This window comes from Muntiacus reevesi, chromosome 11, assembly GCF_963930625.1.
Source record: "Muntiacus reevesi chromosome 11, mMunRee1.1, whole genome shotgun sequence".
Classification (NCBI taxonomy): Eukaryota; Metazoa; Chordata; class Mammalia; order Artiodactyla; family Cervidae; genus Muntiacus; species Muntiacus reevesi.
This window is the reverse complement of record NC_089259.1, coordinates 34,023,322-34,166,922: the sequence shown is the minus strand read 5'-3', so window position 1 is coordinate 34,166,922 and position 143,601 is coordinate 34,023,322. Positions and strand designations below refer to the sequence as shown.

Here is a 143,601-nt window from a genome sequence, read left to right as displayed (position 1 = left end):
TTTTCTAGTGATTTCTTAATTCATTCTGTGAAACTACCACAATCTGATATCAAAGCAAGACAAAGACACACAAGAAAACTAAAGACTAATATCTTGTGTTGTTGTTGTTCACTTGTTAGCTTGTGTCTGACTCTTTGCAACCACGTGAACTGCAGCACACCAGCCTTCCCTGTTCTTCACTATCTCACAGGGTTTTCCCAAACTCATGCCCACTGAGTTGGTGATGCTACCTAACCATCTTAGATGTTATCTAACCATCTGTAGCACTGCCTTTCCTCCTGCCTTCAGTCTTTCCCAGCAACAGGGTCTTTTCCAATAAGTTGGCCCTTGTCATCAGGTGGCCAAATTATTGGAGCTTCAGCTTCAGCATCAGTCCTCCCAGTGAATATTCAGGACTGATTTTCTTTAGGATTGACTTATTTGATTTCCTCCCAAGTCCAAAGGACTCGAGAGAGTCTTCTCCAACACCATATTTTGAAAGCATCAATTCTTCCACATTCAGCAGTCTTTATGGTTTAACTCTCACATTCCTACATGACTAGTGGAAAAACCACAGCCTTGACTTTATGGGCCTCTGTCGGCAAAGTGATATCTTTGCTTTTTAATAGGCTGTCTAGGTGTGTCATGGTTTTCCTTTCAGGGAGCAAGTGTCTTTTAATTTCATGGCTGCAGTCACCGTTTGCAGTGTTTTTGAAGCCCAAGAAAATAAAATCTGTCTCTGCTTCCACTTCTTCCCCCTCTGTTTTGCCATGAAGTGTCAGGACCATTTGCCAAGATCTTAGATTTTTTAATGTTGTGTTTTAAGCCATCTTTTTCACTCTCCTCTTTTACCCTCAGTAAGAGGCTCTTTAGTTCCTTTACACTTTATGCCATATGGGTGGTATCATCTGGATGTCTGAGGTTGTTGATATTTCTCCTGCCAGTCTTAGGTTTATCCTGTTTGGGACTCTCTGTGTTTCTTGGACCCGTGTGACTATTTCCTTCCCCATTTTAGTGAAGTTTTCAGCTATTATCTCCTCGAGTATTTTCTCATGGCCTTTGTTTTTGTCTTCTTCTTCTGGGACTCCTATGATTCAAATGTTGGGGCGTTTCACATTGTCCCAGAGGTCCCTGAGGCTGTCCTCATTTCTTTTGATCCTTTTTTCTTTTTTCCTCTCTGCTTCATTTATTTCCACCATTTTATCTTCTACTTCACTTATCTGATCTTCTGCCTCCGTTATTCTACTGTTGGTTCCCTCCAGAGTGTTTTTGATCTCATTTATTGCATTATTCATTTTTAATTGACTCTTTTTCATTTCTTCTAGGTCCTTTTTAAACATTTCTTGCATCTTCTCAATCCTTGTCTCCAGGCTATTTATCCGTAACTCCATTTTGTTTTCAAGATTTTGGATCATTTTTATTATCATTATTCTAAATTCTTTTTCAGGTAGATTCCCTATCTCCTCCTCTTTTGTTTTGCTTTTTGGGCATTTTTCATGTTCCTTTACCTGCTGGGTATTTCTCTGCTTTTTCATCTTGTTTAGATTGCTGTGTTTGGAGTGGCCTTTCTGTATTCTGGTGGTCTGTGGTTCCTTTTTATTGTGGAGGTTTCACCCAGTGGGTGGGGTTGGACAATTGGCTTGTCGAGGTTTCCTGGTTAGGGAAGCTTGTGTCAGTGTTCTGGTGCGTGGAACTGGATTTCTTCTCTCTGGAGTGCAATGGAGTGTCCAGTAGTGAGTTTTGAGATGGGTCTATGTGTTAGGTGTGACTTTGGGCAGCCTGCATGTTGATGCTTAGGGCTATGTTCCTGCATTGCTGGAGAGTTTGTGTGGTATGTCTTGCTCTGGAACTTATTGGGTCTTGGGTGGTGGTTGGTTTCAGTGTAGGTATGGAGGCTTTTGGATGGTCTCTTATTACTTAATGTTCCCTGTAGTCAGGAGTTCTCTGGTGTTCTCAGGTTTTGGGCTTAAGTCTCCTGCCTCTGGATTTCAGTCTTATTCTTCCAGTAGCTTTAAAACTTCTCCAACTATACAGCACTGATAATAAAACTTCTAGGTTAACGGTGAAAAGATTCTCCACAATGAGGGACACCAAGAGAAGTTCACAGAGTTACATGAATAAGAGGAGAGGGAGGAAGAAGATAGAGATGAGCAGGAGGAGAAAAAAGGGGGACTCAGGAGGAGAGAGACAGATCTAAGCAGTACTCTGTTCCCTAAGTGTTCTCCATAGCCCAGAACACCCACAGAGATTCACAGAATTGGATTGAGAAGAGAAGGGGGAGGGAGGAAATAGAGGTGATCTGGGGGAGAAAAAGGAGAGTCAAAAGGGGGAGACAGTAATCATCACACTCCTGAGTAAAAATGGGAACTGAATATTGGATTCTTAAATGTCCAAAATTGATATCAAATACTGAAAAACAGAGATAAAAAATCTAGAGTAGAGGTTGAAGTGAAGTGAAGTCGCTCAGTCGTGTCCAACTCTTTGTGACCCCATGGACGCATGGATCCTACCAGGATCCTCAGTCCATGGGATTTTCCAGGCAAGAATATTGGAGTGGGTTGCCATTTAGAATAGAGGTTAGACTCTTAAAAATACAGAATTACAAACAAAAACACAGAAAATTTAAGAAATATATATGAAGTTTGCTTTAAAAATAGGGTCTTGTTTTTTTTGCAAAGTTATAGTGAAATGAAAATGAAAATTAAGGTGTAATAGAGGAGTAATAGAGGAGTTTAAAAGAAAATAAAAGAAAAAAATTTTTAATTAAAAAAATAGTAAAAGTATATGAAAATGAAAATTAAGGAGTAATTGAGGGGTAATAGAGGACTTTAAAAGAAAATTTTAAAAAAAAATTTTAATTAAAAAAAGTAAAAATATGTGAAAATGAAAATGAAAATTAAGGAGTAATAGAGGAGTAACAGAGGACTTTAAAAGAAAATAAAAGAAAATGAAAATTAAGGGGTAATAGAGGAGTAATAGCGGATTTTAAAAGAAAATAAAAGAAAATAAATAAAAAAGAAAGAGAAAAAAGAAAGAAAAAAATTTTTTTTAATTAAAAAAAATAAGTAAAAATATATCTAGGAATTTCTGTGGAGCTGTTGCGGGCAGTGTGGGTTCCGTTCAGTTTGGGATAGCTCCTTGTTCCAGCTTACACTTCTCGATATCTATAGTTCCCTTCCAGTGTAGTCAGTGTTAACTACAGGTATTTTAATGTTGCCTCTGTCACTTCTGAAGCGGTTCCCTTTGTTTATTTGGCTTCTGTTTGCTGGTCTCTTTATTATCTACTTTCTGCCCTGACACAAGCAGGCAGAGGTGGTCTCTTGTTTAGTTAGGTTCGCTTGTTCAGTCGTGCTGTGGGGAGGGAGGGGCACTGCAGACAAATATCACTGGCGTGTGTGGGGAGCACTCGCAGTGTTCCGGCCACGCTGGGTTTGCCCCCTAGCGGCGTGTGTGCTTCCCCCGTCTACACTGCTCAGGCTCCAGGCTGCTCTATAGGGAACGGGCCCTGAGTTGCGTGCGGTTCCAGTTTTCAGGTACTCCACAAAAGCGCAGACTCGGTTGGGCCTGCGTTTTGTGCCTTCCCTGGCCCAAGGAGTTCAGGTAGCCATCTCCTGGCAGTCTTAATTCCAGCTTGTGATTCATCCAGCCTGGCATTTCTCATGATGTATTCTGTGTATAAGTTAAATAAGCAGGGTTACAATATACAGCTTTGACATATTCCTTTCCCAATTTTGAACCAGTCCATTATCCCATGTCTGGTTCTAACAGTTGCTTCTTGACCTGCACACAGGTTTCTCAGGAGACAGGTAAGGTGGTCTGGTATTCCCACGTCTTTAAGAATTTTGCACAGTTTTCTTGTGATCCATAGTTTTGTTGTGATCCACACAGTCAAAGGCTTTGTCAGAGTCAGGGAAGCAGAAGCAGGTTTTATTCTGGAACTCCTTTGCTTTCTCCATGAGAATGTTGTAAATTTGATCTCTGTTTCCTATGCCTCTTCAAAACCCAGAATTTTGGGTGAAGAAGAAAAGGATAGCTTTATTGCTTTGCCAGGTGAAGGGAGATGAAGGGAGACACTCTTGGCTTCTGCCTGGAAAAATATGTGTCTCCACCCCAGAGAAACTCATGAGGGTTTTTATAACAGTGGATCAAAGATGGAGTCTCTGACAAGACTAGGGTGTGACAAGACTATGTATGTGTATGCTCAGTCATGTCCAACTCTTTGCAATCCCGTGGACTGTAGCCATACAGCCTCCTCTTGTCCATGGAATTTTCCAGGCAAGAATGCTGGAGTGGGTTGTCATTTCCAGGGGATCGTCCCAGCCCAGAGATTGAACCTGAGTTTGTTGCATCTCCTGCATCGGCAGCAGATTCTTTACCACTAGCACCACCTGGGGGTCTCATCTCAGGTGATCAGTTTCCTAACGAGGAACTTCTCTGACTCCTTTTGTCTTGTCTCAGGTGGTTTTTTGGCTGCTCCTCCCTTGGTTAGCAACTGTTCAAATCCACCCTTTGGAACTCAAGGGAGGTCATGGAGGCTGGAGTCTTGCCTATAAGAAATGGGGGACTGAAAGGCCTCCATGCCTGAGAGCCTCATAAAGCCCTGTTGGGTTTTGTACTCGCATAAAAATAGACCTATAAACGAGTGGAAGAAATAAAGAGCCCAGTATAAACCCTCACCAATGCTGTCAAGTGACTTGCAAGGGGGCCAAGACCACCTCAGTAATATTGTAACAGCCATTTTATAGACGAAATTCTCCCAAAATTGACTTCAGTAGTGAGGGAAGCCAGCCTCCTGAGCTAGGCCCCATCTTAACAGAAATGTAATCCATCATCTTTTTCTAACTCCTTTTCAAGAAAACTGCAAGTTCAACTGCCAGCAATTCCTGATCCCCTAAATGCTGATGTTGCAACACAAATTATTGTCCATTTGACGACACTGCTGCTTGGTAGACACTGGCTTATCGCACTGCGTCTGGCATTGCAGCACCTCCATAGTGCTCAGAGAGGCAGGGATGACAGCCCAGCTGTCCACTGAAAACCCTTCTACAGCAAATCTCTCACCCCCTAGCTGCACATCACATTGCGTCCAGCCCAACTGTAAAGGATGGCTGCTATACTGATATTTTCCTCACCAATTCTCTGGGCCAGAGTCGCGGCTGAGTAAATTTCCTACTGTGGGATATGGAGGAATGTCCTAGGAAAGACTATCAGATAATGTCCGAGTCTAGACATCTGTTCTAGAGCTACTTTTCAGTGAAGTAAAAAATGACTATTAGCAAACACTCATTAGCTATGTGAATGGCAAGGGTGTTCACCTCACTGTAACCCTTTTTTCAGCTTTTATGTCAGGAGTCAAAAAACACGAGGAGGGTTTCAAGAGAGTCTTTTTAAAATTCTAAGCATGATTTGTGTTTGTTAACTGGAATGAGGGCCTCTCCAGTGAGCAACAATAAGGTATTTGAAAATCCTAGTCTCTTCTACATTTTTAATTAATTCTCAAAGTCCAACATGTACAAGTATAACATGGAAGAATGTCTTTTTAATATTATTTTCCAAATACTTTTCCAAAAGCTTTATCATGAAGACGGTTTGCTTCAGGCTTTTCCAGAATTAAAGGTTTGTGCCATATGCAATTTTTCCCATAAAATAACCTCGTCACATGGATCTCAGAAAGAACATTTAGTGGTTTTGGTACATATAATATTTTATTCTTGTCTGTTCATTTAATTATGGATTGTACTATTACAAAGCTTATTTTTGCAGATGAGGGATTTTCTAAGTCAGGAGAAGTCATATGATTTTTTTCAAAAGAAGAGAAAGACCTTGAAAAGCATTGATGAGTAGTCTGCCAAGTAAAAATGGTTCTTAGTTTCTTTCCTAGTATCTAGTAATTGCTATAATTCAACTATTTACTAGATCTTTTTTTTGGCCGCACCACAAGCGGGATCTTAGTTTCCTGACCAGTGATGGAATCTGTGTCCCCTATGCTCTGAGTCCTGACCACTGGACAGCCAGGGAATTCCCTGAAATCATTATTTTGATATGTACCTTATAGAGGGCCACTATCCTGTTTTCTCCATCCTGAATCCCAAAAAAGATCTTCATGACCCAGATAACCACGATGGTATGATCACTCAGCTAGAGCCAGACATCCTGGAATGTGAAGTCAAGTGGGTCTTAGAAAGCATCACTACGAACAAAGCTAGTGAGGTGATGAAATTCCAGTTGAGCTATTTCAAATCCTGAAAGATGATGCTGTGAAAGTGCTGCACTCAATATGCCAGCAAATTTGGAAAACTCAGCAGTGCCCACAGGACTGGAAAAGGTCAGCTTTCACTCTAATCCCAAAGAATGCTCAAACTACCGCACAATTGCACTCATCTCACATGCTAGTAAAGTAATGCTCAAAATTCTCCAAGCCAGGCTTCAGCAATATGTGAACCGTGAACTTCCAGATGTTCAAGATGGCTTTAGAAAAGGCAGAGGAACCTGAGATCAAATTGCCAATGTCCTCTGGATCAATCGAAAAAGCAAGAGAGTTCCAGAAAAACATCTATTACTGCTTTATTGACTATGCTAAAGCCTATGACTATGTGGATCACAATAAACTGTGGAAAATTCTAAAAGAGATGGGGATACCAGAGCACCTGACCTGCCTCTTGAGAAACCTATATGCAGGTGAGGAAGCAACAGTTAGAACTGGACATGGAACAACGGACTGGTTTCAAGTCAGGAAAAGGAGTATGTCAAGGCTGTATATTGTCACCCTGCTTATTTAACTTCTATGCAGAGTACATCATGAGAAAGGCTGGGCTGGAAGAAGCACAAGCTGGAATCAAGATTGCCGGGAGAAATATAAATAACCTCAGATATGCAGATGACACCACCCTTATGGCAGAAAGTGAAGAGCAACTAAAAAGTCTCTTGATGAAAGTCAAAGAGGAGAGTGAAAAAGTTGCCTTAAAACTCAACATTCAGAAAACTAAGATCATGGCATCTGGTCCCATCACTTCATGGGAAATAGATGGGGAAACAGTGTAAACAGTGTCAGACTTTATTTTTTTGGGGCTCCAAAATCACTGCAGATGGTGATTGCAGTCATGAAATTAAAAGACGCTTACTCCTTGGAAGGAAAGCTATGACCAACCTAGATAGCATATTAAAAAGCAGAGACATTACTTTGCCAAAAAAGGTCTGTCTAGTCAAGGCCATGGTTTTTCCAGTGGTCATGTATGGATGTGAGAGTTGGACTGTGAAGAAATTTGAGCGCCGAAGAATTGATGCTTTTGAACTGTAGTGTTGGAGAAGACTCTTGAGAGTCCCTTGGACTGCAAGGAGATCCAATCAGTCCAACCTAAAGGAGATCAGTCCTGGGTGTTGATTGGAAGGACTGATGCTGAAGCTGAAATTCCAATACTTTGGCCACCTCATGTGAAGAGTTGACTCATTGGAAAAGACCCTGATGCTGGGAGGGATTGGGGGCAGGAGAAGGGGATGACAGAGGATGATATGGTTGGATGATGGTATCACCAACTGGATGGACATGGGTTTGATTAAACTCCGGGATTTGGTGATGGACAGGGAGGCCTGGGGTGCTGCGATTCATGGGGTCGCAAAGAGTCGGACACGACTGAGCGACTGAACTAACTGAATCCCTCAGGACTCGGGAGACTTTAGGGGAGGGGTGGGGCTGCAGCCCCTGAGGACATTATCACTACATCCTTTGTTTACTGATATCACATTTTTTTGTCCACATGACCCAAGTTAACCTTCCACTTTGACAAAAGAAAGAATATATCTGGATTAGCTTTAAAACATTTTCTTATAAGCATTTAATTTAGTAGATAAAGTGAAGTAACTCAGTGGTGTAAAACATTTTGTGATCCCACTGACTGTAACCTGCCGGGCTACTCTGTCCATGGAATTCTCCAGGCAAGAATACTGGAGTGGGTTGCCATTTGTTTCTCCAGGGGATCTCCCCAACCCGGGGATCAAACCCAGCTCTCCCACATTACAGGGAGACACTTTACCCTCTGAGCCACCAGGGAAGCCCTAAGCAGAAATACAAACTGGTAGATGAATGCAAGTAAAATTTACATATACTATGATCTCATTCTTTTCTTTTAATTTTTTTCAAATTAATTTCAAAAAATTTAAATTAATTCAAAATTTTCAATTAATTTCAAAAAAATTAAAAGGATGAGATCACAGTATCTGTAAATTTTACTTGCATTCATCTACCAGATTGTATGCCAACTATTCATATATGAGAGTAACTAACATTTCTCATATTTCATCAGCACTGGTTGTTAACAGTTTTTGCTGAAGCAAAAAGTTAAGAAGAACTAAAGAGCCTCTTGATGAAAGTGAAAGAGGAGAGTGAAAAAGTTGGCTTAAGACTCAACATTCAGAAAACTAAGATCATGGCATCTGGTCCCATCACTTCATGGCAAATAGATGGGGAAATAATGGAAACAGTGACAGAGTTTATTTTTTTGGGCTCCTAAATCACTGCAGATGGTGACTGCAGCTATGAAATTAAAAGACGCTTACTCCTTGGAAGAAAAGCTATGACCAACTTAGACAGCATATTAAAAAGCAGAGACATTACTTTGCCAGCAAAAGTCTGTCTAGTCAAAGCTATGGTTTTTCCAGTAGTCATGTATGGATGTGAGAGTTGGACTGTAAAGAAAGCTGAGCGCTGAAGAATTGATGCTTTTGAACTGTGGTGTTGGAGAAGACTCTTGAGAGTCCCTTGGACTGCAAGGAGATCCAACCAGTCCATCCTAAAGGAGATCAGTCCTGGGTGTTGATTGGAAGGAGTGATGCTGAAGCTGAAACTCCAATACTTTGTCCACATGATGCAAAGAACTCACTCATCTGAAAAGACCCTGATGCTGGGGAAGATTGAAGGCGGGAGCAGAAGTGGATGACAGGGGATGGGATTGTTGGATGGCATCACCGACTCGATGGACGTGAGTTTGAGTAAGCTCCAGGAGTTGGTGACGGATAATGAAGCCTGGCGTGCTGCAGTCCATGGGGTCGCAAACATGACTGAGTGACTGAACTGAACTGAAGAAGCAAAAAATTGTTAAGAAGATAAAAATTGTGCAATTTTTGTTCTAGGATGCTTATTGAAGCTAAATTTGTGACAGTAAAAAATTGAAAATACCCTAAACGGTAATCACTATATGAGTAATTGCAAACTAGGGAATATACTTACTATGAAGGTGAAAGTGTTAGTCACTCATTTGTGTCCAACTCTGTGTGTGACCCCACGGACTGTAGCCCGCCAGGCTCCTCTGTCCAAGGGATTCTCTAAGCAATAATACTAGAGTAGGTAGCTATTCCCTTCTCCAGGAGATTGTCCCAACCCAGGGATGGAACCTGGGTCTCCTGCATTGCAGGCAGATGCTTTACCATCTGAACCACCATGGAAGCCCATTTATTGTGGAATACCTACTACTAGCAACGAAAAAGAAAGAGGTGGATCTACAGGTTTTTTCCCCAACTTCTGGTAGTGCATAGGCTCTTGTACCAGGACAGTATTATAATAGTACATCAAGGCTTTCAAATCTGATTACAATCCCATGTGATAAAAATGGACTATCATCATACCTAACTTGTGTTAAGAACAAAATTTAGCTGTGTAAATTTGGAGAGCTAATTGGTTTTTTCAGTGACTCATGAACTGGGTAGCATCCATCTTAGTAGACAGCAGGTCCCTCCGAGGGAGCTGTGCAGAATGAAGCTTTTTATAAGCTGTAGGGCGGGGCAAGGAAGTCATAGCAAAAGGAAACAAAGGGTTGTTTGGGGCCAGGACATTGTTTTTTGGGCAAAAGGACTGGTGTCTATCCTGCAGATTGCCTCTCCTTCCTCTGGGTGGGGCTGGGGAGAGTGTGAGGATTAGAGAGAACACACATGAAAGTTATTTCATTGGTGCCAACCAGAAAACTTCAAACTGATTGGTTAAGATTACATTTCTGGGGAAGGTTGAAACTGAAATTAGATTAGATATTTAATCTAGGTTGTACCATTGGCTTTAGCACAAGTGATGCCATTTTGGGCCTGTAATTTTTCCCTTTGACAACTACAAATGAGGGAAGCAAGGCAATATAGCATAGCAACGGTGTGGACTACAAAGCAGCAATTAAAAAGGATTAGGTGGACCTATTAATATTTGTTTTGATCTGGAACACGTCTGTACTATATGGCTAGCTGAAAAAGCCAATGTGAGAGTGAGAAAAGATAGGATTCCATCTGATATTTTAAGAATATGAAAAAAAAAAAGAATATGAATGCTTATGTAAACATACCTGTGTTAACACAGAATCAAATACAGAATATTATTTAATTAATAATATGGACTTGAAAGATTTGTGAAGCAGTTTCCAACTGATGTCTTAGTATCTAATTTGTGTGTGTGTGTGTGTTAGTCTCTCAGTTGTGTCCGACTCTGTGCAACCCCATGGACTGTAGCCCATCAAGCACCTCCTCCCTGGGATTTTCCAGGCAAGAATACTGGAGTGGGCTATTGTTTCCCTCTTCAAGTATCTAATTTACCTAATTTTAAAGGAAATAAAGGGAAAAAAAAGATGAGGAAGGAAAAGAAGTAAAATAAATATATGAAATAGAGTTCACCCTTGGGACTTCCCTGGTGGCGCAGTGGTTAAGACTCCGCGCTTCCAATGCATGGGGCATGAACTGGATCCCTGGTTGGAGAACTAAGATCCCACAGGCTACAAGGCCAAAAAATAAAGTTCATCCTTAATGGTAAGCCAAAACTGGGGGTTAGGCCATGTATTAAGCAGTTCTTTTCTTCCATAGAGTGATACAGAGAAGAAAATTTTTAATCTACTCAGATTTTGGAAGCAATTCAAAGCCAACACTTTCCCTTACTTTATATAAATAAAGTCATTAATTTTTCTCCAGTCATGCTACATTACACACTGGTCACTATGACACCAGTTTCCTGTCCATCCTTTACTTGCTATGCTAACTGGTCTCCAGATTTTTTTCTGAAAACAAATGATTTTGTTTCTTAAGCCCATTAGTTTCTCTATAATATCTTCATTTAGCTTCCCCGATGTTTCTATAAGAGAAGCCCACTAGACTATACTGCAAATGGCTTGGGGTCATTTACTCAGTTCCAATTAAATTTTTCCAGGTAGAAACAGACATTTTTTTCAGGCATTTGGGGATTAAAATGCATATTTTCCCAGAGGGATGCTATAACCTGCTACCACGGTAAACTGTAGGACATGCTCTGTGTTAGGAAAAAATTTATGAACTATATGATAGAAATAAATTAGGAAGTCCCTGGTGGCTCAGTGGTAAAGAATCTACCTGACAATGCAGGAGACGCAGGTTTGATCCTGGAATCAGAAGATTCCTTGGAGAAGGAAATAGCAACCCACTTCAGTATTCTGGCCTGGGAAATCTCATGGACAGAGAAGCCTGGTGAGCAACAGTCCATGGGGTCGCAAGGAGTCAGAAGCAACTCAGCAACCAAGCAGCAGCAGCAGCAGTGTATGTGTGTCAGTACTACTCTCTGAATACATATACCCTCCTTCCTCCACTGTGTCCATAAGTCTGTTCTCTAAGTCTGCACCTCTATTCCTGCCCTGCAAATAGGTTCATCAGTGCCATTTTTCTAGATGCCACATATATGCATTAATATATGATATTTGTTTTTCTCTTTCTGACTTACTCCACTCTGTATGACAGGCTCTAAGTTCATCCACATCATTTCAGCTGAGTCGATTTCATTCTTATTTATGACTGAGTAATATTCCACAGATGGGAATACCAGACCACCTTACCTGCCTCCTGAGAAACCTGTATGTAGGTCAAGAAGCAACAGTTAGAACTGAACATGGAACAACAGAGTGGTTCCAAATTGGGAAGTGAGTACGTCAAGGTTGTATGTTGTCATTCTTCTATTGTCACAAAGAAGATTTAACTTCTATGCAGAGTACATCATGCAAAATGTCGGGATGGATGAAGCGCAAGCTGGAATCAAGATCGCTGGGAGAAATATCAATAACCTCAGATATGAAGATGACACCACCCTTATAGCAGAAAGTGAAGAGGAACTAAAGAGCTTCTTGATGAAGGTGAAAGAAGAGAGTGAAAAAACTGGCTTAAAACTCAGCATTCAAAAAACAATGATCATGGCATCTGGTCCCATCACTTCATGGCATAGATGGGGAATCAATGTAAACAGAGACAGACTTTATTTTCCTGGGCTCCAAAATCACTGAAGATGGTAACTGCAGCCATGAAATTAAAAGACCCTTGCTCCTTGGAAGAAAAACTATGACCAACCTAGACAGCATATTAAAAAGCAGAGACATTATTTTACCAACAGAGGTCTGACTAGTCTAAGCTATGGTTTTTCCAATAGTCATGTAAGATATGAGAGTTGGACATAAAGAAAACTGAGCACCAAAGAATTGATGCTTTTGAGCTGTGGTGTTGGGGAAGACTCTTGAGAGTCCCTTGGACTGCAAGGAGATCAAACCAGTCAATACTAAAGGAAATCAGTTCAGTTCAGTTCAGTCGTTCAGTAGTGTCCAACTCTTTGTGATCCCATGGACCGCAGCATACCAGGCCTCCCTGTCCATCACCAACTCCCAGAGCTTGCTCAAATTCACATCCATTGAGTCGGTGATGAAGTTGGTGATGCCATCCAACCATCTCATCCTCTGTCGTCCCCATCTCCTCCTGCCTTCAGTCTTTTCTTTCCTAGCATAAGTGTCTTTTCTAATGAGTCATCTCTTCACATCAGGTGGCCAAAGTATTGGAGTTTCAGTTTCAGCATCAGTCCTTCCAATGAATAATCAGGCCTGATTTTCTTTAGGATAGACTGGTTGGATCTCCTTGCAGTCTAAGGGACTCTCAAGAGTCTTCTCCAACAACACAGTTCAAAAGCATTAATTCTTCAGTGCACAGCTTTCTTTATAGTCCAACTCTCACATCCATACATGACCACTCATAAAACCATAACCTTGACTAGATGGACATTTATTGGTAAAGTAATGTCTCTGCTTTTTAATATGCTGTCTAGGTTGGTCATAGCTTTTCTACCAAGGAGCAAGCGTCTTTTAATTTCATGGCTGCAATCACCATCTGCAGTGATTTTGGAGCCCAAAAAAATAAAGTCTGACACTGTTTCCATTGTTTACCCATCAATCTGCCATGAAGTGATGGGACCAGATGCCATGATCTTAGTTTTCTGAATGTCGAGCTTTAAGCCAACTTTTTCACTCTCCTCTTTGACTTTCATCAAGAGACTTTTTAGTTCCTCTTCACTTTCTGCCATAAGGGTGGTGTCATCTGCATATCTGAAGTTATTAATATTTCTCCCGGCAATCTTGATTCTAGCTTGTGCTTCATCCAGCTCAGCATTTCTCATGATGTACTCTGCACATAAGTTAAATAAGTAGGGTGACAATATACAGCCTTGATGTACTTCTTTCCCTATTTGAAACCAGTCTGTTGTTCCATGTCCAGTTCTAGCTGTTGCTTCCTGACCTGCAAATAGGTTTCTCAAGACGCAGATCAGGTGGTCTGGTATTCCCATCTTTTTCAGAATTTTCCACAGTTTATTGTGATCTGCACAGTCAAAGGCTTTGGCATAGTCAATAAAGCAGAAATAGATGTTTTTCTGGAACTCTCTTGCTTTTCTGATAAACCAACGGATGTTGGCAATTTGATCTCTGGTTCCTCTGCCTTTTCTAAAGCCAGCTTGAACATCTGGAAGTTCACGGTTCACATACTGCTGAAGCTTGGCTTGGAGAATTTTGAGCATTACTTTACTAACGTGTTAGATGAGTGCAATTGTACGGTACTTTGAACATTCTTTGGCATTGTATTTCTTTGGGATTGGAGTGAAAACTGACCTTTTCCAGTCCTGAGGCCACTGCTGAGTTTTCCAAATTTGCTGGCATATTGAGTGCAGCACTTTCACAGCATCATCTTTTAGGATTTGAAATAGCTCACCTGGAATTCCATCACCTTCACTAACTTTGTTCGTAGTGATGCTTCCTAAGGCCCACTTGACTTCGCATTCCAGGATGTCTGACTCTAGGTTGGTGATCACACCATCGTGATTAACTGGGTCATGAAGATCTTTTTTGTATAGTTCTTCTGTGTATTCTTGCCATCTCTTCTTATTATCTTCGGCTTCTGGTAGGTCCATACCATTTCTGTCTTTTATTGTGCCCATATTTGCATGAAATGTTCACTTGGTATCTCTCATTTTCTTGAAGAGATCTCTAGTCTTTCCCATTCTATTGTTTTCCTCTATTTGTTTGCACTGATTGCTGAGGAAGGCTTGCTTCTTCCTTGCAATCCTTGCGATCTCTCCTTGCTATTGTTTGGGACTCTGCATTCAAATGAGTATATCTTTCCTTTTCTCCTTTGCTTTTCACTTTTCTTTTCACAGCTATTTGTAAGGCCTCCTCAGACAGCCATTTTGCCTTTTTGCATTTCTTTTTCTTGGGGATGATCTTTATCCCTGTCTCCTGTACAATGTCATGAATCTCAGCCTATGGTTCATCAGGCACTCTGTCAGAGTTAATCCCTTGAATCTATTTCTCACTTCCATTGTATAGTCACAAGGGATTTGATTTAGGTCATACCTGAATGGTCTAGTGGTTTTCCCTACTTTCTTCAATTTAAGTCTGAATTTAGCAATAAGGAGTTCATGATCTGAGCCACAGTCAGCTCTGGTCTTGTTTTTGCTGACTGTATAGGGTTTCTCCATCTTTGACTGCAAAGAATATAATCAATCTGATTTCAGTATTGACCATCTAGTGATGTCCATGTGTAGAGTCTTCTCTTGTGCTGTTGGAAGAGGGTGTTTGCTATGACCAGTGTGTTCCCTTGGCAAAACTCTTATTAGTCTTAGCCCTGCTTCATTCTGTCCTCCAAGGCCAAATTTGCCTGTTATTCCAGGTGTTTCTTGACTTCCTACTTTTGCATTCCAGTCCCCTATAATGAAAAGGACATCTTTTTGGGGTGTTAGTTCTAGAAGGTCTTGTAAGTCTTCATAGAATCATTCAACTTCAGCTTCTTCAGCATTACTGGTCGGGGCATAGACTTGGATTACCGTGATATTGAATGCTTTGCCTTGGAAACAAACAGAGATCATTCTGTCATTTTTGAGACTGTATCTAATCAGTCCTGAATAGTCATTGGAAGGACTGATGCTGAAGCTGAAGCGCCAATGCTTTGGCTACCTGATGCGAAGAACTGATTCATTGTAAAAGACCCTGATGCTAGGAAAGGTTGAAGGTAGGAAGAGAAGGGGACAACAGAGGATGAGATGGTTGGATGGCATCACTGACTCAATGGACATGAGTTTGAGCAAGCTCCAGGAGATGGTGAAGAACAGGGAAGACTGTCATGCTTCAGTCCATGGGATCGTAAAAGAGTCAGACACATCTGACCAATGAAAAACAACAAATACATGTACCACATCTTCTGGCATATTTATTCTTAAAAGTTTTATTCTGACAATCATGCTAGGATATTGCTCTGCAACAGAAATATGTAAATAAGTTTCAGCTGAAAAATTTCTAGGCCCATAAAACTAAGTGTTAAACATTTTTTAATGAATGAAATATGGATTAAATTCTTAACTCTTTTGATTAAACCAACACAATGTATTACACACTTCAATTAATATTTTATAAAAAGTAGGACTTCCTTGGTGGCTAAGTGGTAAAGAATCTGCCTGCCAATGTAGGAGACACCAGTCTGCTCCCTAAAATGCCTCGCAGCAACGAAGCCCATGTGCCACAATTGTTGAGAGCCTGTGCTCTAGAGCTTGGGAGCCACAGCCTCTGAGCCCAGGAGTCATAGAACCTGTGCTCTGCAACAAGAAAAACCACAGCCATGAGAACCCCCTGAACTACAACCAGAGAAAAAGCCCACACAGCCAGCAAGACCCAGCACAACCAATAAATAAGTGATTTTAAAAATTTATAAAAAGTAGAATTTTATATTTACACTTACTTAAGTTTATTTTTTAAATTCCTGTTTTGATTTCTTCCTTGACCCATTGTGTTTTTTTTTTTAGCAGCAAGTTGTTTAATTTCAGTGTAAATGTTTTTTCTCGATTTTTTTTTCTGTGGTTGATTTCTGGTAATAGCTTCATGCTGTTATGGTGAGAGAAGATGCTTGTCTTCAGGGAAGATGACTCCGAGCACCATGCAGGGCAGGACTCCGCAGTCAGCGGGTGAGGGCCGCGGCTCTCACAGGAGGGATGCTTTTCTGGCCCCTAAGACCAGGGTGATGCAGAGGAAGAAAGCTGACCCAGGAGCCTGCGTCTGCTGCTCACGTCCACTCATCCCAGGCAGCATTCAACTCACAGCACCCTGAGCAGAGCACAGGGCAGAGGGGAGCCAGTGTGGCCACCTGAGCAAGCGGGGGAGAAGGGTCAGCCGCTCAGGAGAGGACAGAGGGCCCTTTGATCCACGATGGATGGTTGGGGAGGTCTGCGAAGAACCAGGAGTGCCCAGTCCTCGCAGGATCCCGGTGAAAATGGTGGTGATAGATGGTTCGGTCCACCATTTGGTACCTTCCCATCCTGGAGCTGCTTTCCAACAGACGCTCCCACACCCACACCCGCCCCGAGAAGGGCCGAGCCCCTTCTCTACTACCAGGAAGGACCGTAGTGGAGGGAGCAGAAAGGCCCTCTGCTGTCCACCCTCCCGCTGGGGAGGGCGGACCCGGAGGAAGCCGTCTAGGGGGTGTAGCTCGGGGGCAGGACTGGGGGTCCGTGACCTAGCCCCGGGGAGACGGCGTGCGGGACAGATCCAGGGGGCAACCTGAAGCCGGAGGTTTGGAAGCGGAACCGCCAGCCCTCACCTGGGATCCAGCCGCTCGCCACACGTCCAGACGCGGTTCAACCCCCGAGGCCGCGAGGTCACCCCCGCCCGGGACCCACAAGGCTCCGCCGCCACCGCCCCATGTCTGACCTCCCGAGGTGTCCCCTCCTCGGCCCCCCAGTTGTAACACCCCGGCTCTCACCCCGCCCGGCTGTCCCCTTCCCTCCCGCTCGTCCCCCCGCCCCCCGCTGTCCCTCCCTCGTCCCCCCAGCTGTGACCCTCCCCCTCCCGCTCCCCTCCAGGGCGGCCCCCCCGTTAACCCCCCGGCTGTCCCACCCCGCTCGCCCCCCAGGCTGTCTCTCCCAGCTTTTCCCCCTCTCGGCCCCACAGCTGTCCTCCCCATCCGCTCCCCCCCAGCTGTACCTCGCCTCGCTCCCCACACCCCCCCCTCCCCCCGGCCGCCGCTAGCTCACCGCCCGACTGTTTCCCCCTCTGCTCGGCCCCCCAGCTGTCCCCCACTCCGCTCGCCCTCAGCTGTCCCCCGCCCCGAACCCCACCCCCCCACCTTCCACCCCAAGCGCTGCCTCGGCCTCCGCGGGGACGTCCAGGAGACACCGGGAAACCACGCTCCCCCTGCACTCCGCTGCCTTGTCGGGGCTTCCAGCTTGGCCTGGGCGCTTCCCTCCCTCTTCCAGCGTCCGGTCTCCCTCCACCCGCCTGTAATGGGGGCTGCGCCTTGTCCTGGGAGGCTACCCGGAGCCCTGCCCTGTTGTCCACGTGGCCAGGTACCTTCCCCCAGGTCTTATTTCTGGGACACCTGGGCAACTGGATGGTTATCGATAGACACCTGGGCAGCCTGTGCTGTGCTCTGTCGCTCTGTCGTTTCCAATTCTTGGAGACCCCACGGACTGTACCCTCCAGGCTCCTCTGTACACGGGATTCTCCAGGCAAGAACGCTGCAGTGGGTGGCCACGTCCTTCTCCAGGGGATCTTCCCAACCCTGGGCAGCTGGACGATTATCTATAAGACACCTGGGCAACTGGGTGATACTGTCTATGCTCCTGGGCAGCTGGGCGGTTACATATAGACCCTGGGGCAGCTTGGTTAACTGGAAAACAGGGGAAACAAGAACAGAAGCAAAGAAAATCCGCTTCACTTTTTTTTCATACTGGCTTATTTCTAATATGAAAAAGAACTATTGTGGTGTTATACGAAAATTATTAAATTAGAGAAATAGAATTTGGATAGTTTTGAAATTAGTTATAAATAACAGTCATTTATTTGTATTCAGGAGCATTTATGTATTCCTAACTGCTGTTTTTCCACCTAACTGCTGTTTTCCCAAGTTTGTGAAAAAAGAAAGTAAAAAGCATTCATAAGTAAAATGCTCAATAACATTTTACTTACAAATTTTGGACTCTCTCAAAAATCCAATCAATTCAAATTAGGATTAATTTCTTGTTCTCTTTAGGATATCTCCAATCAGCTGTCCTTGTTGATAGCTTCTATTTTTTTAAAAAAATGTACTTTTTTGCCTTTACCAGGTCTTAGTTGCAACATGCAGGATCTTCAGTTGTGGCGTGTGGAATTTAGTTCCCTGACCAGGGATTGATCCCGGGTCCCCTGCACTGGAAGCAAGAAGTCTTAGCCACAGGACCTCTAGGGAAGTCCCTAGCTTCTATTTTTTTGTGAATCTTCTCATCTGTTCTTGAACAAAATTGATCAGATTTGCTAACACTTTGAGATCAGAAAGTCTTTGCATATAAATTTCAAACTAGCTTCTTAGTCAAAGATTTTTGCCTCCCCTGCCCCCTGAAATTAGGGATCTTACATCCCCCACCAGGGATCGAACCCTGTTGTCCTAACCACTAGATCACAGGGCAGTCCCTTCGAAGTCTTGGCACCTCACACTGTCAGTCCCCTTTATTGACCTCACAGCGGAGGCTGGTCTGGCCCAGACCACCCTGGCCACCCTCGAGCTAGCCTCCCAAAGTGCTCAGGGTTATCTGCTTAACATGTCAGTTTCTCATCACCTTTTCACTTAAAAACCCTCTTTGTGACTTCTCCATGACTTCCCTGGTGGCTCAAATGGTAAAGAGTCTGCCTACAATGCAGGAGACCTGGGTTCGATCCCTGGGTCAGGAAGATCCTCTGGAGAAGGCAATGGCAACCCACTCCAGTACTCTTGCCAGGAAAATCCCATGGATGGAGGAGCCTAGTAGGTTATAGTCCATGGGGTGGCAAAGAGTCAGAGACGACTGAGTGACTTCACTTTCACTTTCATGCACTAAAATAAAATTCAGACTCCTTATCAGGCCTACTAAACCCTCCTTGAACTATACTCTTGCCGGCTCTCCTGGCACCTGTGGTGTCACCCCTTCACTTGATCCTCTACTGTCTACCCTAGTCATCTCCAAATTTTAGGAGGATGGGTTTAATTCTTATTTTTCCTGCTGTCTAGAATAATATTCCCCTTGTTATTCTTTTTTTTTTCCACCTTGCAAGCTTTAAACTTTTTATTTTGTATTGGAGTAAGCTGATTAACTGTGGTAGTTTCAGGTGGACAGCAAGGGGACTCAGCCACACATATCCATATATCCATTCTCTCCCAAACTCCCTTTCATTCAGGCTGCCACCTAACATTGAGTAGAGTTCCATGTGCTGTACAGTAGGTCCTTGTTGGTTATCCATTTTAAATATAGCAGTGTGTATGTGTCCATCCATCTCTTCCCCCCATCCCCCTGCCCCTGTTCCACAACCATAAGTTCATCCCCTAAGTCTGTGAGTCTCTTTCTGTTTTGTAAGTAAGTTCATTTGTATACTTTCTTTTTAGAGTTCACATATAATTGTGATGCTGGAGAAGATTCTCGAGAGTCCCTTGGACAGCAAGGAGATTAAACCAGTCAATCCTGAGGGAAATCAACCCTGAATACTCATTGGAAGGACTGAAGTTGAAGCTCAAATACTTTGGCCACTTAACTCGAAGAGCTGACTCATTGGAAAAGACTCTGATGCTGGGAAAACTTTAAGGCAAAAGGAGAAGAGAGTGGTAGAGGATGAGATGCTTGGATAGCATCACTGATTCAATGGACATGACTTGGGCAAATTCCAGGAGGTAGTGAGGGACAGGGGGGCCTGTTGTGCTGCAGCCCATGGGGTTGCAAAGAGTTGGTTACGACTCAGTGACTGAACAACAACATAAGAAAAAAATGTCCTATGATATTTCTCCTCTGACTCCCTCTTGTTATTATAATGGCTGCTCCCAGGGCAAATCTCTTTGGGCTTCCCTGGTGGGTCAGCTGGTAAAGAATCCGCCTGCAAAAAAAAAAAAAAAAAAGAATCCGCCTGCAATGTGGGTGACCTGGGTTTGATCCCTGGGTTGGGAAGATCCCCTAGAGAAGGGAAAGGCTACCCACTCCAGTATTCTGGCCTGGAGAATTCCATGGACTGTATGGTCCATGGGGTTGCAAAGAGTAGGACACAACTGAGTGACTTTCACTTCACTTTCAGGGTAGATCTCAATGAAAAGATCACTTGCTCAGAAAGGTGTACCATGGTCATTAGTACAGGTCCTATACTAATGGAGGTCATTAGTACAGACCTCAACAGGTCTCCAATGGTACTATTAACCAGCTTTGTTCCCTTCCTAGCTCTCCACAGTAATTACTTTATTCATTTTGTAGATTCTTTGTTTGTTGTGTCTATCTAATCTAGGGTAGACTATACGCTCCATGAGGCCAAGGATTGTATCTGTCTTATTCTGTGTTCTAGCCCTCACACTTATCATAGTATCTGGCATTAACTTAGACGCTCAGCTAATATCTGTGGAATGAATGAATATACAGGTCTTAAAAATTCCACACTATGCTAATAATGACTAATTTTTGTTACTACCACTAAGCATTTTAGGTTTTTCTTTTTCAATTTTATTGAAGTAGAATTGACTTACAATTTTGGGTTCATTTCTGCTGTACAGCAAAGTAACTCAGTGATATATATACATATTCTTTTTCCTCTTCTTTTCCATTATGTTTTCTCACAGGATATTGAATACAGCTCCTGTGCTCTATAGTATCACTAAGCATTAGTTGATAAAACTTTTCTGTCTTATCAAGCTTGATGACTCTAACACTAGTTACATTTCTTATTTCTTTATTACATTTAAAAAATGATGATTGAGTTCAAAATTAGTTTCTTATCAGTACAGCTATGGTGTCTCAAATGCATTTCCCACTAACTGTTTTATGTCACATCACATAAAAAATAAGCTCTTTTTTTTTAGTCTCCCTACCTGTCATGAGTATGCAGCCATTCTGGGTCCTGCTTTTCCGTAGGTGGGTTCTTGGACTTGATTTCTGTCTTAAAGGCAGAGGGAAGTCAAAGTGCAAGTCTTCCGTAGCTACATATTTGTCTCCACTGTATGCATCTCATCTTAAAATCTTTTTACTTATCTGACAACAGTAAAGATGATGACTATTCTCAAGGACAATTTTATTCTTCTAGGTATCACCAGATTTTTTTTTTTTTACTGAATCTCTTTTTCACTTCTATATCACATAATAAAAAATTAGCAAGATATACTTCTGAAGGATGATATAAATTTTTGAAAACATTCTGTGGAAAAATACTGATACATCAAAATGTTAACAGCAGGTAGAAACCACCTTGCTGTTACATACCTATTGAGTGGTGAGAAACCAGAACACTGAAGGCACTAAATGCCGATGAAGACGTGGACATCAGGAACTCTCCTCTTTACCAGAGGAGATGCAGAAGTTCACTGTGAAGACAGTTTCTTACCAAACTACACATACTCTTAACATAAGATACAACAGTCGTGCTCTGTGGTATTTATCCAAATGAGTTGCAAACCTATTTATAAAAGAGCCTGAGCATGAATATTTATAGGAGTTTTACTCATAATTGCCAAAAATTTGGAAACAACCAAGGCTTCTTTCTGTGGGTGAAAGAATAAATAAATGTGGTATGTCCAGACAATGGAATAATACTCAGCACTGAGAAGAAATGAGCTATGAATCCACAAAAAGACATGGAGGACTGTTAAATGCTTACTGCTTAATGGAGGAAGTCAATCTAAAAAGGCTGTTTACTATATAATTCCAACTATATGACATCCTGGGAAATATAAGACTAGGGACAGTGTAAAGGTCAGTGATTGGCACAAGTTATAGAGATGGAGAGCTAAATAGGTGGAACACAGAGGATTTTTAGGGGAGTGAAACTATGCCAACATGCATTTGTTAAAACCCATGGAATGTATATACTAGTGTAACCTGTGTAACAGAAGTGAACCCTAGTGTAACCTGTGGATTTGAGGTGAGAGTGTTGTGTCAATGCAGGTTCATTCCCTGTAGCAAATGCACCACTTTATAGAGGTTGTTGATAGTGGAGTGGGCTGTGCATGTGTAGGGTAGTGGGTCCATGGCAACTGTGTATTTATTGCTCAGTTTTGCTGTGAACCTAAAACTGCTGGGGAAAAGAATGTGACCTGTTACCAAGAGCCAAACTTGGGTGAAGAATTACAGGTAATTTTTTTCTTTTGCTCTTTTTGCACTGGTTTTCCAATTTTTGTTGTTGTTATTGTTTGCTTTTTGTTTTAGTCACTATGTGTTTGTTACCTTTGGAAGTACAAAAAATATTTTTTTAAAAAGTATGCTAAATTCAAAGTTGTTGGATTTGCTTAATTTTAGGTCTCAGTCTCTCAGAGAACTGTAACCTAGTACAGAAACTCAAAACACAATAGTTGATAATATAAGGAATTCTTTTTTTTTTTAATAAGGAACTCTTAAATGGGCAAAAATTAAACTTTAAATCATTGTTTTCAGCTAATGATTTTATGAAAATCATAGAATTCGATTACTGGAAAGGACCTCCATAATCAGAATACAATTTTCTTTTTTAAAATTTGCTTCTATTTTGTAGTCAGGATCTCTAAAGTTTAGAAGGCAGGTGGGTGGGCAATGCTGCCTGGGAAATAAAATGAGAAACATGGTGGGTCCTTGCATTCTAGCATAGGGGAAATTATATATATATATATATATATATAGTAAATATATTGGGTTATTTAATAATTTTTTAATAGCCACAGGAACTGAGAGGAAAGCAACGTTCATAATAAGTTGGGAAAGTGAGAAGAGATGGAGGAGACATTGGGATCCTGAGGGATGAAAAGACTGAAGAGACAAGTGGACTTTTATTCAAGGGCACATTATGTACAATTCCTTCATTTTATTGACGGAGAAACTGAGACTCTGGAAGGTCTAGGGTCACAGAGCTGAGGAACGGTGGAGTCACATCCATGTCAGTTCTGCATTCTCGTCCAAATCAGAAGAGAAGGAAACTTGCTCAAGGGTTTGAGTGGCCAAACAAGTATTTAAAATACAAGTCCTCTGCTCAAATCTTCATGTTGCTTTCTTGCAAAGCTTAGTCTGCTTTTGTGATTAGTGCAGAATAACTCCACACACACACATTTTTGTTACAGCCTTCTCAAGTTATAATTTCATGCGTGCGTGTGTGCTAAGTTACTTTAGTCATGTCCAACTCTTTGCGACCCCATGGACTGTAGAATTCCATACCATATAATTTATCCACTTTTTTCAATTCATCCATTTAAAATGAACAATTCAATTTTTTTTTGCATATTCAGAGCTGTTGTCCAATTATCAATGCAATCAGTTTGCTCCAAAAAGAAGCTCCCTACACTTTAGCTATCACTCCTTACCTCCCCAGGCCTAGGGAACTAACCTACTTTCTATCTCTATAGATTGCCTCACCTGGACAAGTCACATAAATAGAATCATACAATGCACAGACTGCTGCTGCTGCTGCTATGTCACTTCAGTCGTGTCCGACTCTGTGTGACCCCATAGACGGCAGCCCACTAGGCTCTGCCATCCCTGGGATTCTCCAGGCAAGAACACTGGAGTGGGTTGCCATTTCCTTCTCCAGTAATGTACAGACTAGCTTATTTTTATTAGCATAGTGTCTTCAAAGTTCATCCATATCGTAGCCAGTGTCATAGCTACATTCCTTGTTATTGCTGAATAATATTCCATTGTATGGATCTACCACATTTTTTTATGCATTCATTAGTTAATGGACATTTCAGTTGTTTCTACCTTTTGGAAATTACAAATAATTCTGTTGTGAACATTCAAATATTTGTTTTTATAAGTGCTTTTCTATAAAATTAAATGTAGCTTTTATTTAAATTAGAACAGAAAACTTTTTTCCCCCTAGTTTTCAAGTCTCAACTAAAATTCTCCCTGATATCATGTAGGTAATCCAGTGAACATTTTCACGGACAAATGGATTTGAATGAATACCAAATATGACTAATACATACTAATAAGTAATTATTACTCTTATTAATTATAAAACAGCAATACAGTTAGATAGTGTCAATATAGAGCTTCCTTAAATTGAACAGCATGCAGCAATCCAATCTGTCACTAAAGTCTCTATCTGGGAGTATCTCTACTTAAGAATCCCGGGGACGGGGGAGTCTGGTGGGCTGCAGTCTATGGGGTCGCACAGAGTCGGACATGACTGAAGCGACTTAGCAGCAGCAGCAGCTACTTAAGCCATCTAATTATAAACTAAATGAAGAGAAGTTATTGCAATGGTATGTGGTAACAGAAAGGGGATGATGTAAGTTTTCATGGACTGACTACAATGTTATCCCGCATTTTGAAATAGCGGACTTTTCTGTCGTGAAGATGGTGACGTTGAGAATGTCAATGTAAAACGGTAGTGTGTAATACACATAGTCTTACAAGGGTATTTTGTTTTTACTGAAAACTGAAAAGCTTTATAATTAAGAAATAAAATGCAGAAAAATAAATGATACCATTTTGAGAAAGCGGGTTGAAATGCATGTTGTATATCTTTCAATTTAAATAAAGAGCAGTACATTTATTACTAGATTTATACACTGAGACTTTCTACTAGACTGTGCTCTGTAAGTAGCGTCTCTTAAAGGTCAGTCTTTTCTGAGACCTTCATGGATGATTATAATTTCATTAGAAAGCTCATGTTGTCCCCATCGTGTTGAACTTTAAAGTTGAACATCACGCGTCTGTTTACACTAGCAGGCGGTGTGTGAAATTAGGTCCACTGTAGCCATCCATCTACGCCCCAACGGCGCCGGTTGCAGTCCCACCGACCGCCGCCAGGGCGGCCTCCCCGCCCGCCTCCTACGTGGAACCTCCGGACCCGCACAGCCTGTGACGCGCGCCCGGGACGTAGGTGTAGACGGCGAACAAAAGCCGAGCCCCGCGGCCCAGGTGGCTCCTTGGTAGGAGCTTGCCCGGCCCCGCCCGGCTGGCCTCGCACCTGCGCACCCTCCTGCCCCGCGGCCTTCTTCGCCGCGAGGCCGACGAGCGAGGAGGCCGGGGCCCGGCGGGCCCGGCCCAGCCCTTCCGACAGGCGGGCGCCGGGATCGGGGACCCGCAGTCGCCTCCATCTTGACCGGCGGAGGCGGGAGGGGCGTCCGGGCCGGACCCCGTCGTGTCGGCCGGGCCCAGGTTCGCAGCCGGTAGCGGGCGCCGTCCCCGCCGTGGGGCCCAGCCCCGGCTTCCTGGGAACAGCCGGAGTTGCCCCCAGTTCCCCCCGCGGCCCCTACAAGATGGAGGACGTCGTCTCCTCCCTCAGCCATGACGGGAGCGGGGGACGCCTCCCCACGGGGCTGAGGAGAGGGGAAGCGCCTCCAGCCCTAGGAGCGCGCAGGGCCCCGCCGCCCGCTTTCCAGACCCCGGCTCCCGCCCCCTTCGCCGAAGCCCCTGCTCGCCCAGCCCTCACAGGGCTCCCAGATACTGGACAGGGAGGGCTTGGGGGACATCGAGACCGCGGCGTTCCTGAGGCGGCGGCGCTCGCAGCCGTTGCGAGGGCAGGTGGCCCAGCTGTGGTCTTCGGGCCGCCGGAGCCCGACAGCGCCCAGCCCCAGGGGCCGAGCAGCGGCCAGTGCTGCGGGAACTGGAGTCGGCGGCCCGACCCTGACGGGCCGGGCCACGGTGGGGGCGGGGAAGGGAGGGGGGTGGAATGGGGGCGCGGGGGTGTGGCCTGCGGCTGACGGACAGGGCATCGGACCACCCCCTCAAGGGGGGGTCCTGAAGGAAGGTGGTCGCAGCCAATGGGCGTGCCCGAGGCGCCCAGCCCGCCCTCCCCGGCCGCCAGTGAGGGCGCAGGGGGCGGGGCCTGCCAGGTCAGGCCGCGCCGCCGCGGCCGCCGCCTCCGCCTCCTCACCAGCGCTAAAGCCGGGACTGGACCGAGCGGAGTTGCGCGTGTTGCCGAAGGGGGGTGGGCCGGGGGCGGGGAGGTTCGTTCCGCGGAGCCGCAGCCAGAACCGGGTGAGGCTTGTCCCCGCCGTGTCTCCAGCCCAGGGCCGCCGACAGTGGGGGTGGCCGGGAGCGGCGCAGCCTCCGGAGGCGGAGGCGGAGGCGCCGGGAGGCGGAGATGGGTGAGGGCGGCCTCCGAAGCCTCCCACCGACCCGGGACGAGCGCCCCGCGGCGCGGCCGCCGTCGCCGCTGCCGCTTCGGGGCCTCCGGCTGCCGGCGGCTCCGCTGATGTCCCAGGCGCGTTGGCGGGCGGCCCGCGGGCTGCGGGAGTGCGGGCGCGGCCGCGAGGGCGGAGTGAGGCGGCCGCCGGCGGCGGGGGTCGCCCGGGGCCGCCCGGGGCGGGGGCCGGCTGTGGGGGTCGCGCGGTGTGGGGGTGGGGTGGGTGGGGGAGGGGCACCTCCGTGGGGGCTCGGGGTCGCGTTAGCGCCCTGCCGGCGACGGCGCGAGGTCCCCGAGTTTGGGGGCGAGGGCTCGGGCCCCCCGCGCCGGTCCCCTCCTCGGCCGCCCCGGCCCCGGCGCGCGCGCGGCTCGGCTCCGCACGTATTGTTTGGCTGGGTCTCTAATGGCGGACGGGGAGGCAGCGCTGCCGGTCGCCGACTGCGGGGGGGCAAGTCTCGGGCCTCGGGCAAGAGCCGGGGGCACACGCGGGGGGTTTCCGCCCCGCGGCGACGCGGGCCTCCCCCCAGCCCGGCGTGGGTGCGGGCGCGGCGGAGACGGCGCTGGGCGGGCCGATCCGGGGGATCGGAGTCTCCGCTGGCGTCGAGGCTGCGCTCGCCCTTCCCTTCCCCCTCCCCCTCCCCGAGCAGGCCTGCTGCCCTCCGCCTCCTCCCTCCAGGGTTTGCCTTTCACGTGGGTTTTGGTCCCAAATAAAAATCTTATGCCGTTTTGGTCTACTTTACGTTGGAGGGGATTGTTGGCGCCGGGCTGGGGAGCAATAATCGAAAGTCCGAACCTCCTTGACCTCTTATTCCGTTCTCTGCCTCCTCCTGGTGGAAAAGGTTCTCCCACCTGATAAGATGTTGTTGATCCATTTTTCATTTTTTGTTTTATCCTAGGACCAGGAGTCGAATTCATCCCTACCTGGTGCATCTTTGGCTGAGCGTGAGGAAGACAACATCCCGATTGTGAGTCTTTTGACCCTAATTTGATGCTCCTAGAGGACGTTGGCAGGTTAATGTAGGGCCTCGGCCTGGGGACCGGTGCGTCCCCGTTGTTTTGAGGGGGTGGAGCTTACCCCTGGGTGGCACTGCCCCCGGGGCGCAGCCTGGATAATGGCTGGTGAGGCAGCTGGGAGTGGGCGCTGCTGTTTGCACCGCTGCAGACAGCGCTCCTGCTGCAATACCAACCTCAGCTACCAGACGACGGGCTCCTGCAGCTGCTCACGTTACCCGGGAGGAGGGGTGGAGGAAGGAGGGCATATTGCTGGCGCCCTCTAGAGTTCCAGAGTGGGAATTGAAGTCGTTTCGTTTGACGCCTGGTCTGCAGCCATCTTTTAACACTTTCTCTTCCTTTTCAATGGAGAATTGATTGAAGGAGTTGGAGAAGCAGAAAGACGGATTTAGGTCTGAGTGTGTGATGTAAAACACAAACCTTGACTCTTAGGGTGCATGAGTTGGTGGATGTCTTTGACGTGTTTGCTTAGGAAAGGCGTGAGGCTTCCTCCTCCTGTTGTCTTAGTTTATCACCTAGTTCCCTGCTCTGGCTACTCTTAGCCCCAAATCTTTTGTGATGCTTAGTGTTCACTTGAGTTGTTCCTGACGTGTTCCTAACCTGAGAGTTATCGTTTAATGCTTGCAATTTGTCGGTTTTAAAGTAGCCTTGTAATATGCTAGACAGTAAGATAAACATAATGGGTCATTTTCCGTCAGTTGAAATGAGTTACAAAAAATCAGTGAAGTCACTGTTCTGGACCCATTGTATCTCTGGAGCCCACCGATGGTTAACTTGCAGATATCTGTCAAAGGTGAGTCATGAGTATGGTTGCTTATGCTTAAATATTAAGTCTCAAATGGGTCAAAAAATAAATAGATGATAAACACAAACTGAGTACTGATTATGAAGGATGATGTGAGGATGGCAACTTGTATTAAGCAAATACCACTTTAGGCAGGTCCCCGGTGCTTTCATGTATTATTTCCTTTAAGGAAATCTTGGCAAATGACCTGCAGGGTCATAAAAATAGCATGTATTGAGCCTGTATTGTATGCCAGCAAAAGTTTTTTTAAAAAAGTTACTATGGCAACTATCAACTTGATGAGGGAGAATAATATATTGAACCTCTGTATACCTATCATTTACATTCTATAGTTATCAACACATGTCCAGACTAATTTTTAACATATTAAATAGTTAATCTTTTTAAAAGCTTAGTGTTTTTATTCCTAATTGGTAGAGGAGGAAACAGGCATAAGCAGATAACCCAGGTAGTAGTATTCATTTAAACAAGGATTTGAAATTAACTAGTTTTGGTTACAGGTCTAAAGTTCAGCAGCTGTGGTGTCCTATTTTATTTGTAAATTTTCATTTATTTTATTTATTTATTTTTTAATCTTTGGGCCACACTGAGGCCTATAGGATCTTAGTTCCCTGATCAGGGATCAAACCTGTGCCCCCTGCATTGACAGTGTGGAGTTCTAGCCACCTAATTTCTAGGGAAGTCCTTTGTGTTGTCCTGTTTCAAAATATATAATAAGCTTGTTTCACAAATTTAGAAATTGAAAATGAAAAAAAACTGAAAGTTACAGTCTTTTCAGCCTGTATTCTTTTCCTGGAGACCAGTGGTAAACAAATATGGAATATTAAATCTTATCGAGTATCTTTAAATAAAAAAAAGTAGTACCACAGTTATCAATTAGATAATTATTATATAATTATTTGACTGCTTTTAAACTAATAGGGTCTATATGAATCAGAAATAATATATTCTTTTTTCAGTGTGTATGTGTGCAATTTAGTATCTCTTTTTTTTTTTTTTTTTTTTTTAAGTTCTACCACTTTATTGCTACCAACCCGTCTCCCTGCACCCTCGTGCACACATGCTCAGTCATGTAATCCCATGGACTTCAGCCCGCCAGGCTCCTCTCTGTCCATGGACTTTTCCAGGCAAGAATACTGGAGTGGGTTGCCATTTCCTTCTCCTAGTATCTATTTCTTAAATATTGTAACTTAAAATGAATGTGACTTCTGTAATGAGTTTAAAGGTCTTTTCAGGCATTAAATCATTGAGATATAGTGGATCAGGGATTAGATCTTTCAACTATCAATAGATGGGTAAAGCTTATATTATCACCACATACTTTGCCAAAAGATTTACCATTCTAAAATTTTGTACTTATTTGTGATGTCAGTGGAGGAAGATTAATTGGTTATATTAAGTACACATTTGGAGATGAGGACACAAAATGTATAATCAGAACTTTCCTGTAATGTCAACATATGTATACTAATGAAAGCAGTGATTCTTTCAAATATAGTTGACCCTGGAACTACATGGATTTGAATTGTGGGTCCACTTATGCCTGACTTTTTTTTAATAGTGCTGCAGGCAGTTGGATCTGCTGATATGAAGGAACTCAGTAAAAGGGAGGCCCAACTATGATTTATTCACGGATATACTTTTTTCTGTCTGCGCTGTGCAGCATGTGCGATCTTCTTTCCCAAACCAGGTGTTGACCTTGTGACCCTTGTGGTGGAAGCTCGGAGTCTTAACCACTCACATCAGGGAAGTCTCAGTTTTTGAAGGGATGTGGTTCTTGTTTTCGTTAACGATTTAGCTCAGAATTAAAAATTATTTTACTTAAAAGCATCAACTAATGGTGCTTTAATGCACCAGGCAAAAAGATAACCTGACAATTTTAAATTCACTTAGATTAAATCAAATTCTTTATTATACTTAAATTTATCGTGCACTTATTGTGAGTTAGGTACGTTTAGTTGTACTTACGAAGTATTTTGATATTTAAAAATACTTCACATGTTTATGGTACCTTCTTTAGTGTATCCTTAATAGTATGTGTTCCTCCTCCTGTGCTTTGTCAAATCGTTGAGGGAAAGGGAGAGTGGCCCTGCTTTTCCGAGTTCCCTAGGTTCTCTTGTGCTAGACTCTTGTACCCCATGTGGTGGGACAACTCTGAATACTTAGATGTCACACCGATGCTGACAGTGAACATTTCAGACCTTTGTGTAGGTATGGAGCTTGACATACCGTCTTTGTACAACAGTGTTCCTATTTTAGAAGTTTTCTTATATGTTGCCCTTGTTTGAGGTACAGAGTGCCTTACAGAGTGGGTCGCCAGTGCCTTCTCCGCACTCCAGTACCCTTGTCTGGAAAATCCCATGAACAGAGAAGCTGGTAGGCTACAGTCCATGGGGTCACAAAGAGTCGGACACGACCGAGCGACTTACACTTTCTTTCTTTATTGAAGTCTAGAGTTGTAATGTGTAGCAGTTGTTGTCCAGTCTCTTAAGCCATGTCTGACTCTGCATCCCCATGGATGGCGGCACGCTAGGCTCCTCTGTGTTCCACCATCACCCAGATTTTGCTTAAATTCATATGCATTGAATGGGTAACGCTATCTAACCATCTCATCCTCTGCCACCCCCTTCTCCTTTTGGCTTTAGTCTTTCACAGCATCAGTGTCTTTTCCAGTAAGTCAGCTCTTCACATCAGGTATCCAAAGTATTGGAGGTTCAGCATCAGTCCTTCCAATGAATACTCAGGGTTGATTTCCTTTAGGGTTGACTGGTTTGACTCTGAGGAGTCTTCTCCAGCACCATAGTTCAAAAGCATTAGTTCTTTGGCATTCAGCCTTCTTTGTGGTTCAGCTCTCACATCCATCCATGACTATTGGAAAAACCGTAGTTTTGACTATATGGACCTTTGTTGGCAAAGCGATGCCTTTCCTTTTAAATATAATGTCTAGGTTTGTCATAGCTTTTCTTCCAAGGAGCAAGCATCTTAATTGCATGGCTGCAGTCACTGTCCACAGTGATTTGGGAGCCCAAGATAGTAAAATTTGTCTCTGCTTCCACTTTTTCCCCTTCTATTTTACTATGAAGTGATGGGACCAGATGCCATGACCTTAGTTTTTTTGAATGTTGAATTTTTAGGGAGCTTTTTCACTCTCCTCTTTCATTTTCATCAAGAGGCTCTCTAGTTCCTCTTCACTTTCTGCTATTAGAATGGTATCATCTGAATATCTGAGGTTGTTGATATTTCTCCCAGCAGTCTTGATTCCAGCATGTGATTCATCCAGCCTAGCATTTCACATGATGTACTCTGCATGTAAGTTAAATAAACAAGGTGACAGAATACAGCCTTGTCCTACTTCTTTCCCAATTTGGAACCAGTTGTTTCACATCTGGTTCTAATTGTTGCTTCTTGACCTGCATACAGGTTTTCATAGGAGACAGGTAGGGTGGTCTGGTATTCCCATCTCTTTAAGAACTTTTTCACACTTGTGATTCACACAGTCAAAACTTTGGCATAGTCAATGAAGCAGATGTTGAGGTTTTTAAGTATTTGAAGTAAGATTGTGATGTAAGCTAGAGGTTTCAGACAGAAAAAAGTTTATAAAGTCCCTCAAAGTTTGTATTTTTAAAATAACATTATGATTTTTTTCATTCTCAGCATACTAGTCATTTTGCATATATACTATTATCAACAATTGACATTTTGGGAACTTCTTTTGTGGTCCAGTGGCTAACTCCAAGCTCCCAGTGCAGGGGCTCAGTTTGATTCCAAGTCGGGGAACTAGATCCCACATTCTGCAACTAAGACCCAATGCAGCCAAATAAATACATAAATAAGCAGTTGACAGTTTTGATAATCCCTTTCCTTATGTTGCCAAGGTCTTCAGCAGATTAATGTTTGCATTGTACTGACCAGTATGTTAGGCTAGTCCACAAGTCTCAGTTCTGTGTGGTGGTAGTAGCGCTAGTTCAGTAGAAGCATGAGGAGCCTGATGTCAGCAGGGTGAGGTCAGGAGGAGCCTTATAGTGTCAGGTCCAGGGCAAGTACACAGCCAACCGTGTGTGCTCCATCCTCAGTCCTGTCTGACTCTCTGCCACCCGCATAGACTGTACCCGCCAGGTTCTTCTGTCCATGGATAGGGATTCCCCAGGCAAGATACTAGAGTGGGTTGCCATGCCCTTATCCAGGAGATCTTTCCAGCCTAGGGACTGAACCCAAGTCTCCTGCTTGACAGGCGGGTTCTTTTCCACTGAGCCACCTGGGAAGCTAGATATATTAACTCCTGAAAGGGAGTTCAGGATGACTTGGATGTAAGAGTAGGCGGTTTGGGGCTTCGAGACACCTCAGCTGAGATGAGTTAATCAGTCTGGGCATTGAGGTTTTATTTAAAATCAGGGGAGTGGATGAGATCCCCAGAGAAAGTTAAAATTATTTGAAATTATCTAGCAGTTAAAGTTTGACCCTATGGAAAAGAAGAGATTATTCCTTAACTTGGAAATTCTACACTCTAGATGTAACTTGAATCAATTAATTGATTTATTCATTTATTTACAAGATCAAGAGGGATTATTTTTTAGATGCTGGCATAGCCCTTGAATGGGTTTTTAGTATGTTAATAAAATGATTCCTATCAGCTTCTAAAACCAGAGTAGCATTGTCCCGTATCTGATAAAGATATTAAAAGAGATTTTCTTAAAAGAGATTTTGTGGCTAGATGGTATGCAACATGAAGTCATAATCTGTGTTCATCTATCATTGATCTCCTGACTCCTTTCCTCACTTGCCCAGAGATTAGTAGTATTACCAGTTTAGTGTGTATTACTCTAAATCCTTCCTGGGCGTATATTAACATGTACCTGTAATAATAAATTAAACTTATATGTGCATGTTGAAAACATGTATGCTGTATACCATACTTTGGCCACCTGATGCATAGAGCCGACTCATGGGGAAAGACTGGATGCTGGGAAAGATTGAGGGCAAGAGGAGGGAGCAGCAGAGGATGAGGTGGTTAGATAGCATCACCAACTCAATGGACATGAATCGGAGCAAAGTTTGGAGATAATGGAGGACAGAGGAGCCCAGTGTGCCGCAGGTACTGTCCATGGTGCCTCAAAGAGTCAGACACAGACATGACTTAGTGAGTGAACAACAATAAACAACTATGTACATCTTCCTACATCTTGGTTTTTTCACTTAGTAATATGTCTTAGACATTTTTCTGAGTTAGTATGTAAGGATTTCTTTTTAAAATGCTGTGTGGCACTTCATGACATGCACTTAGCAGTTCAGATATTCTGTTGGTGGACTTTTCGTCTATTTGGGTTTCTTTGTTATTTACAATGCTGCATGAAATATATATGAAGTAGTTTCTTTGGGTTCATGTGTATTTTCTCTGGGAGAGATTCTGGAGAACCAGTCAGCATGTGACTCAGTGGTAAAGAACCCACCTGCTAATGCAGGAGACAGAGTAGACAGGGGTTCTATCCCTGGGTTGGCAAGATCTCCCGGAGGAGGAAATAGCAACCCACTCCAGTATTCTTGCCTGGAAAATCCCAGGACAGTTGAGCCTGATTGGCAATAGTCCATGTGGTCCCAAAGAGTTGGACATAACCTAGCAACTGAGCACGCACATGTGCATATTACATGTTTTTATAGACACTGCCAGTTTGCTTTCTACCGGACCACAAAACTCACTGCTCTTTCTACTAGTTTTTACATGTTCTTGCCAACACTGAATGTTATCAGATAAATAGTTAAAGTTTTATCAGTTTAATTTGTCTTCTTTCTAGAGTATGGATGTCAGTTCTTGTTATTTCGATTACAAGTATATACACATTATATAGCATGTATCTTTTTCATATTTTTGCACCTTATTTATAGTTTTTCTTTGTTATGTAAACATTTTATGATGTAATGGGAAAAATCCATTTCACTATTGCAAGTAATGGGAACAACTATAACATATGCAATAATTTTATGAAGGAAATTGTAGAATAATACAGTAAAACATGCAAGAAAACCAGAATGGACAGATTTACATATTTCTGAATGGGAACACTTGAATAATGTAAAAGAATTTTTTTTTCTTCAAATAAGTTTAAAGTCAATGAAAAGCTGACTAAATCCCTTAATATTAATAGATACATATGGTACCATACAGCAGTGATTAACTATAGAGAAAATATTTGAATATAGTATACCCAGTGTGGGACTGCTGAATTTTATGGTAATTCCATTTTTCAATTTTTTTGAATAACCTCCATTCTGTTGTCTGGAGTGGTGACACCTTTTTACATTCCCAATAGCAGTGCACAAGCAATCACCCTTTCTTCAATCAGCTAACCAATTTCCCTTCACTAATAATGTTACTTTTTCTTTATTTTGATAGTAGCCATCCCAGTGGATGTGATGTCTTTCCTGGTTTGATTGGCATATCCCTAATGACTGATTATGTTGAACATCATTGGGAAGAATTTGAGAAGGAGCAGTGTTAATTCTTCTTTAAATGTCTGGTAGACTTCACCTGTGAACCTGATTAGTCCTGATTTCTTTTTTGGGAGATTTTTGATTACTTAATCAGTCTTTCTTGCATGTTATAATTCAGATTTTGTGTTTCTTCTTGAGTCAGTTTTTGTAGTTTGTGTTAAAAATTTACCCTTTTAAAAAAATTTTTTATTTTGGGTTGTCCAGTTTTTTGGCATATAATTGTGAAATTATATTCATTCATTTCTATAAAGTCAGTAGTGATACCTTATTATCATTTCTGATTTAAAAAAATTTTTTTATATTAGTTCTGCTAGTCACATATCAATTTCTTTCTCTTTAAGTTGCACTGCTTGGTTTGTGCAATCTTAGTTCTTGGACCAGGGATCGTAGGCCCTGGCAGTGAAAGTGCCAAGTCCTAACCACCAGACCACCAGAGAATTCCCTTTGTTTCTGATTTTAATAACTTTAGAGAGTTCTTCCCTTGTCATTCTAGCTAAAGGTTTGTTAATTTTTTCAAGGAGCCACATATTTGTTATTTTTTGTTTCCTCTATTTTTTCTTTTATTAAAAATTTTTTTTTTCATTCTTTTCCCCCCCCTTTTTATTTTGTACTGGATTGTGTGTGTGTGTGAAGTTGCCTCAGTCATGTCCAACTCTTTGTGACTGTATGGACTGTACAGGCTCTGTCCATGGGATTCTCTAGGCAAGAATATTGGTATTGGTTGCCATGCCCTCCTTCAGGGCATCTATCGGACCCAGCTGTCGAACCCATGTCTCTTATGTTTCCTGCATTGGCAGGCAGATTCTTTACCACTAGCGCCACCTGGGAAGACCTTCCTTTATTTTTCTGTTCTTTGTTTTGTGTATCTGTGCACTGATCTTTATTACTGCATTCTTTCTGCTAGTTTTAGTTTATTTAGCTCTTTGTGTTTTTTTTTTTATTATTTAGCTCTTTTTCTGATTTCTTAAGGTGTAAAGTTTATTGGTTGGAGATTTTTAATGTAGGTGTTAATAGCAGTAAGTTTTCTGCTGAGTAAAACTTTTCACTGCATCCCTTAAGTTTCAATATATTGTGTTTTTGTTTTCTTTTGTTTCATGAGTATTTTCTCATTTCCCATGTTTTTCTTTTTAATTAGGGCTTTAAAAATTATTTATTTATTTTTGGCTGTGCTGGCTCTTTGTTGCTGCGTGGGTTACTCTCTAGATGTAGTGCTTGGGCCTTCTCTTGTTATGAAGCACAGGCTTTAGGTGTGCGGGCCTCAGTAGTTGCAGTTTCCAGGCTCTAGGGCTAGGCTCAGTAGTTGTAGCTCAAGTTCTTAGTTGCTTTGTGTCATGTAGGATCTTCTTGGGTCAGGAATTGAACCTGTGTCCCCTGTATTTACAGATGAATTTTTTACCATTGGGCCACTGGGGGAGCCCTCTTGTAAACTTTTTTGACTTAAAGTTTATTTTGTCCAATATCCACACATCCACTGCATTTCTGTTTTGGGTATTATATGCATGGGGTATCTTGTCTATCCTACTTTCAACCTCCTTGTATTCTTTTTATCTAAGATGAGTCTCTTCTAGATAGAATATAGATGGATCCTGTGTGTCTTTTTATCCAGCCTGCTAAGCTCTTTCAGTAATTTAGTCTATTTACATTTAAAGTAATTGTTAGTAAGGAGTAGGGAGAAGTTTACCTCCACTATTTTGTGATTTGTTTTCTCTCTTAAATCCACACCCCACCCCACCCCCCTGGCCCCCCGTTTCTTTTATTATCACCTTCTCTTGTGTTTAATTTTTTCTAGTGTACCATTTTGATTCCTTTCTTCCTTGTATAGTTTATAATTGTTTTTATAATGGTTACTTTGAGGATTAAAATAAGAGTCTTAGTATTACAACAACTTAACTAGGAATGATACTCTTCATTGTTCACTGAACAATCTGTGATTGCTCTGCCTGTTACACATCTCTTTCCTTCCCTTTACATTAGGTTTGTTGCCAATAACATCTTTATATGTGTGTGTTCATTAACATATTGATAATTATTGTCTTATGCTTTTGCCTTTTAAATCATAGGGGAAAAAGTAGTTGTAAACCAAAGGTACATTAATACTGGCTTCCTGTTGCTTTTTTGTTTTTATATATATGTATTCATTTGTGTTCTGTATTTCTTACAGCTTCAACTTACTCTGTGGTTTGTTTTTATTTTTGCTTGAAGGATCCCCTTTAGCATTTCATATTGGGTAGGTCTGCAGGTAATAAATTTGCCTTCGTTTTTCTGGGGAATGTCTTAACTTCTCATGTTTGTTGGAGGAATGTTTGGTTGGATATAGAATTTTTGGTTGACAGATTTTTTTTCCCACCATTTTAAATGTCATGCCATAGCTTTTCATATCCATAATTTTGGATGAGAAATCTGGTAATGAGGACCCATTGCATATGATGAGTTAGTTCTCTCTCACTTTCAAAATTCTCTTTTACTATTGGGTCCACAATTTGATTATTACTGTCTTGGTATGGCCATCTTGGAATTGAGCTTCTTGGGTGTATGTGTTTATCCTCATTATATTCATCATATTTGGGTAGTTTATAGCCATTATTTCTTCAAATATGTTTTTTGTTCTTTTCTGTCTCTTTTTGTTACATATATTGGTGCACATAGTGGTGTTTCACAGATTTTTAGGCTCTATTCATTTTTCTTCATTCTTGTTTTCTTGCTCTTCAGACTGGATAATTTTAATATTCTGCCTTTCATTTTTACTGATTCTTTTTCGGCTTGCTTAGATCTGCTATTAATCCCCTATAGTGACTACTTCTAGTAAATTTTTCATCTCCAGGACTTTTGTTTGGTTAATTTTTTTTAATTGAAGTATAATTGATTTACAATGTTGTGTTAGTTTCAGGTATATAGGGAAGTGATTTTAGTTTTATATATATATATATCTTATTTGTATTCTTTTCTAAGTTATTTTAAGATATTGACTGTAGTTCCTTGTGCCTTACAGGGGGTCCTTGTTTATTTTGTATATAGCAGTGTGTATCTATGTGGTTTTTTTTTTTAATGACTTTTTTTCCCCCCCTGTGGACCATTTTTAAAGTCTTTACTAGATTTGTTACAGTATTGTTTCTGTTTTAATATTTTGGTTTTTTGGCCAAGAGACAATGTGGGATCTTAGCTTCTTAGATTCCTAACCAGGGATTGAACCTACTGCATTGGAAGGTGAAGTCTTAAACCACTGGACTGCCAGAGAAATCACAATACTGTGTATTTGTTAATCCCAAACTCCTAACTTATCCACCCCCACCCCCCTTTCCCTTTTGGTAATCATAAGTTTATCTTGTGTCTATGAGTCTAAATTTGTATCATTTTTTAGATTCTACAAGTGATGTCATATGACATTTGTCTTTATCTGACTTCCCTCATTTAGTGTGATAATCTCTAGGTCCGTCTATGTTGCTGTGAATTCTTTCTTTTGACCATGTAATATTTTACTAGTATATATCCACCACATCTGTATCCATTTCCCTGTCAGTGGACACTTAGATTGCTTCCTAGTCTTGGCTCTTGTGAATAGTGCAACTATGAGCATTGAGGTGCATATATATCTTTCCTAGTTTGAGTTTTCATCTTTTCCAGATATGTGCTCAGAAGTAGTATTGCTGGATCATATGATAGCTCTATTTTTAGTTTTTTTTTTTTTTTAAGGAACCTCTATACTGATCTCTCTAGCGGCATCACCAATCTATATTCCCACCAAGAGTGTAGGAGGGTTCCCTTTTGTCCACACCCTCTCCAGTTGTTTGTTTACTTTTTTGGGGGGTTGCACCCCTGCAGGGCCTGCAGGATCTCAGTTCCCTAACCAGAGATTAAACTCATGCCCCCTGCATTGGAAGCATAGGGTTAGATAGTGGCAGTGGTTAGGTGTAAAGTCCTAACCACCGGACCACCAGGGAATTCCCAGGGATTTTTATTTTAAAAAACATTTAATTTGTCATACTGCCTCAGAACTATTATAGGTGCCATAAACACATATTGAATAATAGCCTTTACTGTAGAGAAGAATTTGCCTTAGCTTTCTTTGTACCTCCTTTGGTACCTAGAAAGCTCGGGCTCATCAGTGAGAAAATGATGAATGAATATTTTTCTTGAATCATTTTGAAATGCTTTCTTTGTGATTTTCATTGAAAGTTCACCAGCTTTTCTTAGCGACTGCTAATCCTTTATTGTTATGAATGTCAACATTTTATTTATTTATTGGCTATGCCACATGGCATGTGGGATCTTAGTTCCCTGACCAGGGATAGAACTGATGCCCCCTGAATTGGAAGCACAGAGTCTTAACCAACTGGACCATCAGGGAAGTCCCAAACATTTTATTTTTTAACTACCTTTTCATTTTTTCATGAGAACATCAAGTATTGGGGTTAATTGATTCTCATGGAATCAAAGAACAGGTAAAGCTGTGAAAGTATTTATAGTTTATGATGATTGTCTCAGTCCACTTGGGCTGGTATAACAGAAGTACCAGAGACAATAGACCTTCATGTCTCAGAGTTCTGGAGGCCGGAAAGTCCATGGTTGGGGCTTCTGCAGACCACGTGCTGGTGAGGGCTTGCTTCCTGTTCACACAGGCTTCCCTCTTCCTGCTGTGTCCTCATGTGGTGGGAGAGGGAGCTTTCTGGTGTCTTTTATAAAACAGTCACTCATCTCACTCATGAGGGCCCCACCTTCCTGATTTAATCGCCTCAAAGAGGCTTCGCCTCCTTATACCATCTCATGAATTTAAAGGAGGACACAAGCGTGTGGTCCATTACAGTGAAGCAGTATCACAAGGAAGCCTAAAAATGAACTAGAAACTTACCGAAATCTTGATGTACCGACAAAACTGCCTGGTAATTGTTAGGAGTTAACAATGTGTTAATTGATTTTCACATTCAGTTATCTTTTTAAATTCTAAGAAAAACCATAAAATAAATGCTATTTATTTTAGGGAAAATTGAAGTCCAGAAAGGTGACGTTATTTACTTGGTGTTAAATAGCTAATTAGAATTGATTTAGTATAGAAAAGTGACTGAAGGGAATAGATTTTATTTGGATAAGATAGAAGTGACCAACTTGACTCAAATTGTCTTTTCTTTATAGGACTCAGTGAGTGGTAGTTGAAGCATATTCTCTGTGGCATATAGAAGTGACCACATTTATAGTCTAGGGTTTGGAAAGAACTGTTATGGCTGAGTAATTACTCTGTTTTGAAGTGTGGATTACTGCAGAGAATTGTGCAGTTAGAGAAGTCTTCTGTCTCCACAGTACACTGTGAGGAGAAATGAGAAGACGAGAACTGTGCATTAAGAGAAGTCTCTCTCTCTCCATAGTTACACTGTCAGGAGAAATGAGAAGATGAGAACTGTGTGTTAAGAGAAGTCTCTCTCCACAGTTACACTGTCAGGAGAAATGAGGAGATGAGAACTGTGCAGTAAGAGAAGTCTTCTCCTCTCCCCACAGTTACACTGGGAGGAGACATGAGGGGATACCTCACGGCCACCAGAGGGCACTGGGGATTCAGTTCTGTCTTAAGCCCCAGAAATTGTCATCTTGTTTTAGGTATGCTGAAATATAGAAAAGATCCAAAAAACTCATGCTTTAAAAGCTTTTGCATTCCCTAAGCTCAGTGGATTTACACCACATTCTTCTGAAAATTGTTATGTTGATGAAGATCCTTCCTTCCTTCTGACAGATGGATGTTAACTACAAGTCAGTTCCATTTATGTTACATCTCATCTTACCCTGGTACTTTGGGCTTGATATTTCTTCCTTTTGATACTTGTATATTTCACATACTGATTTGGTTACTTTTTTATTGAATGGTGTGGGTTTTTTTCTTTTTTTAATTAATAAGAGTTGTGCTCTATTATTTTTTGTTTAATACTTAATAACATTATTTAGTAGTTATGAATGTTCAGATCCCCTCATTTTCTTACCATGGTCTTGGCAGCTTACTTTTAGTTTTTTTTTTTTTGTCTGTGGTATGTGGGATCTTAGTTCCCTGACCAGGGGTCAAACCCATGCCTCCTTCAGTGGTATCTCTTAACCACTTGACCACCAGGGAAGTCCTGGGCAGTTTACTTTAGAGGATTGCATTTTTGAAAACATCTATATAAGTGAGATAATGATTTTACTTTTCATTCATTGCTTAAGTGTTTAATTGTCATGAATATTTGGCTCATAATAAGTATTAAGTAGATGTTAACTATTACTGGATGAATGTACTTGTATTTTAAGGAACCTAATTGAATCAGTTATTAAAATTTTGAATCAAATGTTATTCAACTTATTTCAGCATTTAAAACTTTCTGTAGTGAGGTTAAAAATTTTTTGTTTACTTAAAGTTAAGTGAAGGCCTTGTATGAAGCTTTTTCCCAGCACATGCTGTTGTTTTACTATAAACAATTCTTCCTTATTAGGTTAATATAGTATATGTTTTAATATTTGAAAGTATATTTAAAGTGTCTTCGGGAAATTCCCTGGTGGTCCAGTGGTTAGGATTCTGCACTCTCACTGCCAAGGGCCTGGGTTCAATCACTGGTTGGGGAACTAAGATCCTGAATGCTGCATGGTACAGCTAAAAATAATAATAATAATAACAATTAAAGTGTCTTAGAGCATAGAATGATAATTTTTAGGTCATTGAGTAAGGCAAAATAGTCACCCCTTAAATTTTGATTTGAAATGAAATCATCCATTTTCCTTAAAGCAGATATAAATGTGTCGTTTCTCGTTTTCCAATATTAGCATGTCTTCCATCCTAAAACAAACAGCTTAAACAAGAAGAATGAAGAGAGTTGTAGAATCAAACTTTTTTTAAAAAATAAAAGATTTATTTATTTTTGGCTGTGCTGGATCTTCATGCTATGTGGGCTTTCTCTGTGGTGTGTGGGCTTTAGTCGTTGTGGCTCATGGGCTCTCTGGTGCTGGCTCAGTAGTTGTGGAGCATGGGCTCATAATCTCCACCGAACGTGGGATCTTCCCGGACCAGGGACCGAACCTGTGTCCCCTGCATTAACCGGTGGATCCTAGCCACTAGAGCACCAGGGAAGCCTTGGAGCCAAACTTTGTGCAGAGTGTGTGGAGTCCTGACTTTGTCTTGGAACCTTGGGCACTTTTGATTTATATATCTGAGCTACTGCTTTTTCTTAATTGAATTATTGATTTGTGATATTCTAAAAGTTTCAAGTGTACAACATAGTGATTCCCAGGTTTTTTTTTTTTTTTCCTGGCTTGTGGAATTTTAGAATAGTTCCTGGTGGTTGCTTGAATCCGGGCCTCGGCAGTGAAAGCCTGGGGTCCTAACCACTAGACCATCAGGTGACTCCCAGGTTCATGATTTGTGATGGCAGGGGTGTTGACCTGTTTGGTTTATTGATTTTTCTCAACACCTCAGACCGTGTCTTGCGGATACTGGGTGCTCCACAAATCTTTGTTGAATGCAACTATTAACCTGACTTGCTGACTTTGGTGAGTTCTTTGCTTGTTTTTCTATCTCCTCTCATCCTGTTCCCTTCCATGAACCTTGTTCAAGCCATGTTTGGCCTTCACCCTGGTGCTGGAAGTGTCGGCCTTGTTCCTGTTGGGCTTCTGTGGGAGCTGCCCTCACTCCAGTTTCCCAGTTAGCTCTTGCTCGTCATTCCAGGTGTCAGTGAAGTGTCACCTGGTCACAGAAGTCTTTTTTCTTTATCCTGTTACCCATTGTTTTTTCTAAAATTTAAATTTTAACTTAAGTGAGAAATCATGCTCACAAATTCAGAAAATGCACCAACACACACAGTGAATAGTTTCTCCATACTTGTCAGCCATCTGTCAGCGTGATAATTATTTATATTAGGGTGGTCGTCTTCCGTCCAGAGGCTTTTGTCGCAGTGTAAGCAAATGGCCATATAGATGAAGCAGTGTTTGTAAGCTTCTGTGTTTTCAGGCTGGGCTCAGTGGCCTTATGAGAGAAGAAGGGTTACCAGGCAGTTCAGAGTTGGCACTGGGCCCTTAGACCAGGTTTCCACACCTGCGCAGCTGCAGTCCTGTCTCCTCTGAGGGTGTAGGGTACAAACAAACCACTTCACGGTCCTGTCTGTCTTTCTGCAAATTGACCTGCAGTCTGTACTCACCCTGCATTTTCCCTCCTTGTTTTTTCCAGTTTAGCCTCTAAGATGAAGGTGATCCATGTTCAGGACTGGGTCTGCTACCATCTGTGCCCATCACCTCATCGTCTATCTGCTCAGTAACTTATTTTTTTTCCTTTCTGACTGTTTTATTGTTAACTTTCTGCTATCTCTTTGGCTTCGGCACAGCTCTGCCTGTGTAGTAGGTGCTCAGAAATATGAGTCGACTGTGGCAGAGTCATGAGGAGTTCGGACTGTTGCGGTGAAGACCTGGGGATGCATTCTAGCTGTGTGACTTGGTTAGTTAGCGTCTCTAAGCCACAATTTCTAAGTCATGAACATGGGGCAGATATTACAGCTATATCAGGGTTATTTTGAAGATGTAACCAAGGGGTGGATAATATTTTCCTAGGACTATTGTAACAAATTACCACAAACTTGGCAGTTTAAAGCTGAAAGTCATAAGTCAGAAATTGGTGGCCTGGGGCTCAAGCCAAGGTGTCACCAGAGCTGAGCTTGCCGGGGAGGCTCTGGGGAGGGTTCGCTCCTCACCTCCTGTAGGTTTTGGTGCTGCGACATGCTGGGCTGTGTCGTTCCCTCTCTGCAGCCGCCTCTGGTCTCAGTGCCTGTCGTCTCCTCCACCTCTTGATGGGGTACAAGAGGTGTGTGCAGGACCCACCCAGCCAAGCTCATTTTGAAGTCCTTTCTCGTCATCATCTCTGCACAGACCCCCTTTCCATGTGAAGTAACAGTTATAGGTTCCAGGGCTTAGTATCTGATGTCGTCAGGACTGTTATGCAGCCCGATAGATGGACACGAAGGGCAGGGCAGTGGGCATTTACGCTTTGTGGATGCGATTGACAAAGATTTCAGATTCTCAGAAGGATTTAATCACGCAGCTACATGGGAGCCAGGGAATGTGAGAACAGTGGATTTAAAAAAAATAAAAGATAAGATAAGGAAAGTTGGAGATTAAATCATGTCATTTTAGTTCAGTACAGTGAATAAGTGGAATAAATATCAAGAGGAGATTGTCATGATCAGATTTTAGTTATTTTTTTGTTCACATGTGTGTGGAGTGATTTATCTATGTTTTCAGTGTTAAAATTTATAGGGTGGGCAGTGGTAGAGAGGAGGAGGTTGCAAATATACTGAATATTCTTATTGAAAATTGTATAATTACCTGTATTTTTATATTGCAACAAGTTCACATGTTAAACTATATGAAATGATTAGTGAATGAGGGAACATCACAGAGTGGATATCAAATTTTTCCTGGATCATCGATAAGAATCGTTGTCACTTAGAGTAAGAAAGAAAGTAAAAGTACCTTCAAAAAATTCTTTGAATTTGAGTCACATCAAAAGCCATATACTGACGTTTGTAATGTGTGTCTTCTTTCCATCTCCTTAACAGGTTCTTTGGCATGGACACAGGTTCAGCAGGAGGATTAGAAGTGACTGATCAGACTCCTGTTCTATTGGGGAGGACGGCCATGGCAGCTAGTCTCACGGATGTAGGAAATTCGTTTAGTGGACCACCTAATCCTTTAGTGAATAGATCTAATAAATTTCAGAGTGCATCAGTGGAAGACGATGATGATGTTGTGTTTATTGAACCAGTACAACCACCTCCTCCTTGTGCACCAGTGGTGGCTGATCAAAGAACCATAACATTTACATCATCGAAAAATGAAGATCTGCCAGGAAATGATTCCAAAATTCTTCCTTCCTCAAAAGAATTGGCTTCTCAGAAGGGGAGTGTAAGTGAGACGATCGTCATTGATGATGAGGAGGATATGGAAACAAATCAAGAGCAAGAGAAAAATTCCTCCAATTTTATTGAACGGAGACCATCCGAGTCTAAAAACAGAACCAATGATGTGGATTTCTCCCCTTCCAGTTTTTCAAGAAGTAAGGTAAATGCAGGAATGGGTAATAGTGGTATCACCACAGAACCAGACTCTGAGATTCAGATCGCTAACGTTACGACCTTAGAAACAGGCGTCGGCTCTGTGAGTGATGGCCAGTTAGAACACACTGACGGGAGAGACATGAACCTGATGATCACACACGTAACATCCCTGCAGAATGCCAGCTTGGGAGATGTCTCTAATGGACTGCAGTCAAGTAATTTTGGTGTTAATATGCAAACATACACCCCGTCTTTAACTTCACAGACCAAGACTGCAGTAGGACCTTTCAATCCTGGTAGAATGAATGTGGCAGGAGACGCGTTTCAGAATGGAGAGTCTGCAGCTCATCACAACCCTGGTAAGCAGTAAGGGTCCTCTCCCGCTCCCCCTCTAGGGGTTGTTTACAGGCAGATTCTTCTTTCATTGTCCTAATTGGTGCTACTTTGGTTAGTTTACTTATGTAAGGTGTGTTAATTCTATTGACTTTCAAATTTTAAGTAATAAGAGATGTAAAACTATGTATGTAATATTTCTCTGTAGAGTATTAGAAAATTAATCAGAACAAAATAGTCTTTATATTCACCATACTCAAGTCTAATGATTTGGCATCCTATTTGTCATGTACTCGTTTTATGCTCGTGTGTTTTTAATGGTATGGTTTTAATGTGCAAATTGAGAACGAAAAGATACTTAGTACATGTGAGGAGCAAAATCCTGTTGTGTAATTGCATTTAGATTTGTGTTTAATTTTGACTGCCTGATTTTAATTTTTACTTATTAGCACTAATTTTTTTTAATATGTAAAGATTGGTAAATTTCTTGACTCTTTGAAAATACTTTTCTGCAGGCAGCTTTACTCTGTGGAAGCTGTGAGAAGAGTTCTGTGCCTTTTCCCGACCATATCAGGCCTGCCTGTCTCTGTACCTTCTCTTCTTAGGCTTCATCATTTGAAGCTTGTTAGCAACTTTATCAGCCTCGGATTGTGGGGAATAATAAGAAATGACTGAAGCCGAGGCTGTGTAAAATGTTTTATGAAATGCTGGTTGTTTTTCTTACTTATTCTTTTTGGTTATGAGAGTAATATCTAATTACTGAAGGATATTTGGAAAATCCATAATTAAAAAACGGGGTTGGGGGAACCCTTATAGGTGATTAAGGTTACCTACCACTGTTGATAATGGTTTGAGTGGCTAGTTGTCATTCTTTCTCCCTTCTATTTCTTAACTTGATTGAGTGCAGTTCTTCATAATGTTCCATCTTGTTTTCCCTCCGCTTAATGTGGCTCTGTATTTTTTCATACCACTAAAATTGTTTATACATGAAAGTTGTAGTGACTGCACAGTGGGTTTCGTTATACCAGTCGCCATATTTGGCTTTTACACTATTTTCCTTTTTTGCTGTTGTTGGTATATGATGAACTTTTTCCCCCTCAAATTTCTGATGATTTCTTAGCATTTACTCCTAGAAGTAAAGTTAATGGGTCAGATAAAAAGGTGTTCTAGTTTATAGTGATTTTGAAAAAAGTATGTTTCTTAATACTCAGTTTTGAAAAATTCTAATGTCTCCCAAGACCATTTCCCCTTGTATGTATTTACATATATTTGTTGGTAGGTCATTGATGTGTATATGTGTATGTGAATTTGTGAGAGCATTTTTAAGTTGTGGAAATAGTTTGTCATGCTGCCTTCTGGAAAGGTTTTACCAATTTAAACTGCTATCAGCTGTATATTAGAATGTCTTTCCTTCTGGCTCACATAAAAGTTTAAGACTTATTAATAGTCAAATTAGTTTCAAAACAGCTATTTTGTCTCTTATAATTTTAAATATATTAAAAACATATGAAAAAGAACATAGTGTGTAGTCTTCACTGTTGAGGATGGTACATTTAATTGTAATCTGAGATTGCAGGTTAGGACTAGCTTTGCATACTTTCCCTTCCTCCCGCCCCTTTAAATACCTAACAGTAGATCTTTAACTTTTGACCATATCAAGAGTATATGTTTGATTTTGTTAATTCTCCATTTAGTTCAATTTCAGTTTTTCGTATTTAACTCTTAAGAATATTCTTATCCATGTGTCTTGGGACCCCTAGTACTTGAGGACTGTTGCTGAGTCAGGGAATGTCCAGTGTGTGCATCAGAAAGCCAGACAGATACACCTCTTGCCCCTGAGTTTACAGATTAGTTCTTGTGTGTATCGGTGGTCTGTCTTTGTAATGGAGAATTACAACATCCTGGCTGTTTATGGTGGCTCTTAGACTAATGATGACTTTGGCAAATTAACCTCTATTCCGTGATGTCCCTTGTATAAAGCAGAGGCTTCAGACAGAATGCTTAGGTCCCTTCCATTCCTAAAAATGTGTTGATGTTGGAGGAGGTGAAAATTTGAAAGTAGGGGAAATGTAAGAGCTAAAGGAGCTACTGTGTTTAGTTTACAGGGCCTAAAACTAAATTGAAAAAAATGTGCCATTTTTCAAAATCAAGTTAATAGATGATTTTAGATTTAAATAGGTTCCTTTAAGTATATATTCAATGAGAACCCTACAGAGTTGAAAATTATAAGGAGCCACTATTTTTGTTGTAAAAGCTATTCTTTCTAACATATATTTAAATGAAATTTTTGTTTGACGGCCCTTCATGAGATGAAACTGCCATTTCAGTGATTTGCATTCTTTGTGTTCATTAGTATTTTTACCTCTTTAAAACCGGCCCTCATGGTAGCAGGGTGACAGGATTCTGGAATCTCTGTTTACTGTCTGTATAAAGTATGGATTTATTTGGAGGGGTTTGTGGATTCAGGTAAAATTTGAATAGCAGTGTATGTAGCTCCTGGAAACCATTTGGTCAGTGGACTGGTCAGAACCAGGAACTTACCCTCTTTAAGGTTTTGATAGTAAAGAAATGTCTTCATACTATATAAATATATTTGTACTTTGTTTTTCACATGAAAAGACATCTTTTTTGTATGGAAGTTCAAATTTCACAAGGAGCTCGAAAGGAAAAATATTACAAGAGAACAAAGTAGTAGAAGTTAGAAGCACTAGCTTGAAAAGTTTCAAAATGCAAAATGTTAGCAGTATTGGTATTGCTACAGTCTATGGGATTGCAAAAGAGCTGGACACAACTGAGCAACGGAGCACGCACACACGCATTGGTGTTGCAGCGGGAGGCTGTGGAGCGGTGACCAGCGGTGGGCTGGAAACTCACTTCTCATCCCACTGAAGCGGACTGTGAAGGAGAGAGGGGTGGACCTCTGCTCCCCAGCGTTGGGCTCCCAGCTCTCAGTGCCATGCCCGGTAGGCTGTGCTGCTGGCAGGGGCAGCACCCCTGGGTGGTGGTGCATTGGTCCCCACGTCTGTGTAACACTCTTGATTTCTTTGATATTATGTGATGTACTTAGAGGCCATGGAATGAAACATGTATTTGGAAAAGCTGTTCTCAGAAAGATTTATTTATTTATTTTGAATATTTATTTTATTATTTTTTTTTCCCATTTATTTTTATTAGTTGGAGACTAATTACTTTACAGTATTGTAGTGGGTTTTGCCATACATTGACTTGAATCAGCCATGGATTTACATGTGTTCCCCATCTCGATCCCCCCTCCCGCCTCCCTTCCCATCCCATCCCTCTGGGTGCACCAGCCCTGAGCACTTGTCTCATGCATCCAATCTGGGCTGGTGATCTGTTTCACCCTTGATGGTGTACTTATTTCAATGCTATTCTCTCAGAACATCCCACCCTCGCCTTCTCCCACAGAGTCTAAAAGTCTGTTCTGTACATCTTTGTCTCTTTTTCTGTTTTGCATATAGGGTTATCGTTACCAAGAAAGATTTATTTTAAAATTTTTATTTTTTAATTTTTCTGGCTGTGCCCTGCAGCCTGTGGGATCTTAGTTCTCTGACCAAGGATCAAACCCATGCCCCCTTGCAGTGGAAGCATGGAGTCTTAACAGTGGACTACAAGGGAAGTTCCTAGAAAGATGTTTTGAGTATAATCATTTGTAAACTTTATCAAACCTATGTTATATTTGTCAAAGGTTCTGGTTGATCAAGATTTTATTATACTTTTATGTTGATATATGTGTTCCTTGCTTAAAGTCATATTCTTAAGTTCTTCCTGTTTAATAACTAATGGCTAATACTTTTTAGTGCTTCTATATGCCAGTCACTGGTTTTAAAACCATGTATTATCTCATTTAAAGTTTCCATTTGCAGTTGAGAGACGAGTTAGGTGCCAGGTGAGTAACTTCACGCGGGGCTGGTAGGTGATGAAGCCTGCATGTTAGCTGTGTTGACTCCAAAGTTATGCCTTTGACCGTCCGCTGTACTGTGCCTTCCTGATGTCTGAAACGTGTACAGAATGTTTCTCTGATACAGATTTCAATGTGTGTGTGTTTTTTTTTAGATTCTTGGATCTCCCAGTCAGCATCCTTTCCCCGTAATCAGAAACAGCCAGGGGTGGATTCTTTATCACCAGTGGCCTCGCTTCCTAAACAGATTTTCCAGCCTTCTGCCCAACAGCAGCCCACTAAACCAGTTAAAGTCACTTGTGCAAACTGCAAAAAACCTCTACAGAAGGGACAGACAGCTTATCAGCGAAAAGGATCAGCTCACCTCTTCTGTTCTACCACCTGCCTTTCTTCCTTCTCTCACAAGCCTGCTCCAAAGAAACTTTGTGTTATGTGTAAAAAGTAAGGTTTACCTTTCAACATATTTCCATGTGGTTGAATATTGGTGATATAAAATTTGAGGAAAATTGTTTTAGAGGTGAATTACCGTGTTTTAAAATGCATAAGCTAAGCCAGGCTCAAATTTGTAGAGCATTAGAGTGTTCTCTGTCAAGCTGCGGTGGTTCAGGAATAAGAGCCTCCTACTTGGATGGGCTTTGGGTTGATTTAGATCCTAATTTTATCTGTGATCTCCATTGCACTTCTTGAGTTTGTAAAAATACATACTTGCTCATTTACATTACTAACTATAAGAATTTAGTTCTAGCCTGATAAAATTCTTAAGCAGTTTATGTGTGACTAGTTTTGTATTAAAATAGGTAAAAATTTAGAGTACTTTCATGTTAAGATTGTTTAAAGTTGACAGAACTTTAGTTATTGTATGCATTTATTTATGTTTGTCTTAAATGTTAGGTCATTTTTTAATATTCACCTTTTGATGACTCAGGTACCAATTTTTTGACAGCCTTGTAGTGAATCCTCTCCTGCTGTTTCTACGTCTGGCCTCACTAGTTAAAAATGAGATGAATACGGCATGTTCTGTACAAGGTCAAGCAGGTGGATTTTCTGTACTATCTCTTGAGCAGCCCATGTTTGTGAAGATGTTTTAGATCTTAGAAATTTGAAAAGGGCTGAGTGCTCTGTGTAAGTTTAGTAAATTCAAATATTGGTGCAATTGTTATACATTTTTTGGTTGCTTTACAGTAATAGACTTGCATACAATAGTGTAAGACCTGGAAATTCAGAATTAAAGGAAAATTTCGAAAGTCATCAATGTGGTTGTTTCTTAACATTTTTAATTGTAGTTGAGAGCTGTACAGAATGGTCAGTGGAGTTATTCTGGGTTATGGAATGTATTTAAATTTACTTTTGCTCTCTAAAAGGATGTTGTATTCCTGTGACCTAGATTCCTCATGCTTTCTGCTTACCTGGAGAGGAAAATTGCATTGGTATCATAATTTATACCACAGTAAATTAGGCCTTGACATTAAACTCCACGTTTATAACAAATTTTTTTTTTTTTTTTATTAGCTGGAGGCTAATTACTTCACAACATTTCAGTGGGTTTTGTCATACATTGATATGCAAAATTTTTTTTAAAAGTGTTTCCAGTGTCTGAAAACCTTGTTAAGGAGCTTGAAGATGAATTGAGTGGTGGCTGGGGTTTAATAGTACTGCTTCTCAAGCTTCTGTGTTCATCATATTTTATGAACCAAGAGTTTTTACATAGTAAAGGTGATTTAATGAATCTAAAAATGGTTCCAGTTTATGGAAATTAAAAATGTCACTTACTTTTTTTATATTTATTTTTAAGTAGAGCTTGACTTTGCTGCTTTTCAGAGATATAACTACAATGAAAGGAACCATTGTTGCTCAAGTGGACTCGAGTGAATCCTTCCAGGAGTTCTGTAGCACATCTTGTCTGTCTCTCTATGAAGACAAACAGAATCCTACTAAAGGAGCTCTGAATAAATCAAGATGTACAATTTGTGGTAAACTAACAGAGGTTTGTATTTCTGTGCTTTATCACTTAGTTCTGATTAATAGGAATGTTTTTGACTTTAACTGTTAATGATATATCATCAGTGTGTGTTTCCTTAAAAGTGAGGGTGTATGAAATCTGTCTTATAACTGTCCCTTTATGCAGTTATGAAAAAATTGAAATATAGCATCAGTTGACTTTTTCCTTGAAGTTGGGAGCACTCACTGACAAAACCATAGTGTTTAAATGGTGCTAACCTTCAAACAAGAGGCAGCAAACAATCTTGCCTAAGCAGTGAAATAAGTGGTGGAGATATTTCTGAGGATTTCATTAAACATATATTATGGTTTTGGCATTTGATGAAATAAAAAGAAATCTGTGTATCCATTCTTATTTGAGTTATTTATAATTGTTCTACCTATTCTGTATAGCAATGTACTTTATTTATATTTCCGTTTGGATTTAGCTAAAGATTTCTGATCTGTTTTAGAAGTTTTATACTAATACTACCCAGACTGGGTTGTTTCCTATCACTTATAGAGACCTCTAGAGAAACTTGTATTATGATCCTGCTGGTCCTCCCAGCCTCCTACCATATGTGTATTCCGTGTGTTTATTAAAAAAAAGTTTAAAATAATAATGAAATGTACTTTGTTTTGCCCTTTGCCTAAACAAACCTTACACAGAAAAATACAGGCATTTTCTTTCTGTTGGAGCACCTTGTGACTTAAAAGCTACATGTTGTGTATTTGTGTTTTAAAATTTTGCTTGTTGTTTTCCTTTTAGATTCGCCATGAAGTTAGCTTTAAAAACATGACTCATAAGCTGTGCAGTGACCATTGCTTTAACAGATACAGGATGGCTAATGGCCTTATAATGAACTGCTGTGAGCAGTGCGGCGAGTACCTGCCCAGCAAAGGAGCTGGAAACAATGTCCTGGTTGTTGATGGTCAGCAGAAGAGATTTTGCTGCCAGAGTTGTGTCAGTGAATACAAGCAGGTAATTCACCATTGGTTTGAGTGTGTTTTTAAATTGCTGTAATAGTTTTACTCTTAACAGCGTTTAGTAACCAGATTTATCTTGGGATCTCATTTAGTTCCATTATTGTCTTAACATCTTAGAGATAACCTTATCTCAGATAAATGTGGGAATATATGTAGATAGTTGGACATAAGGTTGTGATTTAACCATAGGTAAATGCTTACCAAAGTGATTCTTGTTTTGAATATTTTTTGGGTGGTAGAGAGGGGTCACAAACATGATTTTTCAGATTGTTAATGCTTAGAAATGATTATCTTATTTCATTTGTAATGTTAATTTGAAATTTAAGATGTTTTTGATTTAGTTTGTTTTTTAATGATTTCAAAAGTCAGAAGTTGGCCCCCATTTCTTTCTTCTGTTGGTTCCTACTTATTCTTTACACATATCAATTTTTAATAGTATTTTCTTTTCTGTTTTTTCTGAAAAATTAAGGAAATAATTTGTTCTTAGTTTCTCTCTTTCTCCTATACAAAAGGGAGCATACTGTATGTGCTTTACTGTACATTTGTATCTTGGACGCATCCCCGGTCAATGTATTCCTTATTCTTCTTCTTTTCATGGCTTAGTTTTTAGGTATTTTGTGAGCTGGTTATTAAGCCATTGTTTAAAATTAAGTTTGAGAAACTTATAAATTCCATTTGTATTAGTCTGCTAGGACTGCCATAACAAAATACTGAGGGGTTCAGACAGCTGAGAATTTTCTTTCTCACAATTCTGGAGACTAAAAGGTCAAAGTGCCCTTCCAGGGTGATTTCTGGTGAGGCCACTCTGCCAGACATGTAGGGAGCCTTCTTTCTGTGTCCTCATGTGGTCTTTCCTCTGTGCTTAGGAGACAGAGTGTCCTGTAGGACTTGATTTAGTCTTGACTGCCTCCCTAAAGCCCCTACTCCAGATAAAGTCTCATTGGGAGTAAAGGCTTAAAGATAGTGTATTTGGGGTGGAGGGAGACACAGAGTATTGAAAACAAGGAAAATAAATACTTAAAACTTAGAAATTCCTAATTATTTTACTACATTTTAATGTTATCTGTACTCTTGAAGTTATTTCCATGACTATTTGTATGGTGGCAATATTGTACGTAACGGAGGGCATCCATGTCTCCCTCCCCAACTTCATGTTCATTTTTTGCTGGTGCCGTGTGGATTATGGTGCTTCCTTTCACTTCCCAAGAGCCAGTGGTCACCAGTATACAAGACAATACTGGGCTGACTGTTGTTTATTTGATTACTTTGCTGTGGATGGTATTGCATTATCTTCATTGTTTTGCTGCTCCAGATAAGCGATGGTAAATAACCTGGCACAGGCACAGCTCAGAGATGATTTGGGTTCAGTTCCAGACCACTGCAGTAGATTGATTGATTGACTGACTGAAAATCGCTCACTAGTGTCTGATTCTTTGCGACCTCAGGGACTATATAGTCAATGGAATTCTTCAGGCCAGAATACTGGAATGGGTAGCCTCTCCCTTCTCCAAGGGATTTTCCCAACCCAGGGATCAAACCCAGATCTCCTGCATGGCAGGCAGCAGAACAAATAATAAAGCGAGACTTAGTCTACTAAGTGTGCAAGTAGCATCATGTACATACTTTAGTTAAAAATACTGACCATCATCTGAGCTTACTTTTCTATAGGATCATTAAAGTTATGTGATAATTAATCTGTAAGCTGGTCATTCACACTAGGATAGAGCAGACAGGCATTTGTAAAGTTCAATGAGGTTGTTTTAAGTCACAAAATAGGTAATTAAGAATCAGCTTTTACAGGTTGCTTGTTGACCTTCCAGTCTGGGAGCCTTTCTTTATATCTTTTTATATGGACCTAGAACCTATTAGACAGAGTGAAGTGAGTCAGAAAGAAAGATAAATATCATATTCTAACACACATATACGGAATCTAGGAAAGTGGTTCTTAAGAATTTATTTGCACGGCAGCCTTGGAGAAACAAGACGTAGAGAACAGACTTATGGACATGGGGAAGGAAGGAGATGGTGAGATGTATGGAAAGAGTAACATGGAAACTTACATTATCATATTAAAATATATAGCCAATAGGAATTTGCTGTATGGCTCAGGAAACTCAAACAGGGGCTCTGTATCAACCTAGAGGGCTGGAATTGGGAGGGAGATTCAAAAGGGAGGGGATGTTTGTATACCTATGGCTGATTCATGTTGAGGTTTGACAGAAAACAGCAAAATTCTGTAAAGCATTTATCCTTCAATAAAAGAAAATAAAGCATTTTAAAATCTTCTTTTAGGTAGGTAGCCATCCAGGCTTCCTGAAGGAGGTTCGAGATCACACACCGGACTCTTTCCTCACGCAGCCTGAGGTAAGTGGGAGTGTGGCCTGTCCACGGCCTCTATATGACACATGCTGCTACTGCCTTATTGTGTGTGTGAGAATCATGTCCGTTTGGAAGCATGTTAACATTTCTGAACTTAAAATCTGTTATGATGATGATTGTTTTCTTTATCTCTTCAGACAAACTTTCATTTCACTAAATATTATGTGTTTTCTTGTGGTGTATGGTGTATTCTATTGCTTTTAGGTATTTATGTTATTAAAAATTAGTTTAAGATACAGATTTTTAACTCATAGTCCTTGACCACAGTGAGCATTTAAAGGTAGAATATTAAAGTCCTTTTCTTGGACCTACCTGAAAGTGGGGGAAAAACCCCTTTCTTTCAAAAACTGTTTCCAAATCTATATTTGTTAAGCTGCATGAGTAAATTTGTATTTGAGTAATAAATGTATACAATTAATAGTAATTAAAATTGTAGTATAGCAATCAAAATAAGACATTTTTAGTTAATCTAATACTGCTGTTTGATTCATGTATATAGACCTTATTCAAAATTTGTTCATTAATGTCTGTTACAACAAATTGGAAAAAAAATTTATATAACCTAATCCAGGGTCATAAGCCATTATTTAAATAAACCTTTTTTTCAGTTTGTCCCTCTCTTCTGAGACCCTAGTTCCAGGTGTGCTAGACTTCCTGTTCCTTCCCTTGGTTGCAGTGGTTCATTTATTGAGGTTTTTTAAAATCATCTTTTCCTTTTTGCTTCCTTGTAGAGACTTTCTGTTGTATCTTTGGTTTTACTGGTTTTACTCATCTTTTCTAACCGACTGTTAGTTCTGTGTGGTGTAGTTTTTGGCTTGGCTTTTGTGTCATCTCTATAGGTTCTGTCTAGGTCTTTTTTATGTCCTCTATTTCTGGCCTCATTATGTTCATGTTGTTCCTGCATGAGTTTCTTGAGTATATCAGCATATTTATCATAGTAGCTCTTTTCATAGCTTTGCCTACTCATTTCATATGTCCTTTTTATATAAAATTTCTGTGTTTTAGAGAGTTAAACAGTGGCCCTTTATATCCACAGGTTCTGCATCTAATGGATTCAATTGATTGAAAATGTATGGGGGTGGGGGTGTGGCAGAAAATTCCAGGAGCTTCAGAAAATCACAAGTTAAATTTGCTGCACACTGCCAGCTGTTTACATAGCATTTACATTGTTTTAGTTATAAATAATTGAGGGAGATGTGCATACTATACCATTGTATATAAGGGACTTCTGAATTGGTCCCTGGTCTGTCTGGTCCCAAGGTCTTTTGTGACCTTGATATTTCTGAGAACTGCAGGACAGGTGGTGAACCGCCCTTGAGTTAGGTTTGTCTGCTGTTTTCTCAGGATCACACTGAAGTGGTGCATGGTGGGCACGAATACCTTGGCAGCAGTACACGTCCTTGTGCAGCATCAGACCAGCAGGCATGTGATGTCTGCTGTCCGCTCTTGTGCGTTGGCTTGGCTCACTCGGTCAGGGGGTCATTATCCCATGTCTCCAGGGCAGTTGCTGTTTTTCCCTCCATATATAAGTTATTTTGAGGGGATGTATTTTATACTGTGTAAATACCATGTTGCTCAATAAACTTTTCACTATTTTTAGCATCTGTTATCAATTAGAAAAATTCTAAAAATTGCAAAACTAGTATATATATTGAAAGAAAACTTGTAAACTATACAGTAGTGAAGAAAAGTCAAACATGATGGTGTGTAAATTTTTTAGATCTTTATTTTTCTGCACAAACATCTTGCAACATGAAGGAAGAATTTCAGGGTTTTTTTTTAATGCATGAACTACAAGGTTTGCTTGAATTTATCTCTTAATCTTCACTTAGTGTAGAAATTAGTATAATATCATGTCATTGTTGACAGTTTACCACTGCCTCTCCACAGATTTAGTTCTTCACTATTCTTATGCTTTGGACTCCTTTGGTAACATGGTTAGATGGATTCTCAGAATGCTGTTAGATGCGTAAATATAATATCTATGATTACAAATAGGACCAGTTATTCAAAATATAGTTATAAAAATATTAAATGAAATGTGATTTATGCGCATGGTATTGATGCATTGAGTAGTAAGGTATAGTGTTTAATAACTACAGTGTTTTTTGAGGTTGACATCTGTGATACATTGATACACCTGCCAGTATAGATAAAAAGTTGGGAATTTTTATTTTTGGCAAAGTCACATGTTCTGCTAACTAATGTGGTTTATTGCCTCTAATTGGAATGAAAAACAAAGCTACGTTGGTTGGTTGGATGTTAATTAATTCAAAGGGGTATGTTTCTCCACGCAGTGTTGTGGACACAAGTTAGCTTTCAGTTGTTTCTGGACGTGGCCAGGAGTTGGTTTTATGCAGCCACACACATGCCCATTTCCTGGGTTAGATTCTCAGTTACAAGTTCATCCAGCTTTTATTGCACCTACCACTGCTGTCCACTCCCTTGGTTAAAAATGTAATAAATGAGATATTTTGCTTATATAGTAAAGGAAAAAATAGGGGAAAGTTTTGGAATCATGTGATGGATTTTTATATTCATGTGGAGTTGGCTAATAAGGCACTTTGTTTCAATTAGTAGACTGGAAATGAGTCCATTTGCCACAAACACCCCATTATTTTTACCTTTTACACCAGTGCTGTTTCAATCAGATCTACCTCGTACTTTTTTTTTTTTACTGAATTTATAAGTAGATTTCCCCCATGCTTGAATGGGGAATGTAATAATTGTGAATTTGTTTCACTTAATTTTGTTCCTTAAACCACTCAGTGCATATTTATAGAAGCTTGAAGTTTAAATATTATTATGTTGATTGTTTACACAGGAAGCAGAGAAAACGCGGCATGGCAGTGTATGTCTTTTTTACTAATACTCTCCCGTTAGGTGGGCCCTTTCAGAGTTGAAGTAGTGGCAAATGTAAAGGTGGCTGTTAAAGTGTTCTCAGTATTGATGATTCTGTCTCAGTGTCTTCATACAAAACTATTTCTTAGTGGGGACCAGTTGCTTAGCTTCTTGTTAACCCAAGTTAATTGGTCTACTTTTTATTGGTATGTCTTAAAAGTTACTAATTATTGATACTTAGCCATTCTGACAGTGAACTCATTGTCAACTTGAAGGATATTTGTAATAAGTTAAAACATGTAGTGCAGGTTAGAGTGGATTATTGGGCCTCGGTTATGTTGGTAACAAGACAGTTCTTTCTAGGAGCTGCCTTGTGGAGGTCTCATGTCCACTGCTGGGAGCCACTTTGCTTTTCTCTGTGTAGATCTGTGACACAATGGCAGGTGTCTGGTATTTTTAGTAGTCCTTATATGTGCTGTGGTGCCAGATTTTAAACATTCTTTTCTTTTTTCCTTGTCTTACTGATTTTTTTCTTCCAATATAAAATTTAAATTATTGGGCTCCAGGAAAACATATTTCATTCCAAACAAAAAACCAGCCTTTTCCTCTATTGTCCTGTAACCTTGGGAGAATCATAATTAGACTGAACAGGTTTGCAGTTATTCTTATTTTTTTCCATGTTAGCATTCTTTTGCTGTTGGTAAGTTTTTCCGGGTTTTCTTTTTTTGAGACTTTCAGAGATTGAATAAGGAGATGAGTTGGTTTCCACTTTGAGAAGTTTATGGCTTCCTTTAGGTGTTGTTTGAGTAAATAAGGAACCAGTATGAATATGACATGCATTCCTGGAATGTAACTAGCTGTTTCCTTGTTACTTTTCCATTTATTATATGCTGAGGAAGTTTTCCTCTTTTATCAATGTTGTTTTTGCCTAATGTTTTTACCTTCAGTTTATTATTTTGTTTTCTCAATTCCTGTGGCATTTGTGAAATTTATTCATGCAGTTTGGTCATTTTTTTTTATTTCTGGCCTGGTTGTCATTTTCCCCTGACATCTCTTATTCATTTGTCCATGAATGTCCTGAGGCCTTCTTATATCATCGTATTATATTGCGTGGTGTTGGGTGTGAAGATAAGGGAAACAATCTAAACATCACGTGGAAGGACGGATGCTCAAGTCCCTGCCATGTGATGAGCTTGTGTCTGCAAAGGCAGAGGACTGAAAAGATGATTACTTTTGTGTCATGAAATGTGACATTTGATGTAACTGATTATGATAGTTCTGTTACCACTCAGAGAAAAACAGCAAATGAAAGTTGCACTTAAAGATTTACCTTTAGTTTTATTTGACGTCAAGGTGTTTCTTGTACACACAGACATACCAGTTCCTCTGGGTGCGTTGTTGGAGACTGTGCAGCGATACTGCTTTTGTCCAGTATGTTCCAGAGTGGGCCTCCTTTGCCTTCCCTCCTTCACTCTCTCCTTGTTTTCTGGCAGTATTCACGTTTGGCATAATTGACTTTATATTACCTATCGACATAATTATTAACTTTAATAACCAAAAATAATTTTGAATGAAGTTTTTTTTAATTTAAAAATGTAAATATTTCTATGTTTTATGTTGGTTGAATGAGGTTTTAAATGCAGTAGAAGCGTGGTAAATCAGTTTTAAGGGAAGTGTCAGAGTGCTTGAAACAGCAGCAGCTCAATGGAAAAAATATTTAACATCTTCAAGTTATTCCTTTGAAGGACTGTAGTTGTTTGATTATTAGGATTCATTAATTTCTTCTACCATAAGATGAGGAAGTGTGTCATCATGGTGAACAGATAAACAATTTGCCTTAGATTTTCAGTTTCTGTTTACTTATGTGTAATGATTTGGTTTAACTTAATAGGGAAAACCACTATTTTTGAAGGAGACTTAGCTTAAGCCTGATTAGAGGTGAATAGAATTGTTTTACAGAGAGAAAAAGTATAATGAAAAATACTTTTCTAGTTAAATTCTTAATTTTCTTTTTATGTTTCAAATTTTAGAAATATGGAAAACTGACCACTTGTACTGGTTGCCGAACACAATGCAGGTTTTTTGATATGACTCAGTGTATAGGTCCTAATGGGTATATGGAGCCATATTGTTCAACGGCTTGCATGAACAGTCATAAGACAAAATATGCAAAATCACAAAGTAAGTTTCAGGTATTTGGAAAGTTTAAGAATTTTAATAACAATAATTTCTTAGCTATTTCTCCTCTTTTTATGCTCATTTTAAACCACATAAATGATTTATTTTTATCATCACACTAAATTTTGTTAATGTAAAAAATTTTTAATGGTTTTGATCATTTAGTTTTTAAATTATTGGTGGAGTTCTGTCCATGTCTGTGTTCTTAGCTAAAATTGTTTTTCCATTTAAACATTATCTAAAACTGAGATTGTTTCATGTATCTGTGTATGTTGTAGAGACATGGTATCAGACTCTTTTATGACAGTAGTTTTTTAAGGTGCAACTAATCTCAGAAATTAATAAAATAATAGTATATAGAAAGTTTCATTAGTAGATGAGTCTGAGAGGTCAATTAAAATTTTTAGGGAAAACCTTGGCTATTTCATAAAAAATTTGATATATACTTTTTCTCTCTTAGGTTTGGGAATTATTTGCCATTTTTGTAAGCGGAACTCTTTACCTCAGTATCAAGCCACAATGCCTGATGGAAAGTTGTATAACTTTTGCAATTCCAGTTGTGTGGCTAAATTCCAGGTTTGTTCTTTATTTTGCTTAATGCTTCTGATAAAATATAGGTAGAAAATAAACAGTGTGACATACTTCATTTGCATTTAACACGCTAAGTTTTACGTGGTTTTGTTGACAGTCAGATTGGAGGGTGGAGATTCTGGAGCTACAGCAGGTGTGACTTTACCAGTGATCTACTTAGTGTGGTTACTCAAATTGGCTTCTTAACTGTTACTTGTGATACTGATCTTGAAGAAAAATATATTTTAGTTATCAATCTTTAAAACAAAAGGGTAAGTGGTCTAGCCAGCAAAATCGAGTTCATTTGGGAATAGCCAACCAGGAAGCGCCACAGACAAGTCTGGAGAGCAAAGGAGGGTTAGGGTTGCCTTGGGAGTGGTTTTGAGCCCAAGTTTCCTGGAGGCTGGTGAGAATCTGAGTTGTTGCTGGCCGTGGAGACAGTCTCCCTCCTGCTGGGGTCTGTGGGGTGAGCCGACCAGGCTTCTTGGCTCTGTTTTTCAGTGAGATTTTTCTTGATTCATTTTCATACAGTGTCATTGTGCTCAGTGCCTGCTGTGCAGTGTGTTCTTAATGGAGGGCTTGAGTAGCATCTGACTCTTAAGGGGGTTCTATTTTGTGCTAAGTGGATGAAAAAGTAGGACGTGAAGAGGTACCTGGAATAACACTCAAGTTTGGCCTTGGAGTACAAAACAAAGACTAATAAGAGTTTTGTCAAGAGAACATGCTGATCATAGCAGATACCCCTTTTCCAAAAACCCAAGAGATGCCTGTATACATGGACATGACCAGATGGTCAGTACCGAAATTAGATTGATAATATTCGTTGCCGCTTAAGATAGAGAAACTCTGTACAATCAGCAAAAATAAGATCTGGAGCTGACTCAGATCTTGAGCTCAGATCATGAGCTCCTTATTGCAAAATTCAGGCTCAGATTGAAGAAAGTAGGGAGAACCACTAGACCATTCAGGTATGACCTAAATTAAATCCCTTATGATTATACAGTTTAAGTGACAAATAGACTAAAGGGATTAGATCTGATGGAGTACCTGAAGAACTATGGATGGAGGTTTGTAACATTGTACAGGCAGGCAGTGTACATCCAAAATAAAAATAAATGTAAGAAGGTAAAGTTGTCTGAGGAGGCCTTACAAATAGCTGATGAAAGAAGAGAAGAGAAAGGTATACCCTTCTGAACTCGAGTTCCAAAGAATAGCAAGGAGAAATTAGAAGGCCTTCTTAAGTGAACATGCAAAGAAATAGAGGAAAACAATAGAATGGGAAAGACTAGAATCTCTCCAAGAAAATTGGTGACATCAAGGGAATATTCCATGCAAAGACGGGCATAATAAATGACAGGAACAGTAAAGACCCAACAGAAGCAAAAGAGATTAAGAAGAGTTGGCAAGGATACACAGAAGAACTATACAAAAAAGGTCTTAATGACCCGGATAACCATGATATGTAACTCACCTTGAGTCAGACATCCTGGAGTTTGAAGTCAAATAGGCCTTAGGAAGTATCACTGCGAACAAAGCTAGTGGAGGTGATGGCATTCCAGGTGAGCTATTTCAAATCCTAAAATATGATGCTGTTCAAGTGCTGTACTCAGTATGCCAGCAAATCTGGAAAACTCAGCAGTGACCACAGAACTGGAAGGGGTGAATTTTCATGTCAGTCTCAAAGAAAGGCAATTCCAAAGGATGTTCAAACTACCTCACAGTTGAGCTCATCTCACATGCTACCAAAGTAATGCTCAAAATTCTCTAAGCCAGGTTTCAGCAGTATGTGAACCGTGAACTTCCAGATGTTCAAGCTGGATTTAGAAAAGGCAGAGGAACCAGAGATCAAATTGCCAACATCCACTAGATCATAGAAAAAGAAGGGAGTTAAAAAAATTTTACTTCTGCTTCATTGACTATGCTAAAACCTTTGACTGTGGATCACAACAAACTGTAGAAAATCTTAAAGACATGAGCAAACTCATGTTTGCTTATCTCACTTCAACCTGTAAGTCCTTTTAACTTTTTAAAAGTGTAATGAAACTAAAATTCCTGGTTTTCCATTTGTTGTTCAGTCACTCAGTCATGTCCGACTCTTTGTGACCCTATGGACTGCAAGTACTCTAGGCTTCCCTGTCCTTCACCTTCTCACAGAGTTTGCTGAAACTCATGTCCATTGAGTCAGTGATACCAACGAACCATCCCGTCCTCTGTTGTTCCCTTCTACAAATCTTTTCCTCCCCAACATTGCATGTAAAAAACATCAATTGAGAAAAATTATGAAAAGACTATTTTCACGGATACACTTGGAATGAAAATGATTGCAGTATCAGCTGTTACAGGCAGAGTTGGGAATTGGTTCTTCTGTTTCGTTACTGGTTCAGGACTTGGTGGAGTAACCTCACTATTTATTATTTGTTTATATTTTCTTAAAGAAAAAAATCACAGTTGAAGTTTATATTTTTTTTCTTTTTTCATCTTTAATAGAAATTGTGTGGTAAAAAATGAAATTCAGTTTCATCAAACTAAACTTAGTATACTAGTATTTTTAGACAAAATTCAAAAATGTCATTTTATATGTTGAGGAGATAACTTAAAGATGTGTATTATTTTCTGGATGTAGTTGATACTCGATGGTTGTCATAAATAAAACTTGTAAAACTGTCTCAGACGTGGTGTGTCTTTGTGCTCTGTTTTAGGCTCTCAGCATGCAGTCGTCTCCCAACGGCCAGTTTGTAGCACCAAGTGATATTCAATTGAAGTGCAACTATTGCAAAAATTCTTTCTGTTCAAAGCCAGAAATCTTGGAATGGGAGGCAAGTCGTGTTTCATTATGCATGCTATCTTCTGCTACAGTGAAAGTCTAGTATAGTAATCATGGCATTTTCATTTGAGCAACTATTTCTTAGTGAATAAGGATTTGTTTTTCAGGTTTATTGAAGACTGGATTATTTGCTTTTTTTTTTTTTAATGTGGGAATAGCACCAGGAAAGGACCTGTTTCTTTTTAAGTCAAAGAGCACACCAAGGTCATACTCCACATTGTGTTCATGGTAGTGTAAGGAGTCTTTGCTTGGCCACATACCTACAGTGTCTTCTGTGTGGAGTGTTGCTGTTCCCACCTCTCTCCCCACCCTGTATTTATAAGCGTTGTCTGTGAACTGTAGGATCTTATACTGCCTTAGGTTTATGTTGTCATGTAGCATTTTATAGTTGTGTTTTATCAAAGAATCCTAATATGAATTTTTTTTCCCCTTTCTTAACCACCCTTGTCTTCACCGGTGTATTAATTTACCTTGTCATATCTTTTCGCCAAAGTAGAAACTCTGAGCATTAACGTTTGTTTTGGAAAGGGACTGTAAGGCGTGGATGGAGGGAGGCAGAGAGGGAGGGACAGGGTGGCCCTGGCTAGATGTAGCTTCTTGAACTTTGTTCACCTGCAGTCATTCTTTCATGTTTTCGAGGGCATGGAGTGTGTGATAAGATGGTCATAGGATGTAGTGCTAACAGCTGCTGCCCTTGAGCCAAACCTACTAGTGGCTCTTGACTCGTCCCTGGTGTCTTAGTCTAAGGCAGAACGGGTCCCCAGAACGGGACCATGTGATTTCTGAAGTACTTTGGAAATCTGAGGTTGCATTATTTAGCCCCTAAATTTTTTTTGTTTTGCTATTTTGTTTGGTGCTGTCTTAAGAGCATTTAAACTGGTCATTCTTTGAGACTATTATCTACACCAGTGATGGTCTTCAGTGACTGTTCCCCTCTTTAAATCACAGCAGTAAGGGCATTAGGCCCGTAGGAGGGAGTGAAGGGGTGCCAAAGGAGGAGAGGAGGGTGCATAACATAGCTCACACAGGAACCGAGGGCCCTGCACACACTGGGCCTGGCGACCCAGGTGAGCAGGGTCCCCACAGCAGCCCCAGGCTGGTGCTGCCCACTCTGTTCCCAGCTGTGGGTCTTTACACGAGGCTGAGTGAGCCTGTCCCGCAGGCCTCTTGCTTCTTGTCCCATGGTTGACAGTGAGGCTTCTGGGGCAGCTCGTCTCACTCCTGGGGTTGTTTCCAAAACCTTGGCCTTTGTCCCCTTGGTCTTCAGATAGTGCTGTGAGTATCAGGCAGATGGTCTGGACCTCGTCTCTGTGCTCTGTAATAAGAGAGGGAAGGCTGCCGTCCTGGACATGTTACCTTACCCCTGCTCAGCTGGCTACTTGCGAAGTCACTCTGGCTCTGGTTGGTTTGGGGACAGGAGACACAACTTCGTTAATTATTAACCTGCTCCACTCAAGGGAACCAGCTCAGACTGGGCACACACTGTGCAGTAGCCCCTAGTAGGGGCCACTGTTACTGTTAATGCTGTGGCAGGAATGCGACTGAGCCTTCTTGACTGTACTCCACAAAGAATACTTCTTTTTGAGTGAAAATCATATTATTGTCCTAGTCTTATCTTTTTGTAGCTTACCCATGTTGTACCTTCCTTTGTTTTCCCATTTCTCCAGTTTTGTTAGCAACACTGGACTGCCACCTTTTCTTAGTGATACTTGCACTTTCATTCTTTCACTGAGTAATTTTAGGGTAGTTAATGGTATTGAATTTTGTGGAGCTATGTCTAAATACAGCAGTGAATTAGTTAAATTAGGTGTCTGTGGCCTATTATAGGAAATGTATCACTAAGGATTATAACATTAAGTAGGTAATGATTTAACTTTGTTTCTGTAAAAGTGGCTTGTTTATTTCTTAAACTTGTTATTGAGGTGGTTGTCATATACTTACCAAGGTTCCCATTGTGCATTTAGAACAAAGTTCATCAATTCTGCAGCAAAACTTGTTCAGATGACTATAAGAAGCTGCATTGCATAGTTACATATTGCGAATACTGTCAAGAGGAGAAGACTCTTCATGAAACAGTAAATTTCTCTGGCGTTAAGAGACCTTTCTGTAGTGAAGGCAAGTGTATATACAGTGTTGTTCATAACTTTCATTAATATTTAATGTTAATTTTTTGCCAAAGTATTTTTGAACTCTATCACTACATATGTTTAGAGTAGCGGTACAATTTTAGTATAGCTGAACAAAAAAATTGTTTGCTTTTCTACTGTCACTAATAGGATAGATAGATAGATCGATTGATCTCTGGGCCTCACAGTATTTGATCTCTAAGAATTTGATAACATGTTTTTCCATTACAAGGAAGTTTTGAGAGTGAAAAAAAGAAAAGTATTGCCACAACAGGTCGTTTCTAAACAGGCAAATAGTGATCTGAAGGTTGATTTTCCAGGTGAATTAGTTACTGTCCACTGGCTCCATTCCCTGCCCAGTTGACTGCTGGTCTGCAGAGGTACTCCCTGTACCAGTGCGGGCATCACCACAGCCAGAAAAGACCTCCAGGTTTTCAGTCTGGGAGGCCAGGGAGATGCTGGCCCTGGTTACAGTACATCCGGGAATCCTCTTTCATGTATAGTTTTTGCTGCTCTGGTGCCAGGCGGCAGGTTATAGATATGAACTCCATTTCTCATTCTGATTCTCCAGAGGTAGGAATCAGGATTGTAGCTATGGGCTTTGGACTCTTTATTTATTATTTGTGGCTCTCCCTTTCGATTCTTTGGCCCCAGGCACTGGACTCTGCTTTCCTACCTGCTGTCCTTATCTATTATTTCCCAGTTTTTTTCCCCCCCCTTCTTCCTGGATCCTCTTTTTCTATAGATACCTTCTGCTGGTTAGAGGTGAGAGCAAGGTTGGGAGATCCTAAATGCAGTAGAGAGTGACAGCAGTATCAGAAGACTCTCAGTCCATCATCAGGCATCTTCAACACACGAGCCCATGACTCCAGGCGGCACTGCCTACAGCAGGCATTCCTGCACATGTGGGTCCAGCCCCGTGGAGAAGAGCAGTCACGATTACTGTGAAGATTGAAGCTTAATGAAAAGTGACATACGCTTCATTGAAAAGAATGGCTAAATTAATTTAGTTTTTCTACCTGAATTTTTGTGCAGTGGCAGTATCAGTGATTCACAAGTCGGAACATGTCCTTGTCAAGGGCTAGCACATACATTAATGGTCTTGTACCGTTTGGATTATGTGGATTTTATGGAAATGAGGGACAAGTAGCAACAAATAGGTAATTGACATTGAAGAACATAATTTTCAGTTAGAGGAACTTATAACTTTGGGCAATAAAAGGTTAAAAGGGATGTGTATTTTTTTCTGTTTAATAATATATTTTGTGCTTTCTCTTAACTACACCTAGTTCTCTGCTGGAACCTGTCAGAAATAACAAAACATGTAATACCTGGTACTACCATCAAAAGCTAGTTAGAAAGATAAAGCTAATAAAGGTAAAATATTAAACATGTTTTAAAATATTATTCACAGTAATAGAAAAGAAGTCATAAGGATGGTTCATAAATAATGGCCTAGTAAATTACATAGGAAACAGCTGCCGTCCTTATTAAGAGTAGGTAGGATTTCGTATATACAACAGCAGAAGTTCATTTTTATGTGCACATCATGAGTAGAAGTGTGAAGATTATTTAATCCTTATAAAGATACAGGGAGTAAATAAGATTTAAATGTAAGTTAAAATAATGTATTTATATAGTAGGTAAAGGAAGTGTTTTAATAAAAGAATAGAGTAACACTGCTCTTTTGGGCAAGTCGTTAAACCAGTTTTACTTCCCTGAAGGTCCTTTAGGGTGACAGACCACTTGTAAGGTTAGAGACTTGAGCTAAAATGCCTGTTTAGCTGAATGTCTGCTCAGTGCCTCTCAACAGTCTCCATGTTTCAGTTCTCTAAATGCCCATTTGTGCTGTGTTGATAACACTCAAGCAGGATTATATTGCACAGAGCAGGTATAACAGTTCTGAGTCATTACCAGATTTGAAAGCCTTACTACATTAATTATTTGAACCTGCATGATATTCTAAATCTAATATTCCACTCTCTGTTCCACTGTTCACAGGCTGGTGTTGATCACAGTAGATTTCACAGTTTTGATCAGGAGAGAAAGAGGACTTTATGAATTTATAAACACTTTCTAAAGCCAGTGATCTATTTGACATGTCAACTCTTTCTTACCTTAAAAATCAGTTTTTGTTTTAATATTAAAACCTTATATTTTTCAGGCTGCAAACTGTTGTACAAACAGGACTTTGCAAGGCGTTTAGGACTGAGGTGTGTGACTTGCAATTACTGCTCTCAGCTGTGTAAGAAGGGGGCGACAAGGGAGCTGGACGGCGTGGTGCGGGACTTCTGCAGCGAGGAGTGCTGCCGTCGCTTCCAGGACTGGTACTACAAGGCAAGTACCCCTGCCGGCCTCACTCCAGCCTTGAGGCATCACTCCCTCAGCAGGGTGTGTCTTTGTTTGCAGGCTGTTTAACAACATGGAGTATTTATCTAAAGTTCGTGTGTCAATAGTTCACTAAACAGAAATATTTTTGATGACTTCTTTATCAATTATGAATATTGGCAGGTTATTGTTTTAGATACTCAGGATGTGTTTTAAAATATTATTCTCTCCCTCCCCCTTTAATTGTGGATCTTTGAAGAATTTCAAATGGAAAGGACGCTATGGATGAATAGAGACTAGAAACATTTACCTTGAAATTGTGAATACATATGTAAGTGTCTTAGAAATATCTACTTTTAAAAAAGTAGAAGAGAAGCCCCTTTTGGTCCATTGCTTTGATTTCTTTTTCAGTAAGAAAATGACTATAAATTTGGGGTTTATTTAGTCAAATAAAAACTTTTATTACCTGATGAAAACCATGTTAGTGCTAAAGCTTTGCTATTAATATAGTTATAAAGCACTTAAGGCCAGATGTCATTGTAACCTCAAATTTGTGAAATGCTGCTAAAGAAACCAACAATAAAATGGTTGAAACATGTACAGTAATTTAGTCTCTTAATGAAAGCTACTAGTGGTAAAGTGACACTACTTAAGAGAATTGTAGGAATTCTCAGTGTAGGTCTTGAATATACAGCTTGATATAGTAACAAGCATCTTTTAAAAAGAAAGAGAAAAGTGATACTTTACAAGTTGTCACAGGCAAAGATTTTGTTGCAGTTTTAAAGTTAGTTCACTATTTTACTGTTGTTTCTGACTATTTTAAGCTTTAGAATTAAGGTTCAGATTTTAGAAACGCACAGGACAACTACTAACTCACTTGAACACACATGCCTTTCTGTCTGAAGCAGCACCTTGTTACAGATGAGACGTCACTCAGAAGATGTTACTTCAGTGACTTTAAATGCTCAGTTTCAGTTTATCACACACAAATACACCTTTTCTTACATCATGTAGAGGTTTTAAAAATCTGTTTTGGATCATTTGAAAATAGTGAAGGTGTTTAGTGGCACGAATGTGGAAACTCCATTTTATTCTTATTGTCACCTTTTCCATCATCTGTTTTATTATTTGAGACAGAAGTTGTTACCATGTGGTACTAAGGATTTCCCTGCCATTTTATTATACAGATTTCTGCTGAATTGTGTAATTGTGAATTCAAAGCTTCAATTTTAAAAAATATCTTAGAGGATATTGCTTTCTGTTCACAGCACATTAACTGTATTTCTCTGCGGTTTCTTTCTTTGATTTGATTCTTTCTGTTCTCTTATAATTAAAATGTAGAAATCCTTTGGTTTCCTTTTTTCTGTTTGGGGAAGCAAAGAAGTATTCTTTGGCAGAAGACCAAGTTATTCTAGATGTCGTTTATTTAACGGATGATTGAAGCTCATGTTTTTATGTGCTCAATAATGAAATTTCAGTGAGGCAGTACATTTCAGAAAGTTGAAAAATTAATTAGTGACAGTTATGTTTAATGTCAGTATTCTATACATTAAACACATTTTAATTATTCCTTGCTTTATTTTAAACCCAGCATATCTTTGTATAATATATGACATAGCATTATTATAAACTGTCCTAATTGAGGAGGAGTAAAGGTACTTGTTAGAAGTTTGTGAGGCCTGCAGCAGTGGTGATCTTAATGTAATCAGTAGGATTACAGCCTACAAAATGAGGAGACTTGCCCCTCCTGATGGATCATTGTGCCCCTGTGGAGGCAGCCGGTACTGATTCAGAGTCGCTGCCTGTGAGTTTTCCCTCAGCCATCTATGTTTTCTGCACTTACCATGAGTCCACTTTATTCACTGTTACTGTCATGTGGTCATCTTGAAAATGTGTAAAATTGATTCCCAACCAAATTACATTTTCCTGAACCTCTCTTCCTTGCCACTTTTTAAATTTAAGAACTCAAAATTTTAGGTTTTAGTTAATTAAACAATGTGACCAGTAATCCATAAAAAATGCCTCATTAGGGAATGCTTACTAACAAGAGCAGGTAGCCCGGCAGAGCACACACACCAAGTTTCCACCTTTTCTTATCTTTCTTCTTCAGTTTGGGAGACCACCTAGAGTATAAATGGCTTTACATTTTTGTTTATTTAAGTATTTGATACTATTTAAAAATTTTTTCTGCCCATGTTTGTTAAGCTAGACAAGACATTTTGAATAATCTGTTCAGGTCTCTGTAGTGGTTTGCTTTTGGATTTAACATAGAGGTTAATTAAATACTGTCTCATCTAAACTACGATACAAAGACCATTGAAATCATGCAACCAGGAAATGCTGAGAGTAAAATTAATGTTTCTTTTTCTCCCAGATAACTCTTCAGAAGGAAATAGGTTTTACTTTTCCTCAAAGTTAATGTTTCCAGGCATAATGTGAAACCAGGTGGGAGGATAGTTCTTTTCATTCCTGTAAGTTTTAGATTTTTTGGAGAAAAAGGATTTAGTATTGTAATAAAATGATAGCTAGGTGTTTGATATACAGCGAAGATAACTCAAAAGTCCCATGGTGTCCCAAGAATGCTTTCCTAGTACTCTGTTTAATAGAACTAAGGAGCTTTTCTGAAACTTTCTAAAAATTGCAGATTTTTAGTACTGGTTTTGATTTGTTTTAAAAACCAGTAGGGAAGGGTGACAGTGTTAAATTCTTTAGCAAATGTCCAAATGGGTGAGTAGTGGGACTTTGAGCTGTAGTCAGATTAATACTTAGAATTTAATAAGCCTTAATTATGAAAGGATGACTGAATGAAGAATATTTTTGGGCTTCTATACTTTTCTTTTTTGTCTATAAACTGCTAGAAATATTGATTTTAAAAATTATTCATTTTTTGACATTAGATTTAGAAAGGAAGTACCTAATATTCTTGCTTTTAATGTGCTTTTGGGTATAACTGACGAATTCTTAACACTTCAATGCTTTGCATAGTACCCAGTGCCCAGTCTTTGATTTCTGCATTCTTTTTTAAAATAAATGACTATAAAATCCTCAGTTTCCATTCCGGTCATGGTTCCCCCTTAGAAAATCAGGTGTGATTGGTGAAGTAGGGAACAAGAGGGTGGAAGGTTTTAAGGATGTGGGTACATCCACCCAAACTGTCCACAACAGGTCACAGGCTTTGTCAGTGTAGTGTCTGTCCAGTGGCCTTCCCTGGCTTACTGAAGAGGGGCTCTTAGATTAGCTGAGAGGTGGGATTAAAGGTTACTGAAGAGGTGCTCCTGGATTAGTTGCGAGGGGGGATTAACATTTTTGAATTAAGAATTTAGTTTCTGCCTATTATTTAGATTGCTTGAAACAGTAACATTTTTTTCCCCTAAAAGTAATATACAATCCTCGAATTTCTACAGTGACAGGAAAACCACGAAGTGAATGATGATGCATTTGTTAAAGCAGAAACTTGTCATACTTAGTTCTTACGCTGTAGACATGTTAAGCTTTCCTAAGAGTTCCGTCTCATGAGTGGAAGACAGTGGTGTTGGTGTTGGTAGGCAATGGTCTTTCACGAGGTTTTCTATTGACCCGGGTTCCACACAGTTTACCAGGAGTTTGTTTGAGTGGCTGAGTAAGGGAGAAACAGCCCTAAGCAAGAGGCTCATAACCTCTAAAATTGTGATTTTGGTATTAAACTTCAAATTGGTATTGAATTCTGTTATTATCCTTTATCCTTAAAAAAATACATAAATATTTTGCTTCCTTTTGAAAATTAGCATTAATCTTGCTCATTTTTGGGGGGAAGTGGGGTAGAAATGTTTTAAATTTGTTTTGAATTTTCTGGAAAAAGGGAGCTTAAGGTGTTGTTAGGACAAAATTCCAAGTGTCTGTAATTATAAAATGGTGAAGTGAGTTTATTGTTCAGATTCTTTGGGTGGAATGTGCTTGGTTGTTGGCACTCGGCCTATGGAATTACTGTGTAACTGGAAATACTACTGTGTGTAAGAAGTCAGTACTTCATGTGCAAGTACTTTGTGTGCAAGTGCAAATTAATGTGGGTTTTAGGTGTTATTGAGAACCATCTTACTGCATTTCACATCTGTTAGAATTTCTGTTTCTGGTTGGCCATAGTAACTCACTTGGATTTTTCATTGTCTTTGTAATGGGTTGCCCTACAGAGAGCCTTCATTCGGATTTGTATCTCCTTTGACCCTGCATTTACTTCAGCATTGGGCCCTAGAAAGTCACTCACTGCGCTGTGAGTGGAGGGGGCAGTTGGGCCCTTGTTTCAGGTCCTTATCTTCACTTTTGCTGTGTTCTTGACATATAGCTGGTGCTTTGGCTTTTCTTTGAGTATAAAGCATAAAAGGGAAAAACCCTGGAAACCTGGAGCATGTCAGTGGTTAAAGAGCAATCTCTGCTGGTGAGAGTTTTATGTAGGGACTTTTTCATTATCACGTAAACTGAGACTTCGTTGATAGTGCTAATGTTACTGAGGTTACCTTGTAATATTACCAGTAGTATAACGTTTAAGCTCACAAATTTTTGGATGAGAGATGTGATATTGGCATCACTTAATAGTCATAACTTATACTGTACATCTTCATTCATTTAACATTTATTCAGCAGGAGAAATACCAGACCTGGAGAAATAAAAAACCCATGTTCTAACTTGGGGTATGTTTGTTATATAAGACCTGTTTACCCTCACAGTGCTTTGTTCATGTGCCAGCTAGAATTTTCATGTTTATGTATGAGACTCCCATGGAGGCAAGGAAAGGCTGACTCAGAGTAGTGAAGGGAGCTCCCTTGGGGCCGTTACCCACCGCCAAGTACTTGGCATTTATTGCTTTGTCACAACTTCTAACTTGATGGCTAAACTAAAGGGTAATTTCTTAAATTACAGTAATTTATTTCTACTATAATTAGATAAGAACTAAATTATGAAAACTATTATCTTTAAAATTATTTATACCTTTTGGTCTCCTCATTGATCAGGGTATTAAGAAACAGTGAAAATGGACAAAATCTAGGCAGAATGGAATCTAAAAATTCTGTCCCTAGGTTAATTGATCGACCGTCAAAAGTACACTTGTTTATGTATGAATTCTAGTTGGTTTTATTTTGCTTATTAAGTTGTAGACTAGTTAGGACTGATTGTTTTCCTAGATGTAGTTCAAATTTGTGGTCTTAAAATTTAATTGGTTTTTAATTAATTAAACATTGAGTGTTTTAAAACAAAAAGTTGAAGTTCTAGGTGTTAAAACTGTATTTATGAAAGCCCTTCAGATTTATTAAACTGTTGAAACAAAACACTTCAAAATAACATCCATTAATTTTCTTAGCATAAGCGCTGGCTTCAAAATTATTGTGGCCTGTACTGTTGTATAAATTGGTCTGTTACGAGTCAGTTGATCCTGGTAAGTCTATTCACTAATCAGAGATTTCCAGTGTAGTGTGACTGTGGGCTACTTGGACCTGTGTATCAGTGTGGCTCTCGGTTATCTCATAATGTTAAATCTCACTGGACCAGCCTGGTCCACCATTGTGCACTTGTTTTGGTTATCCTATCTTTGTAATGCTGGTCTTTGACTTCTGGTAAGTGTAGAAAGGGGTTTTGACAATTAGCTAAACTACTACTTTTACAATTTTTGTGGATTTTACTCTTATGATTTATAGTACTGTTTTATTTTTTCTTTATTAGACATTGTTTTGTCACATTTGGCAATAATCACTGAAATGCTAGAACTCTTATAAAACTCATGTCTTGTAAAACATGTCTGGCTTTGTAAACCTCCTGGGAGATACTGACCCCTTCCTTGTTTCATTAAGGCTGCCAGGTGTGACTGCTGTAAGTCTCAAGGAGCCCTTCGGGAGAGGGTGCAGTGGCGTGGCGAGATGAAGCACTTCTGTGACCAGCACTGCCTGTTACGCTTCTACTGCCAGCAGAGCGAGCCCAACATGACGACCCAACGGGGACCCGAGAACTTACACTATGGTAAGGGTCCCTTCAGGTAGTGACCTGAAAAGCCTGCTGAGCAGACCTGGATTCAGGGTGGTGGTAATGAACAGTTAATTTCAGGGTTAGTTTAACATCTGCGTCTGTGGTTTCTCCAGGTGAAAGTGCCTGCAGTGACGTTTTGCATTTTGTTTTTTTACTCTTAAAAATTTAATGGTAGTTGATAAAAATAGAGTCTAGTTGGGGTGGAGAGAATCTAAACAGAATTATAACAAAAATTGTTTAAAAAAATATCATCTGCCTTGAATAGATAATGAAGTTTTGGTACATATATGCAATAGAATATTACTCATCCATAAAAAGGAATGCATTTGAGTCAGTTCTAGAGAAGTAGATGAACCTAGAACCTGTTATACAGAGTCAAGTAAGTCAGAAAGAGAAAAACAAATACCGTATAATAATACTCATATATGGGATCAGTAAATAAGGTACTGGTGAACCTGTTTGCAGGGCAGGAATAGAGATGTAGACACAGAACAGACTCTGCACACAGCGTAGGAGGGAGAGGGTGTGACAAATGCGAGAGTAGCATTGAAAACGTGACTGTGTGTAAGATAAACAGCTAGTAGGAAGTTGCTGTATAGCACAAGGAGTCCACCCAGCTTCTCTAACAACCTAGAGGCATGGGGGTGGGTGGGCAGGAGGTTCAGGAGAGAGGGCATGTATGTATACACTTATGGCTAATGTATGGTAGAAACCAACGCAACATTGTAAAGCAATTACCTTCCAATTAAAAAAAATTTGTCTGCCTGTTCATTTGCAATTTAAATGGAAACCTTTTTCAGCAAATTGTACGCACTCCAGGGTCGATAGGACAAACAGCAAGAACCCTTTAGAAGATGTGACTTATTTAAGAGTTAAATCTAAGAAAATAGTATTGCTCCCAAAGCAGTATATACTTTCTAATGGGACGAAAAGGGGAAAGAGTTAATTCCACTACTTAGCTCTGTATTTCAGCTCTCAGAAGAATATGAAATATTTCCATCAGTGACTATTTCAAAAAAATCCATAAAAATTAATGAGAAATACGGATTTAGAAAATCCTGAAGAAAGTGATATTTGTCTTATTTTAAATTTGTTTGTTTTTAGATCAGGGTTGTCAGACGTCCCGAACCAAAATGACAGTAAGTATTGCTTAAGTAAAGTGCTAAAGACTGATTTTATAATGTGGGCATAAAAAGTAATTAGTCCATTTTAATCTGACTATAATAATAAAAGATTTTTTTTACTTACCTGTTGAGATGGTTGAAGTATTCATATTCTGTTGAATTACCCAAAATAAAAACAGGTCTTTTTCTGCCTGCTGAGGGACACAAAGGTGGATTAGTTGTGACCCTCACCCACGTCGGGCGAGATGACACATGAATACTCATGTCCCTGGGCAAGAGTAGTGGAGCGTTTGCAGTGGGCGAGCGTGTGTGGTCCAGCGGCTGTGACAGAGCTTCTGAACAGCCAAGCAGAAGGTTGCCAGTGGACGACGATGAGCCGGAGGAATGTGGTGTGCAGAGGTGTGCACGTTTGTCCAGACTGCCCCCTGAGGCCAAGCTTGGAGGGGCCTGAGGTGGAGTCCTGGGGAGCCGGGGCAGGGTGGGCCAGCCAGTGCCCCTCAGACAGGATGGGGGTCTGTGCTGGGGGCCAGGACAGCACAGTCAGTGGAATCGTCCCATGCTCACCAGGCACTTGGTCCATGCTGAGGAGTGTACAGATGGTTGCTTCCTGTTGGTCCTCTTCATGCAGCCATAAGGCAACTCCCAAGCTTGTTTCCAAGCTTTTGACCAAGGTTTCAAGACACCCCTTCACCTGCACGGAGGAGAATGAATACTTGTCTCTTCCAGCAGCCATGAGACCTCGTCACGGGAAGATGGGAGGACGGAGGGGGTGTGGCTTGGGGGGAGCCGAACCTCTGCATCGTCACTCTCCACCATCCGGAGTTCTCCCCACCTAGTCCTGTGAGCTCTGGGAGCCTTAGTTCCCTGCTGAGGAGTGTTGGAGGATAAGAGCTCAGCTGTGTAGTTGGGGGCGAGTCACTTCATGGTTGTCTGTGTGACTTTGCCCTTGTTTGTAAGTGGGGCTTTGCTCCTTGCAGTGGAACCTCCTCAGGGTCATTACAAAGAGCGCTGAGACAGAGGCCTGCATCAGGGAACTGCTGGGGCCCTGACTTCAGAGCTCTTTGCTCTGTCACCTCTCCCAGCCATGCATTGTCTGAGCCTCAGTTGCCTCATCTGTAAAACGGGAGGAGAAAACACCTGCTGCCCATGTGGTGCTGAGAGGGTTAGAGGGCTCCTGTCATAAGGTGCAGCAAGGGTGCTGTGCATGGAGTCCTGCCCGTGGGAGCTGTTGTATATAACAGGAGCTGTAGCCGGAAGGACGGCGTGCCAGCAATAGCACGAGTTTCTCAGACTTCTGGGGCTTCCAGCAGACCCAGGACCTAGTGCGGGCCTCTTTCTGCTTCCTCTTCCTGTCTTGCCATGTGTCCTCATGGGAGGGGATGGGCTGCGGGGGCCCTTCGGTGACGGTTCCAAGCCCATTCATGACCTCATCACCTTCCAAAGGCCACGCCTTCAGGTGCCATCCAGTTGGGGTTCCATCTTGGTGTGAAGTTTAGGGGACACAGACACCCAGTCCTGCAGCATTCAGGAGGTGTGGTGGCTGTCGTCATTGTAGTCTTCATTATTGGGGGTCCTTCAGCATTCGTTTTCAATAGGTATAGACCTCGCCTGTTGACTAGCAGGAAAGGAAGGAACTTTTACCAGGTGATCGGGTTTAGTTGACATGGTGCCCTGTTTGCAGAGTGACAGGAGTCGAGCACGGGTGACCAGGACGTCTTTGACTTTGACCCCTGGTTCATAAGGGGCTTCAAGAGCATTTCTCTGTTCAGACCCAACTTGCCTGGGTTTGATGCCCACATTTTTTCTGTCGCTTTCCCCATAGCACCTTTGTGTCTGCCCTTAGGGACAGGGCTTCAGCTTCCTTTACAGTGTGTGTGCGTGTGTTTGTGTGTGTGTGTGTGCATGTGTGTGTGATGTGAACAGGTGAACAGGGTGAAGCATCTGACAGACTGTTGAGATACGTTTCTAAAATTACCCTGAAACACACAGCTTAAGGTTTGATAGCATTTATGGTAATTCTTTTCATCATTTTTCTTTTCAGAGTTAGTACCACATTAACAGTTTATGCAGTAGAAAAAGCCAGAGTATCAGAAAGCCATAATAATCTCAAGAATTTTTCTCTTTCTCAAAAAGAGCCTTATTATTTTAAAATACTGGGTTAACAATCTTGCTTTTTCATTTAGGAGTGAGACTTGTCTCATATTTTTTAAAATTTTGCTGTGGGGACTTACCTGGCAGTCCAGTAGCTAAGACCCCACACTTCCAATGGGGTGGGCACAGGTTCACACCCTGGTGGAGAGCTAAGACCCCACACGCTGCGGGACCAGACGGTGTGCTGTGGTGGCTTGATGAGCAGATCTGTAGAGGGGTAATTACTGCGTTTTGCCGATAGTTGGGGTAGGTTCACATTGGTTCCATGTGTGTTCCCTCCCCTGGAACACACTGGATATTTTTTAATAGCAAAAGCAGTAAAAATTCGAGGCAGAAATAAAATGTCTCTCTTTGCTTCTCTGTAGGGCTCAGCACCACCCCCTTCTCCGACCCCCAACAAGGAGATGAAGAACAAGGCGGTTCTGTGCAAACCTTTGACTATGACCAAGGCGACCTACTGCAAACCCCACATGCAGAGCAAGTCCTGTCAGACAGGTGACCCAGGCCCTGCCCTTGAGTGACATCTGTAATCTTTTCAGCAGTGGCTGCAGAATAGACTTGTTGGGTGGTTTTGTCACTTTCTGTTGATTTTGCTTCTCTGGTTCTAGACATGCCTTCAGAATACAGCATATCATTTACAGTCATTAATAAAGATCAGTCTCTACAAAGGCGTGCGAGTTTATGTCGCCAGTGATCTAGTTTCCTTGGGGGCCAGGGCTCACTGAAGTTAAGTGAGCTCCTCTGAGGAAACCATCTCTTTGAGTGTGATCTGTAACCATAACTATTCTGTTTCCTTGTCAGAGTGAGTTGAAATCATTCAAACCTGTATTTTCACCAAATTTAAATGTTAGCTGTATTCTGTGGTTTAAGTAAACCTTTTTGAGGGGAGTGTGCCGGGGTGTCTGGAACCATACTATATTTCAAAAGATGTTTTCTTTTTTAAAAAACAAATCTAGGGACTTCCCTGTGGTCCAGGGGTTAGGACTCCCCACTTCCACTGAAGAAGCTAAGATTCCCACATGCAGTGCTTTCTATAAGTTAGAACGGCTACTACATTCAGTTTTGTTGTTTTTAACTTAACTAATTTTGTGAAAACTGGGCATTTTTTTTAAATGGGTACCCAGGGCATTCTGAGCAGCTGGGTGGGTGGCGGTTGAGGCTGGTTGCTTCCTGACTGCCTTCTGTGTCCCCAGATGGCGACTGGAGGACGGAGTACGTGCCTGTGCCCATCCCCGTGCCCGTGTACGTCCCAGTACCCATGCACATGTACAGCCAGAGCATCCCCGTGCCCACCACCGTGCCTGTGCCCGTAAGTCACACTGCAGGGCTTCCCTGCCCCCTGCCAAACGTGTGGGCTCAAGGGGCAAGGATGAGGCTTGGCTGCTTCTGACCTTCACTTGGGTCTGGTGGAAGCTCTGCCAAGGGTTACTCTGTGTTTAATTAGGTATTAGGTAAATAGTTCCAACCGATGTCTGTGTCTGCTTTACCTATACTGTGTTTTGTATTCAATTTTGTTTTAGAAGAAAGGAAGATTTGTGAGCCAGAAGGTTCACACATGGTATGGAGCCACATATAGATGTCATCACGTGCACTGCTGGGTCCCTGTGTCAGGGTGTGGCTGCTGGAGGCCCCTGGCGATGGAAATACCTCAGAAATTAATTTTTACTTAAAAAAGTAGCTGTTTGTGTTTGGGGCTTCCCTTGTGACAGTTAACATACAAGTTCTTTCCAAAGCTTCTAACAAATCTTGTATTATGAAGTAGATCACATGTCAGAATAATTTTTAATTTGGAAAAATACCTTGTAAGCAAGTGAACCTGATGATAGGTCCTCTGTTACCTTAGGTGCCAGTCCCTGTGTTTCTGCCTGCCCCCCTGGACAGTGGTGAGAAGACTGCTGTAGCTGAAGAGCTGAAAAGCACAGTTTCTTCAGATGCCCTGGGTACAGAACTGCTGACCGTGACGGACATGACTGAGGATGAGGGGAAGGTGGAAGGCGCCGACCTCCACAGTGAGCTCCCCACTGCCTGGGGTGGGCAGAGCGGGTGGGGGTCTGGGCTGGCCCCTCACTGAACTTCAGCCTGGGGGGATGTGGGGGACGCACTGCTGCAGAGGTGATTACGGGTTGAGACCCACGTCAGATCTGCAGTTGCTCTGAGATGCCAAACCCAGCAATTCATAACCTATTTCAAATGGTCCCTGTTTTAATGGTTGACAAGATTTGGTTTTTAAAATCAAATCTAAATTAATGCTTGTTTCAGTGGGTGAGCTCAGACACAAAACTGACTTGTCGGAGGTTTTATAAAGATCCCAACTAGTATTTTATGATGGTTATCCCCAGTTTTGTTTTATTCATTTATAGTAAGAAAGTAAGTTGCATTATTTAAACCAGGGCTTGTGTTAGGGCAGTGCTGGCCAGATGGGGTAGCTGGACGCGTGTGTGCTGGACGCTTCTGTGTCTGAGCACGTTTCTCCACCTTTGTCCTCCTGTTCCCCTCACCCAGAGCGCAGCGCTGTGTCAGCATGAATCCCTCCTAGAAAGGCTGTTATTTTGTGCAACTTTTGTTCCCAGTGTGCGCATGTCTGTTTCCCACTGCACCCTGAACTCAGTAAGATGCTTTTCTCAGTGGGTTTCAGTACGAAAGTGTTTAAAACAACTGATCAAAACATTAGAAGGCAGTTGTAAATAAGCATATATTGAATGATGTGGAAAACCTAGGTCACAATTCAAAAAGAATGTTGAAAATTGCAATTGTCTGTGCTCATAAGTTTATTTTTGACCAGAGATTGCTCTTAGCAATTCTCTACAGAGTTGTTTACTCTTAAAACATGCTTTTTCTCTTTGTAGAGGCGCAGTGAAAACTTACAGGATTGAAAGTTTTTGTGTATTCATGATTGTCTAATTCAAAGCTTATAGTAGCTTACATTTGAAAGTAGCTGCATGCTCTTTTCTTTTGTGATAAATTAAAGATTCTTGTTTTGAATTTATAATTAAGTAGCTTTTCCCAGAGTAAATATCAGTATTGTTACAGTTTTCTGTTTTGATTTCTGATGATACTACGGCTTGATTACAGGTGTCATTATTGAAACGGACATAATTGGTTCTGACCTCTTAAAGAGTGCTGAGCCTGAGACCCAGTCCAGCATGCCCGATGTGCCATATGAGCCAGACTTGGATATTGAAATAGACTTTCCCAGAGGTACTAAGCGTGCAGTTTTGCTCTTAAGAGTATGAAGTGTGTTTCTAGACTTGAGCTTTGGGGTCATCATTGTGGTTATGAAACAATCTCATGTTCATGTCATTGCCTGTACTGTTATTTGTCTTTTTCATGCAAATAAAACTCAGCAGTTTTCTTCCAAAAGGAAGCGCGTGTTGAATTGTAGGAGCTTAATTAACAGGATTTCCCAGAGCCTTAAAAACCTTAAAACTATTTCATTATAGGAACTTTTGGAGATAAAGAGTAAAGAAGTGTTGGCATCTTTTTAAAAATTTAAATAAAATAGTATTTTTCTTAAAACCTTTTTGAAAATTAAGTTAACCTTCACAGGGAATGAAGATGTTTTTAGGTCTTTCGTTGTAAAAGAAGTGTGTTCTGTTTTTCATTCTTTTCTTAATCTACTTACAGCCAGTAAGTGTACTGAACGCGATGTAAAGTGTTTAACTTCGGAAAAGATGTAATAGGTTGAAACAGATTTGTGATGAGATTATGTAGATCTTATAATTGAAATTCAGGTTTTAGTAATTTTTCTATCACACATTCCATGGAATTCCATGTTGATGTGCATTATATATTTGTTTTAAGAGTCTGAACAGATGTTATCAGATCTCATAGATCAGGTTAGGTAGAGAAATGGTTGGTTCTCCAGCCAGCACAGGCTGCCCTGTGCGTGGTATTGTGCAGAGTCAGGGATTGGTCCTTTTGTTGGTTGAGTTTATGTGACGCAAGCCTGTGCTATTATGTTTGGAGTGAAAGTTCTTCTGATTTGATTGTCAGCTGCTGAGGAGCTTGATATGGAAAATGAGTTTTTATTACCACCTGTTTTTGGAGAAGAATATGAGGAACAGCCTAGACCTCGATCTAAAAAAAAGGTATGAATCGTGATGGTGTTCTTATACTCACATCACATCTGTGTGAGTAGTGAGTTTCAGTTGTACACCATAATGTGGGAAGGTACTTCCTCTTCCAGGATTAAAATGGCTTAAAGGTAAAGTTTTTATTACTTCATTTCTAAGTAAAGGATCTCCTGTTATAGTTGTAACTTCATAGAAGAGGGAATATCATTGCAATTTAGCTTTTATTTTTTATTTTTGTCTTGAGTAAAGGCTTGACATACTTTCTACAAAAGTAAATTCACTACTTTTACAGCAGTTGATGCTGTTTTTCCCCCTGTGACTTTTGGTGAAGTTTAGGTTCACAGTTGGTTATGTCTGGTCTCTGTGAAACCTTCCAGCACATAGGAAGATGGGCTGGACAGTTCAGTCATTCAGGACTCTCAGGCCTAAACAAACGAACAGGTATCATTATTCTGAATGTTTTATTAACAACTTTCTGTATTTCTGGTTTCCAACATAAAGCAAGATCTAAATAAAAGAAACATATGACTTTCACAAATTTCTCCATAAAGAAAAGAAAAATTGAAAGAAGAGCGAGGCCTGTGGTAGAATGAAATGGGACTTGTACTTGACACCATGCACAGAGTGAATCAGAGACCTGGATGTAAGAACTAGAACTCTGGGAAGAAAACAGAGGCCTAAATCTTGTTTAACTTGTGTCAGGCATAGTTTCTTGGATCTGACACTAAAAGCTCAGGAATAAGAGGGAAGATAGGAGAATTGGATTATATCCAAATTTCAAGTTTTTGTGTGGCAAACAGTACATCAGGGAAGCAGGAGGCACTGAGTTATTCCCTGAGGTGGAGTCTGGGAGAAGTTCTTTAGTTCTCTCTTACATGAATATTTGGAATCCTCTTACTTCAAATCTTTAGTTTATTATTTGTGTCTTTATTATTTCATCATCTGTCACTCTCAACTCAGAGCAAAAGTTAATATGATTTTGTTGTACAAAGTAATTTATGCAGAAATACAGCATTCCTGGAGAAAGATTTCATGCTATAGGTAGCTGTTCTCAAATCAGAAGTTCCAGTCAGCTCTCTATAATATGCATTTGTTGAGAGATGGCTTACATAAGATAAATAGAGATAAATAGATCAAATAGATCATGAGATAAATAGGCTTAAGGAAGAGAAGATGTGACTATGGTGTTTCATGACCAGGGCACCAAGAGGAAGGCGGTGTCAGGCTACCAGTCTCACGACGACAGCTCTGACAATTCCGAGTGCAGCTTCCCTTTCAAGTATGCGTATGGGGTCAATGCCTGGAGACACTGGGTCCGGACGAGGCGGCTCGAGGAAGACCTTCTGGTGTTAGACGGGCTGACACCTCGTAAGTGCTCTGGTTTTGTCTTCACTGGTTCCTGTTTAAAATCAGACTTTTTGTTACCCACCACCTTTGATTTTGAAAAGGATGACTGGAACTTAAAATACATCTGAATTCTTTTTTTTTTTTTTTTACACATTTGAATTCTTATAGAATAAAGTGATTTCAGAAGGTTTCTTATTCTTCAGACAAACAGCAGTTACTATTCTAACAAATAGCAATTACTTCAGATAAATAGCAATTACTTTAAATTTCTTTTCTTAGCTAAATCAGTGAAGTTGAAAGAGGATCTGCTCTCTCACACCACGGCTGAGCTGGACTATGGCCTGGCCCACTTTGTCAATGAGATCCGAAGGCCCAATGGGGAGAACTATGCACCCGATAGCATCTACTATCTCTGCCTTGGAATTCAGGAGGTCAGTAATTCCACAGCTCTGAAATACAATGTTGTAAAGGAAGGTTGTTATGGCAGTTCTTCTCGAGAAAAATGTTTTGCTTCAAAGATGTAACAAGGGTTTATTGGCTTATCAAGCAAGGCAGAAATAATGTACTTGAAATAGGGTTGTTGTTGTTCAGTTGCTAAGTTGTGTCCCACTCTTTTCAACCTTGTGCACTGCAGCACGCCAGGGTCCCTTGTCCTTCAGTATTTCTCGGAGTTTTCTCAAATTCATGTCCATTCAGTCAGTGTTGCTATCTAACCATCTCATCCTCTGCCATTCTCTTCTCCTTTTGCCCTCAGTGTTTCCCAACATCAGGGTCTTTTCCAGTGAGTCAGCTCTTTGCATCAGGTGGCCAAAGTATTGGAGCTTCAGCTTCAGCATCAATCCTTTCAATGAATATTCAAGGTTGAGTTCCTTTAGGATTGACTGGTTTGATCTCCTTGCAGTCCAAGGGACTCTCAAGAGTCTTCTCCAGCACAATTCCAAAGCATCAGTTCTTCGGCTTTCAGCCTTCTTTATGGTCCAACTCTCATATCCGTACATGACTATTAGAAAAACCATAACTTTGTTGGCAAAGTGATGTCTCTGCGTTTTAATAGGCTATCTAGGTTTGTTGTAGCTTTCCATCTAAGAAACAAGTGTTTTTTAATTTCATGGCTGCAGTCACTGTCCATAGTAATTTTGGAGCCCAAGAAAATAAAATCTTGTCACTGCTTTCACTTTTCCCCCTTCTGTTTTGCCATAAGGTGATGGGACCAGATGCCGTGATCTTAGTTTTTTGTATGGTGAGTTTCAAGACAGCTTTTTCTCTCTACTCTTTCACCCTCATTAAGAGGCTGTTTAATTCCTCTTCACTTTCTGACATATAGTAGTATCATCTGAGGTTGTTGATATTTCTCCCGGCAATCTTAATTCCAGCTTGTGATTTATCCAGCCTGGCATTTCACATGATGTACTCTGCATATGATTTACATAAGCAGGGTGACAATATATATAGCCTTGATGTACTCCTTCCCCAGTTTTGAACCAGTCAGGTGTTCCATGTCCAGTTTTAATTGTTGCTTCTTGACCCCCATACAGGTTTCTTAGGAGACAAGTAAGGTGGTCTGGTATTCCCATCTCTTTCAGAATTTTCCAGTTTGTTGTGATCCACATGATCAAAGGCTTTGATGTAGTCAGTGAAGCAGAAGTAGATGTTTTTCTGGAATTCCCTTGCTTTTTCTGTGATCTAATGAACGGTGGCAATTTGCTCTCTGGTTACTCTGCCTCTTCGGAACCTACCTTGTACATCTGGAAGTTCTTGGTTCACATTCTGTTGAAGCTTAGCTTGAAGGATTTTGAGTATAACCTTGCTAGCATGTGAAATGAGAGCAGTTGTATGGTAGTTTGAACATTCTTTGGCATTGCCCTTCTTTGGGATTGGAATGAAAACTGACCTTTTTGAAAATACTAGGGAATTGTAAAGGATTTTCTTAGCTGCTCTGCATACAGTTTTGGTTACATTTACCTCCACCATTGGTTTATTTTTTATGCATCTTCATGATTTCCAATGGATTTACAACATGCATCTTCAGTGACTCATTTTCGCCCTCCATGTCTTCGTGCCCTGTTATACACATGACACTCTCATGGTCTTGGTTCCCACCTCCCAGGCTTTGTGCTCTTGTCACATGTTTCCCTTATACTTTATTTTTACTCATTGGAGGTGGACTTTGGTGTTTACATCATTCTTTAACAACCTTCACTGTTAAGGATTGTCATAGGAGGTGATAAGATTCATAAGTTTGCACTGACTTGAGAATGGAGTACAGAGAGCCTCTCGGACCGCTCGGTGAGGCCGTCACAGGTATGGGAAGCCAACTCCTGCCCCAAGCCTCACCCTTCATCCCCTGGGCCCTGCATGTAGCAGTGGAGCCACCTGCTCTGTTCTTACCTGACAGACTAAAGGCTCTCATCCTCTTACCTCCTGAGCTCTTAGGTGTGTACCTTAGCTTGCAGTGTTTTCAGGAACAGATTAATTGGTAACTTACGTTTCTTTCGTTTCCTAAGTATATAGATAAAGATAATTTGCCGTGTTATAAGTGTGCTAATGGAGAGACATAAGGTGTTTATTTTTTTCTTAGGAAATAAAAGAGTATAAGTGATATACAATTAGTTGATTTTCCTTCAAGGTTTTTTTTTTTTTTTTAATAGTACTTGTGTGGTAGTAATCGAAAAGACAACATATTTATTGATCCAGGATACCAGACATTTGAGCAAGAATTGAATAAGATACTCCGAAGTTGGCAACCAAGCATACTTCCAGACGGTAATGCTCTTTTAAATACAATGTCAATGACTTTCTGCTGGGATCTCCTTGTTTTTATAGAAAGTGTGGCTAAAAATAAGAAATAATTTAAATTACAGAATACTTATTCATGAATGCATCAGATTGTCCTTTGTTGAATTAGAACTGAATGTGATTGATAACTAGTGTTTATGAAGAACTTTGTAATAAATGTGACTCAATTTCTCTGGAATAAGAAAGAAACTGGATGTTTTGTTTCTTAAGCCCTTTAGTAGAGATTCTGATATAAATTTTTCTTAGAAACCTGTTTTAGATATATAAAGAAAGCTTGTTTGAATGGAAATGACCTGTTTTTTTCCAGGATTTCTTCAGATTTAAATCCCCTTCTGACCACAGTCTGCTCGTCACCTGGAAGACCAGGAGCAGACCCCAGGCCTGGCCCCAGGGTCTAGTTGTGTAGTATGTTGTGGTTCTGGCTCTGTGTTGTTTCGGAGCCGCGTAGGGGATGCTGAAATTCATTCTAGTTGCCCTGGAGTGAATGGAGGATTGGATTAGGTTTGTTCTTGAATTAACTATCTGTTCCTAGACAGTTACAGGAAAACTGTTTATTGTAATTCTTTAAAAATATTTCTCTCTATTTAAGGGTCAATATTTTCTCGAGTTGAAGAAGATTATCTCTGGAGGATAAAACAGCTAGGATCACACTCTCCAGTAGCTCTTCTGAACACCCTGTTCTACTTTAACACTAAGTATTTTGGCCTGAAAACAGTGGAACAGCACTTACGGCTTTCCTTTGGCACTGTGTTTAGGCACTGGAAAAAAAACCCTTTAACCATGGAAAATAAAGCCTGTCTTCGGTACCAAGTGTCTTCCTTGTGCGGAACAGATAGTGAAGGTAGTGTAACCGGTCTCGTTTGGGATTAGCTGTGGCAGGGATAGCTGCTTCTTGCCTGACCAGAGGCCATATGGGTCCCCTGTTAAGAACTCAAGGACTGTCGCTTCCATAAGATAAGACAGCCCAGGTCGTGTTAAAATTAGGAATTACCAGAAGCCACAGCTTCTGGCTCTGAGCACAACCCGTCCCGTCCTTTGGTGTAAGAGCAGTGGGAATGAACGCAGTGAGTCGGGTCACCTTTCTTGAAGGCTGGTCGTAGAGAGTTTATGTGATTTTTATTTCTTAAGATAAAATTACTACTGGAAAAAGAAAACATGAAGATGATGAGCCAGTATTTGAACAAATTGAAAATACAGCCAATCCTTCTAGATGTCCTGTGAAAATGTTTGAATGCTACTTGTCTAAGAGGTGAGTGTTTATGATACTTGATTTTTTTTTTTTTTTTAATTCTACCACTTTATTACTACCAACCCATCTCCCTCCACCCTCGTATACACATGCTCAGTCATGTAACCCCATGAACTGCAGCCCGCCAGGCTCCTCTGTCCATGGACTTTTCCAGGCAAGAATACTGGAGTGGGTTGCTATGATACTTGATTTTTTTAAATGGTAGTAACAGTTAGGTGCTGTGAATTTATCATTACCAAGAGGTGACTTTTTTTTCATTGATCCTTTTTAAAATTTTTCTCTTTTCTTACTTCAATTATAATATTTTTAGTCCTGTTATTATAAAGCACCCAGCTTGTATCTCCTAAGCATATGTTAAGAAATTGCTCTCTACTAAGGAAATTATTGCTATTGTAAAGGGTCAGACAGTAAACACTGTAAGGTTTGGGACTTTGAGTCTCTCTTGCAGCCAGTGAAATTTTTAGAGATCACAAATTATTTTATGCTTGTTCATTATTTTATATATGCACTCTCTAATTTTTAAAAGGTAAACATGAACTCAGACATGTATTTTCTTAGGTAATCAGTTTTATAAACTGTCCCCAGGTTAGCTGTCAAGAACCATAAAAACAGTAATGTCACCTCTAGGATGATTATTTTTATTAATTAGTATTTCAGGTGGTTTTGGGTAGCCCTGTGTGGCTACACCAGTATTTGGATCTTTCAGTCATATTTTATTCTGTCTCTGGAACTGGGATGAATCTTGAAGAATTATAATTGGCAGTGCTTTACTTGTTTAATGGCAGTATTAAAATAAGATTAAAAATAATGTTTCTATCAATGGTGTCTTGGATTTGGTGAAATACAGAATTTATTTATTTATTTATTTTTGAAATACAGAATTTAAATTATGGTGGGAAAATAATCTTATTATAGAAATTAACTTTCAGAATGTCTCAAGTGATAGAATGTTTAATGTAGTTAATCATGCATGTGGTCTGCCCATGTAATGTGGCAATGGTAGCAGAGTTATTCTTGAAAGAAAAAAGTAAGTTGTGAGGAATTTTGTTATATATACTGTGAAATTGACTTTCTTCTTTCTTCCAAAGTCCACAGAATCTTAATCAGAGAATGGATGTTTTTTATTTGCAACCAGAATGCTCTAGCTCTGCAGACAGCCCTGTCTGGTACTCGTCCGCCTCACTGGACCGAAACACCTTGGAAAACATGCTTGTACGGGTTCTTTTAGTAAAAGATATTTATGATAAAGACAATTATGAACTGGATGAAGACACAGACTAAAAAAAGGAAGGATTCAGAAGCAGTCGGGATAACAGCATTAGGCAGTCATGCTGCTAGATCTTCATTATGGAAACATTTCAGGTTTACTCCTCCTGTTCTGGGTTTTGTAGCAGTGCACCCACACCGGGTACTACCATGTAAATAATCTGTGAGTGAAGTTGCCATTATTCTATGTAGTGGTTTTAGGATACTTACAAATACATTCAAATTCTTTTTTTTTATTATTATTTATTTGATTAGGTATGTTTGTAACTTTTTACATTACAAAATATGAATGAGAATGTGCCATGTATAATTTTTTCTTGTAGTAAGAAACATCCATATTGCACCACTCTGCTGTTGCAAAGCTTCCTGGAAAGGGGGCTCTTCTGCTGGGTTTCTGACCAGATGGTTGTGTGTGGGGAGCACCTACTAAAAGTTTAGAACTTGCAGTGTCTTTCAGAATTTTTAAAATAAACTGTAAACTAATGGGCTGGGGTTTTTGTTTTGTTTTTCTGGGGGTTTTGTTTGTTTGATTTATGCTTTAGTTCCTAAAGCCTTACAAGCTTATGTAGAGAGATACCATCTTTTGTACCAAAAAGAGATGAGGGAACGCCATTGATCCTGGTGTGGATGCTGGTGAACTGTTACATGAGTCCATACTGCAGGCCGACCTCTCTGTTCCCTGTGTTAAAACCTTGGTGTCCTTTCCTCACTCGTGGCTTTCCGTAGCATCCCAAACAATAATTGTTTTTTATGTATACACACACAGGTACATATACACACTTGTATATATATGTGTGTGGGTGTATGTGTGTACGTTTGTGTACACGCACACATATAAAGGATGATGTTAATATGTCATAGAGACATTTTCTTTGTAAAAACATCTGATGAAAATATAAAATTCTGTTTTTTATATCAACCCTAAGTGCCCCTTCACTATATAAGCATTGGTTTTCCTCTGCCCTTGAGAACACAGATCACATTTGGGTCCCTGGATAGGACTCTGTAGCTTTAAAACTTTATTATGAGAATTTTCGTACCTGCCCTCATGCTAGGTAAAATTATGTTCAGAAATGCCACTCCTGAGACCGTCATTATGGAAAATAGTGAGTTGAAATAAGATAGGAGCCATTTCACTCTGAGGAGTAGTAGTACAATGACTGCCAGTTCAGGTGATCGGAGGGCAGAGAAGGAGACTAATGGATCAAGTGTGTCTCGAAGGAAATCACGTTCCATGTTAGATTGTTTGGCTTTTTTAATTACTTCTCATAGAAGATTGCATTAAAAAGCTTTGTACTGCTGCATGTTGATTTATCCATTCAGACCTTTTCTTTTAGAACAAGGAAGTTTACATAACATCCTACTGTCTAGACTGAGAATGTGCCAACTGTGATTATCTTGAAGAAATCCTTTGGCTTCGACTTCATAGAGCTTGAGTGTGAACACATGGTCTTGTTTCCAGTTCCTGAGTCACTAGAGTGATGTTCATTATTAAAACTGGGGGAAATTGGGCTACTTTCTACAGTGGTTAAGCAGTGTCTGTACATTCCTTAAACATTTCTCTCTTCCTTGGGATAAATGTTAGTGTTCAGAAAAAAGTCTCCTCAGTCATGATTTGGGAAATTTCACGAGTGTATTCAGCTGTATATTTAAGCAATAATTAACAGAAATATTTTTGGCATAGAAATTATAAGGTTATAACTTGTTTTATAAGTTTGAATAACATTTTTGTCCCTTAACTGGTTTTATATTTGTGGATTTGATAGTCAGATTGACAGCAAATCTGATTTTACTTAAATAGATACAGATTGCTCATTGTTTACTGAAGTAGGTAACATTTACAATAATACAAAATTTTTCTCATCCTCACCTTTTTAAGAGCTATGCCTTTAAGCACTTTTCCTATAAACACATGTTGATTAAAGGAGATGAATTCTAACCATCTTTTATTCTTTGAGCTGGTGCTGTATTCCACCTAGAGCAATAACATTTTCCTTAAATGTCACCTCATGTGTGTTTTACCAAATGCCATACATCCTGCTGTGGCCCCACTATTCATAGCACCTTGTCTTGCTATTTTCTTTCTCTTTATTGTGAAAAAGGCTTCCCCCTTTTCTCAACAGAAATGTCCACATAGTTCTGGTGTTGATACAATTGAGGATTTAGAACTTCTGTCTTTGTCTTGACTGCAGTCCAAGGACTGGTTAACTTGACTCTCAGGGGCAAAAGAAGAAAATAATCCTATTTTGTGAGGACTGTTTGTTTTGTGAAACCACTTCACCTGGAGTACACTTTGTTGCTTCCTGGACCTCCTTGGTTTGTGGTCCTACATGACCGTGAGAAAGGGGCAATGAAATGATAGTTCATTTTGCTCCTCAGTGGTTCTGATGACAGTGCCCTATAACTATAACGTTGTTGCCTTCAGATTGCTGTTGGAGATGCTCTGTTTTTCTGTTCTGAAGATTTTGCCATTTAAAATGAATGAATGAAAAAGTTTTTATTCATATTGAGAAAAGTGACTTTCCCATGCAAAATTGAATCTTCATTAACACTTTTCTTTTTATCTAGACTTCTAACTGTATTGGGTAATGTAAGATATTAAAGGACTTTTCTAGGCAAGAAACTCAACTCTTCTTTTGGCCATAACAGTACATTATTTTAAATAGTACCTAATTTTTCTCTGCTGTGTGGAGTTGTTACCAGCGGATTACACACACTGAGACAGGGAGAGGAGGCTGTGTATTGTGTTGTGCGTCACACGTCTGTTACTGCCTCCTGACGGGGTCTCATTCTGTCCTGGGCGACTGGCTTGCGGTTAGGGTGGTTGTATGCGCACCATGTTAAGGGTCACAGTGATAGAGAATTGATAACATTGTACAGTTTTGGTTTGTACTACTCTTAATACTGGTCCATTTAACCTGAAATCTTAAATGTTTTGCAGTCTCAAATCACTATAAAAATTTACACTTTTATTTTTCCAGTTATTTCCAGAATGTACTATTACACACGTATCACTTATGTTCCCAAGTGAACACTGCCTGCACGGTTATCTTGTTTCCCTCAAACAATGTGATCACGAAAGTGCGTGAAAACGTTTTTTAGAGAGTAAATTTCTTAAATTATAATACAGTTGGATTTCCCCCCTCAGTAAGCCCCATACTCATTTTTAGAGCAGTTCTTTGGATTTCAGTTATTCCATTCTGCTGTGTTGTTGTTAATGGTTTTTTCCCCCAATATTAAGTACTTTTTTTTTTTTTCCATTCCTGAGTATATAGCATGCTTGAAAATGATACCACTAACAAAATCTTACAAATTAGAATTTGATGTCCAGAACAGGTTAAAATTGTGTCAGTCTGAGTAGAAACACTTAAAATGGTGTCTCAGTTTGTACTCCCCCCCCCCCCCCATTACTTATAAGCTAGATCCTAGAGGGGTGCTGCAAGTAAATTGCGGTTACTGCCTGAAAATGATATTGGACAAGAGAAAGTTCTTAATATCTGGACACGTAATGTCCTAATTCATTACCGAGTTAAATGGTCCATGAATTTAGACCTTTTGAGAAAAAAAGAACAAAAGAGAAACCAAGATTTAATCTGTGAATCAAGTGTATATTAGGAGTAGAACCAGAGGGGCCCACACACCCTGTGGGTATACCATTGGAGGTCCCTGTTTTTGTTGAATGAAGCAGATGTAGATCCTCCTGGGGTCCAGGGGAAGAGCAGTCAGCTCTGGGAATAAATAAGGGACCGGGTCTTTTATTCTGTCTGGGTCTCAGTTTATTTGTAAAATGAAGGCTTTGCCTTGGATTTCTGACTGTGGAATTTCAAATTAAGTATGGTTAATATTATACTTAAGAGTTTGTATTAAATTTTTGCAGATTTATGTTTGCATCCATATGATTTATTTAGCAACATATTTTTTGGAGAGTGGAGCAGTCTTTCCTAAAATAGCCTGAACACAAAGGGCATTAGACCTAGTTTTATGAATCCTGTTAGATAACCCGTCAGAGGTACACTTAGCATATGGAAATTCGTTATCACAAAACTTAAACCACAGATCTTCGTTCATATTTTCTCTGTGCCAGAGAGCTACTGCGAACTATGGTAGTTAGGAAGAGAAAGTAAAAGATGAAGATAGGGTTCCAAAGGTTACAATTTTGAGGGTAAACAAGATATACTTGTAAGGATATTGAACTGAGGAGCACTAGGGAATATATCCATGATGGTTTAAAGCAGAGAAGATTATGGGTACTTGGAAATTGTCTGATAGTACTGTTAAGATCTAGTCTGCATAGACTTCAACCACCACCTGTGGTTTATTTAGATTCCTGTAATCTTGACATTGCTCATGGCTCTGTAGCAAGTGGTCAGGAGCCATTACTGGTTAGTTAAATGGTTCCATTTTGGTGGCATCCCTGCTCACCTGTGGCTTCCAGACCAATTTGTAACAGAGCCCAGAGGGGCAGGTAGCGCTGGTGAGTCAGAGGCGATACCAAACTGTGGAACCACATGCAACTAAGGTAACAGCTTCTAGGTTGTGTGATGTGCATGGAACACATTAAGATCCAATATATTGCTTCAACCACTGAGGATTTATTTCATAGCAATTGGTTTTGGGAGAAAAAAAAATCTCAGGTTTCGTGTTTTTTTTTTTTTAAGTCACCAGTGTGCTGTTCTAGCCCTGTGTGCAAGATTCAAGTTTTCCATTTTGATTACGTCTGTGCTTCTAAGCTGCTGTCAGCAGGTGGCAGTAGTGTGCAGCCCCAGGCTTCAGTTGCTTTTTTGTTTATACAACTGTAAGTATACTGTACCTCTTCATCAGAAATTCTTAAGGATTTAGAATCCAGAATTTTCTTTAAAAAATAAAAAAATGTGCCATGGGACTTGCCAGGAAGTCCAGTGGTTAGGACTCCACACTTCCAGTGCAGAGGGCACAGGTTTGATTGCTGCTCAGGGAACAAAGATCCTGCATGCTGTGCAACAGGGCCAAAAGTACAAAAGACTTGGGGTCTCAGAGTTGCTGATGAGGGATTGCAGATCTGTAATAAAAGTAATGGCAGATCTACTGTTTTCATTCAATGAAACACCTAGTATTTTTTTTCTCGTGTTGCTCAGTTGGGTAGAGGTAGCTGAAAGCTTTCTGTAAAATTTGCCTACTGAAAATAGCAGGGAACAGGCATAGATACATTGGCAGTTGTAGAACTATCATTGAGTTCTGAAGCTTAAGAACAATTGATTTTATTTTCCTTTTTCCTCAGATATTGTAGCATGACTGTTGTGCTCAAAAACCTTTTTCGAGTGCCTCATGTTATGTCCCAGAGCTGTTTATTCATCCAACACACACTCTCAAGTGACTATTATTCTCTCAGGTGCCCTAAGCAAGGTGCTGGGAACACAGTACCTCTGCTCAAAAGGTGTGGTCTACCTGGGGAGAAGGGAAAGTGTGATGGAATGTCAAAATAAGATGGAGCCATGGGCCTTACTGAACACAATCACCTGTATTAAACAATAAAATTTAATACACAGGTCAAGTAATTTATACAGACTGCTCTTAGCCCAGCTTTCTGACCCTGATTGTAGGCCAGGCCAGGTCCATACTGTGTTACTGGCTTCCCGGCTGCCTGCCTCGGTTATGGCCTCCCCCCCCCACCCCAGGTTCCCAAGGGGGCCGCAGGGCAGGAGCAAGTGTCTCACCAGAGATAAGGTCACAGGCAGAGGTGAGTGTGCATCCCGGCTCCACCCCCAGCACCTGCAAAAACCCTGCACAGGGAGGGTGTTCATAAACATTTGTTGAGTGAATTACTGATTGTAAGCACTTTTAAAGTCAAGCACCTAGAATGTGACCTGTGGGAAGCATGACCCATCATCCATGAAAGAGCACCTGCTTTGGGTTCACCTCTGAACGTTGGTCTCCATCTCCAGGAGTCAGTCTGATCGGCCCTGCATTCTCTGGAGCTGCTGGTTGCCTGTGACCTTTCGTCTATGAGGGCTGAGGGAGTTGGGATGTAGGTTTGGTGGTTCATAGTTATGTTCAAAATAGAAATACTTAGAAGTCACTGAAGTGAAGTGAAGTCGCTCAATCGTGTCCGACTCTTTGTGACCCCATGGACTGTAGCCCACCTGGCTCCTCCATCCATGGAATTTTCCAGGCAAGAGTATTGGAGTGGGTTGCCATTTCCTTCTCCAGGGGATCTTCCTGACCCAGGGATCGAACCTGGGTCTCCTGCATTGCAGGCAGACGCTTTACTGTCTGAGCCACCAGGGAAGCCCTCAAAATGCAGATTTCTGACCTGTCTCCAGGAGGTTCATTTAGTAGATTCGGAGTGGGTCCCAGAGAGCTGGGTTCAAAACCCAAGATCTACAGTCAAAACCTCACTAACTTTTCCTTTAGAAGAGATGGAAGAGTTGAATAGAAGCCAATAGAGGCATTTTTCTTATGAAGATTGTTTTGTACTTGTGTATTGGAACATGCTTTTCAAAGTTGGAAAGCCTGCCTTTGGGAAACTAAAGAAGCCTACGTTTGTGGAAGGACTCATTAACTGGAGTCTCCCGTTCACTTACGTCGAGCTCCAGAGAACTGTGAACTGTACAGACACAGTCTTTATGTATTGCTGTAACCAAGGGGCATGTGGCTCATTTGAGATGGGCCTTTTCACTGCCTGTTTGCATGACTTTGAGGATGTTGTTTCTCAAGAGTGGCCATGGGGATAAGCTAGTCACTAGTCGCCTTTCTGTGGGAAAGCCCACAGAGTAGTGTTGACTCAGTAAGGGGTGCAGCTGGGCCCAGTTTAGGTCATCTTGCAGGCAGTGTGCTCCTTCAACCGTGCTGGCCACTTCTGGTCTACCCCAGTCATCTGGGAGCTGCTGCTGTTGATAGAACAGGTATTTTGTAAGCAGATACCCAGGCAGGAGTAAAGACTGAGCTGCAGGACATTCTGGAAGGTAGGGAGACAGACTTGGGGCCACAAACAGCCCCACACCCCACCTGGAGCAGGTACCTGCACCCCACCCACTGCTCTATCCACTCACTGTTTCCAGACCTTTTCCTCTCACGTCTCTAATACTTTCCCTCATTCTTAAGCTCAGAGGTCAGCAAACTCATGTAAATAGGACCAGAGGATCAATATCTTAGGCAATGTGGAGCATAGTGTGTAGGTACTTAGAAGAGAAAACAAATTGCCACACATTTTTTACTGACAATATTCAAAATGCAATTGAGAATAAGATTTCCTAACACCTACAATGAGGGGGATGAAAGGTTTTGGGGGAGTGTCCACCTTGCTTAGTTGGGTTTCAGAGTCTGTTCACTATCATCAAAGTTGATTGCAAAATTCATCTGTTCGGTTTCATGTATTTTATTTTGGGAGGAGGTGCTCTTTAAAAAAAATTATTTGGCTGCACTGGGTCATAGCTGCAGCATGTGGGATTCAGTTCCTCAACCAGGAGTTGAACCTGGGCCCCCAACATTGGGAATGTGGAGTGACAGCCATTGGACTTATAGAGAAGTCCCCTAGGCTTTGTGAGCCTCTCAATAGTTTTGGTGCTCCCCCACCCCCACCCCCAACCTTTTAAAAATGTAAAGCCATTCTTAGCCCACAGGGTTTATAGACACAGGCTGTGGGCCAGATCTGGGCTGTGGGTTGCAAAATGGCTCTCTCTATGAGCCACTGTGGGGTAGCTGTATTATTACTCCACTTTGCAGATGGAGAAACTGATTTACAAAGGCCAAATAACTTAGTGAGCTCAGCACCCAGGAGGTTACGGAACCAGGGTTCCTACGGGCAGCTCCAGACACCACGTGTTCAGTCACTGCACTGTGGTGTCCAGACGCTGAACATATCCAACAGAGCTAGTGATTTATGCCCCAGCATCTCAAAGTTGGAGGAGCAAGATCGCCTGAAGATTGGGTGTAGAAGTGACCCCACAGACATAGCCCTCCAGGCTCCTCTGTCCATGGACTGTCCCAGACAGGGATACTGCAGTGGGTTGCCATTCCCTTCTCCAAGATCCAAGGGATCTTCCTGACCTGGGGATCGAACCCAGGTCGCCAGCTTTGTGGACAGATCCTTCACCATCTGAGCCACCAGAGTTGCCCCAGTATGTGGTTTAAGAGTCTAAAAGAAGTCTTTCCCCTGCAATGCACTTTCCCCACACCCATGGGGTCTGAAGGTTTAGGGGAGGGTGAGACCCAGGGCCTCAGGCACCATGTGTGACAGTTGGAGGCTGGAGGGAGACCTGGTCTGGCGCCCAGAAGGCTGGAGGGCAGGCTACAGGCGGCCTCTCTGGAAAAAAGGCTAGCCCAGGGTGGGAGGCAGAGATCCCACAGTGCACTGTGAGCTGTCCTTGAACCTGGCAGGAGCCTCTACTTGTGTCTGCAGCCTACTGTCAGGTGTCTTCTTGTTTTAGAGCAAGGAGGGAAGCTTTCAACAGGGAAGATGGATATCAGAATAAAAGGAAGGTGGGGGGAAAAACTGCAGTGGAAAAAGAAGAAAACTGGAAGTGATATTCAGGAAAAGATAAACATAATAAACAGGCTATGGAAAAGGAATGTCAGACAAGAAAATGAAAAATACTGGAAATACCAAGTAAATAAGTTTGAGAAGATGTTCATAAAAGTCCTGCAAGAAGATGAAGAAAGGCAAAGTAAGAAGAAAACTCAAGGTTCGGGAGGTGCAACGTGAAACAGGCAGACTTACAGAAAGAATAAAAGTGCAGGGGAGGAAGGAGGTGCAGGTCACTCCAGGTGAAAGGGCCCCCAGCCCACAGAGTGATCACTTTAGGGATTCAGACCAAGACACACTGCTGGGGAAAAATCTGCATGTGAAGAAAAGATTCTAAAAGGTTCCCCAGAGGCAGAATTTTTTAAAAAAAATCCAAAAAAACCACAAACAGAGGCTAGGAAGTGGGAGTGTCAGGCTTTTTAACAGCAGTGCTTCAAGTTAGAAAACGATGCCCCAGTGCCTTTAAGATTCCGACAAAAAGTGATTATTCCAGTTTGGAATTCGTTATCTCAAACTACCAGAATGTGCTCAGATATAAAAGTTCTCAAAGTTTACCTCTTAGGTGCATTTGTCAAGGAGTGACTCTCTTCTCCCCTAAGTGAGGTGACTGAAGGAAAGGGAGACATGGGCCCAGGAACAGGACAGGAGGGAGCACTGACTGGAGGTGGAGGGTCAGAACCCGGTGGTCTCTGCCAGGCTAGCTCAGGATCTGCACCCTTACCTTTGCATCCCTTCCCTTTGCCATATCAGTGTGGGGCCTCGGCGGAGGGAGAGGAAGGAAGGGGCTGGCGCCTCTTGAATTTCAGGCCTCAGGCTGTCAGGGTTCTAGGAAACCTCAGTGTTGGCCCCTCACCCACCTCTGCCCCTTGCAGGCCACGGGCGCACCAGGTCCAACCGGCTGGCGTGGGCAGTCTCCCTCCATCCTGGCGACAGCAGCTGGTCGCCACCAACCCCATTCCCCACCATGGTTGCGTACTTAAGAGTCATCTTTATGGCATCCCACTTCAGTATTCCTTCCTGGAGAAGCCCATGGACAGAGGATCCCGGCGGGCTAGTCTGTGGGATCTCAAAAGAGTAGGACAGGAGTGAGCGACTCAGCACACATGCACTTGAGCTTCAGCTGGAGCGTAAATATTAATTAGCTAATTTTTGTGCCAAGTCAAGGTGCGCCCCTTCCTCACCTAGGTCGTGATTTCGCCCCAGAGAGGAACCAGGTGTGTCCGGAGTTGCTCGTGGGTCCCAGCCGCCCCTCCCCCAACCAGGGCGCATGTGCGGCTGCAGGGGGCGGGGGTGGACAACAGCCCTCGCGGAGCCCCCGCGGTCACACAGGACGGATGGCAGAGAGAGACGGATGGGGAAGGAGAGGGACGGGGGCGCGGGGCGAACTTGCAGTCAGGGACCCTTGTCTCCCGCTCAGTGAGCGGTGGGGGTGGGGGAGGGTGTAAGCCTTTCTCCCGCGGTTCCGCAGACCACCGAGTCCGAGTCTGGCTGAGCGGTGGACACAGCGCTGTGTTCGGGGTCCCTGGGCCGAGGTTCCAACAGGCGTGACCCCGGGTAGAGTCACTATCTCGGAGGCGCTAGGCGGCCGGCGAGGGGGTGGTTTGCACCGGGGGTGAGGCTGCTTCTGCGCCAAAGAGCAGGCGTGGGGTCCTCGGATGCTGGGGGTCCCGGATGCGTGAGGGTCCTGGATACACAGGGGTCTCGAACGCTGGGGGTCCCGGATGCGCGGGGTCCCGGGTACGCGGAGCACCTGGCTCTGGTGTGGCCCGGACTGGCCACAGAGCTGACTGGCTCCTCAGAGCAGGCCGCGGGGGGGAGGGCTGAGTGCGCTGCTGGCACGGTTTCCACACAATCTTTTTAAACATCTGATCGCTCGTTTTTTAACGGGGTTGCTGACCCAGAAGTGGCAGCGACTCGAGAGGCCTGGATGGAGGACCAGCCTCTCTGAAGTCCGCCGGGGAGACCTTGGTTTGTACCCAGTCGGCAGACAGAGGATCCTCTAGAGGCGAAAGGGCATCCGCGCAGTGTCGCTTCCCACCAGATGGCTTAGGTCAGCCACACCTGCTGCCCCTTCTGCAAAGTCCATCTTTTTCCGCCTGGTTCCGTTCTGGTCGTGTTTTGTACCTGTAGACTGCGCACCCCCATCACCGGGGCCGACCCCCGCCTCCCACCCACAGAGGAGGGGCTGGCCTTGCAGCCAGGCTTGGGCACAGTGGGTGCTGAAGGGCGACCCTTGTTACTGTTATTACAGGAAGTCGACTGACAAAATTCTTACAAAATTTCAGTTGACAAGCTGCAGAAGGAAAATCATGCCCTTCCCCCAGAACTTGAAAGAAAAAAAAACAACCTGTATTAAAGTACTAGCTGTTGTCTGGGGACCTGTCTGGGTACACTTGAGCTCACTCCTTTGGGTGAAAAAACTGTTCTGTCAAGCTCTGGTGAAGCAGCTCCAGGCCCCACGTTTTGGAAGTCCTGTGTTTGTTGGTTGGGCACAATCACATACGCACACACAAACGACCCAGTGTGCCAGAAAGAACCAGGTTTACCCACTGGCAACATGGGGGACATTTCCAGTGACATGGGGGAGTAAGAGTCAGGAAAGAAGCAGGTCTCCTTTGTAACTGAAATCAGCTTTGTGGTAGATTATGTGGGTCCCTGCTAAGTGGGGTTCAACTCTTTGAGACCCCACGAACTGTAGCCCACTAGGCTCTCTGTCCATGAGATTTCCCAGGCAAGAATACTGGAGTGTGTTGCCATTTCCTTCTCCAGGGGCCTTCCTGACCCAGGGATGGAACCTGAGTGTCCTGTATTGGCAGCTGGATTCTTTACCACTAGCATCACCAGGACAGATTATAGAAGCTCTCAAATCTAGATGTTTGTGAAAAAGCAAACCTTCTGAAATAAGAGGTGTTTATTTAAATCCCTGTTTGTCTTTCTCCTCCCCTAGTCTGGTGATGTGGCCCAGAACTCCACCTTGTTGAACCGAATCTCTGAAATAATCATGTGGTCAAGCTTTCAGTCAGCATGCAACAGAAGGCCACAGCCACTCAGTGACCCTGTGGGGAGAGGCTAATGGACACACGTGGTAACATGCAGGAAATGGGGGAGGAGGCAAAGAAGATTCCAGAGAGCTTTTTAGAGGTGGTAGAAAGTGACTACATTTTGGAGTTATGATGTGTAAGTAATGGCTTTCTGGACAATTCTCTTTCTTTTTGGTAAATATTCTGTTTTAGACTTAAAAAAATATTTTGGGCCAGATTATTTTGTGAAAGGAATAAAGAATGTTAAATTTTTCCCATAAGGGGGAAACATCTTAATACAACAAATATATCTGAAAGTTCATCCTCTTGGAGTATTCACATTCTGCCCACGTGGTCCTTACCCATACGTGCACATAACTGGTATATAAATACAATTACATTCATATTCCACTTTTGCACTGATAGAGCATAAGTATTTTTTATGTAGTTCCTCTGAGGATTGTTGATTACATAAACTATTTCTGTAGTTTACTATGACTTCTTAAATTTTTTTAAGCATAAGGTCATTGGGAAAAGGCCTCCCTCCCTTGTACTTAACTCATTGCTGCTGATTTTGTTAAGATTAAGACTCGCCTGTAAAATATGTGTCTGTGCCAGTCTGTGAAATGACTTAAAAGAGAACAAAACAAAACCCCAGCCCCCAAACACAAAGGATCTTCTCCCCAGGAATGGTAGAAACAGCACCATTCCCTCACCCACTCTTCTTCACGTGGTCAGTATTGATTGACATCAGCAGTGGACAAGACGATTCAGGGGACACATGGTCACAGAGCAGTCAGGGAGCCTGGAGACCAGCAGGCGCACCTCCACCTTTGGGTGATATGTGACCCAGGGGACGGACGAGAGGGCTACAAACTCAGGGCTGCGGTGCAAGGAGGCTGAAGAAGCTGCCATCCACCTCGGTGGTGTGGGGAGATGTCTGGAGGGGTTGGACTTGAAATTGGGGTCAAGAGTGGTTTGGGAAAGACAGAAGACATTCAACTCTCAGAGACTGAGAGGAGCAGTTCCTGAGGAAGGACCTGAGTTGGGAGAACAGTGGGTACTGTGGGTGGTCTCCCTCAGTGCAGGTGCAGAGTCCACGCAGGGAAACAGTGCCCCAAAAAGCCAGTAACAGCTGGAGCTGTTGGATTGTGTGGCCTCGAAGCTTTATTTAAATGGGACTCACAGATGGTTTATAAGTAGGTGTGTGACTTTAAAATAGAGCTTTAAAATATAAATCTGAGTGGTTTTGTTCCAGATGGGCTGAACAGGGCCCAGCCTGCAGGCAGAGAACACAGTCGAGTGGCCAGGGAGCAAGTGGCAGAAACAAATGTGAGAGTTGCTAGCAGAGAAACGGGCTGAAGAGGGGACACAATTTGGGATCAAGGGGAAGGGAGCTGGTGGTCGTTCTGAGGTTTTGAAGGAGGCCCATCGGGAGCAGCGTCCAGCCCTGGCCAACCCTCTGTCAGCTTTGGCTGTGGTTCGTCTGGGATCCAGGTGGGGCCCTGAAGACCAGGGGCACCTCCTTGATCACAGATCAGACTAGGTGTGGACAGGCTCTCAGGAGAACTCTAAAGGGAAGAGAGAAAAGGACAGGGACTCTGGGAATGGCCACATGTAAGGAGAAGAGAGAAAAGGACCAACAGGGCATATCTAGGAGCTAGACCGTGGGGCTGCAGGGGTCCATCTCTGCATACCAATGGGATTTCAATTTCATCCTCCCAGCTGACATGGGACAGCCTAACTCCAAATGCCGAATGCCAAGCCTAGTGACAGATTCAAAGAATTTCAGGGCTGGCGGGGACCCTGGAGGTAACAGTCAGGTGAGGACCAGGGGAAGCAGCTGCCTGCCAGCCAGGTCATTCCCTGGGTCTCTGGGGAACTAGGGTGGTTCCGGGCACTCAGGCCACAGGGGCTCAGAGTCTGACTGCCTTTAAGCAGTGGCAAAAGAACTGAGCAGTGGCACCAGAGACTGTCTGGCTTGAAACATCTAAAACATTAACTATCCATCCCTTCACAGGAGATTGGCGGAACCCTGGCAGATACAGCTGGCTACCTAGCTAGCTGTGCTCCTATTGTGAGCAGTCAGAGCTTTCTCTTTCGACCTGGGCAGATTGAAATGCTTTAAAAAAGCACCAGGAATGTTTTTTGGGAATCAGTTTTCCATCACGTGACTTGGCTGGATTCCAGGGAGTTTATTCATCGACAGAGGAGTTGGATAGGGGACAAGCATAAACAACCCTCAGACCTCACTTTTGTCCCTGTTCATCTCTTGTCCTTTGAGCCAGCACAATGAAAGTGCTTCAATAAGCAGGGTCAAGTAGGATGGGCCAGAGAGAATGTGAAAGCGAGATTACGGCTGTGATTAGAGGCTGAATGCCCTTGGTCACGCGGCGTGAACTAAGACCACCTTTATTATAAACAGCCGCCTGGCTCTTGGAGGCACAGAATAGATGACGACTGCATTTTAAACTGTTTTGTTCAAGTGAATGAAGCACAGTCATTTTGGAAAACAGGGAGGCAAAATTTTGAAAGAGTTGAAAAGGTTTTCAAATGCTCGTATTTTTAACATTCCTGAGGGACTTGGGTCACTTTAGTCCCCACACAGTGTAGGAACTGATACCCTTTTACTAGTTTAGCAGCATCGGGTTGTTTGGCTTTGGATCCATGTGTAAGTGAAAGTTGGTTAATTTGGGAAGTGTGTCCACCAAGCTGTCCGGAATTCGCTGGAGTGATCTTGGGTGGGGAGATGTCCTCCCATGGGAGTGCTGGTCTCTTTGGGAAGCAGAGGGGCAGATACATCACAAGTCTCAGTGCGGTTTCTGTCTTTTGATCAGTAATTCCACTTCTACCAATGTGTCCTAATGAAACAGGGATGTGGAAGAGATTTATGTACAACATACACTATTTAAAAGAGTAAAAAATTGGAAATAATTTACATGTCCAACATATAGATTCTGCTTAAACAAACTATCATAAATTTATATGGTGGAAAGTCAGGAAGCCTTTAAAATTATGAATTTGAAGAAAATGTATTAACCTAAAAAAAGTTCGTAATATAGTAGGGAAAAAATCAGAATAAATATGATCACTTAGAAAATATCTATAGAAAAATCAAAATGTTAGCAAAGATTTATCTCTGGGTGGTGGGATTTTAAATGTCCTGTACATTTTTCTTCCTGCTTTGATCTTTGTACTTTCAGTATCACATATCTTGGTATAGGTTTTTTGGGGGGCTTTTGAAGCTATGGGTGGGATCTTTGATTAATCCTGGCAAATTCTCAGCTGTGGCTTTTCAAATATTGTCTCTGCTCCTCTCTGTTCCGTGTCCTCCTGGTTACTGATTAGGCATACCTGGGACCCTCCCTCTCTGTCCTTATGACATGGAACCTCTTTTTCATGCTTCCCATTTCTGTGACTCTCTGAGCAGCATTCTGGTCATCCCTTCAACTGTACCTTTAGTATTTCTTCAGCTGTGTGTTAAATCTATCTGTTGTCTTAAATTTCAACTATTGTTATTTTTTAAAATTTCTAGAACTCCTGTTTTGTCATTAGTTATAATTTCTTGTTCTCTGCACTTATTATTAACCTTGCCTTTTAACATAGTAGGCATAATTCAATTATACTCTGATAAGTCCAGAATCTGAATTCCTTGTAGGTCTATTTCTGCTTTCTATTGTTTCTGTTTAATCTCACTCATGGAGCCTCATTTCATTTATTTCTTTTTTAAACTTTTATCTATTTATTTTTTTGCCACGCAGCTTGTAGGATCTTAGTTCCCTGACCAGGGATTGAACCTGCGTCCCCTGCCATGGAAGTGTGGAGCCCTGGGGTGAGGAGCTGAAGGAGAGGTGACTGTAGAGGCACAGGAGCCCATGGATGAGGGGCTCAGCCCCAGAGCTGGTGGCACTTTGGCCCACTCAGGGCAAACTGGAGGTCTGTCTCAGTAGAGCTGGTTTTACAGAAGGAATCCACCAGCCTGGCCAGGAGAGAGTGTCTCTGAAACCATACCCTTCACTGCTCCAACCTGCGTCAGAGGAAGTTTAGATGGTCGAGCAGAACCCAATCTGAAGTGCAGGGGCTGGGATGAGGGGGTGCCCCTTCCAGGCGGCTCTGCCCATCCTGCCCCTCCCTCAACCCATGGGGGACCCAGCAAGACAGAGGCTGGGCGAGACAGTCTCAGGGTGTCCGTTCCTGGCCCTCGGGCCTCCTGTGGTCCCACCCCCTCCATCCGGAGGCCACGGATCACTTCTCATCAGGGATAGTGTCCCAAGGCAAAGCTTAGAGGGTGAGTGGAGCGAATCTCGAGGCCTGAAACACAGGGGAACAGGGAAGGACCGTTCCAGCTTCAGCTGGGTTTGCCAAATGGGTCAACTCCAAAATATGAGGGTTCCTGGTGGCTGTTTTGTGTCTCATCCAGATTAAATCATCTGAGTAGTGGAGGCAGTCTTGGAGACCTGGCTGTGCAGACATGCCGGATGGAGATTTTCCTATTGCGTTAATGGTTAAAGAGCTAGTTTCTTAACCATGCCTTCAGCGAGGTTGAGAAGGGATGCACCTTCCAAGCAGGCACTACCAGCCAGCTCCACATGGTCATCCTTTCATATTGTCAGTGGGTCGCTGTTTATGATATAAAACACAGTCTGCTGTGGAGTGTGGCCCCACATACATTATCAGGAAGGTAAAGTTATTAGTAAAAAATGAACCAGGTGGGACAAGGTACAGTTTTTGGGACAAGGACTGATGAGATGCAGAGGAGGTGCGAGGTAAGGTGTGACAAGCACCGGGCTCAGCATCACCACTGTTCACTGGCTTGTAAACAAGGAGCTACTGGGACCCTGTGCTGCCGTCCAGCCGCGGGTGCACAGAACCCACCTCTGTGGTCAGTGCAGAACAGTGTGGACACCTCATGGCCCCCGTCCAACCAGCACCTATGTAGGCAACCACGACACTGTCACTCACACCTCCAAAAGCAAACAGGCTACCCACGAAGAATGGTTAGGAGACTTGAAGAGTTTTATTTTGTACTGTTAAAAAAATGTAGGTCATGGATTCATCTGTATAAATAAATTTTCTGGCAACAGTGGTTAACTTTTAACCTCCCACTCAAAAACTTCACAACTTCAAGCATTTGAACTGTACTTAGAGATTTCGCAACGCTGGCTTCGGTTGTATAAGGTACATTCTCACAGTAATTAACTGACTCATAAAGTCGAAGAATTTCTTTTAAAGTTCAAATCTTTACTAGTATGTAAAGGACAAATGTGCACTCTCTTGATCAGTATCCATTTTAACAGGACTATTTGCTTCATTTTTCCTGAAAGATAGTAAATGGGGAAAAATAGGCATATCTGTACAATTCAGATCAAAGCACAAAATGCCATTTAAAAAATAAATACCTAAGGCATACTTGTCACACTTTTACTCAGTTTCCTCGACCATTCAAACTTATCTCAAGGGTCCGCCTCTCACAGGCTCTCCTGCCTGCCCGCCACATCTCTGCCCCTGGAGCGTGGCTGCTTGTCACTTGTCATGAAGCGTGTGGTTTGATGTCCTGGGCTTCAGAGACCTGTCAGAAACTCAGTGACTGTATGGAATCTTTTTTTAGTACGGTTTGGCAAATATCCCAAATGTAATTCAACTCTAAGTTAAAGTCTCAAACAGAGATAAGGCTAAGAGCTTCTAGACTTGCTGGGCGGTCCAAAGGCTCCGGGGGGCGTAGGGCTGGAAAACCGTTGAGCCCCAACCTGAAGTGATGCAGACCCTCTGTCTTCCCACAGCAGACAGGCACCACAGCCTCCACCCGGCCGCAGCATCTCCGGGAAGGCCGCCAGGCTCCGAGTTCGAAGGCTGCTGGGAGAATCTTTGGAGGCCCCCGGCCCCTGTGCCCCCTCCGCTCTCGGATGCGCCCCCCACTACCTCACAGCGCTAGGAACAGCAAGCACTGACACACGGACCCGACCCTCGCTCGCCCCCTCCACCCGCTCCAGCCCCTCCCACCTCCAGGCCGCCACCCGCCGGTGAACGCCCTGAGCCTGGACGCTGGGCCGCCGCTAGATGGCCAAGTCGCCGGCCCTGGCCCGGCCGCCGCTGGACTTACTGGCCTTGCTGGACCGGCCGGGGTCTGCGGGGGGATCGGGGGGCGCGTGCAGCTCCACGGCCGTCACCGCCCCCTCCCCGTCGCTGTCGCCCGAGCTCCCCGTCATGCCCTCCGGAAGGGACTGCTGGGGGCCCCCAGCGGGGGTCGCGGCTGCAGGAGGCGTCGACGCGGGCGGGGAGGCCTTCTTGGCCGAAGTCTGCGGCTCAGCCTCGCGGTTGGCCCAGTTCTGCGCCGGCGCGCGCAGGCCCTGGTTGCCACCGCCGCCACCGGGGGTTCCGGGGGTGTCGGGGGTCCCGGGGGTCCCGGGCAGGGCCGCGGGCGGGGGCGGCTCGGGGTAGCCCGGGGCAGACGCCTGCCCCAGGGAGGAGGCGGAGGGCGCGTAGTAGGGCGGGAACCCGATGGTGACGGCGGGCGGGGCGGAGTTGGGGGGCAGGAGGAGGGGGCTCCCCCCCACCGGCTTTGCGGACCCCGCCATGGAACCAGGGGTGTCCGGGCGGAAGGGGCTGGTCATCCCCTGTTTCAGCTTCTTCCAGCCCAGGTGGTAGATCTCCAGCACGTTGAGGAGCAGGGACAAGCAGGCCACGGCCAGCATGAAGAGGATGAAGATGGTCTTCTCCGTGGGCCGTGAGATGAAGCAGTCCACCGTGTTGGGGCAGGGCCAGCGGTCGCAGCGGTACAGCGGCTTCAGCTGGAAGCCGTACAGGAAGTACTGCCCGGCGATGAAGCCCACCTCGAACAGCGTCTTGAAGATGATGTTGAAGACGTAGGTGCGGAGCAGGGCGCCGGCGATGCGCACCTTGCCGCGGTCGTCGCGCACCGGCGCCGGGCCCTGGTGCCCCTCGGCCGGGCTGGCGGCCTTCGGCGGCTCCTCCTCGCGCTCCTTCCGCTTCTCCTCCATGCGCACCAGGTGCAGCACGTGGCCCAGGTAGATGAGCGTGGGCGTGGACACGAAAATGATCTGCAGCACCCAGAATCGCACATGCGAGATGGGGAAGGCGCGGTCATAGCACACGTTTTCGCAACCGGGCTGCTGCGTGTTGCAGGTGAAGTCCGACTGCTCGTCCCCCCACACCTCCTCGGCCGCGGCCCCCAGCACCAGGATCCTGAAGATGAACAGCACCGTCAGCCAGACCTTGCCGATGACAGTGGAGTGCTCCTGGGCGTTCTCTAGGAGTCTCCCCAGGAAGCTCCAGTCGCCCATCGCTTCAGACTGCTAACCTGCAGGGGAACAGGCTCGTTACTAGGCTGGCTGGCCAGGCGAGCCAAGGGCACAGCCCCCTGGCAGCCCTGGGCCCCGATGTGCGTGGGATATGGGGAGCTGTGCTACCCCTCCCCAGCGGGAACCCTCCAGGGAAGGTTGTGAGTGTCCATACACGTATGCAGGATCAGGTGTGTATGTACATGCACATGTTTGTACGTGCACAGGTGTGTGTACATGCCCAGCTATGCATGTACATGTACACGTGTGTTTGCAGACACAGATGTGTGTATACGTGTACAGGTGTGTATGTACATGTGAAGCACAGGTGTGTGTGTGCACGTACAGGTGTATATGCACATGTACAGGTGTGTATGTACATGTACAGGTGTGTGTATGTGTGCAGCACAGTTGTGTTTGTATGTGCATGTCCAGGTGTGTGTACATGCACAGGTGTGCATGTGCATGTATAGGTGTGTGCATGCACATGTGCAGGCACAGGTGTGTGTGTGTACATGTATAAGTGTGTGTATGTGTGCAGGCACAGCTGTGTTTGTATGTACATGTCCAGGTGTGTGTATGTATATGTATGGGTGCAAGTACAGGTATGTGTGTGTGTGTGCACGGATGCAGGCACAGGTGTGGGCATGCCCGGGTGTCCCCCTGAGCGGGGTTTGGTAACTGTCCCCAGCACCTGTGGCCCTGAGCAGAGGACATGCTGCACTGGTGCCAGCAGGAGGGAGGCAGCAACCGCAGGCCGCGAGGAGGGCTGCCTGAGGGAAGCCCCCGCCCTTCCCGGCCTCGTCTACCCGGCGGCTCTCTGGCCCTGGCGCTCTGCACACAGCTGGGCCGATTCCTAACCTGACCGCTGGTGTCGTTCAGAAAGAAGGGCCTCGTGAGGTCTCCGGTGACTGCCGAAGGCCGGCGGGTGATAGGAGGGTCGACGGGTGTAGGGGAGTACAGAAAGGGACACTTCGTAAAAACGGAACAGAGCAGGACTGGTGTGCGCGCAGACCCAGGGAGGACGGGCCGAGGGAGCGGGGCGATAGCTTGTCCTTCCCAAAGGAAGGGGCCTGTGTCCCGCGCCCGTGGGTCCGGACTGCGGGTTGCAGTGCTGGGGCGGGGCAGCCGCATGGCCCCGTGTCCTGCGGAAGGACCGGCTGGAGGGAGACTGCCGGCGAGATGGTGGGGGGTCCAACTACGGGGGAGGGCCAGGGCTGAGCCTGGACGGAGGCAGGACCCTGGATGGGGGCCGCGGGTGCTCCAGGGAGCATATGCTCTGAAATCTTGTTTTATCTGTTATCTGTGTTACTGTTTTCCCCTGAGTCTTCTGGGAAAAGTGACTTCTAGGAAATTCTAACCTTAGGGGTAGAGGGTCAAGCAGCAACCCCAGCTTCCCCAGACCAGACCCCGCGGGACAGCAGGTGCGAGGGAGAGGGGGAGCCCGAGGGGCTGGACCCGCGGAGCCAGGGACGCTGGCAGGCTTAGGGGGAGCAGGTGACTAAGGCGTCCACTCTGGGAGAAGAAGCAGAGAAGAGGCCCTTTGATCTCACTACGAGGAGGCCACGGATGCCCTTCCAGTGACCCGGTCGCGGGCCAGGCCCGGGGAGCACGTGGGGCGGGTTGGAGACCCCGGGAGTAAGAGGGACCTGTCAACCTGGGCCCCGGAGGAGGATGGGCGCTGTGGGCTCCTGTTGCCCACAGGAGGGAAGGGGAGGGGGGAGGAGGAAAGGGGGGAGGGGGGAGGAGGAAAGGGGGGAGGGGGGAAGGAGGGGTAGGGAGGGGGGAGGGGGGAAGGAGGGGTAGGGAGGGGGGAGGGGGGAAGGAGGGGTAGGGAGGGGGGAGAAGGAGGGGTAGGGAGGGGGGAGAAGGAGGGGAGGGAGGGGGGAGAAGGAGGGGAGGGAGGGGGGAGCGGGGAGGGGAGGGAGGGAGGGGGAGGGAAGGGGGAGGGAGGGGGAGGGGGAGGGGAGAGAAGGGGGAGGGGCGGGGGGGATGGGGGAGGGTGCAGCAGCTGCAAGGAGATGAGACTCCTCTCCCAAGAGTCAAGAGGGCTTCTTTCAGGCAAGGACAGGCTCTGAGCTGGAGAAGAGTTTGGAACGTGGGAACAGAGAAGAGTTTGGAACTGGGAACAGAGCGGTCAAGCCGGGGTGCCCTGGAGAAGCCAGAAGCCGGGAGCTGGAGGTGAGTGGGGGGGCTTGAGGAGACACCGGGCATAACAAAGCTCTCAGAGCGGAGCAAGCCTGCTGGGCTGGGCAAGTGACGACGGAGCAGAGGAGACCCCGGCGGGGACAGGAAGAGGGGTGGGGGTAGAGCTGGGGAGAGGGGTGGGGGTGGGACTGCGTGGAGCAGGTCAGAGGTCCAGTGAACGGGAGGCAGGTGGACCACTGCGGTCAGTTACCAGAGCCTGGGCTCTGACTCCGGGTGAGTTGGGAAGGTACTGGCGGGGCAGTGGCGGGGCAGTGGCGGGGCGGGGCGGGGCGGGCGGGGTTGCGGGGTGCGGCGTAGAACAGCTGTGATACAATCCCACGTCTTTATGGGACCAGTGGTACTGGTGCTGAGAACTATCTCCGGGGCAAGGGTGAAAGCGGAGGGTCGGGGGTGGGGGCAGAGGACGAACAGTTTTATTTAGGAACGTTCAGCCTGAAATGTCTATTAGACACGCATTAGAGATCAAGTCATCACGAAACCCTGAGACAACACTGAGGTCCTCTAAGGACTGGGACGGGGGCGGGGGCGGGGGTGGGGAGGGCAGTGCAAAGGGGCTGGAGATCAAGCCAGATGCTCCAGCATCCAGAGGACCATGAGCTGCCCACCTGGAAATGCCAGTTTTAGTTGAGACTCTAGAATGAACAAGAGTAAAATGTACAATTTGCATTGCACTAGACTCCCTTGTGTAACAGACTGACACTAGAAACACTCCTACTAGGTTTATGAATTGGAGGCAATAGAATGACCAGGCATATTCATTCCGTGTTATCTTGTGATTTCCTGGAACACCACAAGTAGGATCTGGATACTGACGTGCAAGCCAAACCAGAAAGAGTTCTATGTTTAACTAGTACCGTTTGCCAGGGTTTCGCATGGGCAGTAGTGGCCCGGATGCTATTTTTTTGCAATCCCTGACTTGGCACAAAGCTAAAAGGAATTGGTAGACTGTGAAAAGTGGGTTTGGTATAGTGAAAAGTGGGCTATTCTGGTTATCTTTTTAGCCATTGGAAAGACTGTTTCTTTGGCTTTTTTTTTTTTTTTCCATATTTTACATGCCTATTTCCAGCTCTCACACTTAAGACAATCATTTCTATATGCCAAGAGACCTAGCCTATGGCATTATGTACTTGCATGCATGCTGACTCAATGGGCATCACCGACTCAATGGACTTGAGTTTAAGCAAACTCCGGGAGATGGTGAAGGACAGGGAAGTCTGGGGTGCTGCAGTCCATGGGGTCACAAAGAGTCGGACATGACTGAGCAACTGAACAACAACACATGCTAAGCTGCTTCAGTCGTGTCCAACTGTTTGTGACCCTATGGACTGTAGCCTGCCGGGCTCCTCTGTCCATGGGATTCTCCAGGCAAGAATACTGGAGTGGGTTGCCATGCCCTCCTCCAGGGGATCTTCCCAACCCAGGACTGAGCTTGCATCTCTTATGTCTCCTGCATTGGCAGGTGGGTTCTTTACCTCTAGCACCACCTTTATCATACTTACCACACCTTTTTATAATTCTGGTCTGACTCTTTAAAGAGGAAATCAAACTGAAAATAAGTTTCTCAAAATAACAAAAGATTCATTCTTCTTCTGCTCTTTGGAGTGACCCTAACACGTGGCTTTGGAATCCCAAGAGCAAGATGGAAGCCAGGCCTGTAAGAACCGGCATAGAAAAGATCAACCACAGAGACGAGCATGAAAGAGGAAAAAGCCGAACCTCCAAAGTTTCACACTGACTAACGGGACACTTGTTGTCCAGAAGAAAGGGACTGACGACAGCAAGAGGCAGGACACCCAGCGGCAGTGGCTGCAGACACACTCCACACCTCAAAGGACAAGTCCTCCAGCTTCATTCTTCATATTTGTCACAACAATCTATTTTTATTTGTTGCATATGAACTTTAGGCAGAACTTGTCAAGTTCCACAAAAATCTGAGACACAGTTTTGATTGGAATTGCATGGAATTCACAGATGAATCAAATTTACCTCTTTACAATCTGGTGCTCCCACTGCTGAGCACTACTGCTCCATCGATGAAGGGCATCTTTATGCCATTAGGATGCTGTCCCAACAGGTCTTACACACCTTTTGTTAGACTTATTCAGAGATAACTTTGTAGTTGTTCTAATTCTTCATTCTAAATAGTTGTTTTCATTATAATTTCTGAATAGTTGTTATCGGTACCTAGGAACCTTATTCAGAGAAGGCAATGGCAACCCACTCCAGTACTCTTGCCTGGAAAATCCCAGGAATGGAGGAGCCTGGTGGGCTGCCATCTATGGGGTTGCACAGAGTCAGACGTGACTGAAGCGACTTAGCAGCAGCAGCAGGAATCTTATTTCTGTATATTGATCTTGTATTCAGCAACCTGGTAGAAAGCCCTTCCTAGATGGACCAGTCAGGAGATTCCTTTGGATTTTCTGTGAAAGATGCACAATCCTCTCCTCTTAAGGAGAGATGTGTCTCTTCCTCTTCTAATTTGAATCCATGTTTTTTCTTTTTCTTGTCTTCTTGCATTGGCTTGGACTTCTGGTACAATGTGGAATGGTGACATTTCCCCTGGTTTCAGCCTGAAAATGATGCTTCTGAAGTTTTATCATTGAGTGTGATGTTTCAACTTGTATCAGGTGGAGAAATTTTCCTTCAATCTTTGCTTTATTTTCTAAATCATGAATGAATATTGGATTTGGTGGAATACTTTTTTCTCTGCATCTATGGTGACTTTCAGATGGTGAAGCATCTTCTCGGTCATGACTTTATTTTTAATATATGATCAAATTAAACTGGCTACAACTTTATTTTAGATTATGTGTTTGTTCATACTTGAGATTGATCTTATTGGTTTTTGTACTGTCATTGGACTTTGAAAAGAAAGTTATTTTAAAATTCTCTGTGTAAAAAGCTTGTATAAAAATGTCCAATAGGCTGCACTTGCCCTCTGTGATGGCCCACACTCTGTCTCCAGAGTGTGCTCTCTCTGAATCTGAATAAATCTACTTCTTACCTAAAGAGAAAAAAAAAAAAAAAAAAAAAAGAATGTCCCATGAAAGCTCTTGGGCCTAAAGTCTTTTTGTTTATTTTGAGTGGTTGGGAGGACTAGATCACAAATTCAGTTTCATTAGCTGTTATTAACAGAAGTAGGTTTGCTAAAGTCATTTTTGATCATTTATATCTTTTAGAGAATTTTCCAATTCATCCAAGTTTCAAATTTATTGGCATAAAGTTATTCATGGTATTTTCTTATGATGCTACGACTCCATGATATCTGTAGTTAGATTCCTTTGTTTGGTTCCAAATATTGTTTGAGACTGTTAAAGTATTAGTCTTGCTAGAAGTTTTTCTTTTAATAAAGAATTAATTTTGATATGCTTGAAAAAGAATGAGAGTTTGTTATTTTTTTCCAGTGTCTTATCATGTATACTATATTCACAATACATAGAATACATATACCAAAAACTCCTAAGGATCTTTTAAATATATAATAAAGATTTTAGTGTTTACTGATGGCTTTGTAAATGACACATATGCAATTTAAGAGTATCCTTGACCTTAGTGTAAAATTACTTCTTATTATATCCAGGGGTTTCCCTTCCTAATTTTAAATGGAAATTTAACTTTTCAATAATCTGAAGTGCTGGCAGGAAATATCACTCTCACCCAGAACTGACTGATTTAGTGGAATTATAAAAAACTAACTTTTCAGCTTCCTTATTAGTAATTCTAAAGCATTTCTAGGTTGTATATTTTACTGTCAAGGAATAAATCTCCAGAAACATGAAACTGTTTTAAATTCATATTTTAATTTCATTATCTTATTTATTCATTAAGAATGTATGAAAACATTTATAACAGTTCCTGCTATCCATGTATTATTATTATTCTTCTCATATCTTCTCTTTCATGGGGGGAATTTAATTACTTATGAATTTGCAAAAAATCATATGCTCCTTAATCTTAATTTGGTGAAGGTAAATACGGGTGACACTCTGATTTTTAGGCAAAAGGAAGGAGTCACCAGTCTTTGTTTTTGACCTTCTGTAACATACAAACTTAGTGAGAGCTAATTTTAAGTCAAAAGCAATTTAAGCAACTATGTTAAAGAACAGATGTCTTCAAGCTTGTATATTCAAGAATGGCAAAATTAAAAGTACACTTAAGATTTTAGCCACAGCATTTTTTCTTAAAATACTTGAATAAAATAAATATTCCCTTCAGATACGAGTATCACATCACAGTTCCACAATTAGAGGTCTAATATTAAGCTAGAAAGTTACCAGCTGGTTGTGCTTCAGTTCAGTTGACAGAAAACGTAGATAGTCTGCAGTGAAATTAGAAACATGACTGTCTTTCAAGGCTATTCATGCCACGCTGGGCACCCTCTCCAAGCCCTTCAAACAGTCCCCTGCCCACTGCCTTGTCAGCTCCTCCTGCCCTTTATTAAACCACACCGCACATTTCTAGAGTGAACTCTGCAAAAGACCGAAGAACACCATTAGTAATTTCCACTCACTGAAACATTTTATCTAGACATTTTAGTGATGTGTTGCTTTTAATGTACTTCAACATGAGCCCTCAAGGTTTTAATAACTGAATAGTGAAAAAAAAAGTGGTCACCCTCATGGCAGTGCACAACCTTCTGAAGGCTGGTTTGGGCCAGGAGTAAATAACAATCAAGAAAACTATAGGGTGTGACAGCTTCCTGTGTTCTGAGCAGCTCATTATGCCTGAAACACAAGGTCAGAATGTCTGAATAGTACACCAGACACTGACCTCATAAATGCAGTTAAAAGATAATTTCTCTACTTAAATCCCAGTGACACCTTTCAGGAATCTTATTCATAATCCATGAAAGGAACATGGAATCACAGCATCTTAGAGCTGAAAGGACCTTAGAAGTGGCCCTACTGTCATCCTCACTTTGCAGATCAGAAAATGGAGGCGCAGAGAGGTTCTGTGATTTCCCTGAGGTTGCACAGCATGCAGGGCTGAAGTTGGCACAAGAACTCCTGACTTTCTGCTCTGGGTCCCCGTCCACATGACCTCATGGGATTAAGCACCAGGCACACGGTCCAGATGACAACAGGTGCCTTTTGAGCTGTTTCTACCACACTTTAAAAGAGACGGGTAGAAACACGGGTTAGAGTATGTTTTAGGCTTTGCTCTTTTCTTCCAGTCCAGAATGTCTAAAATTGTCAAATATTTTTGATTGCTAACAACAGCCAGCTACCTCATCATATAAATTGGAATTGTCATTTTAAAGCAAATTCAGGTATTTTCTTTACTCTTGCTTAGTGAACAAAACCTCACAGCCTTATAATTATGGCATTTTATTGTTCCATTTATATTACAGACACAAATTACATATGTCAAAATGTTTTCTATGTTCTGCAGAAATAATAATTTCTATAGTATAAATAGAATTTTCTTATTTGAATCTATTTCTATTAGTACAAAGCAGAACTCTCTTCTCTGTTCTAGAATAAAAGATTCATTTTAAAGCTAAGAGGAAATGGAGTTTCATGAACAGATGAGCATTCAGGAGCTAATCATGTGATCCAAATGAAAAAAATTAAGTGATTTTTACATTAAGCATCATTTATCAATAGTCTATTAACAGGAAACTTAAAGCAAGCCACAAACTTCAAATTAAAGAAAATATAAGAATGCAGAAAACTTACATGAACCATTAGTGTCACACCTTTGAAGACACAGAGATCCCAAAAATCAATCTAGCTCTTGAGATAAATCTTCCACCAGTGCAGGAATTAAAAGTAACATGAAAATCTATTGCTATTTTATTGCTTTTAAGAATTACATTGAAATTGCAAAAACATAGTGTTTTTGGAGACATGTGTATGTTATTTAGGGCCATATGTATTGGATTTTTTGCCCTCTTCAAGTTAGTAAATATTTACTAAATGCTTATTACGTGTGTGGGACTGTGCTACACATGGAGTGACCAAAATAATCCAGACCCAGTCCACCCTCTCATGGAGCAGGAGAGGCAGGCTTGTCAAACTGCTCAAAAGGGAGCACCACACGCGTCACATGGTGCTGGGCATGGCCGTGGTGGGTGGGAGAAAGAGGGGTATATTAAGATGGCAACTGAGTTTGGCTGAATTTTTTCCCATACAGACCCTGGGCAACCTCAAAGGCCTTCACACTGTCTAGAATGTTCTGGGAATACTTTAGTACATTACAAAGACTATGTGCTTATTGCTATATTTACGTGCTGTACTGAGGTAAAATACTAAAGACATGTGTGTCCTACTTATTCTGTGAAAGGTGTGTGTTCAAGTAATGGTAACAAGTGAGAGGCAAATTAGATTTAAATTCTTGACTCGTGTGAGACTGTGTAAAATGGCTGTGACTATAATTATTTTAAAGTTTCAAATGTGCAGGGTAAAAGTTACCTTAGTTAAGAAAATGAACACAAAATGTAAGAACATTCAAAGAAATTATGCCAAAATTCTCTTTCTGTTGGCCAACAATGAAATTCTGTTACATGCCATTATTATCAGGCAGCTTTAAGCCAATTAGCATTTGCTGGTTGACACGAACAGCATTGTCTAATCTGTTACAGTTGTAAAGTTTCTCTGAATTACTTTTCACTACAAAACACGTGCACTGCCCTCAACAGATGCTTATCTCGGCAAGAACCAAACTGCTGAACCAGTGGAATCAGCGCCAGATTAGCTGAGGTTTACTTTGAATACACTGACCTTTGGGAAATAAGTCCGTTTTCCACTCTAATCTTTTAATGTCTGATTTGCAATACATTTCCCAGCACACGGAGGGCCTGCCAGCGAAGTGAAGCCCATGTCATAAACCATCATTTTGAATTCTTGGGTGATTAAAAACCAAAGCGCTATCCACTCCCCTGCTGTTTGCATATGAACATTTTTAAATGGCACATTTGGCCGAAACCTTGATGAAGCAAACCCTGTCGGACTGCCCTGGTTGCTGAAGTCCGTGTCGCAGCTTCTCCGGACCGAGGGGTTTGCCCACCGGGATGGAAGGGTCTCACCGGGCCTGACAGCGAGCACGTGCCCGCGCCCGCAGCCCCAGAGCGCGGCCGTGAGAGCGCAGACGCGGGACCAGCCCACTCTCCGCAAATTCTGCTGAAACCCGCCGCCACGCGCACACGAGGCAAGAAACGAGGCCGAGGCGCTCATAGTCAGTCTGTCTTTAAAAAAACTTTGAGAGAGCTTCTTAAAGGAGCGCAGGCGAGCCAAAACCTTGGGGAAGAGCGGCGCGCGCCCCACGGGAGCGCCGGCTCCCACAGGGTCTCAGGGCAGGTCCGGGGCCGCTCAGGGGCGCAGCCCAGAGAAAGGTCTGAAGCCATCGTCCGCCACCCCCCACACCCCGAAAAAGCCTTAGTCGCGCCGAGCTCCAGAGGTCCCCAGGAGTGCCCGAGCCGCGCCGACCGGCCCGCTGTTCCCAAACTTGCCCGCACCCCCGAGGGTCGCCCCCAGTCCGCGCTTACCCGCCGCGCCGACCCGGTCGCTCTTCCCGCGGGCAGGTCTCGGGCCACTCTGCTGGACACTCCGTCTCCGTGCGCTCGGCTCGACGCGTGCGCCCGGCCACCCGGGCTCCCCGCCCCGGCGCCATCCCCGCGCCCCGCGCTGCGCCCCGCGCCCGGGCCCCGCGCCCCGCCCCGCGCCCCGCCCCATCCCCCGCCCACACCCCACATCCCACACTCGCACCCCCCATCCTGCACCCCGCGCTAGGGCCCCGCGCCCCGCCCCGCCGGGTACCGCCCACATCACTTGTCCCACGCTCGCACCCCGCATCCTACACCCGCATCCCGCTTCCCGCCCCTAGTTCACACGCCGAACTCCCGCATTCCACACCCGCATCTGCCCGCTTCTCCCCAGCCAAGCTGTGGCTCCACGTCCCGCACCCCCCACCCCACACCTCCCGCTTAGGGCAGTAGGGGTGCGGGTGTGGGACGTGAATGCGGAGTGCAGGCTCCACGCAGGGTGCGAGGTGCCCGGTCGCAGCGGCCCACGCTGTCGCGGGGGCGGTAGTGGTGCTGGCCGGGAGCTATAAATAGCGCAGCGAGCCTGGCTCGCGTCAGACACACTTAATTCAGTCCAAGGCCCTGAGATTCTTTTTTTTTTTGGAAAGTAATTAGCCTCCAACTAATAAAAATAAATGGAAAAAAAAAAAGAACAACCGAGTCTCTGGTTGCTTCCAAGGTTGCTTGATTAGCGCTCAGATCTGCTGAGCAAGCTGCGCGCCCCGCAGAGTTTACCTGTTCAGGTGGGATCTGAACTTGAGGGCAACCCACGGGGAAAGAAAGCTATGCTGGTTAAAGACTCATCTAAAACACCTTACCTTGTAGAATTTGGACGTGTGTGTGTGTGTTTGTGTATGTGTGTGTTTAGTAGGTGATGGTTACCTGGACCTAGGTTTTTTGGTTGTCAGGGTATTTTTGTTTGTTTGTTTGTTTGGAGGTTTTGTTTTTAATTTGAGAAATATTACTATAGAAGGCTTCCCTGGTGGCCCATACAGTAAAGAATCTGCGTGCAGTGCATGAGACCGGAGTTCCATCCCTGGGCCAGAAAGATCCCCTGGAGGAGGGCATGGCAACCCACTCCAGTATTCTTGCCTGGAGAATCCCAAGGACAGAGGAGCCTGGCAGGCAACAATCCATGGGGTCACAAAAAGTCGGACACGACTGAGTGACCAACACACAAACACACATACACAATAGGTCTTCAGATATTTTCTCACTTTTTAATTCTCTCTGAGAAGTGCAAGAATAGTTTTATTTTTTCTTGATCATAGAACTAAAATTTCTTAATATTTATAGCGTCTTTGCCGAACACTTATTGGTATCCCACGGCAAAAACATGTAAATACAACACTGCAATGATTTAAAACTTTTTATTAAAAATGCAGATTTAAAATGATATTGTGTCACTCAAATACTTGTGCACCATGTCATAGCAACCTGATTCACAATCGCCAAAAGGTGGGGACAACTCCATGAATGGCTTAAAAAATGTGCTTCTATGTAGAATGAAATATTATCCACCCTAAAAAGGGGAGGAGATTCTGACACAGGCTGCCACACAGATGACTCTTGAGGACATGATGTTAAGTGAAGTCAACAGTCACAAAATACCGTATAATTCCACGTATGAAGTATCTAAAGTTGTCAGAAAGTAGGATGGTGGGTGCAGGGGCAGGGCTGGATGGGAGTTAGTGTTTAGTGGGAATAGTTTCAGTTTGAGAAGATGAAGTTACGATGGTGGTTGCAGAGAAGTTCGAATGTACTAACACAGAGAACTGAACGATTAAAGTGGCTAAAATGGTAAATTTTATATAATGTAGGTTTTACTACAATAAAAAATTTCAGTGACATTGTGTAAAGACTACCAAAATTAGGAAACAGTGGTTTCTTTGCACGTATACTCTCTACGTAGACATCTAAGATGTTAATCGTATGGTTTCAGTTTTAGATGTAAAGACTGCCTATTTGGTTTCAAGAGAGATTGTGGTTAGGATAATTTCAGGGGAAAATATATATATATATATACACACACAAATACATACGCATATGCCAACCTGCTGAGAGCTGAATCCTCAACCGATAGACCCCATTTCCACATGCTAGTAATATGTGTATCTGAAAAAAGCGTGCAGTGAAGACAGCCCGGAGACCCACGCTCGTGGTCCCGCGAAGGCATCGCCCACTCTGGTCCTTCCCGGAGACCGCAAAGATGCGCTCGCCTCTGCTGCCCTCTGGCGGTCAAAGCCGGAACTAACCTTCAGGGCCTGTGTTGAATCTGGGTGCATCTGCGCTTTGTACACAAAGAGAAGTTCAACAAATACTCGTTCAATATAGATGTCCTTCCTGAATACGATGGCCCAGAGTAAACACAGTAACCCTGCTGTAATCGTGGATAGCATAATTTTCTGGTGCTTTTCTTTAAATAGCCAGATTTAAATAACCAGGTTCATAAAAAGTTGTTACTTGGTTTTTTCCTTTTAGTTTAAAATTCATTACATACTTATACTAATAGGTGATGCATGGTATTTTGGCTACTTGTGAGGTGTACATATCTTCTTTTGAAATTTAATTCAACTACTTTTGAAAATTAATTCAACTACTCTTTTTATAAAACATCCACTCATTCAAGGCCATGGATGAGTGCTGGAAGAGGTGTGAAGATCCCCACTTTCTCCACTCAAAGAATTTCTTGTGCTGAGCTCTGGGCCCTATCCTGCCCACTGGAGGAATTTGCAGGCTATTCTGAATTGCTGTTGTTGTTTTGTTGCTAAGTCGTGTCTGACTCTGTGACCTCATGGACCGTAGCCCGCCAGACTCCTCTGTCCATGGGATTCTCCAGGTAAGAATACTGGAGTTGGTGGCTACGTTCTCCTCCAGGGGATCTTCCCGACTCAGGGATCGAAGCCGTGTCTCCTGCATTGGCAGGTGGATTCTTTACCACTGAAAGAACCAGGGAAGCCATGGAAAACAGTATGGAAGTTCTTCAAAAATAAAACAAAATAGACTTACCATATGATTAAATAATCCCACTTTTGGGAATTATCAAAAAAATTGAAAGCAGGGTCTCAAGGAGATGTTTGTACACTAGTGTTCACAGCAGTGTTAGTCACAGTGGCTTTAAGGCAGAGGGAACCCAGTGTCCACTGACAGATGAATGGATTAGGAAAATGCGGTCCATGCATACAGTGGAGCATAACTCAGAATTCAAAAGGGAGGAAGTTCTGATGCAGGTTGCTCGTGGATGAATTTTGAGAACATTACGCTAAGTGAAATAAGCCAGTAACAAAAAGACAAATACTGAGTGATTCCTCATAAAGGAGGCCCTTAGATTAGTCAGATTCAAGGAGACAGAAAGTAGGATGGGTGGGGGCAGGGAGGGAGGTGGGGAGCTGGTGCTTAAATGGGGGGCAGAGCTTCAGTTTTGCAAGATAGAATTCTGAGGACAGATGGTGGTGGTAATTGCATAACATTTTGAATGTATTAAAACCATTTAATTGCACACTTAGAAATATTTACAATGATACATTTTATGTTATGTGTTTTTTACCATAATAAAAAAATGAAAAAAAGCCCTCATACTTACTGTATGACCCTAAAAGAAACGTGAACAGAGGGGTTAACAGGGAGGTGATTCGGGCAGCTGAATTCCATCTCCTCGAGTTGAAGAGTGTGATTTCTAAAGCAAGTAGAACACAGCTGATAAAACAAGCGTGTGGGAGGCCCTGCCTACCGGGTTATCACCCCAGAGCACAGCCCTCTTCCTGGCGTTTCATGCTCTTCAGAAATAAAGACCATTTTGGTTGAAAATGGTCTTCCCTCTAACAATAAAAATGCAGCTGCCCACAGCTGCTGGGTGGTTTTTAACTTTTAGTTTTCAATCTGCTTGATCAGACTTGAGCCTCACAGCACAAGTGTGAGGACGGGGGCACTTCCCTGTGTTATGGAGAAAGAAGCTGAGATGCAGGGAGGGGACCTTTACCACTGCTGGTTAAAAGCTCAGCAGTTAACACTTTGGACTATGAATCTATTAATAGTACTTTTTGTATAAAACCACAAGACTTGTGAGGCCGATGAGGAGAAGAACTTCGTCATTTATGAATGAGGAAAGTCCTGTAACACCTGGGAAGGGTCAGGCCATGGGTTGTGATGCTGGGCTGGTGTTTCTGGAGTCCTCATGCACTTCCATCTCTCATTGTCTGCAGAAGCTTTATCCCCTGTCATCACCTGGGGAGATGTTATGTTATTTTGTCTATTTGGGAACTGGGGAAACTAAGACAGTGCCATGAAATTAAAAGATGCTTGCTCCTTGGAAGGAAAGCTATGGCAAACCTAGACAGCATATTAAAAAGCAGAGACATCACTTTGCCAACAAAGGTCCATGTAGTCAAAGCTATGGTTTTTCCAGTAGTTATGTATGGATATGAGAGTTGGACTATAAAGAAAGCTGAGCACTGAAGAATTGATGCTGTTGAACTGTGGTGTTGGAGAAGACTCTTGAGAGTTACTTGGACTGCATGGAGATAACACCAGTCTATCCTAAAGGAAATCAGTCCTGAATATTCATTGGAAGAATTGATGCCGAAGCTGAAACTCCAATACTTTGGCCATGTGATGGAAACAACTGACTCATTGGAAGAGACCCTGATGCTGGGAAAGATTGCGAGCAGGAGGAGAGTGGGATGACAGAGGATGAGATTGTTGGATGGCATCATCGACTCAATAGACACGAGTTTGAGCAAATTTTGGGAGATGGTGAAGGACAGGCAAGCTTGGTGTGCTACAGTAAATGGGGTAGCAAAGAGTTGGACACGACTTAGTAACTGACCAACAACAAAGACAGTACATGTGTACTAAGTCATTTCAGTCGTGTCCAACTCTTTGAGACCCTAAGGACTGTAGCCTGCCAGGTTCTTCTGACCATGGGGTTCTCCAGGCAAGAATATTGGAGTGATTTGATTCTTCTCTATTTTTTCCTTGATGAGTCTGGCTAAAGGCTTGTCAATTTTGTTTATCTTCTTGAAGAACCAGCTTTTAGTTTTATTAATCTTTACTATTGTTTCTTTCATCTCTTTTTCATTTATTTCTGTTAGGCTGTTTATGATTTCTTTCCTTCTACTAATTTTTTTCCTAATCAACAAAACTAGAAATGAAAAAGGAGAGGTTATAACAGACAATGCAGAAATACAAAGGATTATAAGATACTATTATGAACAACTATATGGCAATAAAATGGATAAGCTGGAAGAAATGGACAGATTATAAGAAAAGTTCGATCTTCCAAGACTGAACCAGGGAGTAATAGAAATTATAAGCAACCCAACAAATAAGCACAAAAATCTCCCCAAAAACAAAAGCTCAGGACCAGATGGCTTCACAGGAGAACTCTATCAAATATTTAGAGAAGAGCTAATGCCTATCCTTCTAAAATTCTTTCAAAAAATTGCAGAGGAAGGAACACTTCCAAATTCATTCTACAAGGCCACCATTACCCTGATATCAAAACCAGACAAAGACAACACAAAAAAAGAAAACTACAGGCTAATATCACTGATGAACATAGATGCAAAAATCCTCAACAACATTTTAGCAAACAGAATTCAGCAATACATCAAGAAAGCTCATATACCATGATAAAGTTGGCTTTATTCTCGGAATGCAAGGATTCTTCAATATATGCAAATCAATCAACGTGATACACCATATTAACAAATTGAAAGATAAAAGCCATATGGTAATCTCAATAGACGCAGAAAAAGCCTTTGACAAAATTCAGCACCGATTTATGATTAAAACTCTTCTAAAAATGGGCATAGAAGGAACTTACCTCAACGTAGTAAGGGCCATAGATGATAAACCTATAGCAAACATTATTCCCAGTGATGAGACTAAAAGCATTCCCTCTAAGATCAGGAGCAAGACAAGGGTGTCCACTCCCACCACTATTATTCAAAATAATTCTGGAAGTCCTAGCTATAGCAATCAGAGAAGAAAAAGAAATAAAAAGGAATCCAGATCAGAAAAGAAGAAGTAAAGCTTTCATTGTTTGCAGATGACATGATATTATACATAGAAAACCCTAAAGATAGTATCAGAAAATTACTAGAGCTAACCAGTGAATTTAGCAAAGTTGCAGGATACAAAGTCAATACACAAAAATCACTTGTGTTTCTATATACTAACAATGGAAAATCAGAAAGACAAATTAAGGAATCAATTCCATTCACCATTGCAACAAAAAGAATTAAATATCTAGGAATAAACTTACCTAAGGAGACAAAAGAACTGTACATAAAAAATTATAAGACACTGATGAAAAAATCAAAGATGACATAAACAGATGGGGAGATATTCCATGTTTCTGGGTAGGAAGAATCAATATTGTGAAAATGACTATATTATTAAAAGCAATCTATAGATTCAATGTGATCCCTATCAAGTTACCAGTGGCATTTTTCACAGAACTAGGACAAAAAATTTCACAATTCATATGGAGGCACAAAAGACCCTGGATAGCCAAAGCAGTCTTGAGAAAGAAGAGTGGAGCTGGAGGAATCAGGCTTCCTGACTTCAGGTTATCCTACAAAGCTGCAGTCACCAAGACAGCATGGTACTGGCACAAAAACAGAAATATAGACCAATGGACTCTCTATCTTGCAGAGTCCAGAGATAAACCCCTGCACCTATGGGCACCTTATTTTTGACAAAGCAGGCACGAATATACAATGGGGCAAAAACAGCACCTTCAATAAATGGTGCTGGGAAACTGGACAGCTGCATGTAAAAGAATGAAATTAGAATACCTCCTAACACCATACACAAAGATAAACTCAAAATGGATTAAAGACCTAAATATAAGACCAGAAACTATAAAACTCTTAGGGGAAAACATAGGCAGAGCACTTGATGACATAAATCAAAGCAAGATCCTCTATGACCCACCTCCTAGAGTAATGGAAATAAAAACCAAAGTAAAGTGAGACCTGATTAAACTTAAAAGCTTTTGTACAGCAAAGGAAACTATAAGCAAGGTGAAAAGACAACCCTCGGAATGGGAGAAAATAATAGCAAAGGAAACAACTGACAAAGGATTAATTTCCAAAATATACAAGCAACTCATACAACTCAATACCAGGAAAACAAACAACCCAATCAAAAAGTGGGGAAAAGGCCTAAACAAACATCTCTCCAAAGAAGACATACAGATGGCTAACAAACAAATAAAAAGATGTTCAACATCGCTCATTATTAGAGAAATACAAATCAAAATCACAATGAGATATCACCTCACATCAGTCAGAATGGCCATCAACAAAAAGTCTAAAAACAATAAATGCTGGAGAGGGTGTGGAGAAAAGGGAACACTCTTGCACTGTTGGTGGGAATGCAAATTGATACAGCCACTACAGAAGATTGTATGGAGATTCCTTAAAAATCTAGGAATAAAACCACCATATGACCCAGCAATCCCACTCCTAGGCATATACCCTGAGGAAACCAGGGTTGAAAAAGACACATGTGTCTTATTGTTCATTGCAGCACTATTCACAATAGCTAGAACATGGAAGCAACCTAGATACCCATCGACTGGTGAATGGATAAAGAAGTTGTGGTACATATACACAATGGAATATTACTCAGCCATAAAAAAACACATTTGAGTCAGTTCTGATGAGGTGGATGAACCTAGAACCTATTATACAGTGAAGTGAGTCAGAAAGAGAAAGATAAATATGGTATTCTAATGCATGTATATGGAATCTAGAAACATGGTTCTGAAGAATTTATTTACAGGGCAGCTATGGAGAAACAGACATAGAGAATAGACTTATGGACAAGAGGATAGGGGAGGAGAGGGTGAGATGTATAGAAAGAGTAGCATGGAAATTTACATTACCATATGTAAAACAGATAGCCAACAGGAATTTGCTGTTATGACTCAGGAAACTCAAACAGGGACTCTGTATCAACCTAGAGAGGTGGGATGGGGAGGGAAATGGGGGGGTAGTTTCAAAACGGAGTGGATATATGTATACCTATGGCTGATTCATGTTGAAGTTTGAGAGAAAACAACAAAATTCTGTAAAGCAATTATCCTTCAATAAAAAAAATAAATTAAGAAAAAAAGAATACTGGAGTGGGTTGCCATGCCATCCTCCACGGGATCTTCCTAACCCAGGGATTGAACCTGTGTCTTTTGTGTCTCCTGCATTGCAGGCAGATTCTTTGCTGTCTAAGCCACCAAGGAAGGAGAATGGCTTTTGCTTCAATCCATCACAAGTGCCTTGGAGTCCTCTAGAAGGGAGTGGTTCCCGCTGCTGGAAGCCTGCAGGGTCAAGTTGGGGGGCAGGAAGGACATACCAAGGTGAAAGGTGCCGGAACTGCACGGTGGAGAGATGAGGAGGACAGCTTTTCACAAGGGAGCAATGAGTTCAGATCCCATCAAGGCTGGATACCAGCTCAGAGTGTCAGCGCGTTAAATAAAACCTACTAGGTGACCTTGCTGACTTTGGACATTTGTCAGAAGGACATCTGAGCTGTCTTGTGTAAGGGCAGGGGCGGGTGGAGCTTCCTCACCCGCTGGGAGCCTGGGGTCCTCTGAGACTGAGCTCCCAGGGCACAGAGAGGGGCCAGAAGAGCACTGGCCGCCCTGGGACCCCTGAGACGGCTCCTGACGCAGCCTCTGCCCTGGGGTGGTGTTGGGGGGGACAGCCGTGTCTGAGGCTCAGCCCCACCACAGCCAGGCTCTTGATTAACCAGACTTTTTTCACTGATCACCTGTTTCAACTACTTTCTACTTGTTTCCTTCTTGACTTCTACCAGATACATTTTCTTCTTCATCACCCTCTCATTTTAATTTTACTTTTACCTAACGTGTCATTCTTGTTTCCCTCCCCATACTCCTTGGGGTGGACGGCTCCCGCTCCACACCCCACATCTGTGATGGGAATGAGCAGAAGTGGGCGGGCAAGCCCCCGTCCCCTCGATAACTCCTGCTGACAGAGTCCCTGCCCTCAGCAGCGATGATCAGACAAGAGCTAAGTATGTTCTTCAGATAACTGAGAGGATGTCTAAACTCAAATCACAGACCTGACCCTAATCGGCTCCCCATTCGTTAAGTTTCACTTGCCCAAAATGGCATGAAATGGATAGCATCTATGTAGTCTGTAGTTTTCTCTAAGAGGTCAGATTTTTTTCCCCTTAATTAATTAATTTATTTGGCTGCCTTGCATCTTAGTTGCAGCATGGACTCAGTAGTTGTAGATCACAGGCTTGTTGCCCCATGGCATGTGGAGTCTTCCCAGATGAGGGATTGAACCCTATGCCCCCTGCACTAGCAGGCAGATTCTCTGTGCCACCAGAGAAATCCCCATGGGATGGTTTTGAAGATGAATCCAGGTGGCCTGTGTATGAAGTAGTCTAATACAGTACACAGCTGCCGCCCCCAAATGGCTCTTATTACTAGTACTTGGAAACTTTTCCAGCAATTTATCATCATTGCTGTGACATTTATATTGTAATTTACAAAAGTATCGGTCCCCAAGAGATGAGGGGGAAACAACAATCTTTCACTGCAGACAGTCTGAGAAACACTGGTCTGCACCTCATGATTCCTGTTCTCAGAGAAAGCTCCTTAGAGTGACCAGAGGTGCATCTATAATTAGTGAAGTCCTCAGAAAGTTGCTGAGAGAAGCAACTGGGGACCCAGTGTCATAGGTTAGTTCTGAGTGAACAGGCAGACACAGGACACCCTATTATATCCTCGTTCTCCTTTCTGTTCCTCCATGGCCCCCTGGGGGCCAGCAGGGCAGAGGCTGAAGGGATGCTGGGCACCTGGCCGGAGCTCCTGCCCTGTGCACGCACATCGAGGCACCCAGACCAGGAGCCCCGTGTCCCCACACACGGGGACTGACTGACTTTTCTGTGTGTTCCAGATTCATTTCACTTGATGCGTGGGAACGTGTTTGTAAGTGGCTTGCAGCTGCCGGGAGTATACAGGTGAGTCATTGTCTTCACATCGCCGACCCTCTGGAGAAGAAAAAAACTGACACTGCTTTCAAGTGATTCCTGTGTAACGTCCCCGAGGCAGAGAGTGTTGCCACAAGGGCGACAGGAAAGATCATGTGTGCAGGTTTCAGGAAGCAGTACTCTCTTTTCAGAGGCTGGGCTGGCCGTTGGCCAAGGAAGAGAACACATAGGTCGTGTGCACTCTTGCCAGCACTTCTCCTTCGAGAAGAATGAGGCATGTTTAATCCTTTCCTTTCTCTCAATGATCACAGGCCCGTTGGGGGTAGACGCTCTCCATCCAGCTTGAACGCCGTTCACTTGGCAAGTGCCTAGGGCAGGCAGCGCCGTCACAGGGACTCTGAGCTCTGGTGGAAGAGGCGAGGACTGTCTGCTCCCCAGGAAAGACCCGCCACCCAGCTGCCAGGAGCCCAGCAAGGCATCCACCAGGCTGGGGGTGCAGCCGCAGGCTGAGCCAGTCACTGCGTCCTGGAAACTCGCAGTCCAACGCGATGGCCACCGAACAGGCACCTCACCAACACACATGCTGAGCTCCATCGACCCCATAGCGCAGCCGATGATAAATGGGCATGAAGGCAGGTCTTTGGTAAAAGCAAAGCCACGTAAAGTGAACTTTTGAGAGGCAGGGATCCCTGTACTTTGTTCTACTAGAATCAAGGCTCAGTCATGATACTGAGATGTCATCAGTGGTAGGACACAGCTCTCTGCTTCAGGGATGGCCAAATGCGAAAGAACCAAGGAACTGTTTGTCTCAGAATCTGCAAGTGAGCACCATTCCCTCCTCAGCGCCGTCTTCTCTGATTGAAGGGCCCTGAGGCCTGGCCAGCCCCCTGCCGCCTCTGTCCTGGGGGTACCGCTTGCCTACTCCCTCCGGCGCTGTCCCCGGCTGTGAGGAGGTGATCAGTCCTCTCTCCTTCTGCAAGGAGAGCCATGTGCGGCCAGCCCGGACGAGTCTAGAACTGTTCCCTCTTCATCCCTGGGGTCAGCTGGGTTTCCTTGTCGGCCTCGGGCTTTCCTGCGTATGGAAGTCCAAGTGCTGAACATCCGCCAGTTCTGGTCTCTTCCTCTCCTTCCGACGGGACCACATCTCCACCCTCTGCTCTGAGCCCTGGTGAAGCAGGGCACGCAGTCTGGACAGTGACCCGGGAGTTGGGACAGAGAATCTGAGGACTTGAGGGTCCTGGAGGACACACTGGGAGGACGGGTTGATGCAGGTGCAGATAGAAGAGTGGGGAGGGGAGGCAGGACCTGGGTGCCCTTTATTAGGGTCTGGGGGTAAGGGGGGAGCTGGTCAATTCAAACAAAAGACTGGGATTTTGTTCACTTCCTTAGGGTCTCATCTTAGGGCACACGGGGGAGGTTCGGGTGGGTCAGGACAGAAAGATCACAGGGGCTCTGCCCCTGCTGTCCAGGGTCTGAGTGTATGAGGTCCCCCTACGCCCCGCCTTAGCCCCGTCTCCTGGCCGCTCAGGATGGCACCAAGGCAGCAACACACACAGCAGCTCAGCTCTGCCTCGCCACCTCACAGGCAATAAACAGAAGGACTTTCCTGTCCCGACAAAACAGAGATAAATCATTTTTCAAAAAAGGATGACAACCACAGAGATGTCCATTTTCTGCTTCTTGTAAAGATGATGGCTCTGTTTGCGGTTCTGGGAGCTTTGTGTACGTTTTCATAAATGCAAAGGTAGTCATGATGCTTGAGAACAAAAAAATCCATAAAAATTCTTCTTGTGAGTAAAAGTTGTGCTGGCCGTCAGGAGCAAACTCTTCCCCCACGTGATTCTGGACTTGTGTGAGTGCCACAGGCGCTCCTGCATCTGTCTGGGGCAGAAGTGAAGCCCAGGCAGTCACTGCAAGGATGCAAACATGCTCCACCTCCTGGGGCCCGGAATGTGCATGAACTCTCCCTCCTGGCTATAGGCATTTCCTCTGCCTTTCATCTCTATCCCGAGAGTAGCTCTGTTTGCAGTGTTCTCCTGACACAGGCGACGGAGACCACGGTGCGCGCTTCCAAGTTGAAGAGAAGTCCCTCCTGTGTCTGAACATGGGACCTCTTCTCTGGACGACCTGAATAGACTTGAAAAGGAGTGTTCTCTGCGGAGCAGGAAGGCTCTGTGCTCAGACCTGTATTTGTGTCGTGTTTACGGCTAATCTATGGGTTTAGGGAGTTATTTGGGGGCGTTATAGCACTAATAAACTGGTTTGGAGACGTTCGCAGTGTTTGAGGTATGTCTGAGCTCAGAACTCTTCTTAATGCTTATGGTCACCAGCAGTGTCTTGTGTGAAGACAATCCATTGTCTCCTGTGTTAAGAAAAGACATCTTAAAAAATTACAGTAAAATACACATGACATAAAGTTCACCATATTAGCCATTTTGTGTGTGCACTTTGAAGCACACTCACATCACTGTGAGACCATCCCCAGCACCAGCTCCAGAAGCTTTTTGTCCTCCCAGGCTGAGACCGTCTGCCCATTAGTTATGCCCCTTCCCCCCCCAGACCGTGGAAGCCACCCTTCTGTCTCCGTGAATGTGACTAATCTGGGGACCCCATGGAAGTGGAATCCTACAGTATTTGTCCTTTTGTGTTTGATTTATTTCACTGAGCATGATGTCAGGTTTCACCCATGTGGTAGCCTGTGTTGGAATTTCCCCCCTTTTTTTTTTGCAGGCTGAATAATATTTTGTTGCATATGCGAGCCACATTTTAAAAAATCTGTTCATTTATCGATGGACACCTGTAGTGCTTCTAGTTTTTGGCAAGTGTGAATAAAGCTGCTATGAACATGGGCAAACACACATCTGTTAACACTGAGATCTGTTTCTTTTGGAAAAGTCAGGGCAAATGAGAAAAATTAATGCTTTATTGAGTTCTTGTGAGTCACAATTGCCCAAAACCACTTTTTATGTCTTGTCAATATTAAGTGTGTAAATATCACAATAAAGTGCCTGAGAATTTTGAGTGGAATGTTATTACGTGATTTTCCCACCTAGACAAGATAACGGAATTAAGACCAAATAACACTGAATATTTAGAGTTGCTGTGTTAATATTAGATGATGGCTTAAAAAACATTTTAAATAAGAGACTTCCCTGTCCCATAGATGAGTCCTGAATAAGAAATAATCTCAGCAGAGGATTTATGGCCCTGGATGGTAAGACTGCAAAATACTGGGCCCCCCTAGAAACCGGCCGGCCAGTCGTAACACCAAGTGGTAGAAAGAGGCCTCGATAAGTCATGCAGCATCTCAGAGAAAAGGAAGAATGCCAGGCTGCACACTGTCTCCCTTCCTGGCCAAAGGCTGCGTCTTCCACGGCTTACTTTGTGCTCCTTTAGGCCCCGAAGAAACCATTTCCGGCCCAGGTCTCTCCTGTGTTGCTTGGTATGCCAGCACATCGCCGGTTTGTTTGGACACATCTGCCCTCCACACCATGACTGCTTCTGGAATCATCTCTGTGTTTATCAGTACTCCCCACCTGTGGAGACCTTGGTGAACGTGTCCTTAGAGAGGACACCAGAGTCGTAAACGCACTCAGGTGTGTGCGGAAGGCTGTTCGCCCGTCTGTCATAATATCCTTACTCTTAAGAAGAAAACGTATGAACCAGAGGCAGCGAAGTACATTTACCTGGAAAACTCCAAACTCAAATCCTGCTGGTAAATGAACTGTGGTGGAACGCAAAGAAGAGTCTGGAGGCATTCCACGGTCAATGTGTTTACTGGCTGAAGTGGCCTTAGGCTCGTTAGACTGACAGGTGACATGAAGTTGGAAGGAATTGCTTTCAACATATTCATATAAACTGAATATGGGGCCATGGAGGGTCTAATGGAGCCGAGGGATAGGCCAAGGTCAGCAGGTTGGAACCCACCCAGGAAAAGGCGAAGCCCTGAGTTAGGCTTGAAAATCCACGCAGCGCTTGCTACAAAGGGAAGGGTAGTTTGAAACGAGATGGAGGTGGCGGGCAGCAGGGAAGGGGGGTTACCTTTTGTGAAAAACTGGAAACAGTGTGACAGCTAGGCACTAACAAGGCAGGATTACCACTCTGAACATTGCTCCTCTGTAAAAAAAGATCAAGTTAGAGCTACACACAGACTGCAGAGAGTTCTCGGGCATATTACTGAGACACCATCACAGAGAAAATGACGTAAGAAAAACAGACTGACGTGGCCGTGTGCATTTGCATGGGTTTGAGTGTGAATCTGTGGTGCAGGACCTCTGGGGCAGGTTTGCATCCAGGGGTTAATACATCGAGCAGGGCTGCAGAGGAGACCTGCACCTGGACTTTGCTTCCGTATTTAATCTCAAAGCCAATGTACTTCTATATTAATTCCACAATCTCATACATCACATCACTGACCTTTTTGATTGATCATGAGGAAAGATGGGGCAGCTGTTAAAAAGCAAACTCAAGATCCCACCGCTTTAGCCACAGGCTGCGTCTGTCTGTGGCCAGGCTGTCTGTGCTCAGAGGACCGGGAGGAGCCCCTGCTGCTGGACCCGGTCAGGGACTAACCGGGGCTCCACGGCAGAGGTCAGGGTGAGGCCTGTCTTGTTCCTTCTCTGCCTGGACCTGGTGGATCTGGACACAGGAGCTGCTTCATCGTGATGAATAAACAAGTCAGAGTCTGCTAATGGAAATGCCGACCCGTGTGGCTGGAGAATGAAGTTAGGGTTGAACTTGGACATGTTCTTGGTGATGGGAGGTTCCTGAGAGGCAGACAGACTCCTCTGGGTCCAGCAGAGGGCAGGACAGATGCTGGAAGCAGAAGTCCTGGGGGAGGCGTCACCCCAGCCCAGAGGCCTCCCCTTGGCCACGCCATACCATCTGGCCCTGGCACCGCCTCTTTCCCGTTTATTCCTCTCCACTGCACTCATATTCAGGTATTTGTTGGTATTTTGTTTGCTCCCAGTCCTGTTGCCCAACAGTTCCTGGTGCTCAGTGGGCACTCTGTAAATCTTGGCTGAGTAAATAAATAATTAGTGACTGGCAGGAATGGAAGGCGGTGTCACCAGAGGGGGCCCCTCAGCCCTGCCGGTGTGGGATGAAAGGGCTGTCAGCTTCCGGAAGTAACCCCCAGCTCCAGAATTCCCACCCCACACCGTGCTCCTGCCCTGAGCTGCGCCCCCCACACGGAGGAGGCGTGGCCACCCCCGGGGCAATGCTGGGCAGCTCTGGAGGACTTGGTAACTCAGAAGGAGGTGTGAAGTGACCCTAACAATGTGAATCAAAACCGAAGCCCATTATACAGAGTGAAGTAAGCCAGAAAGATAAAGACCAATACAGTATACTATCGCATATATATGGAATTTAGAAAGATGGTAACGATAACCCTATGTGCAAAACAGAAAAAGAGACACAGATGTACAGAACAGACTTTTGGACTCTGTGGGAAAAGGCGAGGGTGGGATGTTTTGAGAGAACAGCATCGAAACATGTATATTATCAAGGGTGAAACAGATCGCCAGCCCAGGTTGGATGCATGAGACAAGTGCTTGGGGCTGCTGCACTGAGAAGACCCAGAGGGATGGGGTGGGGAGGGAGGTGGGAGGGGGGATCAGGATGGGGAATACATGTAAATCCGTGGCTGATTCATGTCAGGGTATGGCAAAAACCACTACAATATTGTAAAGTAATTAGCCTCCAACTAATAAAAATAAATGGAAAAAAAAAAGCTTTTTTCTTTCAAGATTTTTCTCCAGGTGCAGGGTAACAGAGCCTCTCCTCCCCTTCTTGGTGGTCTCAGCCACTCCACCCCCTGCCCCCCCCAAAATTGTACTTATTTCAGACTTTGAGTAAACGGGCGCTTTCCCCAAGCTTTGGGAGGGTCACTCCTTCTAGAACCCCATCCATCCACCCCACAGCCTGGGATCCACCTGGTGGAAAACAGAGACAAGTGTATATCACTTAGCACTTTGCTGCGTGGACACTTTGATGTAAATTATCTTCTTGGGTTTCTGTGGCCCTCGGGTACTGTTCAGCCAGAGCTTTAAGATGAGGAACCAGGTCTGACAAGTGAGTGGGCTCCCTGTACCCACGACAGACCCCTCAGTGCCCTGCCTCTCCCCAGGCCCTTCCCCAAGGTCAGGGACAGCGTGAGGGACCGCTAAGGCCCTGGTCACCCCCAGATTCCCACCTTCGTCTTCCTGATTCAACCCAGATTTACCTGCCCACAGCTGCCCATGCATGGAAGAGTCGAGGTGTCCTAATAAACCCCAAACAAGAAAGCCTTAGCAGCTGGACTGTTCCCACTGCCTCTTAGGGGCTTAGTGTGGCCAACCTGACATGGGGAACTGGGGTGGACTCTTCACAAATAACACAAAAGGAGAGCTTTTTTACACCTACAACAAATTATAAATGAGTGGCTTGAGATATATATTAGGATGATCGTTTTTAGAGTTCAAGCTCTAACTTTCAGGCATGTGGCCAAACCTGTCTGTAAATTCTTAAAAGCGGTCAGTAGTCGTCTGTAATTATTTTGACCCAGTCTTTTAATACCCAAGAGTCATAATCTTCATAGCTTGTGAGTGCATCTATTTAAAAAGTCACGTGTTCCTGTCACAGGCTGTGTGAGAGCAGCCTGGAAGGTGGCCAGGGACCATTTCTTATCCCTTCTCTATCATCTGGAGGAAAGGTGACTGCTTTCTGTCCTTCTAAAGCCATCTACAAACTGTATGGGCTTCCCAGGTGGCTCAGTGGTAAAGAATCTGCCTGGTAATGGGCAGGAAATGTGGATTCAATCCCTGGGTTGGGAAGATCCCCAGGAGAAGGAAATGGCCACCCACTCCAGTCTTCTTGCCTGCAGAATCTCATGGACAGAGGAGCCTGGCAGGCTACATTCTAGGGGGTCACAAAGAGTTGGACATGACTTAGAGACTAAACAACAACAAAGGAGCGTATGGTTCCCCATAAACACACTTGTAATTACCAATGTGTAAAGTGCTTTCAGGTCCCTGGATGAGGTCTCCGACCACCTTGGGTGTTTCTGGCATCCTAGGAGTGCGCTGGGCAGCAGGCCACATTCACGGACTAGAAGGTGCTCCCGGAACAGAAGACAGGTGATAAGACCAGTTTGGTTGCACACAAATGGACATGAAATCCCATAGAAAACCCCATAGAAAAGACACCTGATTGAATTTTTCTCATGCCTCAGCCAACTTTGACTGTGAATAACATTTTAACATCTTTGAATGATTCTTCTAGGAGCCAACCTGGTCACATGACCCCAGCTTAGCGTCCTCCAAATGGCAAAGCCTGTCCACACCTATACTGTGCGTGTTTCTCAGGAACCCGCTAGTGGTGAGCACGGGACAGGAATAACCCTTTTTTTTCCTTTCCTGACTGTCCTTCTGGTGACACAGGCTTTTCCGTAACTGGGGCGGAAGGATCCCAGAGTCTCAGACAGGCACAGTGGTAACTTACCCATTTAGTGTTATGAAATTTTCACAAATTTTTACAAAACCAGCTATAGATGAAATTAAAAGCTACTATTCTATTCTATTAAAAGGGCTTCCCAGGTGGTGCTAGTGGTAAAGAACTTGCCTGCCAATACAGGAGACATCAGATTCAGGTTGCACATCCCTGGGTCGGGAAGATCCCTGGAGGAGGGCATGGCAACCCACTCCAGTGTTCTTGCCTAGAGAATCCCATGGACAGAGGATCTTGGAGGGCTACAGTCCATGGGGTCGCAAAGAGTTGGATGTGACTGAAGCTACTTAGCACACATTCTGTAATAGATTTTAAATAACCATTATGTGAATCAATTATATTTTAATATTTAAATGATATATGAGATGTTACTAAATTATTTTAATTACAAGTATGTAATTAAAACTATTATGTATTATTATAAAATGTTTTTATAAAGCTATTCTTGGCAACAGAAAAGTATTTACTCTCATTGACGTACACTGAGTGCCATTTTTTTAAAACCATGTCAAGCATCATGAAAATATTAGGATTCTGTCTGTCTTATAGAACTGCTAAATAGTTATCTAAACCCTTGTTTCTACTTTTTAAAAAAAGTCTATTAAATCTATTTTCTCTCTAAAAGCCTGGATGCTGAAAAGGGAAGTGAACAAACCTTTGAAGAAGATGAAACTCATTTTTAATTGTCGGAATTGAGAGTCTAGTTTTTACACCTCTTTTTTAGAAACATTTACTGCCCCATCCCCCTCAATTTGCCATTTTCTTCTGCACCATTAAATCATACTGTGGCAATAAAATAATCCCAAGCAATCTCTGTAAGTCAGCATTCTTCCCGTGGGAGTGGAAAAGGCACCATCAAGGAAGCTCAGGGTGTCCTGAACCATCCCACCATTGGTAGTAACTCATGGTATATAAAGTCTGTATTCCTCATGCAAAATCACATCTAAGCTTTTGAAACGAGGCAGTCTGCTATTAGAAGCCATCACCAAGGGCTGCTAGTTTGTTTCACTGAGGGAAGCTAAAATGCGTCCCTGTAGCACACACCACACGTCACACAACAGACAGCCTCTTGGGGGCAGTGCAAAACACTCACACCTGAAAGGCCATAGTTAAATTCAACAAGAGCATCTAATTATACCCCGTTTACATATCATAATCTGAGCCTTTGAAATAAGAGGAACCTATAATGAATGGTTCCTTGCAGATCAAAAGAACACGTCATATTTTAAATTTTCACTTAAAAAACGTGTAACAGAGTTTGAAGCATTAGGGAGCGCGTCCACTGTTGAAGACTGAAATGTCAAAGCAAATAAAAGAACCAAGATTCTCTGTGTTCACCTTTAATGCAGGGGAAATGGCAAAGACAGCCCTAAGTGGGTCAACCAGACCCTGGGCTTTTCAGGCCCTGGCGTTTCTCTCCTTTCCTCAAAGAAACGGAGACAAACGCCATGTCCTTTGTCTAAATAGGCATGGCCACCCGGGCCAGCTCGGCCCCACAAGGACCGATTTCAGAGAAAAGTGGCAGAGGCTCTGAGTCTGCCTTCAATGGGACACTTGCACGGGTGGGGTGGGGGGCACAGCCTCTAGAGGCGTCTGGGGTTGCATGTGCGATCTACCGGGGAGGGGGTCAAAGGTGGTCCTGAATTCGAGCTGTACCCGGGGCGGGGGGGCTGGCTGACTGTGCCTCTGGGCTGAGCACAGATCGCACTCCTCTTTTATCTAAACCTGGCAACCGCTATAGTTACACTGGTTTTTTGGACTTTCCGGAACAAAATCGAATCAGTAAGTAACACAGCTCAGTGACATTGAGCAGGATGCAAATTCCAGACACTGCGATCATGAAGACCGTGAAGACGGTCTTCTCCGTGGGCCTGGACACGAAGCAGTCCACCGTGTTGGGGCAGGGCCAGGCATTGCACTTCACTAGGCGCTGCATGGCGAAGCCATCATACATCACGTAGAAGACGTACATGAAGGCAGCCTCGAAGATGACTCGGAAGAAGATGCTGCCCGTGTAGGTCCACCACAGAGACCCCTCGATCCGGACCTTCTGCTTCTTGATCTCTTCGATATCCTTGAACTCGGTCTTTATCTCTCCCCTGATGAACTTGCGCTTCTTCTCGTGCCTATAGTAGGCCACGTGCATGGCCACCAGCAGGGCGGGCGTGGACACGAAGATGAGCTGCAGCGCCCAGAGCCGGATGTGCGAGATGGGGAAGTAGTGGTCGTAGCACACGTTCTTGCAGCCAGGCTGCAGGGTGTTGCATATGAAGTCGGCCTGCTCATCTCCCCACACCTCCTTGGCGGCCACCACCAAGATCATGATTCGGAAGATGAAGAGGACGGTCAGCCAGATCTTGCCGATGCTGGTAGAGTGCTTGTTCACACCCCCCAGGATCGTCTGCAGTGCGCTCCAGTCCATTGTCTCGTTTGGGTGGCTAGTGCTGGAAAAGACAGAGTGATACAGCGTGACACGGGGTGAGCGTGTGGGACCGGCTTGGGGAGGCTCAGGGGGCCTAGCCCATGAGCACCAGCCATCTCAAAGGGCCAGTTCTTACACAGCCTCACTCAACAAGGGAAAACAAGAGCAACCAGGCTTGTCATGGGGTTTGCTGGGCAGCAGACAGACCATCGTGGACGCATTCTCTGTTCTCTAGTAAAGAGGGGTGTACTCACCCCAGTAATGCACCCAGTCTTCAGCACAATCAACTCATGGGGTGGGGAGGGAGCACCCCAGCAAACGTGCCCACTGACCCAGGGCCCTGGGTGTGCTGACACCCCCTGTTCGGGTCTCCCAACCCTCCAGTGGCATTCAGCACTCCCAAGTATTTGCTGGCCTCTAGCTCTGGATATTACTCTGGGCTCGTGCCTGCCGGGGCCAACCTCGCCTTCAAGGCCAAGAGGCCATGTCTTCCCACAGCAACTCCTTTCTTAAAGTATTTCAGTTTTCCGGACATGGGATGCAGTGTCGAAATGACTGTCCCCAAGGGTAAAATTCATGTTTAACATTTCCCAATGGGCTTCACTTCCTTTTCCTGTACAAAAGGGAGCTAGTTAGAAACGATCCTTCCTCAGAGAAGAGCCAGTGTGTGCCTGGGTTTCTATGTGCGCCCTATGTGTGGGCTGGGGTCCTTGTTGTCCTGATGGGACTGACCAATCAGTCAGTACTTGGGTTTGAAAACTGTTCAGATGGTGCATTTTTATTGTGGCTATGGTTTTAATTTAGAAGTGCTTCTAAAGAGGTGCATCCTAAGAAAATAAATGAAAGCTTAACTCAGTGAATCCCCAGGGACTGGCCGTCACAGGCATCCTCATGGTATTGAGGGTCAATGTGGATGCTGCCGGGTGACGTGCTGCCCGCTGGAGGGGACCTGGGGAGCCCGGGCATTCGCTCCAGGAGCTGGTGGCCTTCTCATCACAGGGTATGAACTGTTTTCATTTACATGCAGTCACACCCATCTGTCTCAATCAAGCCTCTTATAACAAGGCTCCACCCTCCACAATCTGATGAGTAATCTGTGTCTACACTCTCCGTACTGGTTCTCAGTGCTTCTTCTTGCCTAAAAGCTTAGTGTTCTTATTCTGAGCAAGTCAGGTCCTGTTTCCCGCTGGACTTCCCAAGCAGCCAGGGTCAGCGGCAGGGGGCAGGAGGGGGTAGTGTGATCACCCCGCTGCCTATGGGGCACTGCTTGGGGCACCCAGGCCTGGCTGAAACCATCCATAGCCACTTCAGAGGAGGCAGCCTAGACACTAGAAAGTCAGGACAGGAGAGCTATGAGCTCTGAGACACTTGGGCAGCTCGGCTTGAAAGAGGGAAACATCACCTGGAAAAGGCTCAGCCCTGACCCTGAACACAGATGGCCTTGGGGGCCTTAGGTCCCTCTGAGCTGGCCCATCCTGGCCGGCAGCATGACCACCATCCCTGTGAAATCAGACCCTCCACTTCTCTGCCTTAATTACCAAGTGCCAATAGGACACTCAGAAACAGCCCGTCTGATTTGTATCAGTGCAACTGACTAAAGACTCAGGGTGGAGTGGGTGCCAGCCCAGGACCCACACTCCTCTAACCAGTCAACCATCGGCTGATGTTGAGAAAACACAGTGGGAAGTAAACCCTCCATCCTTGTCCTTCTGTAAAATCTCTTGGTTGGGCGGCAGCTTCCTGTCCAAAGATCCTTGAGGCAGAGAAGCTAATTAAAGTTTGACCCCCATGGGACAGGGTGACAGGAGAGAAGGTCTGGCCAGGTGACCTGGCCGGACGAAAGCATTCTCAAATTCATCCCGGCGCTGACCCCTGCCCTTCCTGACCTGTCCACACCACCTGCCCGGTGGGTGAAGGGGCGACCTTCGGTGGGGGGGGGGGGTGGGAGGCGCTGCTGGGTGAGGCACAGGTTGTAGAAAGGTCACCAGGAGTCCTTCACCCGTTAATTCCTCAACCCTCACGTTTTGGGTGGTGGCCCTTGTCTCCACAGACCCTGCCCCCGACTCAAAGGGCGGATGGGGACGCGGCTGTCACCGCATCTAGAGATGGGGGGCGCGGGGGTCAGATCTCAGGACTCGGGAGGACTCTGAGGCTTGGGCCCCGGCCGGCGGGGGACACCCCGAAGCACTGCTCCCCGTGTGTAACCGGCGCCCTGAAAGTTGCCCCCACTACTGCGCCTGGAAGCCCCACTAGGAACTCGAGCTCGGGGAGGGAAAGAGGCCATGCCGGCCGCTGGGCTCTCGCTCGACCGCGGAAGGTCAGCTTCCTGCAGGTTGAGCTTCCGCTTCACGCCCGAGACCGCGTTTTCTTTCTGAGCGAAACCTCCGGCGACAGGAGGCTCTGGATGAAGAGCCCGGCGGCCGCGCCAGCCTTCCCGGAGGAGCCGCGAACACTCCCGGCGAGTGCGCGCACCTGTCCGCCCCCGGCCCCGCTCCCGCTCGACCGCGCGCTGCGCACCAGACTCAGCCCGAGGAGCTCCGGCCACCGGTTCGCGATCGCCTCCCGCCCGGCGCCGCTGTGGCCACTGCCCCGGGCGCGGGACCTCGGTGCGCGCCGGGTGCAGTTTGGGGACCCGGGTCCCTCCCCGCGGGGTTCCAGAGCCCCTGGCGGTCCCGGGGTCCCTCTCCGAGGGGTCCCACAGCCCCTGACGGCCCCGGGGGTCTCTCCCCGAGGGGTCCCACAGCCCTCTGCCTTTCGGGGCAGCCGAGAGTGGGCGCGGCCTTACCGCTGGGAGCGGGACGCACGAGCGGAACGCGCGGCGGCTGCGAGGGAGTCGCGGGATCGCGGGGGCGGCGGGGGCGCAGCTACGGCCCGAGTCCGGAGAGCGCGGCGCGCGGGGCGCTCGGGCCTTCGACACCTGTCTGACCGGCGGCGCCTTTTAACCGCGCCCCGCACCCCGCCTCCTCCTGGGAGCGGTTGAGAAAGTCCGGAGGGGGCGGCTCCTCGGCGTCCGGCCGCCCCCTGCGCCGAGGGGCGGGGCGCGCCGCCGGGGGGTCCACGGCGCTTCCCCGGCCCGAGCGTCGTGAGGCTCGGGCTCCCGGCGTCTCCGGCGGTGGCCTGGGGGCGGGGGGGCGGAGACGTGAAAGATTTGGTGCCTTTGCTGTTACTGTGGTTTCTGCCTGGACTGGTCCTAGAGTGCTTTGGTGGTCAAAGCTCGGATTTAATTAATTAATTAATGCAAAATAGTTGAAGAGAGAGTTCAGGCGCGGAGGGCCGTTAGCTCCCAGGCTCTGCGGGCGCGCGGGTGCCCGGGCCGCTTCCCTGCCGGGAATGTGGGTTCGCAGTGAGCGAGGAGAGGCAGCGCTGCGCCTGGCCGAGTGCCTGCTTGTTTCTCCCCCAAACCTCGCAGGCAGACTTAACAAACGCCTCCTTTGAATTCCCTATGTGACTCGATCCCTCAACTATGCGCCGAGGGCCGGGGCTGGCGGTGGTGGGGAGACCCTACGGACGCACCCAGGCCTGCGTCCCAGCGAGGGTGCCCGGGGCCCTGCTGGTGTTCTCCGCCTCCCACGGCCGAGAAATCGCGAGGAGGGTACCCAACTCGGGATCGGGGGGCCGCCACGAATGAAGTCCCCAGACCCCTGCCCTGCCCACTCGCCGCGAAGGGGAGCGCGGCTGGGGTTTCTGGAGACGATCCTGGGAAGCCGGGCTCCTCTCCCGGAAGCCTGATCTCGGATTACAGGGTTCATTGTTCCCCTGTGGTTGGGTAGTCTGAGGTCCACAGAGAGAGCGGATGGAGAATTAAAATCGCAAGACTAGGCCGCATCTGGGGACCTGTGTCCAGCATGAGGGGTGGGGGTTGGGGGCAGGATCTGGCTCCAGGATTCCCGCAAAGAGGGCCGCCCCGAGGTGCGGGCGTGCTCGCTCCCACCACCGCTTTACTTGGGTCGTCTTTAAGTTGAGCAGAGATGATTCACCCTGACAGGGCAGATCTGGCCTTACAGATGAGTTTCCCATGAGTGCCAACACTGGCGTAAAGGTATTGACTTTTCCTTGTAAAATTTGTACCCTATCGCCACGGGCCAGCTTGGGCCTTTCTTGCCTGGGGAACCTGACTTTGTCCTGCGGTCACTACCCCACCTTCCTGCTCCAGGTCTTAGTCCAGGAGGGAGTGTTCACAAACAGAGGAAGTCCAGGAAGGCCCATCTGAGAGATGTGCTGAATCGGCAGGTTGGAAATGACAGGCCAAAGGCGGGTGGCTGGGGGAGAGCTCGCTGCCCTACCCCAACCTGGGGCCACCCTTCAGGTGGTCAGGGGCAGCACTCTATGGGGGTCTCACATTGGAGTGAAGGAAGGATCTGGCATCCTTGTAGAAAGCCAGCTGGTAACGGTGGCTTACAGATTGAAAGTTGACTCGCTTTCTCCCACTGACAAATTTCTCCTGGCTTTTTATGTCTATAGCAAGATTGTAGGTTGCTGTTCAACACCCTTTCCTGTTTTCCCTGACTTATTCTCCTGATTTGCATAATGACCACGGTGTTGTTGGCTAATTGTATATCTAGCCACCCTGCGTTTTGGGTTTTATAGTTAGAATGCCTACAGCTCTTAACTCTTAATTACAACTCAGCACTTGATTTCCTTCTGTTGGTTGTGACTTTTGTTATTTTCTGTGTGTGGGTGCTTTCTTCCCAACCAACTTGGATTCCAGTGGAGCAGGAAATCCCCTGGAGGTACTTCTGTGTCCCCCAGAGCAGAGAAGGGAGGAGGAAATGACTGAACAGGGTCTCAGGTCTGGACACGTGAAGTCACCGTGACATGAGCTTAGATGGGTATGCACTTAGTAGATCACACCAGGGGTTAATCTTTTTTCTTTATAAATCCTGTAATTCTGTGAACAGTACACTTATGTTGCTGCATTATTTTTGGTTAAAAGCATTACTGTGTTATACGTAGACATTGAAAATAAGCCTTCATTCTGTGACCCTGGGTTCAGGTCTTCATTTTGAATATAACAGCCCCCAGAGAAGGCTGCCTGCCCTGACCCTGCCCTCCGCTCCAACCTCCCCAGCCTGATGGGCGCACCTCTCCGGCCTTGTCTACTGGGCACCGACATGATAGAGGATAGGTTTGGAGTCTGATGGAGGAGCTTGGTGTCTCCGGGGTAGGGCTCAAATGAAGTTGATACGGAGGACTGGCCCTTTCCAGGGATGGCCAGGCCCTTCCTTACTGAGTAACTATTAATGACTGACTGGTGCGCACCTGTCACTTCACGGTGTCAGAGCTGCATTGATGAAGGATTTCACATACGTGCTTTGTAGCAAGCAGTCAAATCCCAGGTGTTCACAATTGAGCTGAACCTTTGTGCAATTGTCAGGTCTTAAAGGGAAATGCTATTGTGAAAAGCTCTTTGATATTTTAATTTGACAGTTCTATCAGTAAACCAAAAAAGTTGCTATTGGGCAAGAAATCAGTGTGAGACAAATATGTATTTCTTAACATATTGTAATGAATGATTGCCTGCCAGCTGCCTGATGGGGCAGCCCCTGGAACTTCCCCTGGGGAGGATGCTCTGAATGTACATAAAGAATGTGTCAGTGAAATTTCTGACTCACAAGTCCTATGTAGGTGATATCAGAAATGCTCCAGACAAGAAGGGACTTGTGAGAGGTGGGCACCCTGCCTTAACTCTTGGCAGCTTGGGGGTCGCTGGGTGTCTCTGAGCTATTGGTTATAAGCCATTCGCTATTGGCCTGCACGCACTTTCTTGACTTTGCTGTTGAAATATTAATCATATTAATAATTGACAAAAAGGGAAAATTCAATCCTTAGATGGGCAGATATTAAGAAGCCCTGGAGTCTCTGTAATTAGTTAATAATGACTTACATATGATAATGTCATTTTAAAGCAGGAGTGGCCCTGGTGTGATCCTTTCACAGTTTTTGTGGATAATTATCCCAGGAGAACAGCATCGCACTAAGATTTATCTCTGCACCATATTTATTGACCCACACCTTCACTTGTGCATCCTGAAAATTGTTAATGTCAAATAATTTGGGGCAAAAAGACAAACTGTTCCATTCCAAGTATGTAGAACAGAAAAAGACTTCAGATATCACTATGTAATTGTTTTCTTTACTTTCAAATTAAAGTCATAAAAATTCCAACTTATGAGTTGTGACTGAAACTGTTAAAGGCCTTTCCGGTTTCCTCACACTATTTTTGGGGGCGAGGGGTGCCCCCCACCTCATGGCTTGTGTGATCTTAATTCCCTGACCAGGGATCAAACGCAGGCCCTTGGCAGTGAGAACGCAGAGTCACTGGACCAGAAGGGAATTCCCCCTCACTCTATTCTTATGTTCGTACATAAACTATTTGGGGAAGTTTGAATAATTGGATGTGTTGGTTGCAAGGAAGTGGGAAACAAGTTGATTTCCTTGGCCTTACTGGATGGGCACATGCTCCTACTGGCAAATACATTGTGTAGTTCTTGTTTGCAAGTTCAGTTCAGTTCAGTTCAGTTCAGTCACTCAGTCGTGTCCGACTCTTTGCGACTCCATGAACTGTAGCCTACCAGGCTCCTCAGTCAATGGGATTTTCCAGGCAAGAACACTGGAGTGGGTTGCCACTTCCTTCTCCAGGGGATCTTCCTGACCCAGGCATCGAACCCGGGTCTCCCGCGTTGTAGGCAGACGCTTTATCCTCTGAGCTACCAGGGAAGCCCAAACTGTGGAGAAATTACAAAGATGCTTCCAGATGTATTTGTATCAAGAGCTTTTGTTGGTCAGAAATGAATACAAAGTTGTAACTCCCCAGGCAAACTGGTAGGGGAAACTGACTTCTATTAAATATAAAAATTAAATTCTGTAAGCTCTGATGAGCTGGTCAAATGGAAACTCTGCACAACTCATAAAAGAACAAAAGAGAGTTGTACATTTTAGGTGTGTTAGGACAATATTGTGTTATATATCATCTTGAAGAGGTTCCTAACTTAGAATAAGTTATAAGTTAGGATCTAGTAAATACATTGGCTTTCCTGGTGGTGCTAGTGGTAAAGAACACATCTACCAATGCGGGAGACCTAAGAGATGCAGGTTCGATCCCTGGGTCGGGAAGATCCCCTGGAGGAGGGCATGGCAACTATTCTTGTCTGGGAAATCCCATGACCAGAGGAGACTGGCAGCTATGGTCCATAGGGTTGCAAAGAGTCAAACACGACTGAAGTGACTTACCACACAGCACACACACAGCACCCTGGTGGCTCAGGGCAGGCCACCTGGTTTGATCCCTGGGTCAGGAAGAACTCCCAGAGAAGGGCATGGCAACTCACTGCGGTATTCTTGCCTGGGAAATTCCATGGACAGAGGAGCCTGCTAGGCTACAGTCCATGGGGTCTCAAAGAGTTGGACAAAATTGAGCAACTAACATTTTATTATGGATTGCTTTAGTTAAAAAAAAAAAAAAAAAGGAGAGAGGTTCAATAAAGGGCAACAGAGCAAAGAGTACCTGTGTGAATTGAGTTTGCTGGACGCTGGCAGATTTTTGTGAAATGCTCGTGTGGACTGTTCTGGTTTAAATCTAATGCTATCTGGAGTCCTCTGGTTCCAGGTCAGTCTTGCACCAGGCGGCTATCTGTTCTCTGGTTGAAAGCCCTCTTTGGGAAATGGACATGGAGTCTTTGATATTAGAATTTTCAGAACTGTGTTTGTCCGTTAGCCACCCATCTAAACCTCTCCTTGAACTGTTTCAGAGCCTTTCTACTTTGGGGGAAGAAGCACATAATGCTGTATTGAGTTCTTTGATTTCATCTCATTTTTGCAAAATCTCTGTGCAGGGAAAAAGGCACTTGCAACACCCAGAGTGCCCAGTAGATGGCAGTAGGAGGACTCGACCAGGGTACACTGGGAGGATCCAGGGCTAAAGAGTATCTTTTTTTAAGTCTAGCCTTGCTGTGATGAGCTCCTCAACAGGCTGGGAAACAAATGTCTTTCTTTTTTTACACAATGGAATGAAATAGAATAGGAAAAATCAGAACATA

The 143,601-nt window shown here is 43.4% G+C and overlaps 4 protein-coding genes across 7 annotated transcripts; 1 reads left to right on the top strand and 3 right to left on the bottom strand.

The window, feature by feature from the left end:
* Window positions 1-26,086: 26,086 nt before the first annotated feature.
* LOC136144125 (proline-rich protein HaeIII subfamily 1-like) lies at window positions 26,087-27,205 on the bottom strand. The gene is made up of 2 exons (XM_065901798.1): window positions 27,074-27,205; window positions 26,087-27,016 (listed from the first exon to the last, which is right to left on the bottom strand). The coding sequence occupies exons 1-2, from the start codon at window positions 27,203-27,205 to the stop codon at window positions 26,087-26,089; spliced, it is 1,062 nt and encodes a 353-aa protein (XP_065757870.1).
* Window positions 26,194-87,630, top strand: ZMYM2 (zinc finger MYM-type containing 2). Of its 4 annotated transcripts, XM_065902360.1 has the most exons (27): window positions 26,194-26,411; window positions 27,230-27,298; window positions 29,160-29,276; window positions 44,187-44,688; window positions 44,950-45,043; window positions 49,092-49,377; window positions 50,755-50,920; window positions 51,683-51,895; window positions 54,193-54,264; window positions 59,151-59,301; window positions 59,759-59,874; window positions 62,568-62,684; window positions 64,657-64,807; window positions 66,983-67,155; window positions 72,967-73,132; window positions 74,243-74,277; window positions 76,779-76,908; window positions 77,607-77,722; window positions 78,257-78,422; window positions 79,486-79,611; window positions 80,407-80,501; window positions 81,686-81,854; window positions 82,113-82,264; window positions 84,482-84,596; window positions 85,219-85,470; window positions 85,758-85,878; window positions 86,967-87,630. In XM_065902360.1, the coding sequence occupies exons 3-27, from the start codon at window positions 29,230-29,232 to the stop codon at window positions 87,157-87,159; spliced, it is 3,924 nt and encodes a 1,307-aa protein (XP_065758432.1). In that variant the 5' UTR covers window positions 26,194-26,411; window positions 27,230-27,298; window positions 29,160-29,229; the 3' UTR covers window positions 87,160-87,630. The 4 variants fall into 4 exon arrangements, with proteins under 4 accessions (XP_065758432.1, XP_065758430.1, XP_065758429.1 ...); XM_065902358.1 differs by having other exon boundaries at window positions 44,187-45,043; window positions 78,257-78,353; XM_065902357.1 differs by having other exon boundaries at window positions 44,187-45,043.
* Window positions 87,631-104,717: 17,087 nt separating this feature from the next.
* On the bottom strand, window positions 104,718-105,965 carry GJA3 (gap junction protein alpha 3). The gene has a single exon (XM_065902315.1). It carries the CDS (start codon window positions 105,963-105,965, stop codon window positions 104,718-104,720), a length of 1,248 nt encoding a protein of 415 aa, XP_065758387.1.
* A 25,507-nt stretch (window positions 105,966-131,472) lies between these two features.
* GJB2 (gap junction protein beta 2) lies at window positions 131,473-138,533 on the bottom strand. The gene is made up of 2 exons (XM_065902146.1): window positions 138,351-138,533; window positions 131,473-135,587 (listed from the first exon to the last, which is right to left on the bottom strand). The coding sequence occupies exon 2, from the start codon at window positions 135,563-135,565 to the stop codon at window positions 134,885-134,887; it is 681 nt and encodes a 226-aa protein (XP_065758218.1). The 5' UTR covers window positions 135,566-135,587; window positions 138,351-138,533; the 3' UTR covers window positions 131,473-134,884.
* Between the last annotated feature and the right edge of the window lie 5,068 nt (window positions 138,534-143,601).

What these genes read in the sequence shown, in the direction of transcription:
- ZMYM2 (XM_065902357.1), top strand. Translation starts at nt 29,230, where the DNA reads ATGGACTTCAGCCCGCCAGGCTCCTCTCTGTCCATGGACTTTTCCAG. An exon ending in CAGAAATCTTGGAATGGGAG is followed by an intron (nt 62,685 to 64,656) that starts GCAAGTCGTGTT and finishes TTGTGCATTTAG; the next exon opens with AACAAAGTTCATCAATTCTG. An exon ending in TCCAGGACTGGTACTACAAG is followed by an intron (nt 67,156 to 72,966) that starts GCAAGTACCCCT and finishes TGTTTCATTAAG; the next exon opens with GCTGCCAGGTGTGACTGCTG.
- GJA3 (XM_065902315.1), bottom strand. Translation starts at nt 105,965, where the DNA reads ATGGGCGACTGGAGCTTCCTGGGGAGACTCCTAGAGAACGCCCAGGAG.
- GJB2 (XM_065902146.1), bottom strand. Translation starts at nt 135,565, where the DNA reads ATGGACTGGAGCGCACTGCAGACGATCCTGGGGGGTGTGAACAAGCAC.
- LOC136144125 (XM_065901798.1), bottom strand. Translation starts at nt 27,205, where the DNA reads ATGGATCAACAACATCTTATCAGGTGGGAGAACCTTTTCCACCAGGAG. An exon ending in CGCCAACAATCCCCTCCAAC is followed by an intron (nt 27,017 to 27,073) that starts GTAAAGTAGACC and finishes CCCACGTGAAAG; the next exon opens with GCAAACCCTGGAGGGAGGAG.